At 37.6% G+C, this 144,179-nt stretch overlaps 2 protein-coding genes across 2 annotated transcripts in view; both read right to left on the reverse strand.

Annotated features, from left to right (window-relative positions):
• Positions 1-1,788, reverse strand: part of LOC117973703 (major intrinsically disordered NOTCH2-binding receptor 1-like) — a 4,530-nt gene extending 2,742 nt beyond the window's left edge. The window contains exons 1-2 of the mRNA XM_059035757.1: positions 1,635-1,788; positions 538-783 (exon numbers count right to left, since the gene is read on the reverse strand). Of these exons, the coding sequence (XP_058891740.1) occupies positions 538-783; positions 1,635-1,706 (318 nt within the window). The 5' untranslated portion in view covers positions 1,707-1,788. The remainder of the gene's footprint in view (positions 1-537; positions 784-1,634) is intronic.
• A 5,728-nt stretch (positions 1,789-7,516) lies between these two features.
• LOC117973137 (A disintegrin and metalloproteinase with thrombospondin motifs 19-like) lies at positions 7,517-117,451 on the reverse strand. The gene is made up of 23 exons (XM_059022272.1): positions 116,977-117,451; positions 116,143-116,594; positions 110,055-110,217; positions 106,422-106,594; positions 104,753-104,836; positions 103,423-103,577; positions 103,127-103,170; positions 86,746-86,851; positions 61,853-61,993; positions 57,456-57,606; positions 48,231-48,332; positions 45,859-46,004; positions 44,888-45,057; positions 35,215-35,342; positions 31,039-31,159; positions 29,102-29,182; positions 26,785-26,942; positions 25,190-25,343; positions 21,575-21,710; positions 20,528-20,732; positions 19,721-19,873; positions 9,452-9,629; positions 7,517-8,925 (listed from the first exon to the last, which is right to left on the reverse strand). Exons 1-23 carry the CDS (start codon positions 117,041-117,043, stop codon positions 8,774-8,776), a joined length of 3,420 nt encoding a protein of 1,139 aa, XP_058878255.1. The 5' UTR covers positions 117,044-117,451; the 3' UTR covers positions 7,517-8,773.
• Positions 117,452-144,179: the final 26,728 nt, after the last annotated feature.

Raw genomic sequence — 144,179 nt, forward strand, 5'->3', positions numbered from 1 at the left:
ACATTTAAAAGGTTAGTGCGTTTGTTCGATTGATCTAAACAGAGGCTGATCTCAATAACCCCCCTGTTTAACTAATTAAAAGAAGTGGGCTGCCCAACAGTGTGTGAGAGTTTCTGTGGTGAGTTTCTGTGGCAGGATCTTTTGCTTAAGCAGTGGCAGTGTTTAGATCCACCACTGTTTCGATAAATAGAACCATTGGCTAAAAAAAAAAATATTTATTACAAAGATTTCAGCTTTAACAAAGATTTTTATGCTCTGTAACATAATGTATGGTTTCAAGAATTCTCTTTTGAAAATGTTTAATGGCCTGTCTTTACGGCTGACAGATAATCACAGCCGAGACTAAATAATTGGGCAGCTAAAAAAGTGCTAAAGGCCAGTTACATTATTTTGACTTAGTGGAAATCTATGCTGTAGTTTAAAATATTTTAGCTTTGTTTTTACTGTCCCCAAAGCCCACTTTAGAAAACTGTTATGATGACCAAAACCCAGTGCCACAGAACATGTAAATCAAATAAACGGTTCCATTCCATTTACCTTTAGGTAGTCTGCAAGGTTTGAATGCACTGATTGTCTGTTGTATTCTTGAATGGTCCAGGAGGGCTGAGTCTTCCTGTTTTCCCAGCCATCTACTGTCCTTATATCTGAGTAAAGGGGGTTCTTCTTGATCTTTGATTTCAATGTGACAGCAGTGATATGTTTCCCAAGGGCTCTGTCAACGAGTTCTGGGCTGGCCTCGGTCGATCTTCGCCCGTAGGTATCAGTTGTTTTTCTCTTTTCCTTCTGCAAGACATTTGATATGGGAGAAGAGAAGACCATTCAGATGAATTCTATAAAAGTTACTGGAAGGTCATCAAATAAGAACTATTTTGAGGAGGATTAAAATAAGCATAGAAAAAATAATACAAAAAAATTAAACAAATAATAATAATAATAATTTAGTTCTATGCATATTGTATTTTCTTTTTCTTTTTTTTTTTTTTTTGGGGGGGGGGGGGGCATTATTTAATTCTCACAGAGATTTGTAAAAGTGGTTAAAGTCCAGGGCTTGTAACTAGAAGGTCACTGGTTCAAATCCCACCACTGCCACTGACTGACTCACTGTGTGACCCTGAGCAACTGACTTAACCAACTTGTGCTCCATCCTGTGGATGAGATGTTAAATCAACATCCTATTGTAAGTGACTGCATATAGTTCACAGCCTACCTCTGTAAAGCGCTTTGTGATGGTGGTCCACTATGAAAGTGCTATATAAAAAATAAAGATATATATTATTATGTCTTTCACCTTTGGAGACCTTAGTTTAAATCAGACTTGGGTCACAAATTTGTGGTGGTTTCAGTTAACCTAGCCTCTCATAGACATTAATTCACAATACAATCTTAAGGCCCTGGGGAAAGGGTTTTCAAGTGGTGCACTTACAGAACTGACTATGACCGGGCCATTGTCCCTCACCTTTTATTCCATAAGTACTAACTTCACAACTATAAAAGAAATCATCCATGAAATAACAATAATACATTCACTGTAAATCAATTTGAACTAAAGCCAAAGCATGCAATCCCAAACTGTCATGGCGTTAAAAGATATACAACAGCTACCTGTTTCCCATGTGAAGAATTCTAATTCCTACCTGAAGGTAGACTCTATTTTGCCAGTATCTTTGTCCAGATAAAGCAGCCCCTGTCGTGAAACCAGCTTGCATCAGAGATGAGCTCACTGGTAAATGCTTCACATCCAGTTGCAGGAATTTTTCTGGATTATTATTGTTTGGCAGAACTGACAGATCCATGGTTTATTATTAAAAAAAGAAAAGCCTTGTCAATGAAACACGACAGTGAATGCTGCCTTAGGTAAACTGCACATCTCTCAATTATTAATGGAATGTTACTGGCTTTGGCAAAAGCGTGACACTTTATCTGGCTACTGGACACCAATCAGAGAAAAACACCACAATACAAGCGTGAGGGGTCGGCATTGTACACTGTCACATGCCTGTTTCACATCAGTCATGTAAACAATCCTTCTTATACTTTCGTAGGCGAGAGACAACATTGTCTTCACCTTTCCAATTCAAAATATATTGATATCTGTTTTGTGAGATGTATTGGTACGATTGAGCATTGTGTGAGCTTAAGCTATTCTTTCACTGTAACTGTGTCTACCGTACTTGCAGAGCATGACACATCTATCAGTTTCATTGCAAGTAAAACCACATTCTGTCTTTCCTTTACTAAAAGAACAGTAACCTATTCCTTTGTGAAAAGATCTTTTAAATAGTTTTGTACTGTATGTTGTAATGTTTTTGTACTGTATGTTGTAATATGTATATTTCTGGTACATTTACATTTTTTAATGTAGTATTACAACAAAAGGGCATGAATACATGGTGGGCAACATGACAGAACCTGGGACTTTTTGTTTACTAAAGATAGCTCTAATTGACTTAGTATCTACTATAAGATTAGGGTTTATGATTACAGCAGACATGCAATATTAAAAAGGTCATCGAGTATGGAAGCTGTACATTGTTTACCCTGTAATATGAGTTAACACAGTATGTGGTGTAAGTTTGTGTATATTGAAGCATAACAAGTGTAGTAAAGTATAGTGGAAGCAACGTAAAACACAAGCAAGGCTGGTAAATCCCAGTAAAGTATGGTCAAGCATGAAAAAAACAGAAACATGCTTAAACTGTGCTAAAGCAGCAAAGAAGAGCCTGTGAAATTGTACCGCAGTAAACTTGTAAAAGGGAAGGCATGTCAGTCTAACAAGGATTTCACGCACTTCCTGTTCAATTCATTTTCTTAGGCCGTTTTCTAGATGTCTGTTTGAGTAACTTCAATCCATCATAGTAATTACTGTGAGATTCCTGACATCAGTCATAGAACGTGTCTGCACTCATCTGTGGCTTTCCTTGTTTTCTATGGAATCAGCTTGTTCCATATCTTTGATATCCTGCTGACAGCACTTAGTGAAATATTAAATGCCATTGAAGTCTGTATAATAGCTTTACTTTTAGTGTCACCATCACTGCATGCTTTACCATAATTTTCAAAGAAACATTTAATTTTATAATTAAAGGCCACAATACTGATTATATATATATATATATATATATATATATATATATATATATATATATATATATATATATATATTAGCTCAAAGAGCCAGCTGCCCAACGTTTCGATATGTTGTACATATCTTTCTCAAGGGAGCCTGTGTTTGAATCAAAACATATATATATATATATATATATATATATATATATATATATATATATATATATATTAGGGGTTTTAATCGTTTAATCCCAACTGTGGGCTTTAAAATAACTGATCAATTAATCTTGTCTACGTGAGTGCAGTATCAAAAAACGGTGCGTGAAAAATAAAGGGTACTTCTAAAGACCTTGACAAAAGGGCAACAGGAAGGTATACCCAATGAAGAAAAAAAGGCTGCAACTTGCAGTATTTCGATTGCACAAAGACGTGCTCTCTTGACAGACATGGCATATTGTTTTTTTCCTGTGATTTTCTTTATTGCTTTTATTCAAGCTTGCAATCCAATAGCTGAAATCACTCCATATCCAGTGTCCAATCAACTGTCTCACTAATTAGGTGATTAAGTGCATATGCTTCAGTCATAGTCACTCAAGCGTGTCATGGTCAAGGATGAATGATCGAGTGATTAAAAAGAAACCAAAAACATTTCGTCAATGTCCATCATTTATATACCTTTTTTTTTACATAAATGTGTTAGAATAGTGATAAGTTTCTCTTGATGTTCGATATATTTATTGGAGTTAATTAGTTCATTATTTTCTGTTGAGTCCCACTGGCACAATGGTGTTCAGTCTATTTATCCATTTACTTTATTTTATTCTTCTATATGTCGCATTGTCAAATTTTAGCTGTTCTAATACTACAAACTTTACATCATTTATGTCCTTGACTGGTGAAGTGCTGTACTATTGGTTCATTAATTTTTTTTATTTCTAATTAATGAAAGGTGGTTCTGAATCCTTAATCCTTTTATATAAAGTTATTCCAGTATCTCCAACATTTATTTCATCACATTTTTCACAGGCTATTCCATAAACAACATTGCTATTTTTACAGTAGGTATTAGTTTTTAGTGGATATGTGTTGTTCTTATGTTTAATTGTATTGTTACTTTTGTCCATGTATTTACACATTTTACATGTACTAGTGCAAGTATTTGTAGAACCTATTCTGTCAATTATTCTTTTATGTTTACTGTGAACTAAAATATCACCTAAATAAGCTTCTCTTTTGAATGCTACAACTGGGGCCTTAATAAATACTTTTTTTTTCATTTTTTCTGAATTATGCTAAATCTGCAAGTGTTTCCAAACTATCTTTGAAATATTAGGCAAAAGTTTAGAGTAAGTCATTACTAATGGGACTCGACCTTTTTATCTCTATTTTTATAATCTAGTAGACCATCTCTTTTAGTTTATCCACTTTTATTAACTCAGTCTATAATTCTTTCTTTGTAGCCTCTTTTTTTAAGATTTGTTTTTAATACAATTCTTTGTTTTACATAGTCACTTTCTTTTCATCATATTCTTTGTTTTCTTATTCCTAGACCCTTTGGGATTGCCCTTTTAGTGTGTATCGGATGTGCAGAAGACATGTCTAAGTACTGGTGCATGTCAGTAGGTTTACAAAAGTGGTCAGTCTCAATTGAACCTTCTTCAAGTTTTACTATGGTATCTTAAAATTCTATTTTTTTTTTGTCAATGGAAGGTCCACCTTAATATTACTGTGTATTTCATTTGCCATTTTACGAAACTGGAAAAGAGATTCTTCTCCATGTGTCCAAACCCCAAAAATATCATCTACAAACCGAATGTATTCTAAAGGTTGTCTTTCCGATTTTCTAAGTAATTGTTCTTCCCATTTCCCCATGTATGTACTGGCAAAATGCATTCCTAATTTAGATCGTATTGCTGTACCATCGTTTTGTTTGCAATTCTTATCAACAAATGTAAAATAACTGTTTTCTAAAACTACGTTGATCATGTTCAGCACTTCTGCTGTTGGTATTGATTTATCTAGTCTATTATCTAGTGCTTTTTGAAAAGCTTCTAGTTTCTTTACGAGGGACACTTGGGTACAAGGATTTTACATCCATGCAAAATAAAATTGTAATCTCTGGAAGTTTGTGCTTTAGTGATTCACGTCTTTTTAAAAATTGTGTTGTATCCTTATATACATAAAGTTGAATTAAGATAGTGTGCCCTTCATCTTTGTCTTCAGAAAAAAAAAATAATAACTGTAGTATCAAGAATGTTCTTATGATATATGACAAAATATGATTTTTATCTTTAAATGGCAATAGCATAGCTCACTGTAAAAAAGAGGAAGACAATAAATCAGAAGTTTTAACTTTTTTATTGAAAACTTAAGATCATGTGAATCATGTACAGAATGTATTTTCTCAGAAAGAAAATTCAAATTTCATAAAGTTTCACAAACCTGTAAAACTTCAAAACATTGCTACAAAGAAAGTACGTACGAAAGAGAAAAAATAGTTCAAGGAGTATAGAGAAAAAGACTCTCATATTATACCAGCTAAATGAAGCAGACATCGACATATAATTCATGTTTTCAATCGAATGACAAAATGTTAAAATGGAGCAGGATTCGTGCACCACAAGATGTTTCTGTTTCCTGACTGAAGAACTTTTAAAAGTCTAAATCAGTGCCACAGTGATTCAGTGTAAACATTTACAGTGTTTCGTTTCTTAATACTTTTATTCAAGTATAGAATTTGTATTTATAATCGTTACCGACCTATTTAACATTTTGTCATTGTTTGGTTAAACATATTTGTCAAGATATACAGCAGATTACTTTCCTTTAAAAGCAGCAGGTCTGTGTTCAACACCTCCATGGTCTCGTAGTTGCTTTAATGAATTTGTGGCATGAGATACCTTAATGTAGTGAACAATAATATCTCTACAAGTGCTGAACCAAAAAACAAAACAAACAAACAAACAGAAAAAAAACAAACACAGTAATTGTTTAAAGTGATAAATAAAGTGAAGAACGGGATGATTTAATATGTGGCCCCTTGGTATCGCTTTTGCTTTGTGTTACTATATAACTGCCTTTTGAAGGAGAGGCATTTTCCCCAGATCCTTTACCAAAGGCTCATTACTATCATTGAGGGGTCTTTTATATTAAATGATAATTGGGTATAACTGGAAAAGGCTGTCAAAGTGGACATAAATAAACTATAACAGCAATAGGTATAGTTAGTATTATAAATGACACATTACAGTTTTAAGCCAGCGTCACAGTGTAAGCTAGGACCAGAAAGAAGAATAAAGGCTGTCTTGATTCAAAGGTGTACAAGTAGATCAGTTCCATGAAGGTCATAAATATATCTGCATCGTGCAAGATACTTAAGAGGAACAGTGGGGCATGGTGGACTGAAGCACTGAACTTGTTAGCTGAGTTACAGACAGCCGCATGCAATGGTTTAAAGAGGATTAGCTGAATCACCAGATTGAGTATTGTATCACTGGTAAATGAATGCCTGAATTACTCCTATAATAACAGTTTCAATTTGGTTTCAAAATTGCGGCTACAAATACCCAAAGACTGATTGATTGACTTCTTTGTCTTCCCTTATCAACCACCAGTTGATTCAGTGAGCCTGGTGCTCTGTGAGTTGCAGCTGCAGTTCCAGTCTATGATAAAGCTGGTATGATAAGTTGGCATCCGTTGTAACCCACCTTTATTGCTTCAGCAATTTTTTTACAGCCAACTGACTAACAACTACTGTAAATTGTCAATTTATCATGTTGGTTTAGTTAATTTGCAAACATCATAGTACCACACTGATATGCTTATTTTAATTCCAACTAATTACCAATAATGTGGCCATGTTTTATTAATTTTGTAAATGTCTGAAACACCATCTGCTGTATAACAACATAGAACCATTAGAAGCTGCCTTTGCATAGAACCATCAATAGAAATAGTCATTCATTCATTTCAACAAGTCTCTTTGTTGTATTGAATATGGAAAGACACTTTTTCTGAAAACTGAACTATTCAATAAAAATGAACAGTAAAAACAGTGAGAAAAAAAATAGAATCTCAAGTGACAACAGCCTCTGGCCACTGGGTGTCACTAATGTTCTATGCAATGTACATGTGAACTATAAGGCATTGATTCCTGTGGCTGCAGAGAGTTATTGTTATTTTTTCAGAAAACATTTGCTTTCCAACAAAACCTTAATACAGTATTTAAGACTTCAATGTTACATCAGCTTATACTACTGTGAATCAAAAAGTTTATGTGATGACTTATTATAGATGATTGAGGTTGCTTGTGTTATCCTATTTATAAATTGTTTATGGGGTTCCCACTGAGTTTACAGTATCTGATGTAAAAGTTACATACTTTGGTCCCAGTGCAATATGGTGCTGGAATTCTAGATCTCAGATTATTGATTCCAAATCTAAATCTGTAAAACTTTTTTTTTTTTTTTTTTTTTTTTTTTAACACTGCAATGCCCCGCTCCAACCTTGTATTTCAACTTTGGTCACTAGAAGGCAGATTTAGCTGGTACTGTGGGTCACTTTCATGACTTAAACCTGAAATGTGGCTTTAGATCTTACTGAATGAATACTGCTCTCAAATTATAACCTTGGAATGAAAGGTCAACCCAGGATGAAAAATAGCCAAGGCTGCACTTCCCAATAATTATTACTATTATAACACTGTATGTGAAATTCTATAGTCTCTTTTTAGGCTTACAGGCTGCCTGTGTTGTGTCAGTTAACACTCAATTGTAATAACCTTTATTTAACATGCAGGGTTCCCCTAGACTCCATGTCAGGGATTAAGAATACTCCACTTCGTGTTTTCTTACAGCCCAACCCTAGTGTGAGTGTTGGAAGTTATTTAAGGTTTGCTTGTTCACTATAGTTAGTCTAATTTTCCTTCTATTGGATTGGAAAACAAATGGCAAGTGGATCACTGTGCTTACCTGGTATGTACAGTATTAAATGGGTAAACTAAGGTGAGAGACAATAGAGTTAATGATTTGGATTTGTCGGTCATGCTTTCAAGAATCCTTGTGATTTTTAGATGTAAGGGGATATCCAGGGCTTATGTGCAAAGGTAATTTCTTCACAAGGATTTCTGGAACACAGATGAACCCAACAAACCTGTAACCACGGCAGCCACTACCGATTCCTCTACGTAGCAACGCTTAGGCAAGTCAAGGACATTGAGAATCTCCATAGAGATAAATAGCATGGCTTAATGATTATAGACTGTATGAAATAGACCAGGTAGAACAACAGCCAACAAAAACGTACCGAGCTATATTGCTTCTTTCCTCTTTTGTAGATTCCCATCTTATCTGCATTTCCTTTATACTGTACATAGTAGAAACGACAGATGTTTGCTGTTCAATATAGACTGACCAGTATTAGGATTTCCCCTAGAAACCTTGGCAATATCAGGAGAGGGGCCGAATTCAAGGAGAGAGAGAGCAGTATGCAGCGTTTACACTTATTTACTAATATTTAGTGTGGAACCAACTATATAAAAAAAACAGTTCTTATTATTTTCTACAAAAATGACCTCACAGAGCACAAGAATAAATTACACTTATTCAATTATCCAGAATCTGCTTGTTTGAAAAAGGTGTTTTTTGCTTGTGTTTTCTTAATATAAATAACAAGGAAAATCTTGTAAGAGTTCTGATTGTGTTGGACGTCAACTTCTTTGCTGCATTTTTTGTGCATAAAAGTCCCTACAGGTCTCACAGCAGCGCTGGTACCACCTCATGTCCTGACAGAGGTTCTGCTCTCTGATGACTTTACAGTAGACAGGCCACTGGTCCCGTAGGCACTTGAATGTTAAGGCAGCTATAGTACAAAACAGACAGAAGCATAAAGTTAACAAAAACTAAATTTCACCACCTTAATTATCTAACTGGAACCTTTTTTTATTTATTTTTTAATTAATTTATTTTTTTTTATCTCAGAGCAGTTATCCCAGGTAAACACAATAAAAAAGATGACTATGTCAAAATTGCAATACTGTTTTTTTTGCCAAAAACTGTATTGCAATGGTAAATAATATTTGCATGCTGTTATACAAATCAATTTAATAATCACACATGCAAATTTACAGGAATGGCAAACAGTTGCTGTCTGTGGTGTTCTATTTCATTCATAAAAATAATAACAATTCTCTGGAGGTGAAACGTCAGTGCATTGAGGTATTAAATTAATGTGATTGAACATCATCATGCATTTTATGTAGCTACCTTAACGGGACAACAGTGCATAGCAACTGAAACTAGAAACACAGCACCAGATATCAGTCCCCAGTCACCCTCCTTCAAACCATGTCAGATTATCTTTCTTTAAAGCAATTAAAGTCCCTCACCCAGTCTAGGCGAGGTGATGGTGTTCACATTATTTTTCTCGTTGCAGGGTTGTAGATGGCAAGGTCGGAAAGCAGCGGGCTTCTCGGATGAGAAGCATTCATTTCCATGCCTTCCAGTGATCTTGTGCATGCACTGAATTACCCTGGACTGCATTCCCTTGCCACAGGTTACTGAGCACTACAGAGACAAAACATGCATCAGCACACATTAATCTATAAAGTCACTTGCAATATAAGGCTGCTGAAATATCTTAACTATCACATTACAAATTCTAAGTAACCTTATTATAAAAGGTTTTGGCGTTCATAGCCACCCAGGCAATGATCCCCAAGAGTATCTACTTCTGTTGTCTTCTTCCAGTGGTCATGTAAACCAGACTGTCAGAGTGAATCTGTTAAATGTATTATTAAAAAGGTTACAGTCGTAAAGACAAATCCTCTCACACAAAAGACAATTTTATTACCAAGGAGGAGCCAATCACAAAATACAGAACCTATGTTTTTCTTTGATCTATGGTAACCCTTTTAAAAGTTTAGCACAGTAATTTTGTTTTACCAGACCTCTCTCTGCTTTACAATGCTTACCTATGCTTTATCATGCTGTATTACATTTTGGAATGATTTTATTATTATAAAACTATTAGGGATGTGCTTTTGGCAAATCTTTATGAACGTTTAAACCATATCTACACACACACACACACACACACACACACACACACACACACACACTTATATTACATTCTGATACTGACAGCCCTGGTTAGTATTTTCCAAGCAAATAAACCCTAAATAAGCAAATTATGTTTTAACTTCACAAACACTTAACTATAAAGTAAAAAAAACAACAACAGAAAACACACATACACATCAAAGTATATATTGAAATGTTTATATGGTTGTAAATAAAGTTGCTAGTGGAGATAGAACTATATACTATATACATATTAAACACATTTTCGGATAATAATGTTTTTAGAATAGTGTGTTTCTTAAAGGTTCATTTAACAACAAAAAAAACAGGAACCTATTCCATTTTTTAGTTGTAGTTTTTTTTTTTTTTTTTTTTTTTTTTAAGTAACTTTGCCAAAATGTTATGGTTTAAAAAAATAAATAAATAAATTAAAACAGACGAACATCACCCACTGTACAGCTCTAATGGAAAATGGCTACAGGAAAGTGAAAGCGAGGTGTACTTTCACTTCTGGAAAAGGTAATACCAGGGTGTCACAAAGACGGCCAGAGTGGGTGGCGTCAGACCAGAAAAGGAATACACAGAGAGATGTGGTTTGGTATAAGCTGGCGCGTGATCGCGCTCAGCATTTAATAAACAGAAAATAAAAGGTTTGAAACACAAAAACACTGGACACGGCACTTGCGCCAAAATAAAGAGACAAACAAAAACGAACACACACTAACAAACAGGGACGAACAAACACGGTGAGTAAAGCAATATTTACGTTCTTTCTTTCACTTTTTAGTTTCTCCTCTCTCTCCCGTTCTCCACTCACCGAACGCCAACCACGAGTGACTAAAAATGTGCCTATTTATACTGTTGTGCTGGGATTCAATTACTAATTAATTATTCACTTGAATCCCAGCACGTGAATTAATTCTGTGCAACCCCGTGCTCACATATTACATTTAACCAGCACGTGAAGTGATTTGTGCTCTCCTCGTGCCTAAATACAAATCTACACTTTAAATATACGTGAAACACAGACCCGTTTATATCCCGTGTACCAATCTATACACCAACATTAACACACACACGCACGCAACATACAACACAGATCACACAAATGCACACAGGGGCGGGGCACTTTGCCACATATACCCCCCCTTGTGCGCAGCACACATGGCCTCAACGGCCACCTCCCCCCTTAAAAACCCAGCAGTCCAGAACAAAGTCTCGGGCTGGGAAGGGAGGCTTCAGTGGGCCCTTGGCTGGCAATGCTGTCAGCACCCCTGCCGGTAGTGGCACGGCTGACAGCCTGTTGGTCCCATCCTGCAGCGAAAAAGCTGCGGGGGCAGGTGGTCCCCCGACCTCCCCCTTCTTCGTAGCCGGCAGCTCCCTCCTGTGGGGCTCCGGCCACAAGAACTCCTGCAGCGAAACTGCTGCTGGGGAAAGTGGTCTCCAGACCTCGTCCCCCTTCTTCGTGGCCGGCAGCTCCCCTTTCTGGGGCTCCGGCCACCGTACTCCCTGCGGAGGTACGGGCAGCAGAGGCAGCTCCTGCTCCTCTGCTCCGGGCGGTGGCGGAGGCAGAGGCAGCTCCAGCTCCTCTGCTCCTGGCGGTGGTGGAGGCAGAGGCAGCTCCAGCTCCTCTGCTCCTGGAGGTGGTGGAGGCAGAGGCAGCTCCAGCTCCTCTGCTCCTGGCGGTGGTGGAGGCAGAGGCAGCTCCAGCTCCTCTGCTCCTAGTGGAGGAAGCGGTGGAGGTGGCGGAGGCAGAGGCAGCTCCTCTGCTCCTGGCGGCGCTGGCTCCCTCCGCTGTGGCGGCTTATCTGGTGCGCGCCGTGCTGCCTTCAGCAGCATGAATAGAGGCTGCTGGGGGACACCAGCCTCCTGCCCCTCTCCCCCCCAAAAATTTCCAGGGGGTTGGGCCTGTAACTCCTCCCCTTCCGGCCCTTGGGGCTGAACCAGCAGGCATTTTCCCTCTGCTGGTGGCTTGGGTCCCAGGGCTGTGGAAGCCCCGACTTGCCTCCCTTTGGGCTGTGGACGCACCGACTCCTCCCTTTTGGGCTGTGGACGCACCGACTCCTCCCTTTTGGGCTGTGGACGCACCGACTCCTCCCTTTTGGGCTGTGGACACACCGACTCCCCCCTCTTGGGCTGTGGACGTTCGGGCTCCCCCCACTCAGGCGTAGGACGTTCGGGCTCCTCCCACTCAGGCGTAGGACGTTCGGGCTCCTCCCACTCAGGTGTAGGACGTTCGGGCTCCTCCCACTCAGGCGTAGGACGTTCGGGCTCCTCCCACTCAGGCGTAGGACGTTCAGGCTCCTCCCATTTGGGCTGTGGACGCTCAGGCTCCTCCCGCTTGGTCTGTGGACGCTCAGGCTCCTCCCCATAGCTGCGGAAGGGACAGTGGGCGAACAGGTGATCCTGGTCGCAGAGGAGGCACCCCGGCGATGGCTTGTTACATCGCCGTGGATGCCTGGCCCTTAGGCGGCACTCCTCCTCCCTGTCCTTCACCTCTTTATCCGGTTCCTCCTCCTCCTCACCTTGGAAGGGGCAGATCGCCACCGTGTGTCCGTAGACTCCACAGGCCATGCACCAGCCTTGGTCCTCGAGGCCCCCGAGGAGGTCCTCCAGGTCCCGGCAGCCGTCTCTCCAGCCTTCCATTTTCACTTTTTTTTTTTTTTTTGAAACCAGTCCTGTGGTTTTTTTTTTTTTAAACACAAAACCCCCTCTCCTGGTCTAACGCTTGGAGGCGCTGTTATCCCTCTTCTGACACCACGTGTCACAAAGACGGCCAGAGTGGGTGGCGTCAGACCAGAAAAGGAATACACAGAGAGATGTGGTTTGGTATAAGCTGGCGCGTGATCGCGCTCAGCATTTAATAAACAGAAAATAAAAGGTTTGAAACACAAAAACACTGGACACGGCACTTGCGCCAAAATAAAGAGACAAACAAAAACGAACACACACTAACAAACAGGGACGAACAAACACGGTGAGTAAAGCAATATTTACGTTCTTTCTTTCACTTTTTAGTTTCTCCTCTCTCTCCCGTTCTCCACTCACCGAACACCAACCACGAGTGACTAAAAATGTGCCTATTTATACTGTTGTGCTGGGATTCAATTACTAATTAATTATTCACTTGAATCCCAGCACGTGAATTAATTCTGTGCAACCCCGTGCTCACATATTACATTTAACCAGCACGTGAAGTGATTTGTGCTCTCCTCGTGCCTAAATACAAATCTACACTTTAAATATACGTGAAACACAGACCCGTTTATATCCCGTGTACCAATCTATACACCAACATTAACACACACACGCACGCAACATACAACACAGATCACACAAATGCACACAGGGGCGGGGCACTTTGCCACACAGGGATAAAATAGCACAATATTTTGGAATTGTAAACAGCACTGTGACTGATATTAAAAAGTCTGCCTCAGAGATTTAAAAGTTTGCGGTCTTTGGATTTTTGAGATCTATTGCTTGAGTCGAGTACTTGAGCATTACAATTTCTGAGTACTCGAATCAAATGCCACTTTCCTCTACACACTGTACTAGTGTACATTAACTTCCCAAACATTATCACAAGTCCTATTTTAAATGCCAAACTAAGATTGGGGAATGGGGTCCATGAGTCTGTGGTAATTGCAACTTTTTCTCCCTTTGAAAGTTTTGTATGAACAGCTGCAGCACGATTTTCTTCAAGTCTTTCCAGCCTCGCTGTTACTGTTTTACGGGTCGGCACAGTATTGGGGTAATCTTACATCGATTTAAAAACTGTAGCATTCACGATTCACACGCACTGTCCTCATAGGGGATAACGTGATCACGCCCTGTTCGGCCAAATCTATAGAAAATTTTGTTATGGATGTTTGCTTTTTATTGCCATCAGTAGCTCCATCCACAATAATTCTGAATGTTTTCATTTCAAATGGTGAAGCATTGAACTTGTGTTTTTGTGGTACAGCAATTTTGTTTGGCATAATTATTTACATACCACGGTTTTCTCGTCCAGTTCCTCAAAATACTTCCAAACGTGACTTCTTTTGTTTAGAGATGCCATTTTAAATGTAGAACAAACTCAGAAAAAAGCTTGTCATTAATGTTATTACTCCGCCTTGGAATTGATACCATACCACGTCTACTACAGGCATGAACACACACACAGTGCACCAATGAAGTGCCAGATCGACCGACAATAAAACCCGCCCCAGTGTCAATCTTTCTGTTGCACCAATTTGAAAAGCTACTTGGAAGCAATTGCGAAACCCCTTCCTTTTTATAATATCCGCCCTTACTGTGGCACTAGAGCAGTCTCATACGTGACAGACCACTGATGATAAATTACTAAAATTAATGCATAAAAAAATATGCGTTTGGTGACATTTGTAACGTGGACGGTGATACGGCTAGCATATTATTAAATGTTTAACCAGTTCTTTAGTTTATACATTTAAACGTTTAAAATTCTTATCCCTAAAAACTATTAAAAGATTAAATTCAATCAAACATTATTAAGGACAAATTCAAAGTGAAGTTTTTAACTAACTCTTTTTCTATTGCAGTGTTGTGCACGGGGAGTGACTTCCAATGTCATGATACAGGAACTGGTAAATAACATGGTTCATATTTAAATGTAACCATCAGGGTGGTTCGGGGGGCAGGACTTCTACCTGTGCCCATTTTGTTCTTCCATCCTCCCCTCCATCAACAGTCCAAAGCACCTTTGACCATTGCTCCATAGTTCAAATTCTTTGTTCTTGTGCATATTTTAGCCTTTTAGTCTTGTTCCCCTTTCTTCACAGAGGTATTCTTACTGCAACACATCCTTTAAGTCCTGATTTCAAGAGTGACCTTCATACTGTTGATTTGATGGACAACGACGCCTGTGCCTTCTGCCAGTTCTGTTGTCAATTCAACGCTTGTCTCCTTTCTATTCCTTAAGGATATTATCTTCAAGTATTGCTCATCCTTGTTAGACAGCTTTTTGGTCTTCCAGTCCTGTGTTTGTCAATTACAGATGATGTTTCTCTGTACTTGTTGATTATGCTTCGGATACCACACCTTGAAAATCAAGTAATGTGAGCTATTTCACTCAATGCTTTTCCTTCTTTATGTAAGTCAAGGTTGTTATAATAATAGAAAACACTAGTGGAGACTTTGAGTAAATTGTTGATGCTCATAATGCATCAGAGTAGAAAAATGCAACATGTCTAAGACTTTTGCACATCAGTGTGTATACATATATATATATATATATATATATATATATATATATATATATATATATATATATATATATATATATATATATATATATATATATATACTGTATGTATATATATATATATATATATATATATATATATATACACTGTATGTATATATATATATATATATATATATATATATATATATATATATATATATATATATATATATATATATATATATATATATATATTGGCACACTGTCTAAGACTGTAGAGAGAAAGGGATATTGCATCTTTATTCATCCTATTTGTTAATAACTGGTCTGTACTTTTAAGCAGCCCAGCTACTTCTATTATTAATTAATTCCATTACAGTACCATAACATCATATAACAAGGAAAGCCAAACTTTAAAATCTCTGCAGCATTTGCCAAGGCATGAGTAAAACACCAGGCCTTCAAATGGCCCCTACCATCTGAGCCTTTCGTTGGCAATGCATTTTCATCAAACAAAAAGTCTGTGACACAGACCTGCACAGCACTCTGCTAAGACACCACAGCATTTACACTGGAGACACCATGATTAAAAAGCACTGATTGTAAGAAGCAGTTGTCAAACTCCTTTTTATGCAAGATCTATTAAAATTTAAAACTGTTTTTTTTTCTTCTGATTGCTGATTTTTTTAAGAAAATGTTTCTAATGCTGCCGGTAGCACAACTTGTTGTTTAGTTATCTGTATTACTGCACTGGATGGCTTATGGAAGCTTCTCACAAAATATTTTTTTTGTTTGCTCTATCCCACTTGCAGGTTTCACCAGCCCACTTAAAAGCACTGAGGCTGTAGTTACCCCAAGTTTTCAGCACTATACATAAGACAGCTAGCATTCGACTAACGTCTTCATCAGTGTTACAGTATTTGCTGAAACCTTTGGCAATTATCTTTTCGTGTGTAAGTAAAAGAGGGAAGCCAGTTGGTTCTGATCATATTGTTACATTATTACAACCCTTAACCCAACCCAAGAAGAGCTGAATTGCAGAAATACATTTCTACATTTTTAAACAACAGGAAACCAGGTCCCACGATGCACAACCCATGTAGAGATTTCAATAATTCATTGTAGATTCCTATGGACTTATCCATTTAAGTGTCACTAGCAAGCTAAAGATGAATAATTAAAGGAGGATTTCAGCTTTCCAGGAAAAAAACAACAACAAAAAAAACACTGCAAACACACGATCCTGTCTGAAACAGTTTATAATTAATTACTGGTGTCAGATAAAGTATATCAGTAGGATTTTATGAAGTACAGTATACTGCTCCATATTTCTACATTTATTAATCTGAATATAAAGTATCAACATATACCTGTAACCTCAATATTTCTGGGGGTCTGGTTTACTGGTAGAATTCTAAACTCCCAATCGTAAAGTAATGTATTTATTTTTGATATGATCCAGAAAATAAATAAAAACTGGCCTACAGTACCTTTCAGAACCAGTAAAAGAAAAAATTCTTGCCACATCACACCTGCATTTATTATTTGAACCCTATTCCCCAACCTCCATTTCTTCACTGAATTCCAGGATAAGAATGCTGGAGACTATACACCCTGGTAACACAGCTGATAGTGAATCACATTTTTTTCCCCACTTGCTGGCATCGATTGGCTACATGTCCAATAGTGAGAGGTGGTGCTGTGTAGTGCTGGCTCGCAGCAGCAACATGGAATGAGTGCGGGGGCTTGACACTGGCAAAGCTTGCAGGCTGTGCTTGTTAATGGAGAAACAGTGCAATCTGTATAAATATATGTGGGTTGCATTATTCCACACTGGGGTTTGTTACTCTGCTGATATGATTTTGACAATTTATTTTCGAAAAGCGCATAAAGGCTGATCAAAGCTCCCAACATTTTCCTACAGAGTACTACATAGCTAATCTTGTGTAAAGTCTCTCAATGTCTCTGCTGTTATTATCCACATTTATACAGGAACACATTTCTGAGCATGCATGCTTGTTGAGACTTAATATGCTGAGACCAGTATTGATTCTTATATAATGCACAACATTTCCACAAACAAAAAACCTTAAGTATCTTGAACCAGGATCATAAAGTAAAAGCATGCTGGAAAATACATAGGATTGTACCTGTACACTCACGCTATATAGCCCTCTGGTGGTACTGTATAGAGGTTACCGCATGGGATGTAATTACCACTGCATTAATTGAGGAATGGCCATGTAGCTCTCTTCAGACAAGTTGTTCCAATGGAATTATAGGGTACGTCATTCACCAGTTGCCACATTTTGATGGCAACCTGGTCTACCACATATTACTTTATTTTTATTTACATGTAACTATTGTAAACTCATTTTTAATATATTCATAACAACTCTGCAGTATCCCTCCTCTGGCTACTTCCAAATTCCAATGAGAAATGGATAGTCAGTTACAAATGTTATAACAGCAAACACTGTTTTTTCAGCTATTGTTGTCTTAACCACTACACCGTGATCGAGATTATGTGACTGATTGTCAAAGCTTGTCACACAAAAATGTAAGAGTAAAACACTGAAAATTCCTCCTAATGCCTCAAATTGAAACTAATAGCCCAAGCTATTTAATATTGTAAAAGATTTGTATACCATGGTCTTAATTATGGTACAATTGCAAAGATGGGCCCCTTTCTGGAAATTGCTTTTGCTCCATTGACTTTCCTGCCCACAAGGAAGTTATTTTGTGATTCACCAGATTCTAAAACTGTCCATCAAATGAATACCCTTTGAAGTAAATCCTGCTTCTGGACAACATTTGTGTGGTATCTAAATACAGACTCTTTTCATCTAGATTAATGTCATTGGTGTTTTCTCCTTAGGGTGATTTAGAGACCCAAATATAAACTAATCTGAACAGACCCCACTCTTAGGTCCCTTGTTATGAGTGCTAGACCACCTGCCTAGCTAGACATGTTTAAATGCTTACTAAAAGTGGAGAAACTAACAACTGAAAAAATGAACGTGAACTACTGCTCCACTGCTTCATTGCCAGCATTGGTGATTATTACAGTATGTAACTCTGTCAAACCCAAAACAGTCCTGTAATTTAAGTTAAACGATGGTAAAACTTACTGACTATGGTAAATGTTTAGAAGGATATTAGCAAGGTTTGAAATCTATTTTCCTACACTACTGTATATAAGCAGAAGTACAGCAGTAGCCAAAACCAGCTATAAAAAATGACAAAATATGGTGCGGTAGTCTCCATGATAAAACTAAAGTCAATGCGATATGCAGTTTAGTTAACCTGTCCTGCATCTTCTGCACGCTAGACGACGTTATCCGACTAGGAACTGGTTTGTTACAGATTACTACTGAAATACAGCGTTTTACCAGCAGGTGTCACATGCTGAAGCTTGTGAATACCAAAAAGCACAAAGCTTACTGTACTGTACTATTTCTGTAACAGCTTGCTGTATATCAAGAAATTAGGCAATGCTTTTTTGAAGAGATGGATAAACGCAGTATGCTACATCCCAAATGAAAATAATTATGGTGACATTATATAAATGAACCATAGAGGCTGACTCTGTGGGTTCTCTGGGGCTGGAGCTGCACGGGAACAAATAGGGGATGAGGAGCATCTGCCAGGAATTTTAACATGTTGAACAACAATCTATTCGGCTAAACGTTGCCTAATTGTAAAAAAAAAACAACAAAAAAGTGTTGTTAAAATGTGTATGCAGAGCATATAAATAAACATCTTGCTTCTCATCTGATGTTTCATTTTTTTGTGTGTATTTCTGCAACCTACGGTAGTCTTAAAATACTTACCGTGCAGCTGTGTGCACGTTTAAGACCGAAGAGTAACGAAGAGTAACGAATGGGTTTCTTGTCAACAATGCATTTCCCAAGGGTGACAAAAGTCAACAATGTCCAGTAAGAATTCAAATTCAGGACTACTAGTGAGTGCAGTAATTCATTAAATGGCAAGTGTTTATGTAAAAAAAAAATCATCATAGACTAAGTATAGTTCTAAGAATAAGGTGTTGAGACTAATTTACTGTCGAAGTGTGTGCATTTAGCATCCAAAAGTAATTAAGCCTTGACACAAGGCTGTTATGAAAAGGGCTCTTTCTTACTGTAGCTGGATTTTTTTTTACACTGATTTACATCCAAGCTACAATGCTCTGCATGAAATATTAACTCTTTGAAATATTCACAAATAGGTGCTTTGTGAGAGCTATTTCCTATCAGCAGCTGGTTTTAATAAACATTGGAAGACAGAGACAGAATCCAGCAACTAAGAAAGCAGGGGAGACAGCCTACAATATATAAAGGAGGTAGATGTAGTGATATTGTACCACCTTGGACCAGTCTCCTGTTCTCCAGACGTAGCACTTGGAGTAATCCTCGCAGTCTTCCACCTCCCTGGGGCGTGTGGACAAGTCGCATTTCTTGCGAGGATTGGTGCATTTCACAGTCCTGTGGCGGGCCCCTTTGCCGCACTTTACAGAGCACTGAAATACAAACCCCACAGGCAGATATGATTTGCAATGAAGAAAAGCGGCTACATATATTTAAGCAGTTTGTCTAAAGACGTCACCCCGCGTTCCTTTCATCTCTTCTGACATGTCTCAGAGAAAAACTGAGACTGTGACAGCAGCTGGGTGGGCCAATCACAGGGAAGCGATACCACTTCTCAACGGCGTCAGCAGACCCGCCTCACAGCTGTTTTGGTTTTAAACTTTTGAGTCTGCTTACTTTCGCAGGTGAATTATTGGGCTTTACATACCTAAATCAAGCAGGGATTAAATCAGGGGTCATAAAGTGCTCTTTGGAAAGTTTGAACCTAAAGGGTGTCTACATTTAACCAACATTGCAGAAAGAGGCTGGGTGAAGCAGTGTTCCTCTCCAGATCTGATTCCTGCTGGGTGAGGTGCGATTCTTCAGCATGTGTGGTCTTAAGAGTTTATCAGTCTCAGGCCATTCTCACACAGGTGGTAAAAAAAAAAGATTGCATATGAACACAATTTCTTTTTTCGTGTACAACATTTGTAAAAGAAACGCAAAGCTGTTTTTCCTCTATTGCAGATGGTAACATGATTTATAACATACGATATATAGAGCATGTAACCTGCACTATATAATATATAGTGAACAGCAAAAAATACCTCGGACCACACTTCAGCCTCCCACACTGTCATACAGTCCTGACCCTCACAGCGCTGGGTTGCGGCAGGCTTGTGTCCCACACAGTCCCGCTCTTTGGCCCTGATGAGAGTCCCATTGCGTAGCTGCTGAGTGCAGGACACCTGACGAGCCTGAGATCCCTTTCCACAAGTCCTTGAGCAAGGAGTCCACTCTGTCATCATCCACCTGAAATAAGCACATGCGTTACCATGACGAAAACATCCACTGCTTGTATATTGATAGTTTCTCTACATGACATCACACAGGTGCAGCATAAAATATTGAGCTTCTTTGTGCTCTGAGCATAATAAAAATAATGTTTTTCTTTTTCTTTATATTGGAGGTTATGTATTTCTGAGCAGCTGTAGATAGCTTTCAGTGGCTAAGGCATGACAAACATTTCAATACTTTTCATACTCAAATAAATGAAAGCCAAAAATGTTACCTACATATGACAGACAGATGTGAGCAGAGATTATATTTAGGATATATGAAGTGATTTTTTAAACAAGCTTTAAGAAAACATGTGGTAACAAAAATAAGGGAAGACTTGCAGATGCAGGGAGAGATAGGCAGATGAAATGGTTACAGTTCATAACAACTGAGGAAATTACTGTTTTAAACTTTCATAAAACATTTACAAGTAATGTAATATTTAAGCATTACAGAAGGTATTACCAGGGATTATGAACAGTACGAAGCCAATGGTGAGTCAATTCCTTCCATAAAACATGAAACCTTTGATTATATATGTCAATGGAGACATTGTAAAGGGTTTATCACACTATTTTTGGGAAGACATTGAAATAGACATTGTATGTGTGTGTTAAAACCCCAACGACGAAGACACAAGTGCAGTTCTGACCTGTTCGACTTTCTAGGGCCAGGTCAAGCTGTTTCTCTAGTTCACTTGAATAAACTGAACACTAGGATCTTTGTGTTAGAAACAAACAAACCCTCCATGGATCTGGAGGGTAATTCTTTGCATGCTCATTATGAGAAAATCTCATTAAATACTAATTTCAAACCTTGTCTGGCAGGGCTGGTCATTGCATTTGCGCACTTGTGGCTCAGGTTTAGTCAGGTACCGGCATTTCTTGTTGTCCACCACACTGGTAGTCTTATTCATGATCTTGGTGCAAGTAACTTTTGTTTTTCTTTCCCCTGAAAAGAGAGAAACACAACAGAGAGGTTTTGCTTTGTACTGAATTTTCACCTACAGAAAGCTGATGGTTGTTTTGGATGGCAACTGTGCACCTTGGGGCAGATTTTCAAAGGTGACTAAATTTTAGTCAGAAGTCTAAAGTTACACTTTATCTTAGACGGCTACATTATCGTCATGATTTTCAACAATGACTTTGGTAAATTGACGTTTGCAGATGCCTAAGTCTGCTATTTATGGCAGCGACAGCTAACTTATCTCAGAGGCTCTAATTGGATATAGACGTGTCAATGTGCTTGTCAAAGACTTAGGCTTTATAGCCCTCCGTCTATTCAAATTATTTAGTCGTATTACAATGCTTGCAACTCAGCAGGAAGTGATGTATTTCGTCTATAGTTAGACGTTTAGACGGCGGCTACACCTGTTACCTATTTGAGAACAGATCTATGCGCGTCTTTATTGCACACAATGGCAAGCAGCAATGAGGCTAGTACGTCTGGTACAGCATCAAAAAAACAGCTAAAAATAGAAAACCAAACTTCACAAAAGAAGAAAATGAAGTACTTGTGGATGAAATTCTTTAAATATATAAATCATGCGGGACACAAATATTACAAACCGGGGCTGGGAAACTGTGTTACAAAAGAGAAATGCGATTTCCAAGACAAAAGGAAATAGTGAAGAAATAAAAAAAGAGATGGAGAGACATTAGGCGAAATGCAAAATACAGAGCAGCTCAAATAACCGCATCTACCAAAAAAATGGGTGGTGGACCCACTCAGACTATTATATCTTTGTAAACTTAATATTCCAAACTAAATTAACTTTAATTTAAAGATGACCCTTTGTGAATTATTTCACAACCTCAGTGAATTATATTCACTTTACTGACATGTTATTTACACTCCATTGTAGGCTATTCATTTATCAAGTGTACGTTTTTATTTATTTGATGCAGACCAATTTATTTGATGCTTTTGTATTTTGGTATGGTGTATAGATGTTTATGAAAATGAGTTAACTTCTGTGTAAACTCAAAACTATCCGCAGATCTGAAACAATGTATCGGTTTAGTTGCCTAAGTATGCGTAAGCTAACGAGTTTGAAACATTGTAAATTAATTGAAGTGCTTTACTGAACAGCCTTTGAAAAGAATGAAAACGCTAACAGATCTAGTTGATGAGACCTCTTTATTATTTATTCTAAGGAATTTGTGAAGTCTGATAATTCTGATTCTTTACAAAGTAACTGTAATGGCTGTGTTTTTAACAATGCTATTACCTAATGTTGAGAACCAGAAACCCTCTCTGTGGTGCTGTAGAAAACCATTACAGATTAAGTAAAGGTTGTAAATAAAAAATTAAAATGTTTGAAAAGTGTAGCTGTTGTGGATGGAAATACCAAGCCGTGAATGTCAAGCTGGGCTCTGTCATATAGGGATAGTAGTATATTTTTTACAAATTATTGCTAATTCTTCACAGAGACTTAAAATCTCTTGTGTAATGAGGCGGAAACGATAGATAACTTTGTCCTCTGGTAATTCTAAAACTATATGCCCTAATTTGTCTTCTTGCTCCTCTTCGAGCAGCTCAAACAAAAATCAGTTCAAGTAACAGATCTGCCATTGCACCTTTAAACTCACACACAACTTCCCCATTTTACAGAAGTGCTTTACACTGTGTTGCAGCAGGTGTAACTTTCGATGTCTAAACTACTGTTTCTAGACATCTACATAATCTGACAATCACACATAAAAATGTTAATGAGGTAAAAAAAAAAGAATAGATGCCAATAGATGGCAACAGATGTCTAAGGGCATCAGGTGGGAATATTAGATGCTTAAGAAAATCGCTCTTACACTAGACGCTAGACCAAATGTCTAAAAAACTGAGTTACACCCTTAGTCGCCTTTGAAAATGTACCCCCTTGTGTCTAATTTTTTCAGATTTTATTCCAAGTCGTTTGAACTACACTAACCAGCAAGAGTGCTATTCCTCAATGCAGCTTCCTAAAAAGAAACCTTTAGTCCACAGTGCTATTAATCCTTGTCCACTGGAGCGTCATAGCCGCCCCTATACCCTGGCTGAACTAACTACTGATTGATGACAGCTAATGCCAGCGGGCAGGACAAGTGGCACTCTGGGCCACCTTCCCCCTGGACACGCCACGCTGCAAGCTGGAGGCAGGAGAGGAGGAGGACCAAACAAAGAAACGATGAGGAGGCGTAGGAGATAGGGCTATTACATTTGATTACTTATGTGATTAGAGGCTGGATTCTCCTATATATTATATCTATATATTTAAAACAACAAGTGTAGTACTTATTTGCAGCACTTTAGGACACAGGCAACTTCAATTAACTCGAATACTCAACATATGAGATGTTTCAACCCCGTTTACTTCTCTGCCTAGACAAACCAGACACAGCAGTTTCTCTGTTCGGACAGATTTCAGGCAAGCGCAATACAAAAACCCTGAATAGGTTAAGGTTCATTATGTTATTTTACACCCTTATATTTTTGACGATATAGCTTGACCCACTGATATGTTATATTGGCAAATATGGAACTATGAATGTCAACAGCACTGTAGGATTAACAGGAACTATGATGTTATTATTTGCTCTGTTCAGTAACGGATCATCTAAAATGCCTATTGGCTGGTTTCACAGAAACTGAATAGAAATGATCTTGGACAAACTAATGTTACCTTACAATTTTACAATAAAAAAAATAAAAAAAAATCACATATGTTCTATTTGGCATACATAACGGCTGAATGGTAACCCAGCCACAACACAGCTATTGTAAAATGATAAACATGTACAGTTCTGCGTTGCACTTATCACATTTCAAAGTGGAAGCATACTGAAGTGCAGAACTGTTCAAGCAATGTGTGAAACTAACTGGAGTTTATGACACCTCTGGGGCAACAGCAGGCTTAGAGGAATTAGATTGTCACGGAAAGGCAACAACACCTAAAAACAGATTGTTCAGATGGCTGGTGGAAGGGTGGCTGGGTATGTGTTTGTAACAATTAATCTGTATCGACAGCCACCTACCAGAAACCAGCCAGGTTCTATATACTGTACCAGCCAGAATCCAGAGAGATTTTATATTTTCGATGCAAGTGAATGAGAAATGAAAATTACTGAAGGCAGGACAAGGAAGGGCAAGATAGAATGGGACACAATTGTTTCAAACCCACCCCAGAAACAGGACTCTCACCCACATTTCAGGTCTTACTCATTCCAACAACCATGCCTAACTTGAGTATCAGTGGTCCATTTTGTATATTAGGGTCATAATATAACGTCTCAAATGTATCCAATCCAACCTGCGTGATGTACAGCAGTAAGGCGGTTGTAATCTAATGTTGTGTGCATTCAACAGGGGACAAGTTAAGTGAAGCAATTGCATTTATGCAGTTCTTTTGTTGTGCTTGTGTGTGTGTTTGAGAAATGAAAGGTATCCCCTCCTACCTCCACCACACACAGCGTGGCAGTCCTCCCACCCAGAGTGCGTCCACATGAAGAGAGGCTCAACAGTCTTGGCACTCCGGTTCTCTGGGGGAGGGTCTACAGGAATGGTGTACTCATAATGGATTCCATAATTTTGGTCATTAAACAGCAGCACCTGGAAGAGAGGAACAGGGTTAAGATGATAACCCCCGGGTGTGTTCAGGAGGAGGAACAGTAATTGGTTGGTTTGGCTGATTTCAAAAAATAATTGCCAGGTAACATCAGTTTGCTAATTTCCTGCACCGTCTTGCCTGAACACAGCTTTAAAGTAGGGTGGGAAGGAGTTGCACAGAGGTGAAGTTATATGCCCCTGAGTCCTGCAGTAAATCAACAATGCCTAGACCGGTGTGTGTAATTGAAACAAGGTTTCTCTATTGTCTTCTGTTCTTTCCACTGACAGGGCCAATCCTCTTTCCATGATTTGTCTAGTGTTCCAGAATTAAACAAAAAGCAATAGCTCACTGTTTCAGAGTAGAGGTTTACAAGTAGATTTCAAATCCACGTGTTCACTTATATTATCTGAGTGACAGGAATATAATGAGCACTTCAGATAAGGATATAAGGAGGAGTCTGTATCTAAAGCACCATTATAAACCATATAAGTATTTTTCTAACTAGACAAGAAACATGTAATTATCATTGTGGGATGTGCATGTTAAATTTCATGATGTAGATTCAGCTTATAAACAGTATGCAATATGGATCTCTATTTATAGAGGAAGGTCCGCAGTGGCCTTCCTACAGATGTCAAGACTGCCTAGTCCCTGACCACCTTCCGGCACCTCCTCAAGACTCACCTCTTCAGACAGCACCTGTAGAACTCCTCTTTTCCCTCTGGACGCTTTATCACTCTTCCTTAATATGCTTTACTTGCTCTTATCTGCTCCCTATTTTACTGCATTTAATCCTGTACTTTAGAGTACTGTAATCTGTCACAAGTGTTATTTAATCTGTAGTATTTTGTATTTAATTATATCCTGATGTAACTATCACTGACAATGTTATCTGCTCCGTTATTGAATCGTATTTTGTCATATACTTGTACTTACTAGAACCGAAGTCATTGTATTTTATCTTGCTCTTAATTGTATTAATACTTGTACTGTGATTCTTGAAATATATTTTTGTTTACGACTGTAAGTCGCCCTGGATAAGGGTGTCTGCTAAGAAATAAATAAATAAATAAATAAATAAATAAATAATAATAATAATAATAATAATAATAATAATAATAATAATAATAATAATATAGCAAGACAAAATAGTTAAAAAAATGTCATTTATTAAATGATAAATTGTATTTTTATATTTCTATATTTTTCTGGCTGACGTATGAAGTGGAATTTGTTTTGGATTTCTTCTTCTGTCTCCATACAAATCACTTTCTTTCATGTTGCTGGGTGTCCAAAAGTGCTGCAATGATTCAATTAGTTTCCTTAACCTGCTTGGTATGTGGTGTGGATAAGCAAGGGGAACATCCTACTAAAGTGGCTCTTTATTTAGGAGTCTTAATTTCAGATTTACTGGTAAGTAATCAATATTCTAGGCTTTCATACCAAAAGATGGAGCGGAGAAGTAGTGGGTCCTTTGGCAGAGATTTTCTCCCATAATCCTCTTCTGACATAGTGGACAGTTGTCCCAGCAATGTTAAATGAACCTGGATGTTCAATCTTCCAGTCACTGTTGATTGAGTGTTTACTGGCATCCCGTAGAGCTGCAAAAAAAAAAAAAAAAAAAAATACACACTTGGTGTTTGCTCCTCTCCAGGTAACATAATCGGTCTATTCACAGTTTTACAAGTAGTTCTGGTCTTGTTATGTGATGCTTGGTGACCGACTGTCTTCCATCCATTAAAAACGTATTTTATATTTTTTAACTTGCAAAAAACACTTCTATGAAACTGATTTTAATGTGGCAAAAAATACTTAAGATATCATCTGGATATCGCTTTCAAGAGCCCCCACGGTCAGAGATGTACCTCCCTCTATGCAAGAACAGAGCTGTCTGCCGGTGGATAAGCCCTTTTGATTGATGTGAGCCATTCTCTATGATTCGTCTAGCTACATGAAAGAGGGCCTCTTGGCAGATGTTTTTTTTTTCTGATAGCTGTCAGCTGACACAAGGTACAGCTCCTTACTTACAATGAAAACCACATGAGATACAGACCTTGGCACACATGCCATTAGATAAGAGCACAGTTTTGTCTCCTGAAACAATATCTCAGGAGACAGAGGAGATTAGTTGTGCTATCAAAGACATGTATCTCAGAAACTCTTTCACCGAGTTACCTCAAAAAGGTCCCACCGTGTGAAAAAATATTAGCTGAGACAAACATATAATTATAGCACGAAATGTGCACATATGAAGATGTAGGAATGAAATACTGCAACATTAGTGACATCTCATCCATTCAGTGCCATCTATGAAATATAACTCACATCAGTATTTCATTGACTCCTATTATCACCTATTACCATGCATTTACACTAACCCAAGGAAATTACAGTCATTAAATGAAGGTGCTTTTGTGTGCCTGTCTTAGCTTAAACTAACCTGGAGTAGAGGAATTGATGATTGCTAGTGATGTCTATCACATACCAGACCATTTCTGCAGATTTTCTTGGTTGGTTTAAGACTACATGGTAACTTTAGTTTAATGGGCCCTTTCTGGTATATTAACTGTTAATAACTAGCTTATTAAAAAGTTACATGTTTTTAAAAGCACATTTAAATACAACAGTACTCTTTATTGGTTTGTAAACAGGTTACTGTACTACATATTAAATAACCATTAACAAAATAGCAAGCTAGTTGTTAAACTAGACACATCAGTTGTTGTTTCTTTTTGGAGAATTCCCTGTAATGCTTTCAATATATTGTTTAAGATTTTAGGTTATTTTAGGTTGTACACTATGTTGTACAATTATGTTTAATTTATTTCATAATAACATTTGGCCATACTTTATTTTGTTGTTTTTTTTAAAACTGTATATGTCTCAAAGAATCCTGCAGCATGAAGCACATTTAACATTAATAACGGTATTTAAACAAAGATGTTTTATTATTATTATTATTATTATTATTATTATTATTATTATTATTATTATTATTATTATTATGTTTCCAGTACTAAAAAAGGTTACACAAGTCTACAGATCTGAAGGGACTAAATGCATGTGTCCTATATAGTATTTCAATATGTATCATGCACTTAAAACATTAATTATTATTATTATTTTTTAAATCATTACCTGAAAAAGACCTGGATATGCGGTACATTATGATGGGAATCTGTCAAATATACATTCTTTGTATTTCTTTGGAAATACAAGCATGCACCAGACTTACGTCTCATTAGGCTAATTGACATTATTACTTGACTCCTTTTTATTGTGCTGGGAATCTTTTGACCCTTTTTTTTACATATTTAAAATATGCAAATATTTTAAATGCAACTCAGGATGCTGCAGCAACTTTTCACCTTCAGCATTGTCTTGAAATATTTCCATCCAAGTGGAAGTTATGTATATACTGTAATACAAGCATAGAACCAAATCTTCAACAGAAAACCCTGGTCATAATGTTGCTAATAAGAAATAATAAAAAGTATTTTAAACTCTTGGTTAACACTGGACTGGATTGAACACCACTTTTTTTTTTTTAGGAGTCAGGAAAAAAATAACAAGGACAACGTAAAAAAGTAATTGACGGCCCTTGAATTCTTTAGAGTTTCATTTAATAACACATATGCAGATTTCACTTAGGTCTTCTTTAAGTGTAAAGGGGAAAAAAGTAATACAAACAGCTATCAATCAATGGAAAATTCCATGCAGCCAGTATTTCAGAATGACTCTTCAATAATATTTTCTTTACCTAAGTAGCTGTGTGCAGGTTTTTCCTCCACTACTCTGATTCTTCTTGCTCCTGCTGGTATCACCACCGCTTCAACATAACCTGGGGAAAACAGCAACCAAGGTTAAAAATGGCAAGGAGTCCCCAAGCTGACACAGGAAAAGCAGTACCATGCAGGAATGCAGGGTGAGCCACACTTTCATGGGTTCCCTGGTTTGAATGCTGATCCTGATCCTGGGTGCTGCACTGGCCTATGTGGCTGGGCATAGTTCTCATCACGCTTCAATGACTGACACATCAGCCCCACGACTTAACCAGTCGAAGGTTTACCACTGTAGCTTGGTAACAACCGGTGCTTGGATGAAAAGAGGTGATTAACTTGACCGCAGGAATGGAGGTTGACAGCTGTCAGCAGCAGGTAACAAAACAGTACCAACGGTTCCTTTGCATTCACAAAATGACTCTTTGAACTTGTTACTTGTTGTACTGGAGCATTTAGTTGCTCACTATGATACTGGCTGCAAACAAGACTTAAGCCCCTTTCACACTGGCACTCCTACCCGTGTCCGGACCCGGGTTCTGGCTACCCGGGTCACAATCCCGCATAGTGTGAGACCATGTACTTGGGTCGTACCTGGGTTAACCTGGGTCCCAGTTACCCATCTGAGGATGTTGGTCGACACACTTTGACCCGGGTTGAGCGAAACAAAATGCTTGACTCAGCTGGACTCTGGACTCTTAACCAGAGGGTCGTGGGTTCAATCCCAGATGGGGGACACTGCTGCTGTACCCTTTTACTAGATTGCTCCCGTAAAAACCCACTGTATAAATGGGTAATTGTATGTAAAAATAATGTGATATCTTGTAACAATTGTAAGTCGCCCTGGTTAAGGGCGTCTCCTAAGAAATAAATAAATAAATAAATAAATAAATAAATAAATAAATAAATAAATAAATAATAATAATAATAATAATAATAATAATAATAATAATAATATTATTGACGGTTGTTCGTAAGCCGATTAAATAACAAACAGCCACACCTGTGTGAAGGTTTCACTTTCACAAGAAACATTTCTGTTTAGCCATATTTTTGTTGATTGAGACACTGAGCCAGATTGCAGCACGGATGAAGAAACATTTGCTCCAATCAACATTTGGGCCGACGGTTCAATCTTGAGAAGCTTGGATGGAAGCGTCAGTAACAAGCTGCTTCAGGGGCACTGATACGCACATTGTGCACTTGCGTCTGTCACCCAGATCAACCCTGCTTTATCAAAAGCAGTGTGAAATTGTGTACCCGGCCTGCATGACACCGGGTCCTGAACCGGGTAGGTTCTGACCCAGGTACAGCATCCCAGTGTGAAAGGGGCTTAATTACAGCACAGGGTAGTCAGTGCAGCTGAAATGCTACAGCTACAATGCAATTAGTAGTTTGTGTATAATCTGCAGTTAGTTATCCTATTCCAGTACATTTTCAGGACCCTTGATATGAGATGTTCATCGTAATGTTTTTTTTTTCCTGGTTAAACATTTTAAATATATCAATAATACTAATAACATAATAATTACATTTACTAAGCAGTTGTATGTGCTTTTTAAATCTATGATAAGGATAAGTGTGGTGCTCTGGTGTGCTAACAAATTAGAAAATGCCTTTCAGGGCTAAGAAAGGTCCAAGCTCTCCTGACAACTAGCTGATTACTTAGCAACATGATCCCCAGGTCTGACTAACCCTGGGCAGGGGAGACAATACTATCACAGAGAAGACAAGTTGGAAAGAGACCATGAAAGACATTAAAGGTGACTTTTTTTTTTTGCTTAGTGCACAACACAGTAGACTTACTTTAATGACCGATGATAGACCTTCTGGGATTATGGATTTATACAATTTCCTGGCGCACACACCCTATCAGATTCAACTGTTTTCCCACTGAAAGTGCAGATAACATATTTACCTGCCCCCCTGGTGTGGTTGAAATCTCCTTTAATGACTTTGCACGATTTGCCGTTTCCATTGCACAATCCACAATTATCTTCTTTGGCTGATGATCCCAGTATACCGTCACAGCTGATTTTCTGTACAACAAAAAGGGAAAGGTTATCATATCAATAACTAATGCCAGTTATTTGTTGCAGAAGGGTTACTCTCTTAAAAAGGGAATGCTCATATGTCTGGAACCTGACTGCACTGGGATTACTCATGTAACTGGAATGTTTCTGCATGATCGTCTTTTTAATGTATCAGCAATACAAACTGAGGGGAAAAAGAGAAAAGAAAAGATACACAGGGCCATATTTCCAAAGTGATACCTCCAGTATTTAATATATAAATACCAGTTGAGAAAACATAGCTGTAAAAACAGTCGGCAAAACCACCTGCTTGTGCTTGAAAGCCAAATAAACCCTCACTATACAACCTGAGCCAACAATCTGAATGTGCTGAACTCTGCTAAATGAGATAGTGCTATTTCATGCTTATCAACTAAATAATACTTCCATGGATTCCTCTGACATACTGTAACTTTGGTGTCAAGCTTTAACTCCTATGCAATTTATTTTAATTTGTATTATTTAAAATAATTTCCTATATACAAAACCTTTTAGACTGTTGTTAAATAAATTAATTAATTAAAAAAAAAAAAAAAAAAAAAACTGGTCAAACGCCAAAGTTACTTTAGCACTAAATACTGTTGTACATAATATCAACTCGTCAGAAGAATGCTGTCTGACTGTATTTTAGACACAGGATCCTCATACTGGTTGACACAGCTGTGCCCAGGGATAAATAAAAATAAAGGAGCTTTTTTTATTTTCTCCCTACAATTAAAAAATGGCCCTCAGGACTTGCTTGCCTTTTCTTTTTTTTTTCATTTTTTTTTTTTAGTATGTTACTTAGAAAATAGACATGGAAAAAGTGACCAGTGAACTGTGAAACACAACCACCAAACAGTTTGAAGCCAAGTTAATGGAATGGCAGCACGGGAGGCATTACATTATATTATTTCATTGTGACCTTTAAAGTTTGCCTCTTAGAACAAGTTAGAACAAGTGCATAAAATAACTAAACTTATATCAATTTCCAGCTTTAAATTCAATATCTGCTACTTTTTCTCAAATTGTGAAATAATGGTGTCGCTCAGCACAGAAAACTGGATTAGCAACCTTAGTATATAATTTGCTTCATACAACGTTGAATGAAACCTGTTGAATAATGTTACGTTAACATATTGAATTACATACCGCTTTGCAGTTTTCCATATACTTAACAAAAAACTAACAAAAATTGAAAAATGTGACATTTAGAAATCTAACATGAAATACAATACTACTGGTTTGGCTTCTGGTAGACTTCTGCAATATCATTTTGTAGTTTTTTTTATTATTATTACATGATGTTACATAAAATTGTTTATATTTCGCTTTTTTTTTTTAATTAATGTCTGAATTCTAGAATTCTAGGTGATGCTATATATATTACTGCTGACCTTGTATACTGGATTCCTTCAGGCAATGGTGTGCCTTCCTTGGGACGCTGCATATGTGTAGCACATTGTAGAAATACTGTGTGCATGATGAAACAAGCCTGTTGGCTGCAAGGAAATGATCTTGGGCAGCTATTTAGTTCATGACCTTTTTTTCCACTCTTATGCTTTAATCAGAAACTAAGGGAAATCATCTTTTCATTCTACTTAATTGAAAGTCATACTTTTCTGATATACTAGACACTGGGAATTTCTTCAGTGTTGAAGTGGGTTGGCAGGGACTTTTAGACTGAAATAAATCACATATTCCAATTTCAGGGAGGTGTATAAAACATGTGGGATAGCCAGGGATTAGAAAGATGACTACTAGTTTTACAGACTAGACTATTTGTATTAGTTCCACTTAGTTGTATGTATGTGCTCTGTATTATATAAAATCAGATCAGGAGTTCATTCGTAAACAAAAAGGTATTGGATATCATGATAAGGAAGAAGGACAGCATTTTTGTTTACAGAACAGCTCATGGAACAGGAAAGCGTTTTGTATTGTACATGTTATGTATATAGAGGTTTTTTGTTTTTTTTTCATATGGTTAAAAATTGCAAACTATATAATTCTTGCCAGTCAGGCTGTCAGAGGTACTGGATCTGGGATCTCGTGCAATCCGGCACAAATGAACCCCTATATATGATGTAAATTTATACTTTATACAATATTTAGTAGAACAGCAACACGGTTTATAAATAGCATTGCAGTGTTCCTTCCTTTTCAAACTGTATTTTACCAAATTACAAGTATGATTATTGTCCTGTCGTCTTCTGTGCCATGACAAAACTTTAACAAAAAATCTAAAAAAATATGAACGAAAGTTCATTTGTTCTGCAACATTCCTTGATAATTGTGGGTTGTTGGTCAGGTCTGGTATGGGAGTAGATGTGAGCCGTTAAGAAGACAGCAGATTACAGCTGCCCCCGTGATGCCAAACTGAGCTTTCAATGGAAATTATAGTAACAGAAACACACTGTCCAATCAGTGACTGACTACACAAGAGGTTTCAGCTGTCCTGTTTTCCTTGCTGATTTTTTTTTTAATTGACCTGCAAGTCCATGTTTATGGATGAATGCAACAGACTAAAAATAAATAAAGAACACAGACGCATTACTCGTACACCAAGATTGCAGGAGTGTTTGGTTTCACTTTCAGTTCGTACTGCATCAGTGAACAAATATATAAATATACAGTGGTTCCCAAAAGTAAAGTTTCAAAAAAATATTATGGTCCATTTGAAAATAGTTATGTATAAACTACAATAAAAATAAGTCTTAAAAATGAGTGTGGTCAGATAATTATGGCAGGAATCTGACAAGGATTATTGAAAATATGGTTACTGGATCTTTGACATTTTATTACAGTTGTAGATACTGAAAAAAATATTGTAGTTTCAAAGCATTATTAATGTGATGACAGTGATGAAGTTCAAATACAGTTTTTTTTATTACTTTGAACTTTCATGGCCCACCTACATAAGCCTTTTGAGTGTTATAAGCTGGTTCTTGGAAGACCATAATTTAAATAAATGAATATTCCTGACACATGATGAAATGTGCAATTATAAATCCCTTCCAAGAAAGCTTTTGATGTATTTTACACTAATGCATGACCACTGACCCTGGATGGTTATATCTGACAAAGTGTGTTACTAACCTTTATTGCGACGGGGAGATGATCGAGACAAATACACAAATCTATATCAGTTTACTGTAAGTTTAGATTTTATAATAACTATTAAACTAGTCCACAGTCCCACCAGATTTTACAGTATGAGAGGAAAACGTCTGTCACACAGCTTTCCATATCAAGACATAGACTGGACCAATGGTACAAAATGTTGTTGCCTGCTGATAACACAGATGTCTAAATGATTTATCATTTTGGCTTCCTTCTATGGGTATCATTAAAATGTTCACACCTGTTCTCAGGAACGGTATTTCTGCTGCTTAAACTAATATATAATTTCCTCCAAAAGATATGGGAGTTGGCTAACATCACACTTATGCGTGCTCGCAAATTATCGGCTTTGTTTTTGGGGAAAAGGTTTGTTATTAAAATCTGTAACTGTGGCTGATAAATTTCTCCACCATTATGAACCCACATACAGGTATTTTTGTCCAGAAGGTACAGGTGTCACAGACTGTTATAGAAACAAGCAAACAAATATCCAAACAAGAAACCAGAAGGAAACAGTGTGTGCTCACCCTTATAACAAGTTTACCACAGTATTTTTGCATGGTATTTTTGCAGTTTTCCTGTGCTTTTCCTATGATTAAAGTCTACATTTACCATATTTTACTTTGGTTTAGTATGTTTTAATAGGCTTTGCCATACCTCTCTGGTGTTTACAGTACATTGCTTATCATGTATTCAGTATGCTTTGTTATACTTTACTCTGGTAAACTTTTACACGGGCATAGTAACATAACACGCTTCACAGATTGTCTCAGCCAAATCATTAGAATAGGGGAGGAGTAGTATTTTCACTATGGGGTAGATGGGTATCAGTGGTAAAATTGTGCATAAAAAGGTGTAGGCAGTTGTTTGGGCAAGTTATGCATTTTTTTAGAATTAGTAATAAGGGGATCATACTATACCTGGCACGTGCCGTTTGCACAGATATCCGATTCCTGAGGTCCACACAGAGTCCCGTCAAGTACTTTGTCAGCCAGCAGTATCGGCTGGTCTTTCCCCAATGTGGAGCAGAATAAAGTGCAGGGTTTCTCTACCAGGAAAAAAAAACACACATTACACATTAGAGCTGGAAAGATTTCTCGTGGTTGATCAAGCATTTCACTGCTGTTATATTAAACAATTTGAGGCTCGTTATTTGATCTTTTATGATAGGCCAGTGGCTTTTCATTACCAGGTCCTTTAATTAATGTTTTTAAATCAGTGATTATTCCCTCTGCTGGCTTGCTTGATTTGAAATGATTTAAGCTGCACTTGACCGAACATCCTATTTTCAGTGGTGACCTGCTGGCAGTAAGAAAAAGAAGTAATTCATTTCAGACAAAACAAATCATACAATAAAAACACATATACTACAGCGCTCACTAAGAACAGACGAGCAGGACCCATTCCAAACTTACCACAATACCTTATAAAGTTAGATTGTAACTTACTATTAGAAAGCCTTTTACTTCAGCCAAGCGCCTGATCTGCCTTAAAAAAAACTAAACCGCAAGTCTGAAAAGAAGCTGACCTTTCAAAGGCCCTAAATCGTTTCTTTCATCTCTTTTTTAAGCCTGTATGCTGTCCTTGTCCGTAAGAGCTAAGCTGATTTTGCATTCGACCAAAAGGTTTTACATTTGATATCCGGGTGATAGTGTACATGACATTCTGAGAGTCACATACTTTTTGTCTTGACCTGGACCTCCGTGACAAGAGCAGTCAATGCTTACAAATGTTTTGTCAAGAAGTCAATATCCTTTGTGTTATTATTAAACATTTTGCAAATTGACCACTTAACTTCAAATTAAAATGTAAAACGATCTTTGTGCTTTTTCTACTCTTTGGTCATTTAAGATTTTTTTTTTCCATGTGTTGTTACTGTTCAGAATGGTGTGTAAAGCAAATATAAACTTACAGTGGCTGACTCCTTTGAACAGAAACTCAGCAGCTAACTACACAATACACTAGTATGCAAATTAACTGAATTCTGAAACATAGGTAAAACATGATATCAAATCATAGATGTCTGGTTTGTTTTACAATGTGTTAAATAATCATTAAAAGCTCATATAGCTTTAAATGTCCTACCCATACAATTAAGTAAAACATTTAGTACAACATTTAGTACAATCATTTGTATACCTTCATACAAATGTAATAACCACAACTCCATTTTTAAATGAAATCTGAAAAACTGTTTGCAACATATTTCCGTATAGAACATAATTTACAACTTGTTTGAGAATGAGGCTGTTAGGGTTTGAAGCACTAATGTGACTGAGTGTCCATGCAAGCTTGGCCAGCTGTGCCAAATTGTCTAGTGGGTTTAAGTTAAGGTTTTAACATTATTAGCTTCTCTATTAAGAAGAACCATTACAATATTACATTATAGTTTAAAGAAAGCCTGACTACCGGTAGATCAAAGTTTTTATGATGAGTTCCTGAATAACAACAGCAAGTGCATGACATCTGGCAGATAAGTAGCTGTTCATCCCTAGCTGGCAAGAACGACTAAAAGGAGTTCGCCATCCTGCTGCAGTAACTCTTGGCAAAAGCCGGCAATACAGTCATGTGACCAGGAAGTCAGATTTATCTATATATCATTATATTTTCCACAGTGTAATTTTAAGGAGCAGTGGGATGAGAATCCATTAACCATTAACCACTCTCTCTCTGTCTGTATCATTGAACTGACAACTCTGATACAGTAACTGTGGCTTATTATCCCAGCTTTTAAACCGCCGAAAGTGCACATTTCAGTGCTTTAATCCTGGCTGTGTTATTATTATTTATTATACGCCCTTATCCAGGGCGACTTACAATTGTTACAAGGTATCACATTATTTTACATACAGTTATACAGTTGGGTTTTTACTGGAGCAATCTAGGTAAAGTACCTTGCTCAAGGGTACAGCAGCAGTGTCCCCCACCTGGGACTGAAACCATGACCCTCCGGACAAGAGTCCAGAGTCCTAACCACTACTCCACACTGCTGCCCCTGGTGAGGGAACATTTTGAAGTTGTTTTTTAAACACTTTCCAATCATAAACAATAAAACGATATCCCAAATGTGCTGCTGTTTGTTATAATCTTTTTTTTTTTTTTTTAACTCAACAACATACTGGACTGGATAACATCTCTTTGGAATTTGTAAGGCCCATTACTCGTATATGTCCAAGCTTAAATGTTGTGTTCCTTTTAAAAAAGGTCTGCTTTAAAAAGGAGTCTTAAACTGCATTAGACCACATAGGACTAGCCATTTCTAAATGGGCCTTATTGTGAGACTGGATCAGGTGAGCCTTCTGAGTATAATTTTACAAACAAGGCTTCTAAATAAAAACAATCTTTGGAAACTGAGATTTATTTCTAGCTTTTCTAATGTGGGTTTCCTTACTGATTGGAAACTGAGGGAAATAACACATGTAACATTTGAAGTTAGGTAACCAGTTTTAAAGCTGGATGAGACTGACACAGTGTTTAAAAGAAAAAGCAAAAATGTGAAGTAAATATATTTCGTTTTCAAGATCATGTAAATAGAAAACGCTGATGTCTGTCAAAGTCTGGAACAGTAATGGTACCATGTTAAAAACAGGTGGTGTTTACTTTCCAGCATACTGTATTATATACACGAAATACCATAACTGTTATTAATATGCTCGTCTTTAAAAAGGCAACAACTCCATCTTATCCTAATTTCAAATCGCTAAAGTATGAAATAAAAATAAGCAACTGTCACTCATGTAATAAGGTAAGCGAGTTACATAGTAACGGATTCCTGTTTTTCAATAATAGCACAGTTAAATCCTGCAGGGAATCGCAGTATTTCTTTACATATTTCTATTATTTTACACTCTTTTTTTGCTCACCAATTTAGAATCTCCAACTATATTCCTTCACTATAGCAACTCCCCACAACAGCTCAGGACGACTAAAGTTCATTGGGTGCCCTTCAATCCAACTACCAAGTGCCTCATTAAATCCAGGAGCTCCATCCCCTGGAGCACAAAGGCCAGCAACACTGTTGTCAACTCAAGCTGAATGGGAGTAGCACATTGAAGAGAAACAGTTGGCAGCGCCACGCAAATGTGATGATCCCAGTGAGAGCATCAAGTGAGCCACTCAGGGATCCCACTTATCACAGAATGTTTAATGTGAAATATAAGCACTTTTAAAATGACACCCTGTACTAGGTCATACATGGAATCTGTGTTGAAGATACCCACTGGATCCTTGTCATGTGGCTTCATTCCACTGGGTCATGCTTTCTTACACCATAGTGAAGAGAAATGTTTCAAACAAAATTATGTATGATTCAGTCTGAAAGGTAATTAGAGAAAATATATAAAATCTCCTAATTGTTGCTAGAATAGCTCTGTGGAGAACAATAACTCCTCAGAATGTCAATGTGCTTCTATTCTGTCCGGGTGGATTTTTGAAAAATGAATGAATGTCCGGGATTTTGCCTGCTTGCCCATTTGCTGCTGCTGCTGCTTGCAGAACTGCAATTTCCGGCATGTCCTAATAGCGCCACGCCTGCGCAGACGGCATGCGGCTGATTTGTTCACTGGGGCTGGTTGTACTGGATCCCAGATTTGATCTTGATCCTGTGACGTATTGGGTTGTACTGAAAGCATCAGGGTTGATCTAGAGCTCAGTTTGAGCCCAAAATCTGATCCTAATTCGAGCTTGCTTCAGAGCAGGATCACAGTCGGATCAGAGCTTGATCGAACGTTTTTAAATGGAGGAACTTAAACTACAGGGGCTCATTCATAAACTGAAAGACGAGAGAGCTTATTTCGTGATCGGCAAAGTCTCTTTGGGTTTATTGCGTTATAGCGTGTTCTGAAATCCTTTAGTTTTGCTTCAAATAAATGCACTGTGCAATATAAAATATAGTAAAATGAAACAGGATAACCTTTATTTTTTGTATGCACGGAATACATTTGCATCACGTCCACCAAAACAACAAAAATAAAACACTTGTTTGGTACAACTATAATATAACACACATTGTTAAACGAGCCAAATATGAATGTGTCAAAATATGTAACCAATTTAAAAAAAAAAATCTGACTTCATATTTTTTATCTGTTTTTTGGCCATCACTAGAATAAACTGAAAATAAATAAATAAATATTTATTCAGAACTCTGCTGCCCGCCTGGTGTTCTCTCTGCCTCGCTTCTCCCACGCTACTCCACTACTCTGCTCGCTCCACTGGCTCCCGATCACCGCTCGCATCCAGTTCAAGACTCTTGTACTAGCCTACAGATGCCTTGACCAGACTGCACCCAGCTACCTCCAGACCCTCATCTCTCCCTACACCCCCACTCGACCTCTCCGCTCCGCCTGCACTAGAAGACTGGCTCTACCTCCGCTACGCTCCCCTGCCTCCAGAGCCCGCTCCTTCTCCACCCTTGCTCCGCAGTGGTGGAATGACCTTCCTACAGACGTCAGGACTGCCCAGTCCCTGACCACATTCCGGCACCTCCTTAAGACTCACCTCTTCAAACAGCACCTGTAGAACTCCTCTGTTTGTATCCTGGGACACTATCACCCTTCATTTAAATGTGCTTTATTTTGCTCTTATCTGCCCCCTATTTTACTGCATTTAATCCTGTACTTCAGAATACTGTAATCTGCCAAGTGTTTAACCTGTAGTATTTTGTATTTAATCATATCCTGATGTAACTATCACTATTTAATCATATCCTGATGTAACTATCACTATTATCTGCTGTATTATTGAATTGTGGTTTGTCACACTTGAACAAAAGTTATTGTATTTCTTGCTCTTATTGTATTACTTGTATTGTAACACTTGAAATGTATTTGCTTACGATTGTAAGTCGCCCTGGATAAGGGCGTCTGCTAAGAAATAAATAATAATAATAATAATAATAATAATAATAAATACAAATTATATAGGCCTATATATTATATACATATTCTTGTAACTTTGTATTGCCATGTAACACTTGTAAGTCACCTTGGATAAAGATGTCTGTCAAATAAATAAATAAACAGGAATTATTTCATTCAGTTGCCCTACACAAATAAATCAAAGAGATCTGCATAACAAAATGAACGGCACATATTGTGTTGACAAATTGTACTTTTACCAGCGGAGGTATGAGACCTTCCAATTTTCATGTTAAAATGTGCTCTTTATCCCTGAACACTAAAGCGAGTGTGGCATAATGTAGATTTTAATGGGAGGTATGAGAATTCCCCTTAAAATATATTTCTGGAAACGCTGAGATTTAAATACCAGTACGTAAGATAAATACAGTTTGCTATTAAAATGCTACTAGTACTGTATTGGTATTGATCAGTTCGGCAATGTCAAGAAATGTGTGGAAGGTTGCAAAAGTGATGAAGAGTTCAAGAACTTGCTAGCACTCCAAAAATGGTGCAAAAACATTGAATGTCACTCAGCACTGTTACAGATTGCACAGTTCTTTGTTGTTCCCTCTCACAATGCAAATGTAGAGCGAGTTTTTTCACTGATGCAAAGCCAGTGGACAAAGAAAGGGAACAACTTGACTGGTGAGTCTCTGAAAGGGATCCTGCTTGTACAGCACAACTTCAGGCATGCATCTTGCAAACACTTTCAGAGCTACTTCAACCACTGCTGAGAAAGATACGCTCTGCAGAGAAATATGCATGGACACTAAAAGAAGCACAGTAGGAAAGAGATCTTTGGTGCTCAGATTTGACAGTTATCTTGCAAAGACTTTTTTGATTGCTAAGCAATAAGTAAATAAGTAAATGGAGTTACATGTACTGTATGTTTGATGCAGGCCATTCTTCTTTTTTTAATCATTTTCAGAAGTTCAAAGTAGAAATAAACTTTACAGTTTAGTTTTTCTGTGTTCATTTTGCACAATGAAAGATTAATCTTAAATAAAAATTGGTCCTGCCAGTCAGCAACCACCCTGGGAGTGTCCTCTATTTTTGGATGATCTGAAATATGGTAACCATACTATTGTGACAGATTTATGAATGCTGTAAACTGTTGATCTCCCTCTTTGCTCACTAAAGTAAGTCCTGAAGAAACAGACAGGTTTATTATATTATACTGATCCATGCAATATGCCAAGACTTGGCAAAAAAACACTGTCTGAGGTCAGAAGAGAGCAACCCCAGTCCAAGGCATCCATTAGACATGGGTTTCTGCCAGAATCAAACACTTGGTATCTCAAGAATCTTAGTTAAAAGCCATACAGATTATTTTCATACAAATGCTAAAGAATCTGTTCTGTTCCCTGCCCAAGCATCTGTATAACTAAGATAAACTATTAAAAAAAAAAAAAGAAAAAACATACAGTATTACTGAAGCTCATTAAGAAATCTGTTGACGTCTGGTGTGACCTTCTACAACACAGAATGTTTGTGTTCCACCCGGTATTTAGAATGACCTATAAAATCTGCAATCAGTAAAAACCAAAGCCCATTTAGTGACTTCAGTGTAATATTTTCTTCACAACATTTTAAATATATATAAAGTGTTTTCAACCTGATCAGATGACCAAGTACAGGTTTGAAGCTGCAGCTCCCCAGAGTGGAAGGCACTCTGAGCTGAGCTCTGCACTTGTGCAGATGCAAAAAATCTATCTGGGAATATAAAAATAAATATTTTTATAAAGGATTTATATTGTTTCTCTAAAATAAATCTTGTTTGATACCTTGAATGTGTTTGCTGCTTCTCCTGTTGTTTTAAGAAAAGTTACACTCGCAGTTATTTTCATGTGCTATATTTGGTTTGTAATCTATTCCATTTGTAAGGTATGATCAATGCACTTCAGTTATCAGCTGTTAAACCAAACTATGACATTACAAGTAAAGTAGACTTGAACCACTAATAAAGAACTTTGCTGACAAAAGAGACGCGTGTCTATAGTAAGTGTGGAAGCTAAAATGCTACAATCACCACCACTGTCCAAGCTAATGCTGGTCTCTACAGGTTAGGGTTACAGTGGAAAGTCGGTAAGCCACACACCTGCCTGTATAAAGAAAGCAAAAGACTGGATTTACTCCTTGGGATTAAGTTGTCCTGCTTCATCAGATACCACTCTTGCACAGTGCATACACAATTGTGCTGCACTGCTAGGAGCTGCTGTTCAGTTGAGACATCCAGTCTACCTGCTGACACACACTACACAGTCCCTAAATACTATAACTAGCACTATTCACAGTGCATGATACATTAACAAAAACAATCATGTTACATAATCAAGGAAAAAAGATGCTGCTCTATTGAAGGCCTGTCGTATTTTTTATTTGAAGATCATTAGGCAGTTTGCAATCTCTCATTTACCCTTGACCCGGTGTTTTTGTTGTTTTGTTTTGCTGAATAGGCAGATTCAGAAGGGTTTTAAGTATATTTATTTATTATTATTTGTATTTTTGTTTGCGGCGCGGATAAAAGTGCTGCGTCTTTTGTTATTGTTTTTGTATATGTTAAAAACCTCGTGAGGATACGTGGCTGATCAGCTACTGATTATTTAACTAGCTGACAGTCACGCATCCTTACTAAACTCATGCAGACTGTGGCCGAGGGGTAATAAGATAATTAACAGCTAGTTAACCCCTCGGCCAGAGTATAAGAACCTGCAGCTGTCTGTGCTGCAGGGTTGAGTGTACAGAGGAGAGTACTGGGAGCAGAGAGAGCGAGGAGAGAGAAAACAGTAAAGAATAATTGCTATATGTAAATATACTTGTTTCTGTTTATTTGTTTGGCCAACGTGCCCTTTTGTTTTGTAGCGTTTTGTTGTTTGTTTGAATCTTTTGTTTTGTATTATTATTTATTAAATACGCTGGCCGCCGTTGTGTTCAGCTTCACCCGCCCATCCATTGTTTTGGTTCTGGTACTTCCTGGTCCGTGACGTCACCACACCTCACCACTGCAAGCCATCCTGTCACACATATCTATCTATATTTGTGTATAAGATTAAAAGTTTAAGAGGGTTTGTGTTTTGTCTAGATCCAAAGGACTGTGAAGAAAATAGGAAATTCTGGTCTCTGTCAAACCAAGTCTGTGGAGTGCTTTCCAGATCTGAGGGAGAAGGGCTGCCAAATAAAAGGCGCTTTGTACTTAGGCAGACGGACCAGCACAACAGTGATGTAATCTCACACATGGTTACTTTACTGTCTGCCATGTCTAAAATCTTCCACACTGAAACCCTTTCAGATTAAACACAGTTGTGACTGTAAGACAATGGCCACAATTCTAAATAAAAAAATAATATGAAAAAATGCCAGCCTTTCTGATTCCACCAGGACATATGTTCATGAAAATGAATAGAAGTTAAGGCTAATTCACTATCTTAAAGGGGTTACAGCTAACAAAATGATTCCATGATTCCTTTCCCTATATAGATCTTGCATGTGTGGGTTTGAAAGAAACACATGTTATTGCACATTTCCTAACTTAGTACGGGACTAAGTGCACCTACAAGATCTACATAGTAAATGGCAGTCACAGCCAGTAAGATCTCTGGAATTCATTCATTAGCTATTAGCAGAACTGAAATATTTTCATAATAGTATGTGCTCGATTGTAAAGTTGTTGTTTCACAAGAGAGGAATGAAGAGACTTTTTAAAATCTCCACTTGTCAGGTTGAATCAGTGCCCGTATACAAATTACCACTATACACTAACTACTCGCAGACGTACTGTTTCAGACAACCAATATTTTAAAAGCTGATGGTCTAGTGATCACCCAGCTGCAAAAAAAAACAAAACAGTCCCAGCAGAGGCTTAAATCAATTTAAATAAGCACATGTTGCACAACTCTGCCGAAGTCAGGCTTGCAATATTTTGTGTTGCAGGGCTTTCACCAGGGAGTCTGACAACCTTGCTAAAAGCTTGGGTTGTGGGGATATATAGAGTAGGTAATCTATTGTAAAGAAAACAAATAGCTCTTGTGTAATACATTACATTTGAGGTTCCTTATTATATGACATCACCCTGATGGCCATCACCATCCGCAATGGAGTATCTATTTTTGTCTGTAGACATGTGGTCAAGCTTGTCTTAATCTGGTAGTACAAGCTGAATTTCCTGATTGACTGATATTATTGTGTTTAATTTCTCACCTGTTTAAAAGCATTGTGTGCTTCTTCTCTATTACAGTTTCTGTTTAGATCAATATCTACAATGCATAATTACTATTCCTTTAAAAGGTTTTTCAACCACTTCTAGAGCTGGATTTCTGAAGTGAGGTGGTTTTAATATTATCCACTAGGGGAATGCAGCTGTAATTTCTTCCCTCTCTGTACTCCCCTGGTGGTCAGTATTTTTCTGGAATAGTAAGTAGGCATGGCAACTAATGATCTAATCAGAAACAACAATTGAGAATGATAGCAGACACACATGACAGGGTATTACAGAGTAAATACATTTTCCAGAAATGTGGCTGTTATAAACATTGCTTTTTATAGTTTTTTTCTGCTTTGTTTTCACAGTACACTTTAAAAGGAGACTGCTAAAAGAAAAGAAAATTATAAGAGAACAAAAGAATCAGTGTTGGAAGTGATTAATCCATTATTATAGTAACGCAGATAAATAACTGAGTAAAGCAGTCTTATCTACCATTATCTGTGACGGAATACCACTGGAACGAGTGCTTCTGAAGCGAAGGCCTGTTAAAGGACCGGCACTGTAAATCCCTGAAGCTTGGCACCCCTGCTGGACACAGCGTGTTCTGGCACACTTGATACTGGACTCTGACACCAGGACAGTCTCTACCTTCAGTGCTGGGTCTGTGGAAATACAAACAGAAATAAATCTGTGAAATTGGTTTAATTGTAGCTGAGTACTGTTGAGTACCTCTGTGACAGCTGTGCAGTGTCTCAACAGCATGCTCCTGATACAGCATAATACACAACAGACAAATGTGTACACAAGAGTCTAATTTCCTGAGTTAGGAGTTGAGGCTGTTTTTACATAATATACATACATTCATAACTGTATTCTCTGATTTCAGTCCTAAGTCACACACAACACTGGATCAGACCAGATCACTGTTAGAAAGGAAATTGTGCTTAAAACTAATTGCCTGTTGAGTATTAATGAAGCAATATGGCACAGCCCCAGGTGTGTTGTGACCACCCAAGAAATAGTGATATCCCACAACAACACACATTTGTTGACCCAGGGGACTTTTTTGACCTGAAAAAAGAAACAAGGACCAGGGGTCACAAATGGAGATTAGATAAAGGGGCATTCAGAACAGAAAATAGGAGGCACTTTTTTACGCCGAGAATTGTGAGGGTCTGGAACCAACTCCCCAGTAATGTTGTTGAAGCTGACACCCTGGGATCCTTCAAGAAGCTGCTTGATGAGATTCTGGGATCAATAAGCTACTAACAACCAAACGAGCAAGATGGGCCGTACGGCCTCCTCTCGTTTGTAAATTTTCTTATGTTCTTATGTTATGTGGTCATTTGAAATTAAAATCAACTAACAGATATCGGTTTAAACAGAACACCAGTCATGTGCAATACAAACCGAGCTCCGGCTTTCAAAGCTTTCTTTCAAAGGTAAACTAAAAGAAGGCCTACCTGGGATTATCACACTTGCGTTGACGGACACTGACCCCGGTGTTACAGGTTCTGCTGCAGGCTCCCCATGCACTCCATGAACTCCACTCCCCATCTGTGTGCTCAGGTAAAAGAGCTTTCCTGACACATTCCCCAGCTTTGCACCACTACAAAATGATACATTTAGTAGTTTAGATTTATATAGTAGTTTAAAAATATATACAAATAGATACATATGCTAATCACACCACTTTGACCCTGCTTATCACAGCATTACTAGAGCAGCCCATCACTTCTGCACTAAGGAGTGGTTGGCCATCCAAGATATATGTGTGTTGACTGTGACTTTAACGACCTTTCAGTGGAACAAATGGATTATATCCTCCCATGTAACACCACCTCATCATAAACCATAACTTACCAAAGATGGACTCCATGAGGTTTTCCTCTTTGAGACAACTTGAAACGTTACTTGTCAAAAAATAGCACATACTCTACCACCACCATTGCAGTCACATGTTTTTGTGGTTACTACCTTATGCAATGATGACATAAAATCTGGTTATAGAAAAAATGTAATCAATAAAACATGCAATCAAATGAAGTTTCTGTCATACTTTAACAAGGCATAAATGATCTTGGCGTGCTGAACTGGCTATTAGTGTGCTATTGGCCAGGATCACAGCATCTGTTCATGATTTAATTGCCACTCGTCATCCCTGCCTGTCAATGATTTTTATTGACTATTCTTGGCAGGCTTCTTAAATGTCTTGGATGCATAACTGTATGGTGTTCCAGAGATCCTAGCCACGTGCCCTGAGTAGCAACCTTTACGGAATTACCCATGATTTCTAGCACAATACATCAAACTGATTGCTTGTGGTTTCCTCTTACATTGACAGATCAAATGCCATTCCCTGCATATGGTGTGACAGGTGGGTACTGACACCTAACACTAATAACCAATAATAAAACATTGGTGGCTACCAAACTAAAGTTGCTTCTGGCTTGCAAGGTCATGATGGACCTGTTGCTGAGGGCGATCATGTCTGAAGGGAAATTTAAAATAATTTCTAAAAAGGTAGGTCAGCTGTCTAAACATGACATGGTTTTAATTCAAATCTCTATTTGTTCATAGGATATGCTGTCTCATAACCCCCGTTCAAGAGAGGGATGATGGTTTCCTTCAGCAAACAATATCCAAAGAGACTCTTAATACAATTCACTATGCAGCTAAGTGGCCCATGAACACTGTATAAAAATAATTTAAGCGCCAGGAGCAGAGAACCCAAATGGGACACTTCTACAATCTCAGGAAAATATCCAAGTGTGTGAATGACATCGAGTGGTTCAATTTGAATCGATATACATTAAGAAAAAAGGGGAAGGCAGTTTACATGCTGAACTAAAATATTCCTGCACAGCAGAACTTTTAAAATTGATTTTAACTGCACGGAAGGGATTCCCCTCCCAGCCATTTTTACTTTGTTCCAGTTTTCTAATGCTACTGGCCACAGTTTACTGCAGCATATTTACTTAGCCAGAGATGGGCCTACAGGGGAGAGAGATGGAAAAGCAAGGAGGCTGTGGGATAAAGAGTTCTAAGACAGTCAACAACACAGATGTTTCTCTCATAGGAGGTCATTTGAGGGCTTTCTTTAACTACATTACTAACTTTTAGTAAGAATTTTAGATGTGTGTCACTTATGAGTATATTCTTTTTACACTGTTTGGCTGCTGTTAAATGATGATAAAAGGACCTATATTTCAGGATTCCCAAACCACTTTTTAAATTTTTTTTTTTAAATGGCATATTGGAGAACGCCAGGTTAAATCATACTAGCAGCCCAAACTAAATAAAATAAAAAGATGATATGCAAATAAAACATCGCTCTACTAATCTGAAATAAAACAAGAATTTTGGCTCAGTCCCTTGACCTTAATTTTAACCGATAGAACAGACCTGGCACAGGCAGCTTTGCGTCTGAAAGTTGTTAACTGGCTGTATGCAGAGGCTGCTCTTTCAAATAGGATTGAATTATTTAATAAAATGTGATTAAATTGTTCCCGTAAAGCTGTAAGTGAAATTGATATGACAGCTCATTCTAGTTAAACAGGTGAAATAAAAACAATTCCAGCAGTTTTTATTTCACCCACATTTTGACTGCAACTATTTTTGGCAATATGGTCTTCACAGAAAATAAACATTTGGTCCATTTAAGCTGCTTTTCAGCTGAGATTTGAAGATGTCCTCCATGGAATAAGGTTTCCAGAACTTCATTTGCCATACTGTAACTTGGAAGACTGTTTAAATATTAAAAATATTAAAATGACAACTTCCTTAATTCACATAATTACACAGATACAGTTTTACAATACCGAAAACAGCGTACCTTTCCTATGTCACACTCTGTTCCATCCATGGGTGGATCCAATTTCGTCTTACATTCTTTCTCACCCTCGACTTTGCACCAGAGCCCAGAGCAAATTACATACTGAAAAGAAATAAAAAAAATACTCTTAAGGGGTACATTCAGTAAAACATAAGTACATTCGTTTTTTTAAGGAATATGTTCATAACATGTGCCACAAAGAGAAACGACCAGTTTAATTTGCTTTTACTATTCTGTTATGTAAGGTGCTTCACATGATGGTTCCCTCTCTATTTTACAATGGTATGATGTTTTGAAGTAATTCGGAGTGTTAATAGGCTCTGTTGTTCCAATATTGAGCACATCCTTCAAAATCCTAATGACCAGAGACAGTAGCAGTTAGCAAAAAGACTAAAGAAGATCAAGTAGTAGCTTGTGTGGAGCTACGTAGCTGTGAAAAATTTTAACTTCACCTCAGTTACACAAACTGTGCCTTTAAGTCCGTAGGGTTGACTGGCATGTATAGCAAATAAATGATTGAATGTGGTTTATAAATCCAAAAGAACTGCATGTCATTCCATTAGTCTCTTGTGCAAAAGATAGTAACCCCATCTGAGCAATATTTAATTATTGCGTCCATCAAAAAGAATATTACACCAAGTTATTTTTAAACAAAAATGAATAAAAGTCCATGGAGGGCACTGCTTGCCAAAGTGTATTTAGAAAATAATAATTCTTACTACATTGATTTTAACAATCAGTTACAGGTGGCTGGGCCTATAGAACGTGCTCCAAATCTGCAGTTTAGCCACTAAAATGATTCCTAATATTGTTTTCACACACAAATTTACAGCTTTTACAGCCAGAATTGTAATTTGGTATTCACATCTCAACTAGTGAATGTTGAATAGCTCCTTGTTTCCTGAACAGCTAATTAATTCAGAGCGGAACATTGAGAAAAAAAACAAACAAAAAAAAAACAAAGATAATAATGTGCCTAGACACTACTATATTTGACAACTAACTGAATGCATTTGATCTGCGCCTGAGTAAAAATACCAGAGACAGTGTGGACCGGTAACAAAGTAAGACGTTACCTAATGCAGAAGTTCAGTGACCGCTTGAATGATTTGATCTTTCTTTGTCATTGTTTGCCAGTAGGGTTGTTTAGTACACCGGCAGTGTGTAGTGGATTTTTATATGGGTAGTAATGAGCATGCAGCATGCAATCTAGTTACTAATGTCCTCAGTAGTTTTACTGTGCTGCACTTGCCTTCAAACACCACTCTGTATTTTACTCTGTGGTACATCATGTGAGAGATGTACACCTTCAATGTACACCTTCCTTCACATGCAATTGCTTTTTTCTGTGTTTTAAGTGAGAAAGCACACGGCTTATTAGGTGGTATTTGTTCAATGCTTCTTGTCTTGGACCAATGTAAGCCATAAAATCAATGCAATTTTTTATTTAAATCAGCAGGGTATTCAAACAGATTTGGCAGGGCGACAAACAAGCAAAAGGAACTAACATCGATGTATTACTCCCCAGTGAAAGAAAGACAATACTGGAAAGCATGATATCATATTTAGCTGTCCCTTTGTACATGAATGATTGCTTCAGTGAACTCACAGCAAACATAAAGATCCCACTAAACAAAACTGAAGTCAGTTGTTGTTTATCCATCATGAAAATAAATATAAGACATTTGTCCCCGTATGGGGAGTTTTGGAGTCTGAGGTTTTGCATTCTGTTAATGGTGAAAATGAAGGCAGTGTTTGTTATTATTGATACATGGTTGAACGATGTCTCTAAAGATAAAGATAAATAGGGTTCCTGATTTATTTATTTATTTATTTTCACTGTATTTGCATTAAACATTTGGGTTAAATCTTGAATAAAAATATATTTAAAAACCAGTTCCATCTGGTTTTAATTCCCCACATACACGCAGAGTAGATCTTGCTCTTTACAAATAACATAGCAGAAACTTTACAGTGTATTATACTTCCATTTAATACACATTACAAAAGGGAACCTGATTAAGTATGTATCCTTCATTTTCAATTGTTACTGTACAACACATTAATGAAGGGATCTGTCAGACTCTAACAATGCACTAGTCACCAATGCCATTGCATTGATAATGAGGTTTTTACTGTGACGATAGGTAGCTTGACTCATGTATGTATATATATATATATATTATATATATATATATATATATATATCTTCGTTCTGTTTGATATTTTATTTTAAAAAACTCAAACTCAAAATCAATTATTGTAAGGTGACATTGGTTTTATGTTGGGAAATATTTTTAAGAAAAATAAAAAACTGAAATATCTTGCTTGCATAAGTATTCAACCCCCACACATTAATATTTGGTAGAGCCACCTTTCGCTGCAATAACAGCTTTAAGTCTTTTGGGGTAAGTATGTACCAGCTTTGCACACAGTGTCGGAGTGATTTTGGCCCATTCTTCTTGGCAGATTTTCTCCAGGTTGTTCAGGTTGGTTGGACGACGCTTGTGGACCGCAATTTTCAAATAGTGCCACAGATTCTCAATGGGATTGAGATCAGGACTTTGACTGGGCCACTGTAGGACGTTCACCTTTTTGTTCTTGAGCCACTCCAATGTTGCTTTGGCCTTGTGCTTGGGATCATTGTCCTGCTGAAAGGTGAATTTCCTCCCAAGCTTCAGTTTTTTAACGGACTGAAGCAGGTTCTCTTGCAGTATTTCCCTGTATTTTGCTCCATCCATTCTTCCTTCAATTTTAACAAGATGCCCAGTCCCTGCTGATGAGAAGCATCCCCACAGCATGATGCTGCCACCACCATACTTCACTGTAGGGATGGTGTGTCTTGAGGCATGGGCAGTGTTAGGTTTGCACCACACATAGCGCTTTGAGTTTTGTCCAAAAAGCTCTATCTTGGTCTGATCTGACCACAAAACCTTTTCCCACATTGCAGCTGGGTCACTCTCATGCTTTCTTGCAAACTCCAGACGTGCTTTCAGATGGTACTTTTTGAGTAACGGCTTCTTTCTTGCTACCCTCCCATACAGGCCAGTGTTATGCAGAGCTCTTGATATGGTTGACTGGTGCACCATTGCTCCACTCCTAGCCACTGAACTCTGTAGCTCCTTCAAAGTGATTGTTGGCCTCTCTGTGGCTTCTCTCACAAGTCTCCTTCTTGTTTGAGCGCTGAGTTTCTTGGCAGTGCCTGGGTGGTGTGATGCAGCTTCCACTTCCTGATTATTGATCCAACTGTGCTCCCTGGGATATCCAAACACTTGGATATTATTTTGTACCCTTTCCCTAATCTATGCATTTGTATTACTTTATCTCTAACTTCTGTAGAATGCTCTTTGGTCTTCATTTTCCTTCAGATTCACAGCCTGACCAATGATCCTTCAACAGTGGGGTTTTTATCCAGAAAATGTGACAGTAACTTTAATGGTTCACAGGTGGAGGCCAATGGTATGGTAATTGTGTCCTCGTTAGGGCAATTTCTTTCATCGGTGTAAACTGGGAGCTTCCACAGCACAGGGGTTGAATACTTATGCAAGCAAGATATTTCAGTTTTTTATTTTTTGATTTTGAGTTTCAGTGTTTCAAAATAAAATATCAAACAGAACGAAATTTCAATGTAATTTGTAATTTGTAATTCAGTAACAAGAGAGAATTGGTCAGGGGTCTGAATACTTTTGCAAGGCACTATATATACATTAAAGCTTTTTATAAAAGAGGTGCTGACCAATATAAGGCACTTTGTACAATAAAGAGTGTCTCCACAAACCGATCTTAGTAATGGTGAATTAACCATCCATCCATACCTCATTTAATTGTTGATATTTTTTAAGTCAGGACTGGTCGCACACTCAAAAAAAGAAGAGAAAAAAAACTCTTCTATTTTCTCAAAGACATGACCACTGCTATCATGACAAATTAATGCACTCACATACTGTACATATGCTGTACAATGTTTAAAAGGTCAGGGTTACAAAAACACAGAAAAAACAGTTGCGCACCCTGGACTGTTACTGCAGTCAGATGGTTTCCTCTTCTTCATCTGTTTAGTGTGAAATGAGTAACACCCATCAAACGTAATGCCAGAACATGATTGCTGATAACACAGAGGGCTTCATCCAGCTGCTGTTCCACCAAGTGTAAACCAAGACATGACCCCTTATTAAGGGCAAGGCATGATGTCACTCCCAGATGAAAAAAGACATCTTAAATTATTGCTTGGGGAAGTAATGAAGTGTGGAACAGATTTGGACTGAATAGACTCATCTAATAACCATACATTTATTTTTTCAGCTTTATGTATTGAATACCTAAAATCACAGTGGATTCTGTTTTATAAGGCTATACCAGGGCTTTAGACTGCGGGAATAACGGTTGTGAAGTTCTTCATCCTTGTTTAACACATTGGTGTTGGAAGTTATGCTTGCTGTATTAGCATTAAAATAGGTTTGTTTTCATTTATTTACACATTCTACCCCATAACTTCCAAGTAAAAAAATATTCTAGAAATTTGTAGAAAATTAATTAAAAATAAAAACTGAAATAGCTTGGTTGGATAAGTGTCCACCCTCCTTGTAACAGCAATCCTAAATTAGCTCAGGTGTAACCAATCGCCTTCAAAATCACACACCAAGTTAAGTGGCCTCCACCTGTGTTAAATTGTAGTGATTCACATGAATTCAGGATAAATTCAGCAGTTCCTGCAGGTTCCCTCTGCTGGGTAGTGCATTTCAAAGCAAAGACTCAACCATAAGACGCTTTCAAAAGAACTCCGGGACAAAGTTGTTGAAAGGCACAGATCAGGGGATGGGTATAAAAAAATATCAAAGGCCTTGAATATCCCTTGAAGCACAGTCAAGATGATTATTAAGAAGTGGAAGGTGTATGGCACCACCAAGACCCTGCCTAGATCAGCCTGTCCCTCCAAACTGGATGTCTGGAGACTGATCAGAGAGGCTACCAAGAGGCCAATGGCAACTTTGCAAGAGCTACAGGCTTTTATGGCTAAGGCTGGTCAGTGTGTATGTGACAACAATATCCCAAGCACTCCACAAATCTGGCCTGAATCCCCACCTTGAATCCTGTTTGAAGTATGCAAAAAAACACTCAGGAGATTCTGTAGCCATGTGGCAAAAGGTTTTGTGGTCTGACAAAACTAAAATGGAACTTTTTGGCCTAAATGGCGCAAACCCAACACAGTGCATCACCCAAAGAACACCATCCCTACCTTGAAGCATGGTGGAGGCAGCATCATGTTATGGGTATGTTTCTCATTGGCAGGAACTGGGGCACTTGTCAGGATAGAAGAGAAAATGAATGGAGCAAAGTACAGAGAAGTCCTTGAGTAAAACCTGCTGCCCTCTGCAAGAAAGCTGAAACTGGGACAGAACGACCCAAAGCACACAGCCAAAGCTACACTGGAGTGGCTAAGGAACAAAAAAGTAAATGTCCTTGAGTGGCCCAGTCAGAGCCCCGACCTAAATCCAATCGAAAATGTGTGGCATTTTCAAGGTGTGGTATCTGAAGCATAACCACAAGTACAGAGAAACACCATCTATAATTGACAAACCCAGGACTGGAAGACCCAAAAAGTTGTCTAACAAGGATGAGCAAAACTTGAAGATAATATCCTTAAGGAATAGAAAGAAGACAAGCGTTGAATTGACAACAGAGCTGGCAGAAGGCATAGGTGTTGTTGTCCATCACATCAACAGTACGAAGGTCACTCTTGAAATCAGGACTTAAAGGATGTGTTGCAGTAAGAATACCTCTGTTAAGAAAGGGGAAGACGACTAAAAGGCTAAAATTTGCTATGGAACAATGGTCAGAGGTGCTTTGGACTGTTGAGGTGAAATCTGCAACATTGTAGGATTATTGTCACCCAGCATTACATGACGTAAGCTTTTTGTGTTGTGTGCTGAATGAAACAGTGTTTGGTATATTGAAAAAAATGAAACTATAAGAAAGATCAAAAAGATAAACATTGTTTTATTATGTGAGGGTTTGCTAACAGCTTTCCAAGTCAGTTATATAATACCTCTGAACTCTATGCAATCCACATATATGGGCTGATTTTCTTGAATGACATCCTACATTAGTGTTATTTAGTAAGAATAGATACTTACTAAGTTTCCTGATCCCAATCTGCCCAGCAACTTCTATTGCCTGATGAATCATTATGTACAATATACTATAATGTCATTTCTGGAATACTATGTATGTAATGGTTATAAACATAATGTAGCTACTGTATATACACACTGCCATGCAAGTTAAAAAGCAGCTTTTATATATACTGGTACCAGCAGTCTGATATGCTAGCGCTATGTGAAACCAAACTGCCAAAAAACATTTAGGGTGGGACAAAAATAGTTGCAGTCAAGGCATGGATGAAAAAGATTGCAAATTCTCCAAAAAAAAAAAAAGAATTTAGATTTTTTCTGATACTTCCAAGCAAAGCAAAGCTGTGTTTTTTTTGGTGTTCCAAGATGAAGATTGTGTTGCTTTTCCAAAACAATATTACCAGTACTGTACATGATTAATTTTACTTTTAAAAAACACAAAAATATACTATTATTTTCCAATCAGCTGTATAAAGAAAATGTGTTTGTACTTGACACCCAATATAGAAGTGTGTTTACGAGCAAATATATACCAATAAACTATAGTTTAACCTGTAAAAATGCTTCGATTGAAAATCAGATGCAGAATGAATAGGTCTTTCTTTATCTATCTGCCAGTGCATCGACGCAGAACAGTATGCACCTCTGTATGTGAATCAGGATGATGTGTTTTGTTTTGTTTTGTTTTTAAATTTAGTAGTTGCCAATTAGTTTTTTTGTGTTTTCTCCCCAATTTAATAGTGTCCAATTATTTTTTGTTTAGCTCAGCTCACCGCTACTACCCCCACGCTGACTCGAGAGTGGCGAAGGCAAGCTACAGCGTCGGAGAACAACACAGCTCTGGACAGCTTACCAAGCCCACAAGCCCACAGGCGCCCGGCCAGACTACAGGGGTCACTGGTGCACGGTGAGCAGAGAACACCCTGGCCAACCTAACCTTCCCTCCCCCCAGGCAGCGCTCGGCCAATTGTGCGCCGCCCCCTGGGAGCTCCCGTCCGTGGTCGGCAAAGGAATAGCCTGGACTCGAACCAACGATGTCCAGACTATAGGTTGCATCCTGCACTCTACGCGACTGCTTTTACTGGATGCGCCACTCGGGAGCCCCTAGGATGAGGTTTTGAGATAATAATGGACTTGTGTGGAACTTCCGGTGTCATGCATGTATAAGAACTTAACGGTACAATAGAAACAAATGTTTGCTTCCACTGTAATTTCACAAGAGAGGCCATGTTTGTAACAAAGTGTTCAATCACTGTTATGGAAAGCTTTAATTCAACCCGCTGAAGAAGGCATTTGAAATGAAAAATAAAGGTGCTCTGTTGTAGTTTTCAATGTTATGTTTACATATATCTAGGGCTTGGCTAACTTTTTACTTGGCTAACTGGCCTTGCTATCAGTATACACTCTGTACTGGGTATTTTATGCCGAAAAGAAACTCTGTCAGGACAACTGTGTTAAACAAGTGAAAATAACAAAAGCACAGTAATAAACTAGGCAACTGCAAGAATGTAATGCAATTAGGATCAGCGAACCATTATCAGAATCAGTCAAGACAGAAAGGTAAAAACAAGTTACACTGCTTTGTAATTAACAGCTTTTTCTGGGTTTAATTAGGAAACAAAATCGGCTCAAAATAATTTTAAAGGGACGTCATGTGATAAAAAATAAAACCTGAAAAACTTCAAACCCTACACATATTGTTGCTGGTTTCTTTCTATAGCTATTAGATTTTTTTTTTAAAGTATTTCTATGGTTTACAGTTTTACATCTTGAGAACACAGAAGCTATTCCACATACTGTGAATCAGTAGTTTTGATATACGTTGCCATGATACTAACAGTTGATTTGCTTACTTAATGGTATCTAGGTGTTAAATACCACTTCCAATTGTCATTAAACTATACACTTCCATTCCTTGTTCAATACTGAGCATGCTGTTTATACACGCCATGGTCATCACATTGTTCTTCATACTGAGCGCTCTAATTCTGAATTTACAGTTGTGGCAGGGGGTGTATGTTACTGACATTCTTTATTTGTTCTTTTGAAAAAAAAAAAATTCTGTCAAAGAATTAATCTCTAAGGATTCAATATTCTGTTCTAATCAATTTCCTTTTTTGTTGGTTGGTTAAACACTTGAAAACAGTGACAGACGTGGCCCACATATCTGATTAAGCAAAAGCAATAACACAGCAGGAACGCGCACATTGCACTGTTAATGCAAATCACTCTTGATCTGGAAGGAACCCTCACTCCAGGTTAATAGGCTTACTGTCTACTTGCCTATTTAGCCTGTTCACTGATAGTGTGGATAATTTGCTACTCATGACCAGTACAAAACACCACAAAGATTGCCAGGATATTTCATTCAGCCTACTAAAGTAGCTTCAGATTTCTTATTCAGTGTCTGGGAAAACCCATAGCATCTCTCAGTATGTACACCAATGCCACTTGCTGGATATGCAGCGTATTACCTTTCACTGATATTAATACAAAATCCCTATGGATATGGCATCCAGTCCAAATGAATAGAGGCTAGCTGCAGATCCAGAAATATCAATCGTGAAATTGTATTACTGGTAAGTAAGGGTTTCACAGATCCCGATTAGCACTAATCATGGACTACCCAGTGTAACATTAGGTAACCCAGTGCTAATTAGGGTCTGTGAAATTAAAGACTGAACTATTAATCAAACAAGATAGCTTTCATTATTTTAGAAATATTTTATCAATTAATTAAATTGAGTTGAACAAAATTGCAATCACAATGAGAAAAAAAGAAGCACTTGAATTCCATGATATGATAAATGGAACTAATACAAAGCTATTAAAAAGCACATTGTGTTGCCATGGAATCCTTAAATTAATGAAATGAATTTATGGGATATTTTAGATTCAAGACAGTACAAATACCTTTACACAGACCTACTGTATAAGATTATTTTAGTTTTCCTGTGGAAATAAATATGTACGTAAATATTATCTGTTTGTCAGTCAATATAATTTAGTGTACAACTATGATTTGTTTATCTTACATGAAAGACCATTGTCTTTATTCAACTACACCAGAGAGACTTCATTACTCATTCCATACCTGCATTTTCTGGCAATAAGAGGCTTTTGGTCCAAACAGAATCTGACATTGCTCATCTGCAGTGTACGTCATCCCAGGTAGCTTGGAAGGCAGAATCACGGAATTGAGGCTCTGGGGATCTGTCTGCAGCAAACAACTGCTCGCCTTTGACCTAGCAGAAAGAACAAGCACAGCATTGTGAAACCTGTTTCTCATAGAATAAAATAAGGAAAAGGAAAGAGAGCAGACACATGTGTACAGCTATTTCCTTTATGGTACATCTGCATAGTTTCAGTTAAATACATAATGTTTTTTTTTTATATAACATGCCATGAATTTATTAAGGCACAGATTTATGTGATATGACAAATGGTGTTCTTCAGTAACTTCGAGAGATGCACTCAAGTCCAACTAGTTTGATCAGACTGTGGGGTCTATTTTTAAAGTAATTGCAGCTAACAAAATAATTCCATGAACATATCTGGTACTAGTGTAGGTTGAAGGAAACTCAGTTTCCATGTATTTTTCTTGGCTTATCAGTTTGCACTTGTACTCTCTGTGTCATTTCACCTCAACATTGTCTTCTGGGTCAAATCATGTACTGGCTGAATGCATGTCACGCAGTAGAGGAAGAAGATGATTGGTTATTGACAGTAAAACAGTTAGTGAATGGTGTCGGGACACTTTCACACTCCAAGCGAAAGCGCAGGAAGTGCAAGACAGTCAGAAAGCATGCAGTTTTCTTTACCCTAGTGTAGTACAAGCTATCTTGAAATGAAAATACATGTTTGCTATAACATGTGTTTCTTTCAAAACTGCACATCTAATGAGACCTAGAAAATGAATAGATGTGCATGGTGGAGACATTTTACGCAAGTATTTTATTAGCTTAAATTACTGTAATGGTGGATTTAAATCTACTCAGAGGAGGATCTAAATATCACCGTACTTTAATGCTGTGGTAACCCTTGCAATGATTTATAGACACACCTAAAATAGTAGCATTACTACAACAATACAGTGGAATGGGGTTTGTAAATAATCTGCTTTACATATCTTTTTTGAGATCATTAAATAGATCTCCATAAGTTTCTTACAAAAGTTGAATTAAATACGAATGTATATTTTTCAAAAGATAGGCTTTTCTGCTTTCCACAGATCCTATTTGAGCTGATGTTATGGTTCGACTTTACCACTGAAACAGGAACAATCGCTTAGGTAGATTGCTAGCTCAACTCAGCTTCAGAATCATTTTTCAATATTATATGAAACACTTTTACAAATAAAGTAAGTAAGTGTAGTAGTGGCGCGGTAGCATCACAGCCCAGATGGAAAGACTCAGACACAGAAAGCTCCAAGTTAAATGCACTAATGCACTCCTTAATTCAGAAATAAACAAAAGCAACATGGACAAAACACTTCACAAAACACACTAAACAAAATAAACGACACAAGGGCCACAACAAAAGGTTTTACAAAAACTCATGAAAGTAAACAAGATGGGACGGGACAGCACAGCACGGAACACGGAACACGAAACATGCAACATGCAACATGGACCTCCACCTCTATCACCAACATTAATTCTCAAATTCTCAATTACCACCTGTGAACACGTATTTTATACACCTGTAATTAATCATTTAATCATGTATTGAATTGCTGGCTCCAGCCACACTCCCACGTGTTTTGACAGGGAGAAATTTAACCCCCTCCCTGCCAAGTTGCCAACCCAATATTCCCCACACCAACACAAACTTTCGCCCTGTCACAGTAAGTAAGAGTCGGGCTCATGAAATAACAACACAGATCAAAGATCTTTAGAATTTTTTACAAGGTGTTTAAAGTTATGGATAAAATGTAGAATTTTGTATTTGTTTAGAAAAATGCTGAATGCATACAATTTAACAGAAAACAGAATCAAAATGTAATGGAAACATAATTCTGGAATGAAAGTAAAACTCTTGTTTTCCATTTTGTTTTAAAAATGAATCTGTTTCTTAGGAGTATTCTACAAGGGAATATAGCAGCAGACTTAGTTTAGTTTAAGGAAACTTGCGAATGCCTTCTTCCTTATAAACCTGCAAAAAGAAAGATACCTGTTCCAAAGGGGTATGCCAGCAAGACCCCTGAAAGGCCGGAGTTTGTGAATCCTTATTGCTCTCTCAATTGCAGGTTCATTTACAGGTTAAGGTTACCTAAACGTTTCACTGTTGGTTTCTGAATGGCAGGGTTTGCAGGGCTAATATCTGTTACGTTTTTAATGCCACTTTGTACAAACCAGTTTTCCAATGAGCAATGCCTTTCAAATGAAATCTGACTATAATTCTATGGTAATAAACACAAATATGAACCAATTGCTCCCAGAAATAATAACAGATTATATTCTGTGAATAATGTTTATTTTTTTATTATTAGCCAGATAGAACTTGCCTTCAGTCAGATGCAGGGCTGAACCTGCTGATAAACTTGGAACCTTTTGTAGGCAAAATAACATATTGCTATACCTGATTAACTTAAGCCCCTGAATAGCCAACATTAACATTTTAATTAGGTTTAATCCTCTTTGTACTGTTTCCCGTAGGATGATCATAATTTAATAATAATCATTTTTAACAATGTGTGGACTTCCAAATGGAATGGGATTTTGGTCTGCTTTACTTAAATGTGACGCCTCTCAACCCTAAGCTCTTCTGATTTATTGCAGGTCAGTTTTTCTTTCCAACTGGGGTTTATGCCACCATTATGTTTTCATCACGAGAAAACACTACTTCCACTAGCCTCTGTTGAAAGGATTTGGTTAGCTCATAAAAGACTAATATCAACTCACATAGAGCGTGTAAAGTTTCAAAGAGCTTGTGGCAGGGCTGAGGCCTGCCCCATGTAAATAGTATGGTTTTGTTTGTAATTAAAAAAAAGGTGTATTTAATATGCTTAATTGAAATGAATGTGCAGCAGGTGGCCAGGTATGAATTGAACAATTGATAATCAATTAACCCTGGTCACCTGCCTTTAAAAAGAGTCTGAAGGGCCAGTTTCTTTGTTCTTCTTGGGCTCCTCTTTGTTCATGGTTGGTTGGGTGGTTGGTTGGGTGGTTGGGTGGGTGGTTGGGTGGGTGGGTGGTTGGTTGGTTGGTTGGGTGGTTGGGTGGTTGGGTGGTTGGGTGGTTGGTTGGTTGGGTGGGTGGATAGTTGGTTGGTTGGGTGGGTGGTTGGTTGGTTGGTTGGGTGGGTGGTTGGGTGGTTGGTGGTTGGGTGGTTGGTGGGTGGGTGGTTGGGTGGTTGGTTGGTGGGTGGTTGGGTGGTTGTCAACTTAATTTTTTTTCACTAACCCTTAACAACGTTTCACGGTGTGTGGTTTCAGATTCGTCAGCGTCATTATCTCATCCGGTGAGTCAGTTTTTGAATAAATCACACATAGTGAAGGGAAAGAGAAAGGCAAAGAATTAGTGAGTCGAGATACGGGGTAGAATCTCTCAGCGGAGAGATTCCATGGTAGAGAGTCGAATAGTGATTTTCTAAGTGTAAGGGACTTACAGGAATCCACGGACAAAATAAAAGAATAAGTAGAAAAAAAAGACTAGTGGCAAATTGTAAATCTTGGTGAAGAACCTGAGTGACGTTAAAATCTCGACTGTAAGACCCGTTGAGGCAGCAGAGTCACGTGAATTAAAAACCTTGATTAAGAGCAAAGGTAACGTTAAAATCTCTTATTATAGGGGCTCCCGAGTGGCACATCCAGTAAAGGCGCTCCATGTGGAGTGCAGGATGTGCCCTATAGTCTGGACGTTGTGAGTTCGAGTCCAGGCTATTCCTTTGCCGACCGAGGACGGGAGCTTCCAGGGGACGGCGCTCAATTGGCCGAGCGCCGCCCGGGGGGAGGGAGGGTCAGGTCATCCAGGGTGTCCTCTGCTCGGCTCACCGCGCCACAGTGATTCCTGTAGTCTGGCCAGGCGCCTGCGGGCTTGCCTGTAAGCTGCCCGAGAGCTGCGTTGTCCTCCGACGCTGCAGCTCTTGGGTGGCTGCATGGTGAGTCCGCAGTGTGAAAAAAAGCGGTCAGCTGACGGCACACGCTTCGGAGGACAGCGTGTGTTCATCTTCGCCCTCCCGAGTCAGCGCAGGGGTGGTAGCGGTGAGCTGAGCATAATAAAATAATTGGCCATTCCAAATCGGGAGAAAATAATAAAAATAATTGGCAATGACTAAATTTATAAAAAATAAATAAATAAATAAATAAATAAATAAATAAATAAATAAATAAATAAATAAAAATCTCTTAAGTCCCGCTGGAAAGAAATTGTTTAAATCAAATGTCTCAAGCTGAAATGACTATAACAGGGATCACTTTCCCCGGGTCTAGTTTCACTATCCCCATTCTATCTGGAAATTGAGTCCAACTAAGTCCAACTGTTGTATTACCTGAGAAACCTTTCCATGTCCTCTCTGCTGCATTGAGACCAGGAGACGTCTCCAAGGTTCTGTCCCTTAATCCATTCCCCAGACATGATATGGAGGCCATCTGCACAGGGTGGGTGGTCATTGTCATGATTTATCCCCATGCTACAATTGGAGAAGAATGAAACAACAACACAAAAATGATGTCCAGGAAAAACAACTAGGGCATAAATAACTTAAATAAAATGTACTGTGTGAGAAAGGAGAAATGCTTCAGTGGATTAAACAGAAGCCTTATCAATGCAAATGAATTCCAGATTCAAGTGTCGTTGAATAAGCTAATGAACACAGAAAGGCAAGCATACAGTATGTTTGAAAAATGATTGTTGATACAATTTATATCTTGCAATAACATCATTTAATTCAAAATGAAAGATGGAGGTACAACAAGAATAGACAGTACAGAAAAAGTCTACTAAATACAATTACCAAAATGTCCTGTTCAAATCACTTTGCAAGATTAACAAACATACTGTACACAACTCAAACCTTGAAAACCATAACAATCACAGTTTGGTGTGGGTTAATATAGTCGAATACATTCATGGAATTGCTGAAGGATATATCTTATTCTTTATGCTTAAATATCTATTATGCATGCTCCCACTCATGCAGGTACTGTATGTATTATTATTATTATTATTATTATTATTATTATTATTATTATTTATATCTTAGCTGACGCCCTTATCCAGGGCAGCTTACAATTGTTACAAGACATCACATTATTTTTTACATACAATTACCCATTTATACAGCTGGGTTTTTACTGGAGCAGTCTAGGTAAAGTACCTTGCTCAAGGGTACAGCAGCAGTGTCCCCCACCTGGGACTGAACCGACGACTCTCCGGTCAAGAGTCCAGAGCCCTAACCACTACTCCACACTGCTGCCCCATATTGTATTACTACGACATCTAAAAAAAGCTCTGCAAATGTCTGTGATATTCTTTGAGCGCTGGATGCAGAAGCAGCTATCTTGTTTGTTTATGTCCGTGTTATCTATGTGATGCCGGGGCTCTCTGTATTCATGAGATACGCCCCCTTTTTTCCCTGCTTTTCTGTAGTGTAGTGTGGTATGGTTACTACCTATGGTAATACAGTGTGTTTACATGAGCATAATAATTCCGATATTTTTAGGAAAACTAAGTTTTCCGAAAACTAATTCCGATATCAAAAGTCAAGTAAACACAGTTTTCGGAAAATGAAACGAAATATTACGAAAGTCAGTCTTTGGAAAACAGCACCTAGAAATTTCCGATTAAATTCCGAAAACTAACTAAATGTATATCATGTAGCGAGCGTGCGAGAGCTAACTTTTATAAAGACCCATTCAAATTTGTAAAGAAGTTATTCACCAGTGAGAAGAATGGCACACTAAAAGCATCTAAGGTTGAGCTGGAGAGATATTTGGAGGAAACACATACAGATTCAAAAAGGCAGGAGCCTATGTCAATTCCGTCAGACATCCCACCTATCAATCCACCAGAATACCAAATGGAGGACTGTGCACCTAAGTGGAAAGAAATAGAGCAAGCTGTGAAAAAAGCAAGGGCTTCATCATCTCCAGGGCCTAATGGAGTTCCGTACAGAGTGTACAAGAGTGCTTCAGGAGTTCTACGAATTCTGTGGAAATTGATGAAAGTGGCATGGGAAAAACAGGTTGTACCAAGAGCATGGTGCCGAGCAGGTGGAGTCTTTATACCTAAAGAAAAAGATTCTACAAGCATCAGTCAGTTTCGTCCCATTTCCCTATTAAACGTAGAAGGCAAGATTTTCTTCAGCATTATTGCTCAGAGATTGTCAGCTTACCTATTAAAGAACTGCTTCATTGACACTTCAATACAAAAAGCGGGCATTCCAGGTTTCCCAGGTTGCTTAGAACACATCAATGTGATCTGGCAACAAATTCAATCAGCTAAAAAGGAGAGGAAGGAGCTCCATGTGACATTCCTGGATTTGGCTAATGCATATGGTTCAGTGCCACATGAACTACTTTGGGCAGCATTTGATTTTTTCAGTGTACCGATGACAATAACAAATTTAGTGAAAGCCTATTTTGGAGATTTGCAATTCAGTTTTTCAACTTCAGAATTCAGCACTACATGGCAATGCCTAGAGGTTGGAATAATGGCAGGATGCACCATTTCTCCACTGGCTTTTACCATGGCAATGGAAGTAATCATTAGGGCATCAAAATGGGTAGTAGGAGGAGAGCGCTTGGCTTCTGGAATGCGACTACCACCAATTCGAGCATACATGGATGACATGACAACCATGACTACAACAGTAGCCTGCACTAATCGATTATTGGGCAAATTAACCAATAACATTGAATGGGCACGAATGCAATTCAAGCCCACTAAATCAAGGAGCATCTCTATAATTAAAGGCAAAGTAGTAGATAAAACATTCTTCATTAATGGTGAGGCAATACCAACAGTGTCTGAGAAGCCAGTGAAGAGTCTTGGGAGATGGTACGACGGGGATCTAAAGGACACAGTTCGTGTGGGAGAAGTTAGACAACAAGCAGTGGAAGGGTTGAAGAGCATAGACAGCTGCGCTCTACCAGGTAAACTAAAACTCTGGTGCTTTCAGTTTGGTCTACTGCCGAGGTTGCTGTGGCCACTGACTGTGTACGAGGTTTCTTTGACAACAGTAGAGAAGCTGGAAGCTTTAATCAGTTCATACATCAGGAAATGGTTGGGAGTTCCACGCTGCCTCAGCAGAGTGGGACTTTATGGTAAAGGAATACTGCAGCTACCAGTCTCTGCTCTAACCGAGGAGTTTAAGTGCGCCAAGGTCAGACTGGAAATGACATTAGTAGAGTCACGCGATAAATGCGTAAGGGAGGCAGCACCTGTGTTGAAAACTGGAAGAAAGTGGGCGGCAAAGAAAGCTGTGGAAGATGCAAAGGCTGCCCTTCGAATTGGTGATATCATGGGGCAAGTTCAGCATGGAAGAGGGGGTCTTGGTTTCAGTTCAACTCCTCCTACATGGCACAAGGCGGCCCCAGCTCAAAGGAGGAAGCTGGTAGTCAACGAGGTGCAAAAGCAGGAGGAGAGGATGAGGTGTATAAAGGCCATTTCCCAGGCCAAGCAGGGAGAATGGATGAGATGGGAGAGTGTGGAACAACGCAAGATTGGCTGGCAAGACCTATGGTCAATGGAACAGAGCAGGATCAGTTTCCTCATCAGGTCAACATATGATGTTCTCCCATCACCACAGAACCTAAACCTCTGGGTAGGAGAGGATCCCTCATGTCCTTTGTGTTCATCACCTGCAACATTAAGGCACATTTTGACAGGATGTAAGGTGGCTCTTAGCCAAGGACGGTTTACTTGGCGCCATGACCAGGTGCTGCGATGTTTGGCCTTAGCATTGGAAGACAAGCGTAACATGACCAATAAGTTGCCACCTGTTCCATCAAAACATTACACACAAAAGACAACATTCCTCCGCCCAGGAGAGCAACCACCAAGAAAAGGTGTTAAAACCAATCCTCGCCCAGGACAACTGGAAGCTGCTAGAGACTGGAATATGCTGGCAGATGTTGGTCAACGGCTTATTTTTCCACCTGAGATTGCCACCACTAACCTTCGACCAGATATTGTCTTGTGGTCTGGATCAGCACGCCTTGTTCACCTGGTAGAGTTAACAGTGCCATGGGAGGACGCTGTAGATGAGGCGTATGAGAGGAAGAAACTGCGGTATGCTCAACTAGCCACAGAAGCGGAACAGCGAGGATGGAGAGTTCGGGTTTACCCAGTGGAAGTGGGTTGTCGAGGATTTGTGGCACACTCTACAACCCGGTTTCTCAGAGACGTCGGATTCAGTGGCCAAGAGTTGCGTCGCACAGTGAAGAACTTATCTGAAGCAGCAGAGAGGAGCAGCAACTGGCTGTGGTTGAGACGGAAAGATTCTGGCTGGGGACAGGTAAGTAAGCTGGGCTGAGTTGAGTGGGGGACGGAGGGGGGTGATGCTGGGACGCCAGAATCACCGCCGAGCCCTCTTGAGGTGTCGTGGGCTAGTCGACGAAACACTGAGGATGGAAGGTGCCCACTTGAAAACCCCAGAGATGTACCCTACTTAGCTCAATCCAGACGGTTGTCATGCTGATGCGCTGGGGAGGCCGCACTTTGGTTGATCCCCGGAGCCAGCATCGCAGCCGTTGTGTGTGCTGATGCACCAGGGAGGCAAAATAAGCTGATCCCTGGAGCCAGCATTACACTTCAGCCATTAACACCAGACAGAAGGATATCTACATCATCATATGGAAGGAAACGTAAATGGATGGAGACGCATATGGATCACATTAGGTTACTGTAAAGCTACGTCTTAGTTGGTGCTTATCTTGGCGAGAGCCGAGTTCAAATCAGCATGAAGTTTTAACATCTACTCTCGTGTAATGGAAATCATGTAAATGCACTTTTCGGAAAACTTATTCCGATAGCGTACTGCACATGTGCAAACTTTGACCTTCATTCTGCGTGTGGTTTTAAAAAACAGAGAAAATAATAATAATCTGTAGTCAGTCTGCATGCATCCATTTGTCTAGCTAGGGATAAAGTAATACATTTGTTAAAGTCTGTATGTATTTGCTAATAGCCCATGCTGAAGCAGCAAATGTTTTCCAGCTTTAAAATGACGTGATAATTTAAAATAATGTCTGCAAAAGAAACTGGTAATATAGAACAGGATGAACTGTTGGAAAGGCTGATTACACATGATGGGGAATCTGAATAGAGGATTAGGATAGTAATCTTTGAATTTAGACCTGACTCTTCGATAAACCACTTGAGTTATTGGATTGGTCTCCGTTCTATGGCAGAAATGTCCGGTCTTCAAATCATACTTAGGCTACTACAGTACTTAGCATGTGAAAATATCCTGTGTTTTCCGAAAACTTGAATCCATGTATACAGTTGAATTCTAATTAGATTTTCTATCGTTAATCATGTAAACACAGAAAAGTGACGTTTTAAGAAAATCAGTTTTCTGATTCAGTTTTCCGAAAACTATGTTTTGTCATGTAAACGTACTGATAGACTATCAAGGTCTATTTTTCCTGACAAGAGGGTTTTAAAATTGTAATTACAGTTACCTGTCCATTAGAGGTCACTGTTTGGTTAAATCATGTGGGTTTAACAAGGTAACTGTCTTTAGTTAGAGGTTACAATTGTATGATTGTTCTGTTGGAATTACCTCATTAACTGATTACCCAGCTGTATAAAGAGACCTGTTTGTGTCAACTCGAGTTGGAGTATAAGGAGAGGTGACCAAACAGTATTTGCTTGTGGAAAAAACTGTGTGCTCAATTAATCAGAGTACTGGTGTTTTGTTTTGTCGGGGAAACAGCTTACCTGTCCTGACCTTAGTTAGGGAACCCAAGAAAGTGTGTATAATTACGATCTCCATGAGGAGTGAGGTTTTTGGTTGTCTTTTTGCTTCTGTTTTAAAAAAGTTATAAATAACCACAACTGTGTTGTTGGGAAGAAAAACAAGTCTCTGCACTGGTTACTGTGCATGCACACTCAGCCCATCCACCACAGTAGCTTAAAATCTTAACCGCATTTTAGGTTGCAATGAATTTATATACCTTACCTTACCTAATAGCCCCAATTCTAGATGCCCATTTTAAAAGGCCACAGCCAAGATTCCACTTTACAGTAATTCCATTCCCCAGTGGAGACATTTATTTGTGTTTTGTATCAAATTAATTTATAGTCAAAGCTGACATATTGTTTTCATTTATACAGTTGGCGTGCAATTACTCGATTTTCCATTTTTATTTTTGGACTTTTGCCTAACAGCTATGGTAAATTATGAATTAATAATACCGGTCTTCAAATAACAAATTATTCATTTATCAAAGCCATTTTAGCTATTTAATATGTAAAGCAATGCCTTCAAGCAATAACATTATTCACAGAGGACTGAATACAACTGGACCCAGGGGAAGAAACAGAGCTGGAGGAAAAGCAGGCTTATGGATTCATAGATTATTTTTCATTAAATCTTTAAGATCACACAAACATAAACCACTGTTCCATACTTCAATCCCAATGTAATAAGAAATAATGTCACCTCATTAGAATTGAAATTGTTTTCGGTAATATAAATTACATTAATATGTGATGTATTGATGATCATTTAAAAATGTACAAAAAAAAACAAATTTATACATTACAAAAAAAAAAAAAAACTAATAAAAATACAAAAACAGTTTGTACGAAGGAAGAAAATATCATAAGTTAAACCTGAATTGACACTTTCTAGGGGAAATGTTAATTGTACCAATTAATTGTTTCTTTTTTATATTATATAAAAGACTATTAGTGCTGACAGCCCCAAAATGTGCAGGAAATTAACTATTTAAAACAAATATTTTTTATTATAAAAAGGTATTTCGACAGTATTAGAGATACAAAACAACATGCCAAAAGGTTTTATTAAAAATAGTCATCTGGTATTAAATGTCATTTTGTTATACACTCTATTAATTGAGCAGATTACATTTTGCACAGTAACCCATAGTACTGCATTATTTACTTTATTACTGCAGTGCGAAAAAGTAATGCAAGTGCAGAAATGTACGGAACAGGTAGGCTACATTACTGCAGATTGTTTCCAGTGAAGAACTCTGTGATGCACATCTGGACGATCTTTTTTTGCAAGTATGGACAGCAAACCTTCAGCGTTTTCTAAAAAACCCCAATCCGGCTCTAGATCCGGATGCTGCTCCATATTAGCAGTGTTACAAGCGCAGCACGCATGCTTACGTCATCAGTGTCTGTTTCAGGCAGAGCATTATTATTATTATTATTATTATTATTATTATTATTATTATTATTATTATTATTTATTTGTTAGCAGATGCCCTTATCCAGGGTGACTTACAATTGTTACAAGATATCACATTATTTTTACATACAATTACATTCTTTTTTACACATTATTTTTACATACAATTACCCATTTATACAGTTGGGTTTTTACTGGAGCAATCTAGGTAGAGTACCTTGCTCAAGGGTACAGCAGCAGTGTCCGCCACCTGGGATTGAACCCACGACCCTCCGGTCAACAGTCCAGAGCCGTAACCACTACTCCACACTGCTGCCCAAGCATCCTGGTCGCTAAGGTGACACAGCTGAGAATTCTTCCTCTGACATCCTGTTTGCACCTCAGTAATGAGGTGCAAACAGCTGACTGATTGATCTGTCAAGCTTTTACTACTAGTAAAGTGCTGCCTTTTGTATTGAAATCTATGTGAATGGCAAGGTAATGAGGTGAAAACAGCTGATTGGTGGATTAGTAAGAGCGATTCCTACAGTAATACGCAGTGTGTTTGTTATTTAAATCTATGTCTATGGCACATAACTAGAATAAAACAGCTGAGTTTGCCCGAAATATACGGCGTGCTTAACACGATATAAACGATGCCTTTGTTATTGAAATCAATGGGAATGGCTGCCAAAAATAACTCTGTAAGGTGTAAGTGGTGGATACTGTACCTGCTTTCTTTAAAACCCATGAAACTGCTATTTCATCTGTTGTAACAATCTGTTTTACAATATCATTAGGCATTATCTTCCTATTGAGATTCAGAGAATGAGCTTGCTTTCTAAAATAACAATATGGGGAAGCTGGCAAGATTTATACAAAGCTTAATTGAAGGACGGATCAGTCTTGTTCATGGTTAACATGTGGCACTGCCACATGGATGGCTTGTGCGTGACGTCAGACCAGGGAGAGACAGTCTCAGTACTGTGAGTGAAGCACTGATGGGCGTTTTAATAATAAATAAAAGATTTAAACAAAACAAAAAAAAATCAGGTGGCCAAATCAAATAATAAACCGAGACAAACAAACACAGGCAATTAACCCTTCCCTCCCGACCTAAAACACCCGTGCACAAATACATTTAAATCATAATACAACAATAGACAAAACAAACACAAACTACGCACAGGGGCAGGGTGTACCCTGCTACAAGCACCCATGTCAAATGTTTAATGTGGCTGAAAGCAAAACATATTTTAAATGTGCTTTTTTCTCATGGGGATAAAACCTTCCCACCAAACATCTACAGCTATGGCTAAAGGTTTTGCATCATCCAGTATAATTAATTATTTTGCTTCATAAAGTTGAATTAAACCTGCTGAATATTACGTTATACATATTAAATTGCATACTGCTTTGTAGTTTTCCATATTAATAAAAAAACCGAAATCTAACATGAAATACTGTACTTCACTATGGCTTCCAATAGACTTAACTGTACATTCAGATCACAGCATGCATACATGTTAGAACCCCAAAAACAATTGCCTTCAATATCACTTGTTGAGTTAACATTGCATAAATTGATCACAATTGATCGGGGAGTGTGTACTCGGCTTTACAGAGCTAACCTGCAAAGGCATTCTTAACGAACCACAGTTTGTAACATTCAAAACGTGTTTTCTTTTTAAAAAGAAAAACCTGGGGTAAGTTAGAAATAGGGTAAATGTTTTTTTTTTTTTTCTTTTAATACGGGCCATTGCATATTTCAGCAGCTAAAGTATGATCCTTATGAAAGTTTATCAAGAGTCACCAACACTATTCATCTAGGTTTTCTCAGTTCTGATGAGATGAGAATCCAAGTTGGGACGGCTACTGACAGACAGCTGATTAATGAGAGTCTGCTTTTAGGAAAAACAGCACAACCTCTGTTGACCCCCACTGCTATCCTCAAAAAAGTATATAACAGGCCTTAAGCAATATACAATTGTTATTGTTAGTGTACAGTACTTATTGGTAGCCAAACCACATACATTACTTTTTCAATTAATTACAATTTGTATACAACATCTTAGTATTATAATGAATAACATAAACTATCCATTCAGCTAGAAACCACAAAGCCTCATAGCACACCGTACAATCTATTCTTTGACAAATGGTTTGCATGCATAAACAACTTTTTTTTTTCTGTGAATAATACTTAGACAACAAGCATGATTTGAAAATCTCTTTTTAAAACCATCCTGACAAAGGATGACTAGAGCAACTGCCAATAAAACGGAAAAAAAAAATGTTGTCAAGTCAACTAGAAAATATTTGTATCTTGTAAAACTGTTACTTTTTCAAAGGGTTCCACCAGGAACTTCTCTATCACGCACAAACACTGCACACACTACAATAAAGCTTGATAATACTTTAAAGCTTTCCTGTTAATGCTTAACCTGGGAGATGTAACGTCGATATTACATTAAACAGAGGCTTGCAGGTGTTATCCAAATTATAGTTGTTTTTGCTGGCAAGAAAAATCGAAGACTCTAATACTGTCCTCTTGGGCAATCTACTAAGCATTTATATCTTAATTCTGTATAAGCTGTTAATAAAACTTTAAAAGAGATGTCATACTTTTTTATCAGTAGAACACTCCCACATGTGCACACAGCTGTGCATGACATAGAAACCACACAGATTTTCCACCTTAAGTCTCCAACTGATTCATCAAAATAACCCCCATAGATACTGAAATATAAAATGCTTACTTCAGTGTAACGGATGTTAGAAACTGATCCAGCTGCATGTTTCACAACCCATATTCTTTTTGCTAATGATTATATTTTTGAGTGAGGTTGTCCAGATCTTTAGTGCTTACTGCAAACTATTGTGTAAACCTTTTTTCTTGTTTTTTTTGTTTTTTTTCCAACAATTAACTAAAATGTTTCCTGTACACCAAGTGACTCATATATTCTCAGCTCACACTAGATGGCAGCATCAAGCACGAGGGTCCCCTCTACTGGAGTGAGCAAGGTGAGTGCATGATTTTCTGGCCCTTATGCCTGACAAATGACCAAACTGTTGTTTATTTTTTCATAATTAGCAAACAGCTAGAGTTCCCAATCTTTTTTTCTCCTCAATTTAAATGTTATATACCTTCTCGGGATGATTGAAGTTCAACAGCCCTTTTTTACAGCCAGCAAACCTAAGCAGTGGTTGTTCTTAAGATGCTAAGCTACTGAACCCTGGAGGCAAGTCTGACTAATCTCCACCTGGTCTTAACTGCTGCCTGACCAGTATGGGTTACTGTGGCACAGTGAGTCAACCAACCAAACACCAAATGCAGTTCTCTCTATGGGTCACCAGCAGAAAACAAGAACTCAGCACGACAGGTATTTGAACCACCGATGGCATTACCCACTACGTGAGCCAATGAGAACTCCATAACAAATATCTTTTTGACATACTTTTGCTTTCAGACTCAAGTTTTCAAATATGATTGTGTTAGCAAGTTAGCAGAGAACTTGCCTACAGCAATACAATTAAGGGTTAACTCAATTCAGTTTCTTCTAGTATTTGAGTAAGACCCTAAAGATTTCCCTGCGAGTACAGCAGCACAGAACTTTGTTTTTTATCCTGTAGCTTATCCTTCCTAATCCTTTCTTTTTAATCTCATCTTAACCATTAATTAATGAAGCAGTAAGACCCAGCCAACAAGAGCATTACCAGGCATTAGGGATCGCTTGGGTGGTAACTAACCGGTAGCATCATACAACTATTACCTAGGAGCACAAGAACATTCCTTGTGTATTTATTTTTGTGTTGGCATTGAAAGAACTTACATAACGACATTTAAATGGATGACTATTATTATCCATTCTAACAACGTATTAGTTTAAAAAAGAAACTAATTAACTCCGCTCACATCAGAATAGGCAGGCTGATCCTAGATCCCAGTATAAATTTTCCTGGTTTGAAATAGGCATTCTAGAGTCTGAATTGAAAAGGTAACTCGTTTTTTTGGGGTTTTTTTTTCAAAAAGGAACAAATCCAGTTAATATACCTGATCAAACAGACAGATTGCATACAGTCCAATTACTAGCTGCTGGTGCTCCTGTATTTCAATAGGCTACTTGGGGATGTGAATTCCACTGACGTCAGTTTTCTTTTTTTTTTTTTTGTCATGAACATGTATTGTAAGAATGTCAAACACAGTGCAATGGCACTTTAAAAACAACTGTGTTCACCACACCACACAAGTGTTTGGCATTTGAAAGTGACACATAATGCTTAATGTTAATCAGTTGTATACCATATACAGTTATTGAAGTGTTGGCCAAAAATGTATCATTTGCTAACGGTAAACTGCTTACTGTGCAGTGCTTCAAGTACATGATGCTAATAAAATAATTTCAGCAATCATTTCATAGGTCTTACATGACTTTAATTGGTAATGTATTTGAAAATGTAAATTTCAAGAGGTTACATCAAGGAACTCATCGACACTGAAAACATATCAGTCATCGCAAGTTTGTACTCTAAGGTGAACCAATATGTGAAGCTTCTTGGAGTACCTTTAAAGAAACTAAATGGAAAACATTTAGAATGTTTAGTTTCTTTTAGTTATTATTTTGTGTGTGTGTGTGTGTGTGTGTGTGTGTGTGTGTGTGTGTGTGTGTGTGTGTGTGTGTGTGTGTGTGTGTGTGTCAGGAGAAGTCATTCTCTATAATTAACACCATGCTTGGAATTGTTTTTCCTACAAGAACTCAACCTCCCAGAAGCAACTTGTGTGTCAGTTGTTTCTTCAAGGACAAGTGCAGCATGGGAAAGTGCAAAATGCTCTGATAAAAACTAAATTAAACATCTAACATAATTTGCAAATGTTTAATATAGTTTTATGAAGTGATGGCAATAAATATTAGATTAGATTTACAAGGATTATTTTGTCCTAATAGATGTGCTGCAACTTCTGGGAGAAGAGGCTGGTCATGGAAAAATCCTGAGCAGCCTGTCAATCCCCTTTTCCTGAGGCCCATTCAGAGTTGCATGTGGAAGAAAGAACGCAAAAGGAAACCCAATTAGCAGACCATGTGCACAAAGCTATGCACCTTAAATAGAGCAGACGTGGAGTGATGGTCATGGTATGGGGAAGACAACACAACCTGTAGCCAAGGTAACACATGGTTACACAACAGGATAACCAGACTCTAGGTTCCTAAATTACAATAATAAGCAGAATTACTTTGTCAACCAATGTTATTTTAGTTTTTTTTTTCCAGAGAAAAAAAAAATATATATATATATATATATATATAATGATGTTTTTATATAGTGCCTAATTCAATTAAGAAAGTTATAGTTTTCGAAATAAAAAAAAATAAAAAAAAACAGCTCCCTTAATCCTGAACTTAATTATTCTCGCTGTATAAAAATTACACCTGTGGTTTGATTGCAATAGTTCTAAATGTTTGGCAGTACCTGTTTAAAGGCAAAAGGTTAACACAATGGACTTTCAAAAGGCACACAATGGAGTATTTTGGAAGAGTGTAGCTAAATTACTATGGAATACAGTATAATAGGGAGTCAACAGCTGTTTAAATACATTGGTTAATACGCCATTATTAAAAGAACATGAAAGTTGGCATGTCATTGGGATCTTTCTAAATGACGCTACACAGTGGAAACTTAAATGTAGCACTATGAGTCAGAGAATTTTCTTTACCTCACTAATGCTTTTCTTTCATGGTGTTTATCACTTCACAGTAATTTGCCTGTGGGAGGGTCAGAGCATCACAAGAAGGCCCCTCACCTATAAATGGATTTACTTGTCTACTTATTTTTATTAGCTCCCATTTGCAGTTGTTACTGTATAAATGTTTTACTTTTAAAAATGATGCTCAGGGACACTTCATTAAGTGAAAGCCACTGTAAAAGAGTAAACTGTATTTTATTACACTGTACCTCCAGTCCCAAGTTATTCAGGCCCAAATTACAATGATATTACTGCAAAGCTTTTAGCTACTTTTTCATCAAGTACAGGTTGTAGAAGCAAACCTTCACACACAATATCAACACCAAACTACAAACCAGAGCGCAAGAATTGGTTGGCCATGTCCTATGTGATGTGGACAAAGAGACTGAATTGTGGGTCCTGTCCATTGAAGGTATAGAATGACATAGAAAGGGAGAACTGAAGTTTGTGGTGTTGATTGGAACCTCACAACCCCCCATTACTACGATGAGATCATCTGACCCATAGTTGTCACTTCTGCTCAACATTGTAGGCTAGATATGATCTTGTGGAAAAGGAAAATGTTATCCTGCTATGACTTTTGCATTCACAGGACACGCCAACTATGTCATACAGTGCATGAGAGGGATAACTGGGAAGGACTGATTCCAAACACAGGGACTTAGTTAACTACAGCACTGTAGTTGGCATGGCAAAACATTCCTCAAGATAGTGTTCACACAGTGATTTACTGGATGCCACAAAGGGGGACATTTTGTATTGGAGCTGGACACTGTCAAATATCTAACTCAACACATCGGGCTAGTATCTCATTGGGACAATTACAATTCTTAAACAAATACTACTTATAAGCCCTTAAATAATGTCTTAGTTAACAACTCCTTGTTTGGTCATTTAGAAGTGTGTGATTGTGTGACTTTATATTAATTATAAAGATACCATAAACATATGTATGTAGTTTTCTACAATATATTAAAATAATAATATAAACCCTGAAAAATATATATGTCTGGATTATTTGAGTTTATAGCCCATAAAGCAGTTTGCCAAAAAAGATTATGTTGAGTGATTAGGAATGGTGTGAGTTTCTTTTGTTCAAAAATGCAAAACTGTGTTTAAGGCCAGTAGATAAATACATGAAAACTTTCTTTAGATTATTTTTACATTAAATGTTTCAGATTTCAACTTCATTACAGTAACATAAATCTTATGACGCCATGACACATTTTTCATCAGACTGTGTATTCTGTGCAAAAGCCACCATTTGCAAGACAAAAGGTTAGGACTGGGTTAGAACATTAGGTTGTTTGTTTTGAACAGTAATGATTAAAGTTTTTTCGTTCTTATAAATCTCATTACTAAGGATTGACATAACCCAAAAATGTTATTGTATGTTGTGTTGCCATGGTTTTGAATTTGGACAAATGCTAAGAGTCAACATTCTTCAAGTAACACATAAGTAAAGCTTCATTAGGGGTATTTAACTAAATCAGAATTGAGAGTTACCATGTGCACACAAGTGAAATCATTTTTTAACAAACCATATATATATTTTGTATTATTCAATGTGATGAACTGTAAATCTAGTGCTTGATTTTGAATGCATTAACCAATAACTGGCTGAGTGTAGATTTCTCCCTAATGCACTGTATGTCTGGCTGTGCAGCACATTACACCTGCAATTAATCATATGCCTGTCCTTCACCTTTTCATTCTTTTGAAAACCTTAGCTGTTCTAACACCCCAGGGAAATCACTAGAGTTACTACTGGAATGAACCAGTGGACTGGTCAAGCTCTAGCTGCAAAGCTAATCTTTCTACAGCATAATGGCTTACACTACCTCTGCTGCACTGTGCATTCTTCTTGAATGATGTACTGTTACAAAAAGAATATACTAACTTCCAATACTACTATATGTGCACGTGCATATAATATTATGTTACAGGATGTGGAACTTATACTAGTATTGTCCAATATGTTGTTTTTGTAATGGTTAGAGCAAAGGAATAGAGACAATGAATGTTACCTTAATTCTGGATTTAATGCTATTGATAAACTACAGATGGCCTCATTATCACTTTCACCAAAGAGATTTTGAAGACAGGGCAAAAGTTTGCCTTTGCAATCCAAACAAACATCCTCAAAGCGGGTGTTTTCAAAGAGCAAATGCTTTCGCAGGAAACCTACTGAACGCACAATACATAAGCAGCTTGTGAGGGACACAACTAAGGAGGCAATGCAGAGAAAACTCAAACAAAAGCAATCAGTCCTGTACCTGCAACTGCCGAATCAGCCAATCACAGCCTGTCAGCAAGTCTGGAGCTCATCATCTTTCAACAACAACAAACCAAGACACGGACAATTCAGTAATTTTGCTCCATTCAGGTACCTGGCAATGTCCAGATAAACTATAAGCAGCTCTGAGAAGCACAAAAGTTATTTGTTACATTTTTTAAATTATGTATATGATCCTTTTCGAGACTATTTTCCTAAAACTTTTCTCAGGGGGAGAGTTCCGACGAATCATTACAAGTTCAAGGTAAATGCAGATATTAAAGTGTTTTTATTTTTAAAGAAAATAATGAGAAAATAGTTTTCTAATAGCAATAGTGCCCTTTCAATGAAGGCTCTACAACGTGGTAGTTGACCACACAGTAGAGCCTTCATCGACGGGCACTATCGCTTAAAAAAGATACCCTCTCTATTTTTGTAGTCTTTACATACCTTTACCCAGCATTGGCCATCTTGTAACTGGCATCTGATTGCAATAGGCTAGGGCTTACTGCATTTATTTATCATCTTGTTTGATGTGCTATCATCCAGTACTAGAACAAATTCTCCAGACTATATATTTTTTATGCCTTAAATGAAAAGAGTTGGACGTTTTTAAAATAAATGCATAAAAACTATTAACATTAATACAAACCTAAGAAACTAGTTTAACAATGCAGCTTATCAACTGCGATTTGAAAGCGCCTCAGTCCTACACTACTATTTGAGAAACTGGCTCATATACAATTTGTGTCTGGTTAAATAAATTTGATACATCCCTGACCTGCATCTGTGGGCTAGTAGCCTTTACAGTACAGTATGCAAGGCTCTCTGTGTGACAATCCGGCTTGATAAACTGTAAACTTTTTTTTATACCTGTGTGAAATAATTAATTCCAACAGGATATTCTGAAAAATATGATATTAAAATAATAATTGCATTAACACAATTAAAATGCTTAACAATCAATTACTTCTAGTAATTATGAAGTAGGAAGTATATCTATTTACAAATCTTTATTTTTCACAGCAACAATAACGTTCATTCCATTCCATATTGTTGCAGATACAGTTTCAGGACTGTACCCAATACAAGCTTCATGGTGGGATGTTTACTATAATGTAAATAATGAATGCTTATTTTATTATTAGGGGTCCTGCGTTTTACGCGACCTGTTTTTTTTCATTTGTAATTCAACTGCTATCCCCTAGATGTCCCTGCAGCCACTCCAGTTACAGTAATCAAATTCACAATTAAGAAATCAACACATTACGCTTTGACTAATTAGAAAAATAAAAGCTAATTATGATGAGTATAAATGGTAATTGAATAAACTGATGCGTTAAAAGAAAAATCGAGAGACCTAAACATGGGAGTCTAAGACACCTAAATCAAAATGCATTTCATTGAGCGAACGCACGCAACAATATCCACCTGGTGTTCTGTACACCGATGGGTATAATTTATTTTGCACAACTTGCAATTTATCTTTGGACCACACTTGAAAGTCAACAATAGACCGACATTTATCATCAGAAAAACACAGAAAACGAAAGGTTGAGATTGACAGCTATGAGACGGCGTCCTCCAGTAAAAAACATAAGGGGAACAAAAATTATGAACACCAGTGAGATGTTATTTTAGATTTGACAGAGGCATTTGTTTGTGCTAATATTCCCCTGGAAAAAAATTGATAATCCCAAACTACGTGCATTTCTGAACAAACATGTAATAAATGCGGGAGCAATTCCTACAGCAGGTCAACTGAGAAGGGAATATCTACCCCAGATTGCTGAGTTGCACAAGATGAAAATTGTACAACTGGTAAAGATGTCTGACAGTGTATCTGTAGTTACTGACGAGTCTACAAATACAAAAGATCAGTATGTTTTGCACATTTTGTTTGTTCTCCAAGGACTATCGAATACCTTCGAACTGAAACTAATATTAGCCGATACAGTTTATCTGCACTCTGTGAATTACTCATCGGAGGCACAGGGCGTTCGTTGAAATGTTTAAACGTATTTGAAGTTCATTTTAATAATGTGACTGGATTTGTCTCTGATAATGCCAGTTACATAATCAAGGCATACAATGACATTCTTCGAGGTTTACTGCCACATTCAGTACATTTGACTTGTAATGCCCACATAATAGCCCTTGCCAGCAATATCTGGGCAAATAATTTTTTATGAAAGCAGACAAGCTGGTTGCAACTGTTAAAATAATTGTTTAAACATTGCCCAAGCAGAAAACTACATTTTAAAGATCACCTGACAGAAGCAATCCAACAAGAAGGCTGTACTTTATCCATAAAGTTGCCACCTGAGCCATGCATAACACGATGGGGCACTTGGTATTCTGCTGCTGAATATCATTCCAAATACATCCCTTTTTATGCAAGCTTCATGGAAAAGGAAATGCACATTTCACCAAACACTGTAGTGGTAAAGGACCTCCAGAAATTGCTTAAAGATGTGCAAAATTTAAAATCTCAACTCTCCCTAATTGTGATGCATGCCAAGGAACTGGTGGATCTGATTCAGTGGTTTGAAAGCTGTGAAGTGAGAGTCCATCAAACGTATAATAAAGTTGCAGAATTAATAAATACATACAAGAGGTACACAGCACAGACGCCGCAATAAACAACACGTGAGAATGTCACAGGTGTATAAACAGGGTGATCACGGGTGTTAGTTAGAAAGGACAGGATTGATGTTGGTGTTAGAGGCGAAGGTATGTGTTTGGTGTTCTGTGCTGTCGTGTCCTGTATTGTTGTGAATTTTGTAGACCTTTTGTTTTTGCCCTTGTGCTGTTTTGTTTATTAATGTGTTTTGTTCGTGTCCGTTCTGTGTTGTATTCAAAGTGTTTGTTGGGTTCTGTGAAACTGTTTATTTTGACCACCATGCCTTTTGTTTTGTTCCAGTGTGTGTTTATTGTTATTTGTTTGTTTATTAAATGTGCGCATTAGCGTTTAACCTGCAGCTTTCTTGTCCCTGAGTCTCCTTCCTGGTTGAAACAGCTTGCCAGTGACGCTACCCTGTCACAAATACCAATGGGTTAATTTTATAACATACAGATTTTCACATCATATAATTATTCACCTTACCATACAAGTTAACATAACATATATATATATATATATATATATATATATATATATATATATATATATATATATATATATATATATATATATACACACACACACACACACAAAATAATCATAATCAATTCCCATAATAACAGCATCGACTTTCTTATCGTGATGTGGTCCTTTGTAGAAACAAACGTGAGCTACTGTTGTGCTTGTTAAGTGGCTCCTTCCCTCACAAAGGCTTGTTTTTGTGCTACTGTTTTGCCACATTACTATAGGCATTGCTTTTTAAATGACTTGGCAAGACTGCAGAAACTCAGACCCAGCTGCCGTCAATAACCAAGTTATTCAGTGCAATCTCTAACTTGACAAGTAAGTAAGCTTGTACTACATAGTGACTTATTCAAAACTTGATTGAAGGTAAAAAAAGACATTCTGCTTAACACATGTTATGTGTGTTGCTTATCCATCTTTTATGATGATAATAGCAAAGAGGTGTACTCATTCCTCAATGTGAACTATTTATGTGTTAGACAAAAACTGCAAGTACATGGTGGTGTCACACATCAACCTACTTTTCGAATACAATGTGTAAAATAGCAAGTTAATAATCTTTTTTGCCAAACTTCTATATTATCTTCAACTAATGTAGCAGATTGAATGACTACAGGTGGGATCAGGCTTAGACTGTTTCTCCTCACCGCTCTGCGGCGACCCCTACAGGCCAGGCGCCGAGTGAGCTTGGGGGCAGAGAGGCTGGTTTTTGTCCTCCAGAGGCCGGTAGCCTGCAGACATCGGCTCTCCTGGGTGTAAAAAGACACCGATTGGTTAGTGGGATCGGAGGACGCCCACAGAGCCTCGGGTCCCTGAGCTGTGTGGGGAATCGCCAAGGTGAAGGAGAAAAATAATAATAATAATCGGGCATTCCAAATTGGGAGAAAATGGGGGGTAAAAATAAATTGGAGATTCTAAATTAAAAAAAGAAGAAAGAAAAACTGCAACAGCGTTTGAACTAGTGTTGTCTACAATTTTTACATACAAAAGGCAATGGGGACACCCTTACATTCGATAGGTACACATTCTTCAGCCAAGCTAGACTTTTTAACTACTTTGAAACAGGAAGTGATGTAGTTCGTATAGTAGGGCAGCAGGGCAGCAAGGCAGCAGTAGGGCAGCAGTGTGGAGTAGTGGTTAGGGCTCTGGACTCTTGACCGGAGGGTTGTGGGTTCAATCCCTTTTAGGGGACACTGCTGCTGTACCCTTGAGCAAGGTACTTTACCTAGATTGCTCCAGTAAAAACCCAACTGTATAAATGGGTAATTGTATGTAAAAAATAATGTGATATCTTGTAACAATTGTAAGTCGCCCTATATAAGGGCGTCTGCTAAAAAATAAATAAATAATAATAATAATAATAATAATAATAATAGTGGGGTGAAGGAATGAAAGAAGAATTGAAAGGGAGAGGGAATTATAATGGGGCAGGAGATACTAAAAACATGCAGATGTTTAACAGTTTTGGGAATCTTGACAAGACCACCGTGTCAACTTCACCGGAACAAAAACATGCCAAATGTTGCATTTCTGTTCAATATATAATGTTTGCATTTGGCTTTCATGCACGGTTAGAGTTATTGTCCTACATGCATACATTTGTATCCACTGTGGTAGAAAAATGTGATCTCGAGTTCATATTTCATGCCAAATGATAAACAAAACTGTACATTCCACAGATGTGTCCACATTTTAAGCAAGCCTCCAGCGATACACAGTACAGGAAGATATGGGCATAGCATACTAAGGAACATGGGTAAGATTCATATGGGCCATTAGAACGAGTATCTGACTTGTTATACTGAAGACATATTTACAAACATTTGCTCTAACACAAAGCCCCCTTTCATGCAGTTCTATTACAGTGTGGCAGAAGGGCTAATTTGGGGTTATCCCAACTGATGTTGCAGGCACAATAGAGAGCAATAATGTAATGTAAAACATTCAGCACTGACTAGAGAGGAAAGAGTGATTGGTTCGGTCAGTTAAATTGCTCATTGAATCAATACAGGTAATGCAACTGATACAACTAGAAATGGGAGTTTTGTGAACAAAAACAAAGCATTCCTGGTGGTTAAATGTAAGGGGAATGACAAAATGTGTTGAGTTGCTATGCAACACGTCACACGTCAAGATCTACATAGAAACAAAAATAAACTTTACATTCCATCTTTAACTCCAGAGTTATTTTAAGAAAGTTTTTCTTTTTCCAAGTCTGAATTAAATACAGTTTAAAATGTATGGAACTGTTCTAGAGGCCACCCTGTCCTAGACTATTGTTAAATAAGCAAATGACAGTCTGGAATGAGTATGAAGACTATGACACTGTATTTTAATCATACAAAATGTACTATTTAAATAATACACAAATTAAAGCTTTGCAAATAGTGATGTTCCAAAGTATCTCTTCACCAGAGTCACAGTGAAGAAGCAAAAAAGGTAAATGTCATTGAGAAAAGAGTGGTGTAACAATGGATGGGACCATAGAATTTCAATGAAAGGTTTCTTCACAGTCTGTGAGTAAGAAACAAAATTGATTGAAGGTGCTGAACTCCGGTTTGATTTTGGGACTCATTCCCTGGGAAGCAAACCATTGCCATAAGGGGACAATAATTATGTGACTGGACGGGGCACAAAATTGTGTGAAAACAAATCCAAAAGATATATTTAACTGTCTAAACAACACAGACGGTCAAAGTCAAAATAGATGTTAGCCTAAAATATACTGTACTGCACTTCTGAAATGGGGGTACCGTAGCTCTTCTTCTGTGTTGGATAATGGGAGAGAGATGCTTTTCCAAAATGTCTGCCAAACAAAGCCTCATTCGTGAAATCCAAAAGCTCTATCTCATTAGCACAAACTGGTCTTGACTATTTGACCCAATTTCCCATGATTTTGTAAAAGGTTTTTTTTAAAGTCGCTTAGCCTTGAGAATGACCCCAAGTTGGGGTTGTTTGCATCACTGCTATGGATGAGTGCTGCTTTTGTACATGCCTTGCCAAGAAATGACAAACCTTGCTGAGTCTCTTTGGCATACATGCAGGCACACAATGACTCATCTAGGGTTTTTGTGTCTTTAAATTACAGACACAAAGTGTAAATCTATCTATCTATCTATCTATTACATAACATTTTAATAAACATGATACTCCAGATCTGAGATCAAAAGTGCAAAATTGAGAGGGATCACAGTTTTAAACAATTCAAAGATATGCTATTTTAATCTTTGAGTAACACTGATATTTTTATTTCTCAGATTTATGGTTATGCATTTTGCTCTATCCAGGAGGATGAGTGAGTCATTGTTTAATTATAGCGACATCTACGGCCAAAGGTTTTGTATCACCCTATAGAACGTTAGTTTATTATCATAACCTTGGTTCCCTGAAATAGAAATGTAACCAGTACCATATTGGTGTTTACATCCTAAAGACCCCAATCATCAACATTGTATACCAAAGCTGCTCAGCGAGCCTGTGACTCAGTCATGGCCCCGCCCCTGAGGGCACAAAAGGTCACAGATCTTAGCGTCATTTTTCCTTTAAGTCTGCTGCAATCATGGACGCAGTGACCTTGAAGGTTAATGGTTACATTTCAATTTCAGGGAAACAAGGTTATGATAATAACTTAAAATTCCCTTTAAAGTACAAAATGTAACCATTACCAAATGGGTGGGTGTACCAAAGCTGTCGCAAGGGCAAGATTGCAGATGACTGGAGTGCTACAAGGCTAACCGAAGGTTGTCCTGTGCGTTACCATTCGGAACCGTAGTAACAAGTAGCTAGGGTATAAAATTTGAGGGGGAAACTCACCTCTGTGCCTGTTGTAAGGGTCAACAGAAGCCGCCCTTAATACCCTACTTTCAAAACCAGGGTTCTGAGGATCCACGACATTCAGCATGGAGAACCTAGGAAGGTATGGAGAGTAGCCAACATCGCCGTATTGCATATGCACCCTGGAATAAAGCCCACGAAGTTGCAAGGCCCCTGGTGGAATGGGCAGTGAGCTTTTCTGGAGGGGGCGAGTTGGCCAGCTGACTGTGTCTGCTATCCACTTGGACAGCCACTGCTTAGACAGGGCTTGACCATAGGGGACAACAGCAGTCAAAAAATTGTTCAGACTGTCTCCTATTTTCTGTCCTGTCAACATAGTACTCCAGGGCCCGAACTAGGCAGAGTGTATGGAGCTGTTGCTCTCTGTCAGACTGGAAAGGAGGTGGATGGAAAGTCTCCAATTCCACAGACTGGTTGACTGGTGCAGTACTGGTTCAGAACCTGGTTGGCACCAGGCCGGTTTGGTACTGGTTGGGTGGCTTTTGCACTGTGTAGGACCGGGTCAGTACCGGTTTGATGACTTTAGCACCGGGTCAGTATGGGTACAGTCCGGAATGGCACTGGGACAGAGCTGGGACAGGTGCATCAACCTCGGTCCCGGTTCGGTGCCGGTACAGTACCAGGTCAGGAGTGGTGCGGGTCAGTGACCTCAGTACCGGTTCAATACGAGTACACCGGTTCGCAGTCCCTCCCGACCTGCGAGGCAGCTCCATAAAGGGAACAGAATACCCTGCACTAAATGGCAAGACAGTTTATTCCCAGGGTTAGGTGGAAGTCGACCATCTACAAAAGGGGCAAAGCTACGGTATACGAACTCAATGACCTGGACGGGAAATGGCATGGCATCCACGGACTGGAGGAGCGGATGCGCTCGTTGACCAAGGGGTCATGGGTGACGTTATAAAAAGGGGACGTCGTGATGTGATCTGTTCCTTTATGAATGGTTACGTTAAATGACCAGAAGGAGAACCTGTGCTGTGAAACGTGAGTGTTTTGTTTGTTTTTGTTTGTCGTTAATAATACTGTTTGTAAGTATTTGGATGGCTAACACGATCTGGAGCTGTCGCCAAAGGCCAGCACTAAACCCGGATCAACAACACTGCACTTTTGTTGTCACTAAAGAACTGTATTCACCACGAACACTAGAGCACCCACTATGGACTGGTGTTTGTGTTTGTGTATGTGTTACGTGTGGGTGAATTGAAACGGGACTTATTATTTTGGGGCAAACCTGCGGATTATAAATAAGCAATACACGCCGCTGTATTGCTCCATTAACATTGTTATTGTTTACTGTTGTTAGCCATTAGGCATTGGATTATACAATTAAACCTTCATTGCACCTGGATTATCGTTGTTTGTCTGATTATTGATCACCTGCACACTGTTAACCACTTTGCCACACAAGTTATCTTGCTGGATCCCTGGGAAGGAGCGACTCGAGCCGCTGGCTTCACGTGGGGCACAAGGCCGCAGCGGGATGTAACAAGCAACAGGCTGTAGTGCACACAATACATGTCATTAACTTTCACAGCGATTAGTTTCATAGCACAATATATACAGATAGAAGGAACAAGTACTTATCTGAACAAGGCTCTCCAATCAAGTCAGTCTGGAAAGGAAAAGTGGCGCCGAGATCTGTGAGCGCAGTCCTTTTGTGCTGTCGGGGCCAGGGCCAGGACTACGTCACAGGCTCGCTGAGCAGCTTTGATATACAATTTTCAAGTATCGGGTCTTTAGGAGGTAAATACCCATTCAGTAATGGTTATATTTCATACTTGAAAGGGAATTAACACATTTTGTGTTGGTACTGTTTTCTCCTTATCAGTAATATGTCATAGTTTTGTTTTCAGCTTAACATTCACTCTGCTGACAAAGATTAAAATCATTCTTAGGATGAAGTGTCTCCCACTGTGTCAGTTTGTTAGGGCAGAGCGCTCTGACAGTTCTGTCTAACTTAGCTATGATGTGCACCTCTTGAGAAGCAGTAATGGAACTCAGCAACGATTAATGAATAAGAAGCTACTCAAATAAATATGACAAGTATATGACCTATAGCAATTCTTAACTCATATTTACCTTGATGACGTCATCATAGTTGGGTTTAATGTTTTGACAGTTTGTATTTCACTATAATTTTAAAGGGGAAAGCATGTTTTCTGAAATGTTCTTTCACCACAAGTTTGTGTATTTAATAAAACCAAGAGTTTATTAAAATGCAGGTATACAGCCAATGCACGGCCTCTGTATACTTAAAATTCAGTGTAAGATTCTAACCCGATTCTTTGCATTGATTTAATTTTCAAAAAGCCACTTTCTTCAGTCTTGTTGCCTGCCTACATTCTTTTACTCATGACATTTTACTGTATGTCCATCAAAAATTATTATAATACAGGTCTAGAAGTAAAGAAAAGTAAATATAAATCATTGTGGCACAGCCTATTCGATTGTTATATTATAGTTATTAAATAAATATTTTGTCAACTTCAGCAAGATTTCAGATTTTGTCGACAAAATGCTTTATTCACATGGAGAGGTGTATGCTGTATCAGAGGGTTACAGTAGATTTGAGCTCTGTTCTTCCCCAGTGAAAAGCTACCCGAATACTATTAACCATGTTTATCACACAATTTCCACTTCTGTACCTAGAGTACTGTACATTATAAACACCCTCATTATCAAGTTAAGATGAGCAACACATATCATAAAGCCTAAACCGCAAAGGGATTTACAGTTCCCACGTGGCATTCAGACGAATGTAGGCTATTTGTCCATAAAGAACACATGGTATGAATTCTTAGACTTTTTTACACCAAAGAATGGTATTCAACACATTTGGTAAAGGTTTATATAGTCACTTGTATGCACACACTATGGCTGGTTAAAGGTGTATTTGATTTTTTCACATATTTTAATTAGTATGCTAGGAACCTGGGGATATAGCATATAACTGATGCTAAAAATGACACCTTTCCAATAAAGTGTCTTTCATAACCAAGAACTTGAGTTATGCAAAGCAAATGCATTTTTACAGACCTTTAATATCTTACAAACATTCAGGAAAAAGAATGCCTTACTTGTGCCCCATCTCGTGAGCGATTGTAAATGCCAGATTAAGTCCATTGTCCTCAGCAAGGATGCACTTTCTTTTCTCACTGCACATCCCACTTAAGTATGCTATACCTGTAAGAAAATAAATGTTTATCACATTAGAGGTCTGCTCAGGCCTAAATTTAAAACCAGATCCGAACCCGACCAAACAAAATCCGAACCCAACCCGAGCCATAGACCTTTGAAATATTCGCATACTCGACCCTCTCCACAAATATATTCTTAACATATGATACTGCAACCAAGTAACTTCAGGGTAAAGTATTCCTGGTTTCCAAAACATAAATAAAGAAAAAATCACTCTCAATTAATCATATCTCATTTATTTCCTTTCCTAGTAATCAGACACTGCATGATTTAAAAGAAGACGACAACAGGCTTCGTCAAAACTTTGTTACCATAAATAGCCACACAGAAGATGCTCTTGCAAATTCGCATACTCATTTTGGACAAGCCTATATCATATTAAACAGCTAAATTAACATTCAACAACAAATATTACACCACCACTATGGCTTTTAAAACAACTACCGGATGAATACATCACTTTTCAGTGTGCTGTCATATTTCAGTAATATTTTGCAAGATTTGCATTGTACAAAGCCACATGGACTTTTAGTATCGCTGAATACAAAAATGTCGTATTCATACAACAATGTTTTCCAAATAATGGATTTAGACGTACCCGTTCCAGCAACAGAACGCTCCACTGCTACACATTCTCCAAGTTTTTTTTTTTTTTCACGAGATGAACCCGCTTTATATCATGATTGTCGTGCAGGCATAATTCGTTATATAAAGCGGGTCATGATATAAACCAAGTTTCACGCTTGCCTATGAGAGCACATTACAAGTGCAAGAAAAAATTAAAACAAAGAAAACTAAGGGTGAATTAAAGAGCAGTGTTTTAATACTGTACATTTAGTCGGGTCCCGTCGGGCTCAGGTCGGGTAGCAAGGCTCTACATCACATATCCATTTTATCATAGAAGGTGCTCTTGCACAGCTGTCATCATGCCCGGCCAGACTGAAGCCTGTTCCATTGTACACATACAGCGATCTGCAGTTCAGTTGGGTTCAGCATCATCTTTGCACAGTTCCAAAATACACACTGCTTGAAGTTTTTGAAGTATTCAGAGTCTGTTGATTTTCTTCCAGCCATTACTTTATGAAACCTTGCTGACGAGTACATTTGATCTCAGAAGATAAAAACTGTCCCACAGAACTGGAATGGAAAACCACCAAGGAACATTACTGTAGACTACTGTCAATGCCTTTAACAATGCTGTACTGATCACAGCACCACATGTGACTCAGTTCCACTTAAAATGTAACACATTTAATACTCAATATAAGAATACAGCATTATCTTTGTGGGTTTGAAAAAGTGTCAATGTTATAAATTCTTATCTAGCCCGTCGTATAATTGATTTCATTTCTTGTTACAATAATCCAACGTTATTCGCTCAATTTTTCAGATAGCAATTACATTTGCCACTTAGGTCCCGGTTGGCATAGGTGACTTATAAGCGCCTAACAGCACCATTGTAAATGAAGAAGAACCACCTACTGTCCTTAGAATAGAGATACATTTCATACTTCATTCCTTTTTTTCACTAATCTTTAATCCACAAGCACTACAAATGGGGTCAGGGTGTACCTATTGGTTAGAGTTAGGATTACAGTATGCAGTGTTTTTTGTGTATCTATCCTGTATACATATATGTAGAGGCAGATGCCTCTATTTATGTCCATATTCTGATATGATCGATACTTTATACTAAAGAAGTGTAACATTATTATTATTATTTATTATTTTTTGTTTATTTAGCAGATGCCTTTATCCAAGGCGACTTACAGAGACTAGGGTGTGTGAACTATGCATCAGCTGCAGAGTCACTTACAACTACGTCTCACCCGAAAGACGGAGCACAAGGAGGTTAAGTGACTTGCTCAGGGTCACACAATGAGTCAGTGGCTGAGGTGGGATTTGAACCGGGGACCTCCTGATTACAAGCCCTTTTCTTTAACCACTGGACCACACAGCCTCCTAAACATACAGATGAGGGACAGTTTGTCTAAGACTAAAGTGTGACGTAGTTACAGGTATGGGCAATTCAATTAAATTAAGAAACGGACATGGGTTTCATCACTAAAGAAAATGTAATAATAATAATAACTTGCATTGCCATAAGTTTGCAGAAAACATATAATACGACTGCAAGGCTTACAATAAAGAAGCACATTGGTAGGGATTGTGTATCTATCAGCTTTGGAACAGATGCCTTTCATGGGACTAAAAGAACATCAAATGCAGCCCCTGTAACCGGGAATTCCACAGTTTGATAGCTACGGACACTGAAAGAGATCTGGCATACAGCACACTTCTATCTCTTTGATCAGTTCCAATTGAAAGGTGCCAGATACCGCATTCACTCCTATTGTGAAAAATCTTAGTATGGTATGAAAATATACAATAAAAAGAAATGGATTTAGAGGCAACAGAACATGAAACTACATCTGATGATTAAGCTTTTCAAATAGATCTGTTTATTACTATTTTTATTAATAGTCAGAATGTTCTATTGTTGTTGAGATTTTATCAAAATACTTTTGCCATTTAGCAACATGACTGCTATGCTTAGAACGTCCCTAGCCAATGTATTCTTCTGTTCACTAAGATTTAAATAGTTCATGAGTAGGGCTCATTGAACATTGTGTCCAATGATATTTCAGATTGAGTGACTTAACAGCCAATCACGAGAAAGCAAAGGATTACATTATTAAAAGCTTGTTTTTAATAATTGTCACTTAAATCATGTGGAAGGGCACAAGCTTAATTATGATTTACTAAAACTTATTGGACATTATCTGTAGAAGAGGCAGGATCTATCAAAGGTAAAGGAAGTTTATTTTAATTTTAAAAATGTATAACATTGATGAAATAACGGTAAGAACCACAGATGCAATATAAGTAGTATTGATTGATTAGGCAATGACAGGGGATTCCATTTTTTGCAACTGGATATCATTTTGTATAAAGTCACACTGTTAGAAGACACTGTCATTGATTGGTACTTAATAATCATAAGGAAAGGGATTGTTTCTTGTGTAATTATCATGTTTCTCGCATTTAAATGAATACCTGCAGATGTAAAAAGTCAATATAAATGGAACTGCTTCAAAATCCAAGTAACCTATAAAATAAACACGATTTGTACCTGTAAAAACATTTACCATAATTTTTCTAGTATAATGTGCACCCTTACCGTACCGTCTTCAGAAGGAAAAAGAGAAATGGCTTCCTCAGAATTACTGTTTTAATCCCTCGGTGAGCGGGACCGAGTGCGTCATCCAAGGAAGGGGCCTATCGGCAGCTCTGGTATAGAGAGCTCAGTGATACCTACCCAATGGGCAGGCATATCCCATACATAATGTCATTGGTGGTCGTCTTCGAATTGAAATGGAACCAGCATTATATTTAGCTCCTAAAATGTACAAAAATCTAACAGTGGGGAAAGGGACCACTGTATGGTAATCTTTTTTTTTACAGTTTTAGAAAACAATAGAACCTTCACATTTCATAATGAAAATCACAAACAATCCAAAATTAAATTTAGCAAAAACACACATTTTGAAAGAAATTGGTCAGAATTGCCTTACAACTCTGACCCAGCATGAGGTAGTCAAGGAATAAACAGTTGGCGGTATTCCAAAAAGAAAAAGGGTCACAGGGTTACATGAAATTCCATACATCATCACTTGTTTAAATACACATCTATCACATGCTTGCATTTACAGGGCCTTCAGTTTCAGACTACAGTCTGCATTCTCCCAGGATCAAAATCTGACTTTAATCTTTAAAATCTGCTCAATACATCAAGTGCAATTAATGTGGTGTGCCTTTACTCCTAAATACAGTTGAGCTTTTACATAAAAGACACATAAAAAAAAAACAGACTACTGGATGTAAATCAGCCAGATACTACTAACAGGCTAGTCCATGTTTATTTCATGCTTATTAATTTCATGTGTAAAGAACTGTCTAGTTTAAGAAGCCTGCTGTGTCTTTAGCGCCTGCTGTATCATGCTAAAGAAAATCATTTCTACCCTTTCTATATATCTGGGCTTTGACTTCCTGTAGCTTAACAGCACACCTGGAATCGATCCAAGGGTAAAACATTTGGGACGAATAAAGTCTTTGTTATATAAAAGCCATCTTAATCTACTTGCTGCCCTGCAACATTTCACTCTGGTGTGGTACCTGTAATGTTAGGATTGCTGCAAGACCCTTCTGAAACATTAACTTAGTATTGTGGCTCCATTTCAGAACAGAACATTTTTTACATGGATCAGCGCACTGTCACTTCCAGGTGTAATCAGCACTTTCCTTTCCTGTTCCCTTGCCCTTTGCCAGGCATTTTTGATTCATCCAGGAACATCCTTGCTTGAACAAAAGTTATTGTATTTCTTGCTCTTATTGTATTACTTGTATTGTAACACTTGAAATGTATTTGCTTACGATTGTAAGTCGCCCTGGATAAGGGCGTCTGCTAAGAAATAAATAATAATAATAATAATAATAATAACATCCAATCCATTGTATCTAAGCCTAATCCTAACCTTAAATCACAATTTTACCCCAAACCTTTAACTTAATTAAACCTTAAAGTCACCTTAGAAACGTTCAGTCAGTCAGTCAGTCCCCCAGTGGATCAATTTAAATGGTATTTCTCTATAAATTGAATGCTATGTTGGATGTTCCTGTAGCATTTAGAACCAGACAAATCTACTGTACAACTATCTGATGGCAGCACTGCATGCTGATGTTCAGTGGGTTAAAAGTATTCCTGGTGGCAGTTTCTCCTGCTTCAAGCTGGAGCTGCAGGACAAACTGGCTAACGTCCTCATTGAGACACTGTATGTATTATTTATAAAAGTAATCCCTACAAAAATATATTTTGGTATTTTGTTTCTTGAATTAATTGTAGCTTATTACTGTTTCTGCTATTTTGTTTATTTTTTAGCTATCTTAAGGTTTTCTGTCAATGGCCAAAAATCTGTGTCTGCCTTTTTTCTACAATCCAGAACGTGAATTAGTCTGTTCTTTATTGCAATGCCCACGTGTATTTCTCTGGAATTTTGATGTGGTGAAGCATTTGGAGCTGTGACAGGAATCGGGTACAAAACCACCTCAGTGAATGCTAAATAAGTAATGGTCTACAGCTATGGCCAGAAGTTATGCATCACCTTAGAATTTTAATAATAAATACGTAAGCCACAGATGCTTAAATGCAGTGGTAGTCCTGATCGTAAAATACTGTTATTTTAATTCAAAGGCCATTACACGTACCACCACACAGCAGATAAACTGGGCACCCTCACGAAACGATCACTTCTCAACTATACTGTAGTAAAATAGGATTCTGCAGCCTTGAGTAAACAGAATCATGATCATATAACAAGTTGCTTACTCAGTGACTGAGCACCATTGACATTTGTATACTGTACTTAAAATGCTCATGTGTGGAGGTGCTTTTTCTAATTGTAATGTGATGTGGCCGAGGGCAGTGTAAATGATCAGGCTGGAGTCTTGATTTACAGTTTAAAACCGGTGTTGGTTTAATTTCTTACAGTGCGGTGCGGAAACAACTGCTAATAAAACAAAAACAAAATAAGCCTAGCTCTCAGCTGGAGCACTAACTAAACAATACTTTGTGTGGTCCCTGTCTGACGTCAGGACGGATAAGCCATTTACCCAACTAAACAAATACAAATCAAAACAGTTCATATGTTCCCCCCAGAACTACACATATACTGTGATTACTTATTTGCACAGTATCGTACTGGAACAAACAGATCTCTTACTCTTTAGTTTTGATTTCTTTCTCTTACTTCTGCATTGCACACAGGCTTCCACATCTAGTGGTCAACCCGTTACACTGCAGGGAACAAAGCTCTTATTCTCATACTAACATACTGATTCTGCAGCACTTTTAAGAATCAGCCGCTTACAAGAATCAAATCAGCCGGGACGGATGTGATTCTTATAAACAGAGTGCACTGTATATGGAAAACTACAAAGCGGTATGTCATATGTCATTCAATATGTTAACGTAACATTATTCAGCAGGTTTCATTTCGACTTTATGAAGCAAAATGTGTTAATTTTATATGGTGATGCAAAACTTTGGACATATCTGTACATTATTTTGGTGTTTATAGGATGAACAGGTTATATTTATTTTGTTATATTTTATATTCAACATCCCTAAGGACATAAACAACATAGGGAATGTGGCAGTGTGCCCCGCCCGTGTGTATTTTATGTTTATATGTTGCATGTGGTGTGTTAATGTTGGTGTATAGGTATTGGTGCATGGGATATAATGGGGCTATGTGGAGCATGAGTGATTTAAAATGTATATTTGTATTTAGACACGAGGATGGCAGTAACTTCACATGCAGATAAAGGGTGTATATTATGGAAGCACGGGAAGCACAATTAGTTCACTTGCAGATGTACCGAGATTCCAACTGAATGACTGATTAGCAATCGAGTCTCGGTACAGCTGCATGAAAGATGCAGTGTTTCACTCACTCGGGGTTGTGTGTTCATGAGTGGAGGACGGGTGTGGAGAGGAGATTAAAATAAGAATAAGAAAAAAACAGAAACAATACTTGTTTGTGGAGCGTTCGTCCACCGTTTGTTTGTCTGTTTTGGCCACCGCGCCGTTTGTTTTGTTCAGTGTTTTGTTTTCTGTTTAAACCTTTTATTTGCAATAAACTGGCGCAAGCAAGAGCATTCACCATTTCACCTGGCAGTACTGTATGTTTCTTCCGGGTCTGACGTCACCGCTCAAGCCATCCTGTGACAGGGGGAAATGTAAGGGTCTCTGCTTTGACAGTGCAGTTACTTTGTAATACTGTTTTTGTATGATACCCACAATCGAACTTGACAATATAATTATATAATACAATTATTAATATCTCAACCCGTTTGAGCATCCAGAAATCAAAAACTCCCATGACTACAATGTGGAAGTCATATTCGATCAAAAACAAAATTGAAGGGTACCGTCAGATTTTCTTAAAGAGTAAGTAGTGTGTTTCTGAAAAATATAGTGTTACCTGTTTGACAATGTGGGCAATAATCCTTACACTATCAGTGCACTAGAGTGGACATTTTGAATTTTGGACATTTAAGGGCAGGGTCAATCGCTTTCTCTCGATAAAAGTAGCTGTAAAAACCCATGTAAACCAGAGCAGGTATCGTGCTTGTGGCTCACGAGGTTTTAGCAGTCAAGATCCAGTTTTTCTGACTTAATATCAGGTAATCTAAAGCAGAAAGGCCATACAAAACATAGACCCCCCCCCCCCCTCAGCACACACACACACACACACACACACTGTGCATTTATGGACTACTTCAACACTAGAACCGCTGCGGTTATACTCATACCTACAACCACCGGTACATTTTAAACAGCCTGCAGCTTTGCAGTTTCCTTGTCAAAATGTTTCTGCTGAAGCGCTGTGGCTAGCTTCAAGATTAAATCTCTCCTACCTTGTACAAAACAAAGGAATTGATGGCTGCTAAGTCCAGTCGAGATAACAACAGGCTTGTATAATATATATATATATATATATATATATATATATATATATATATATATATATATTAGGGAGGCATCTGATTGGCCCCAAATTTATTCTGCAGCATGACAATGACCCCAAACATACAGCGAAAGTCATTAAGAACTATCTTCAGTGTAAAGAAGAACAAGGAGTCCTGGAAGTGATGGTATGGCCCCCACAGAGCCCTGATCTCAACATCATCGAGTCTGTCTGGGATTACATGAAGAGAGAGAAGCAACTGAGCCTGTCTAAATCCACAGAAGAACTGCTGAGTTCCTTCAAAAACTGTGAGCAAGTGTACCTAGAAGAATTGATGCTGTTTTGAAGGCAAAGGGTGGTCACACCAAATATGGATTTGATTTAGATTTTTCTTCTGTTCACTCACTTTGCATTTAGTTAATTGATAAATATAATCTATTAACATGTCTATTTTTGAAAGCATTCTTACTTTACAGCATTTTTTCACACCTGCCTAAAACCTTTGCACAGTACTGTATATATAAATAAAACTGAATATTGTAGGTTATATTCAAAATAAAAACATGTATTGTAAAAGGCGGTTCTAGTGTTAATGAAATGTAACTTTTAGATGTTCCACAAACACACACACACACACAAATACAAATTCTAAGTAGTAAAACTTGTAGAAATTATATTTTATATAATTGTGTGCGTGTGTGTGTGTGTGTGTGTGTGTTAGAAAGGTAACCAGACAAACAAGTAGCTAATGCGTGGCGTAATTCAGAATGTGCGCGACAACACGTGAATTAATTTCTCTTGTTAAATGTTTTTATCTTCATGGCAAGGTATGAAGCTCTCCTCACGATATTCAGAGTCGTTCTTTACCTACTTAGTAAGCAGACATGGGCATTTAAATTTTCCCTCCCCTAAATTACTATTAATTGAGTAATCCAAATTAGTACGGATGATTTTTTTTTCGTAAATCAGAGCTACATAGCAACGCATTTCCTGAAAAGTACGGCAAACAGGTCGTGAGGAAAACTGTCCTGACCTGTGTATGTAAACGCTGCCATTGTTCAGCTTGTACACTGAAACGTGTACATGGTGCTACTCAACCGTTCTGTTATTATATGATCTTGAATTTATAAAACATTAGTTTGTTCCACACTTATTCGCATTCATTCTCAACTCTAATTCATCATCAACAGACACTTAAGATGTCAACCAACCATCTAGTTAAAATGATGTGCAGTATATGTTAAAGCTGATATGACACATTATGTGGAAATACATGAAGCAAGTTTCGTATAAACATTCGTTTAAACTCTGTGATGGATTACAACCTTGCCTGACCCAAGTTCTTTGAGAACAAACAAAAAAAGTTGAAACCATATGGAGAAAAATGTCTTCTCATGAAAAAATGGCTGTGGTAACCCTAAGGCACTTTTCAGACACATCAGATAGAATATGCTTATACCAATGATATTTATTCTGGATTTTAACCTCTGCAGTTTGCAACCTTAGGTGGTCTTCCTTTATGTGGAGGCCACTGTGAAAAAAGGAGGAAAGAGTAGGCGCAGCCAGGTAGCAATATACTGTATGTGATAACAACTCTCCCAATATGAATAGCAAGGCTTCTCAAAACTGTCGACATCTTTAATATATATACAATTACATTTTAACAATACCACACAGAACAAAATAGATTGATGGTAGTTTAAACAACAGAATGACATTCATCTTTCTCATATATTACGACATTGCAATAATATAATGGAAACTATAATACGATCCAAAATGGAAAATTACCAATATATATGGTAACAGTATCCTGGGAGACAGTCAGCATGGTTTTAAGGAAACCTTAAACGAACCTGCTTGATTTTTTTGAGGATGCAACATCGACAATGGATAATTGCAAAGCATACGACATGGTTTATTTAGATTTCCAGAAAGCTTTTGACAAAGTCCTGCATAAAAGATTAATTCTCAAACTGAACGCAGTAGGGATTCAAGGAAATGCATGCACATGGATTAGGGAGTGGTTAACATGTAGAAAACAGAAAGTACTGATTAGAGGAGAAACCTCAAAATGGAACGAGGTAACCAGTGGTGTACCACAGGAATCAGTATTAGGTCCTCTGCTATTCCTAATCTACATTAATGATTTAGATTCTGGTATAGTAAGCAAACTTGTTAAATTTGCAGACGACACAAAAATAGGAGGAGTGGCAAACACTGTTGCAGCAGCAAAGGTCATTCAAAATATATATACTGTATATAAAGAAACAAGGACCAGGGGTCACAAATGGAGATTAGATAAAGGGGCATTCAGAACAGAAAATAGAAGGCACTATTTTACACAGAGAATTGTGAGGGTCTGGAACCAACTCCCCAGTAATGTTGTTGAAGCTGACACCCTGGGATCATTCAAGAAGCTGCTTGATGAGATTCTGGGATCAATAAGCTACTAACAACCAAACGAGCAAGATGGGCTGAATGGCCTCCTCTCGTTTGTAAACTTTCTTATGTTCTTATGTTCTTAAAATGATCTAGACAGCATTCAGAACTGGGCAGACACATGGCAAAAGTATAAGTGTAAGGTACTGCACGCAGGCAATAAAAGTGTGCATTATAAATATCATATGGGAGATGTAGAGCTGTATCAAGAAGGATAAACTTGTTTAAGTCCAATCATTTTGTTGGAAAAAAAATAACTCACGAATGTTTGACTTTTGGCAATCTGGTGTTTGTAACTGATTTGGGAAGATATATTCAAAATGCATTACATAGTTACGAGTTACAGTCCAGACAAAGGTATAAGTGAATGAATGTGATAGGTATACTTGATCAGGCATACTTTTGCTTGAAATAAGGTGGTTCAACGTGTGAATCTCAGCTTAGTTCAGCAAATGGATGCTGTTTCATGCACAAAAAGAAGGCAGTGTCTCCATGAAATTTGTGTCCATATAAAGTGTTTTATGAAGTATACACTGAGAGAAACCAAGGCTGGAAATAATGGGGAAAGAGCATGAACTTTCAGCCTTTCACTGCACCAGAATGTTTTTTACTTGAGAATTTTATTGCTAGTCATCAATCTTTCAATAGCTACTAGCTAACATGGGTTTTCAGGCTGATCAAACTCATGTGTTGACAGTGGTGGCATAGAATTTCTTACTCTTCAAAGGTAGCTCAAAATGCATCACAATTACTTCAGAACAGCTGGGGTTTCCGTAGAAACTTGGGATGGCTACACTCAACACTCTATTAATATTAAAACAGTATAAGCAGTGGAACTATCCTGTGTTGCATGACTCATACTAAAACCAATACATCTTCATTAAGGATCATTCAGAAATGTACTTACATGCTTATTTGGTAATTACATTACAGTTATATTCTCACTTCCATTCACATCTATGAAACAGAGCAGTACGGTTTTCTGTCTATGAACCGACTGCATTGCTGTGCTCCCAGCAGTCGGATTAGCTGGCTTTATACAACACTGAAGGGCGTTTCCGTCGTTCGGAGCACAGATAGCCATTCATTTACTGTATTGTGCAGGAGCTGCATAAATCCAGACCAGCCATTTAAATACCAGAGTACATATCCTCAACCATGCTGTTATACTGCAAATTGTGTAATTATACCTGCTTTACAATTCATTTAGACATTTTACTGTAGATGTGCCACAGTTTTGTTCAAATGCTGTTTTTTTTCGTTACTGAAGTTCTTGGCTCTGCTGATTCTGCCTTATGTAATTATTGCTGAGGGAGCTAGGCACTGCAACCGTATTATTCCATGTATAAACTGACTGCTCTGCTAATAAGCAGCTGAGTTGCTATATTGAACCTTTGGAAAATGAGTTGTAACTCACAGCTTCCTTGGCTTTTAAACTGCAGATAGAGCATTGATTTCTTGTGATGTAGCCTTCTCCAACAAACATGGTCAACAACGTGACTCTCCAAATAATATAACTACTGATAAGATAACCAGCAGGATGGTCTTCCATGCCTTGCACACCTTCTATGATTATACCAAAAAATTACATGTTAAAAATAATAATGGTTTAAAGCAATTTTTTCTAATCTTAATTTGATAATTGATTTGTTAATCCTTCACATTTAGATAGTCTTCTGTGAATCTGGGTTAGAGTAACAAGCATATTTCCATTGCCTTATCCATGAAGCCCATATAATTATGGATCTACCAGACAGTCAAAGATTTTGCTAATTTATACAACTTTTATGCAACTCTACTTGCACTGCAAAAATCTTGCACATATTCGCAAGTCTGTGGAATTCAAAAGTGTTGGGGAAGTGGTAATATTGAAGGGCTGTGGAAATGAATACATTTAAATGAATCTAAACAGGAAATTAATCGCTCAGGCTACACCCAACTGATGCAATGTGTTTGCTTAAAAAGGTGAGACAATGGCTCAAAGTGTTCATAAGCATAGAAAGGGCAACATTACTGAAACATGTATTATAATAGTAGCTCACAATGTTTTAGAAGATGAAGACAAGTTGTTTAGAAAGGAAAAAACTAAAAAATCCCAGTTGAGAAAAATACGATTTGGCACTGAACAATGTGGAACGTATTAAAAACTATACCACATGATTACTACGTCACTATAGTCTATATACAGTGCATGTAGAAAGTCTTCACCCCCTTGAACTTTTTTCACATTTTGTTGTGTTAGTGCCTCAGTTTCATGCTTTTAAATGATGATTTTTTTCCACTTATCTACACCACCATACTCCACACTGTTAAGGGGAGGTAAAAAAAATTATATATTAAAAATACAAAACTAAAAGATCATACTTGGATAAGTCTCTATCCCCCCTGAGTTAATACTTGGTGGAAGCACCTTTGGCAGCAATTACAGCTGTGAGTCTGTTGGGATAGGTGTCTACCAACTTTGCACACCTAGATTTGGCAATATTTGACCATTCTTCTTTACAGAACTGTTCAAGCTCTGTCAAGTTCCTTGGGGAGCTTTGATGGACAGCAATCTTCAAGTCATGCCATAAATTTTCGATTGGATTTAGGTCGGGGCTCTGACTAGGCCACTCAAGGACATTTACCTTTTTGTTCCTTAGCCACTCCAGTGTAGCTTTGGCTGTGTGTTTTGGGTCGTTGTCATACTGAAAGGTGAACTTCTGTCCCAGTTTCAGCTTTCTTGCAGAGGGCAGCAGGTTTTCCTCAAGGACTTCTCTGTACTTTGCTCCATTAATTTCCCCTTCTATCCTGACAAGTGCCCCAGTCCCTACCGATGAGAAACATCCCCATAACATGATGCTGCCACCATCACCATGCTTCACAGTAGGGATGGTGTTCTTTGGGTGATGCGTTGTGTTGGGTTTGCGCCAAAAAGTTCCATTTTAGTTTTGTCAGCTTTCTTGAGTAATGGCTTCCTTCTTGCCACCCTACCATACAGGCCAGATTTGTGGAGTGCTTGGGATATTGTTGTCACATGCACACTTTGACCAGTCTTGGCCATAAAAGCCTGTAGCTCTTGCAAAGTTGCCATTGGCCTCTTGGTAGCCTCTCTGATCAGTCTTCTTGCTCGGTCATCCAGTTTGGTGGGACGGCCTGATCTAGGCAGTGTGCCATACACCTTCCACTTCTTAAAAATCATCTTGACCATGCTCCAAGGGATATTCAAGGCCTTTGATATTTTTTTATACCCATCCCCTGATCTGTGCCTTTCAACAACTTTGTCCCGGAGTTCTTTTGAAAGCGTCTTGGTGCTCATGGTTGAGTCTTTGCTTTGAAATGCACTACCCAGCAGAGGGAACCTACAGGAACTGCTGAATTTATCCTGAAATCATGTGAATCACTACAATTTAACACAGGTGGAGGCCACTTAACTTGGTGTGTGATTTTGAAGGTGATTGGTTACACCTGAGCTAATTTAGGATTGCTATTACAAGGGGAGTGGACATTTATCCAACCAAGCTATTTCAGTTTTTATTTTTAATTAATTTTCTACAAATTTCTAGAATATTTTTTTCACTTGGAAGTTGTGGCGTAGGATGTGTAGATAAATTTAAAAAAAAACTATTTTAATGCATTTTAATTCCAGGCTATAAGGCAACAAAAGGTGAACATTTTGAAAGGGGGTGTAGACTTTCTATAGGCACTGTATAAAAAATATTAGCATTTTCATATTTTTTAATCAATCAAAATACTCCAGGACCAAGACAAACCTTTCTGGATGGGGTGCTAAATCAATGTGAAATGTCTAATTATACTACACGATTAAAGAATTATGAACTAATATAATGATAATATACTGACAATCCTGTGGTATACTTTTCAAGACGTTTTACACTGTTTTAGGGTCTGGGCAGTTTTGTCTTCGTCTGGTTTTCATCCACTCTCCAGATAACGTAATGCTCTTTCAACTGTTCCACGAGTTAAAGATAATATTAAAAAATGATACAACAATTAGTGAATGTGTCATTTTTTATAGATATTTAACCATGAAAATAATTAATTTTTGTATATTTAGCGACTGTATCTCTCAGTTTTCTCTTTTTTCCCCCTTGTTGCTGTTGTTCAGTCAGCATTTGAAAATATACATTTTAAAACGCTATCTTGACTACGAACATTCACACAATCAATCACCCTTTAAATAGTATTTTAGCTTGTTTGCGAATTAGTGGAGTCAAATACATGCAACAAGTTTGCCCCCAACATTGTGATTTGCGGAAAACTTATTTTTTGAATTTCGGTGAACATTTAATTATTCACAACTCCTCCAGAGTTGAGGAAAAAACCCTTGTGATTAAAAAAAAAGAAAACATCCCTACAACTGCCCTTGCGAAACTCGCATCTCTTTTGAATATCTGGCCCAATGTGTCTTAAAGAATTTGTTGTTGATAATAAATATTATTAGTTCATTTTTTGTAGTAAAAAGGTATTCTGATGAAGCAAGGACGTGATTATCATCTGTTCACAGAAAACAAAACATTATTGATAAATATTTAGAAATATTTAGAAGATATTAAAATCAAGCAGAACATGCTGTTTTAATGGTTACTAAGCCATTGTCTAAAAGCACATAAATCTGGGTATACTAGATACATTTTAGAACATTTGCATATTACTCTTGCCAGTAATGATTTGAAGAGGATCCCACTTCTTTATAACTAAATTAACACTATGAGTGTGTTTTATTAACTGAAAATATTTCGTAATATAACAGAATTCTAGGTTTTGGTTATGATAGGAACCTTTAGCTTTTAAAGTGCATAAGGAACATTTCGTCCTGGAACCCTTTATGGTGCATGCCTAGATAAGATCTACTATGCAAGAACTAAATTGTTTAACTTGACAAGCTCTTACAAGTTTGCTGATAATTCGAGGAATTACCGGATTCTATTTAGGCTACCATGCATTTCAACAAAGAGCACATCTAGATAAAATTCCCTTTATACTATGTGGATTTTTATTCCCTGAATGTCATTCGTGACCATTATCCTATAGAGCCCTCCATATTGAACATCAACAAGCTACTGTAGATTTACAGCCTTCAACTAATTCTAAAAATGTACTGCGCTCCAGGAATGCTGAGTTTTCTGATAGTGTGAAATGTTTCTGTGTGACCTTCAGAAATGAGCTTTCAACCTAAATAAATAGTGTGGTAAAATTATTTTCTACCTGCAACAGTGAATGAATGATTCTCTATCTTTTTTTTTTTTTTTTTTTTTTTTAATAAGCATCGTTTTTGCTTATATCTACTTATAACAATACATTTGGACAGGCTAATTGCCATAGCAATTTTATACTCCTACTGATTAAGGGAAATTTCAATGCAGCATTAGATGATATTATTATTTCCTCCACTGACTACCTGTGAGGTAAAGCATTCATTGAAGCCAGCCAGAGAAGGAAATATCAGCGGTGTTAATCTCCAACAGCACTGTAATAAAATTCTTAATAAAACAAAGAAAAACAACAAAGTGGTCATTACTCCAGTGAAGCTTACCCCGCTGGACAATTTAATAAAACTCTAACCTTTAAGTTGCTCACGGAAAGGAAGTTTACAAGAGCTGTGCCAAGCCTGTTAACAATGGCTATAATGTCGTTTCAGAGCAAAAGCAGGAGGGAAATTATTTGTTCACTTTTTGGCTATACTTCATTTATTCAGTTATGCATGTTTCCAAAGAGGTCTTGTGCCAATATTGCCAAGGGATGTTTCATGAAAAGAGTTTGCCATAGTTCTAGGCCGCAAGCTCTTCTATCTCTAACTCTGGCGGATCTTACACAGTCACAAAGCAGATAGGAGCCTGGTTCTTTTTCAAACAAAGTTCAAATCGTTAAAAAAAATAAAATAAATAATTCAGCACCACAGCAAGTGATGTTGGGGTCTGGGAACACAGATATTTTAGGCAGAAGTCACACTTCTGTCCCAGTTCCAGTGAAACTTCAAACAGTTTAAGAGTGACTGGAAATCTTGAATAAGAAAATGTACTGTAATAATCAGTTAAATAAATAAAAACCTTCAATGGGGTTTGAGGGTTAATTCAGTAGCCTGTCATGCCTTTCACTTTTGGATGATTGGGTTCAAATCCAACATATTGAGTTGAGTCCATCCAGCCCCTAGTGGACAGTAGTCCAATTCACAAAACCACCCCATATTTTGGCACGGCTGGCCAATTATTTTAGCAAAATGTCAACAAAACATATACATGTTCAGGTCTTTGAACTGAGAAACCAAAAAAAGCTGGTGTTTACTTACCTACAGTGTCACATGGTTCATCTTTATGTACGCAGAAATCCTTTCTGAAACATAAAAGAAAAACCTCAGTAGAGTCCCAAAGCAGACCCGCAATGATTTATCTGACTAATTTACACATAATTTGTATGGCTCAGTGAGTAACTACAAGGCTTCTTTATTTTATTCAGTGGCACTGCACAGTAAATGGATAGGATTAACATGGATATTTTATCACTCGTCTCTCCAAAAAGCGGATCTTTTTACACCATTGTCTAGTAGCATCACAAACCAAAACAAAATGCAGGATTTTTACAGACCTGGTTATAAATATAGCTGTGTCAACGGACGGTAAATCCTCCCTCCAGCTCGTTGAGAAATCGGTGTGAATGTTCTTCTTTCCAAACTCTTCCTGCTGCCACTTACAGAAACTCTCCAGCATCTTTTCTCCATGGTGCCCGATGTACATGTCAGCCTATGAAATGAAATATACATTACTTGATATAGATTGAGGTTATACAGGGAATTGTTTTTCCAGTGTGTTTAGTTTTTATTTAAGGAGATTTTTATTAACAAAGTCATCATAGCATCATTTCTGTCTACTGAGCGATCTTGTAGATTACCATATTTTTGCCGTTAAGCTATATTCTATACACATTTGACATAGTGGATGTCTCTTGAAATGTGTATTGTTTTTTGATGTCGTTGAAGTTCATGAATCAAGATGGGGACTAGAATTACCTGTAGCCACCACTCCCCATCCTGCTATAGAGGGAGGATATCATATAAGTCATACATAAAGTTGGAATGCAGTCATTGCATAAAGGCATGTATTTGATAGCATGCATTTGAAATCAGGAGTCTTTGCTTTGGTCACATGGTTATGGTTACGTTTAGTAAAGCAGCGTAAGGCTGCAGTATTTCATTGTCATTTAATAAAAGCATGGTAGCTTAGAGAAACACTTGGTTGAAGCATTGGCAAATACTGCGTAAATGACTTTCATACAGTAAGAGTGGGGGTCAATTAAGGACTTGGATAGAACAAGCCTAGTGGAGTGGAATGAACTTGAATGAACTTGCCCCATTTCATGGTTCTGCATCAGAATCATGCAAAGACACACATTGTTCAAGACCCACTAGTTGCTGCATGTGCCACAGCTGCTAAAATGGTTAAGGTTATAAAGCAGGGGTAATCAACTTTAAACAAAACAAGCCACATATACTATCATGAATTGTTTCTGATTGCACATATTCACTGGTTTTCACACACATGCCAAAACACACAGTGCTTCATGATTATGTACAATATTTCACTTCATTGGTAATTACATAAATGTGTGTCTTACTATAATGCAACCTAAAACTTACAAGATAAAACAGTAAAGGGAGAAATGTTCTTCACCAGGCCAGGGAGATGCAGTATGTCATAAGGGACCTCCCTGATAGTCCTATTTTAAGCAGCCAGCCTGTCTAAATACTGCCATCGCTTAGCTATGGACACTTGGATTACCATCATTTAATCATGTTAAAGCATGCTTTTGAAAAAAAATCATACTAAAATCACTGAGATCATTAAAATACATGTATTTCTGTACCATACTGGTTCCTTGGTTACACACATTATCAAATAAAGACAGAATTCTTTCTTACTGGAGTCTCATGAAGCAGCACAAGCTTTGTCAGTCGAATGTTCATTTGTACTCCAAGGCTCTTGTGTTGAAAGAGATTAAAAACCTATAAGAATCAAAGAGGTTATTATTTCACATAATATAAAATAGACAGAGAGACAGAACTGATTTTACACAAACATGTTTCAGTTCAAACGAACCATTATCAGCATGTCTTATGTTGTTTTAACTTTAAATATGTTTTAACATGCCACTGATAAACTGAAAGGCAAGATACACATTTTCAGAACCCTGGTCGAAGGTAGCAGGAATTGGACAGGAACACAGAAAAGGGGTCATTCCAGGACAAGAGGATATAAAAGGTAATAATTAACATCAGAGAACGAGCTGGTATCCAAGGAACAAATAAGGATGATTTTTTACATACCATCACAGTGGGGCATCACTTATCACAGTTGTTGGTAGCAATTGCATTGTTTGTTTACCTAACAGCCATTTCATATACTGCGTTAGATTTCACTGATGAGGGGATGTTTTTTGCCTTGAAACATTTGGGTTTCATTAATGTACATTTTAACAGTTTTGTATTATTTTGGACCATGTGCATTTGTAGCTGGCACTCACTGGCACAGCTGAAACACAGATGTTGGTACTTTTTGTGGTGCCTTACATGATGTTCACATGAGTTTTAGGTAGTCTTAGGTCATGTGGTCTATGTTTGAAAGATCTCAAAGAGACATATTAGGACACACTGATCTGGAGATTCACTGGCCACAACAATGGAATTAACCATGAAATACTGAAGAAGATGAGAAATTAGTATAAGGAACTACAGTGCTCCCTCGATATTTCAGTTTGATAATTAATCAATTTGGTTAATTCATGGTTAGACTGTGTTAAGAGCAAATTGTAAAGTACAATATTTTACTGTATAAGGGCCCCACTAATTCACTAGATAGTGGAATAAATCTATTTTTTGAACCAAATAAAAAATACTTAGTACAATAATGCCTCATTATATTAATACTATAGTCCTATTCGGATAATGATAATCTGTTTTGGCTAGTATAATTGCTTTTTGGCTAACCAAATGAATAGGTCTCATTAAAAAACAAAAGAGGTCTCTGGGAAAGTAACCTTATGCAGCCCAAGGTTATACATGTGTTAGAAACTTAAAGTGGAAACTTTGCCAAGTTTAATTAAATCAATTGTTTCCACCAAAACTATCTGTGCTCTGCACTGAAATACTGCAGTACACCTGCATGCCGTAATCTGACTACACACTGTATAGCAAAATGCTATTCCATGTAACTGGGAATGCAAGCTCTTTAATACAAAGTATTATCCTTGACTGTAATTGTAGCAGCTCTACTGGATTACAGATCAGCAAAAATGTGCCGTTTAGTATCGTTGTCTTTTGTACCGTCTTTCTTAAACAAACAAGGTACAGCATAGACAGGTACAATTCAGTTATTTGCATGTAAAAAAAATGTTTTCATAGAGCAACAATATTTGGCCATTCAGTGCAATACAAATGACACTTATGGAAGTTGTAGAATGCAGATAACATGGTAATTAAACAATGCAAGAATTATATTAGAATTTCATTGTACGTTAAATGTAACATAACCCACTTTGCGAAACCGTAGCCCAATCCTCCTCTGTTAATGTCAATGAGTCAGAACTCTTACCATATTCATTATTGTGAGGATGAATCTCTTTGCCGCATCAGACCCATGGTAGCTGACCATGGCAGGGTCAGCAACAACCAAGGTCTCCACGTTATATTCATGAGGTAATTTATAGGAGTATCTTTTCCCTCTTCCAATTTCTGTTAACTTTCTGTTCTTGCTTTTCCTTTTATCTGCAAAATAGAATCACTTCATCAAAGCCATATTCACAGTATGTGTTGCTCTCCTCTGCCAACAGCTAAATGCATTGGTTACCCGGTATCTCTGCTTATATGGTAAGCACTAATGATTTTCACCTGGAAGTTTCTAAGCTCAGGATGGAATATTTCATGTGAATATAGGAGCTATTTGATATCCTCTTTGATTTTTAAGATCTATGATTATTGAGGCGGGTCATTTTAATTTGAATTTCCTTTATATATATACAGACGTGCTCAAATTTGTTGGTACCCTTACAGCTCATTGAAATAATGCTTCATTCCTCCTGAAAAGTGATGAAATTAAAAGCTATTTTATCATGTATACTTGCTTGCCTTTGGTATGTCATAGAACAAAGCAAAGAAGCTGTGAAAAGAGATGAATTATTGCTTATTCTACAAAAGATATTCTAAAATGGCCTGGACACATTTGTTGGTACCCCTTAGAAAAGATAATAAATAATTGGATTAAAGTGATATTTCAAACTAATTAGTTTCTTTAATTAGTATCACACATGTCTCCAATCTTGTAATCAGTCATTCAGCCTATTTAAATGGAGAAAAGTAGTCACTGTGCTGTTTGGTATCATTGTGTGCACCACACTGAACATGGACCAGAGAAAGCAAAGGAGAGAGTTGTCTGAGGAGATCAGAAAGAAAATAATAGACAAGCATGGTAAAGGTAAAGGCTACAAGACCATCTCCAAGCAGCTTGATGTTCCTGTGACAACAGTTGCAAATATTATTAAGAAGTTTAAGGTCCATGGAACTGTAGCCAACCTCCCTGGGCGCGACCGCAAGAGGAAAATCGACCCCAGATTGAACAGAAGGATACTGTGAATGGTAGAAAAAGAACCAAGGATAACTGCCAAAGAGATACAAGCTGAACTCCAAGGTGAAGGTACGTCAGTTTTTGATCGCACCATCCGTCGCTTTTTGAGCGAAAGTGGGCTCCATGGAAGAAGACCCAGGAGGACTCCACTTTTGAAAGAAAAACATAAAAAAGCCAGACTGGAATTTGCTAAAATGCGTATTGACAAGCCACAATCCTTCTGGGAGAATGTCCTTTGGACAGATGAGTCAAAACTGGAGCTTTTTGGCAAGTCACATCAGCTCTATGTTCACAGACGAAAAAATGAAGCTTTCAAAGAAAAGAACACCATACCCACAGTGAAACATGGAGGAGGCTCGGTTATGTTTTGGGGCTGCTTTGCTGCGCCTGGCACAGAGTGCCTTGAATCTGTGCAGGGCACAATGAAATCTCAAGACTATCAAGGCATTCTGGAGCGAAACGTACTGCCCAGTGTCAGAAAGCTCTGTCTCAGTCGCAGGTCATGGGTCCTCCAACAGGATAATGACCCAAAACACACAGCTAAAAGCACCCAAGAATGGATAAGAACAAAACATTGGACTATTCTGAAGTGGCCTTCTATGAGTCCTGATCTGAATCCTATCGAACATCTATGGAAAGAGCCGAAACTTGCAGTCTGGAGAAGGCACCCATCAAACCTGAGACAGCTGGAGCAGTTTGCTCAGGAAGAGTGGGCCAAACTACCTGTTAACAGGTGCAGAAGTCTCACTGAGAGCTACAGAAAACGTTTGATTGCAGTGATTGCCTCTAAAGGTTGTGCAACAAAAAATTAGGTTAGCGGTCCCATCATTTTTGTCCATGCCATTTTCATTTGTTTTCTTATTTACAATATTATGTTGAATAAAAAATCAAAAGCAAAGTCTGATTTCTATTAAATATGGAATAAACAATGGTGAATGCCAGTTACTTTTGTCATTTTCAAGTTATTTCAGAGAAAATTGTCCATTCTTCGTTTTTTGTGGAGGGGTACCAACAAATTTGAGCACGTCTGTATATAATAACAGTTATTAGTCAGTATATGAAAATCTTCCATAATTTATTATTCATAAAGACCAGGGCTCTTCAACTGGCAGCCCGCGGGCCACGTCCAGCCCAGAAGGGACAACTGCCGACAGTCAGCAAAAATGATAAAAATTAACTAAATAAATATGGAAAACAAAAAAACTGAAACAAAAAACAAAAACAGTAACATCGTAAATCAATTTGTGATTAGGGTGTGTGTCTTATTTTTGTATACGGCAAAGCAGTGTGAGCATCACACCACCCCTTAACAGCCACTAAGCCACTCAACGTGGTTCACCCAGCCAGTTCCATTGAGTTAATCTGTGGGTGATTATAGTTTTTTAATCGTGTTGCTAAAAGTTATTTTTTCTGTCTTATTTTGAAGTGATATAAACATGGCTCTCTCTAATCAGTAAGATTCAGTGGGCCAATAAATACCTATTTATTTTACCAACTGTACCTAATGCAAAGCCAGTGTGTTTATTGAGCAATGAATGTGTGTCAGTAGTTAAGGAATGCAATGCGAGAAGGCATTTTGAAACCAAACACGGAGCTTTTGGAAATACGTATCCAGAGGGCTCAGCAGTTAGAAGCTCAAAAGTAGAGCCACTGATCTCTTCCTTGCTTGTGCAACTCTTGTGAGATCTTACACTCAACAAGAGAATGCTACAGTGGCCTTGTTATGTGTGGCTTTGATACTAGCAAAGAAAAATAAGCCGTTCACAGACTCTGAAACTATGAAAGAGCGCATGCTGGCAGTTCTGGACAAGGTAGTCACTGATGCCAAAATAAAATCAAATGTAGTTTCGTCAGTTCAGCAAATTCCTGACCAGTCTGAAAAAAACTTGTCAATTGCAGAAAACAACTCCACAGACAACAGAGACATAGCTCAACTGTTATTTATGTGCGGTTTTTGATGGAAAATGTTTTCGTAAATAAATGCTAGCTTTATTCCCATTCAAAAGTTACACTAGTGATGAGGTTATTTTTAAAAACATTATTTTTCGATGAGCATGGACTTGACCTGCATACAGTACGTCTTCTAGTTACAGATGGTGCTCCTTTGATGGCAGTAAGGATAAAAGGTCAGATAGTGAGACTGTCTGCTTTTCCTTGCATTGCATTATCCATCAAAGTGTTTTGTACGGCAAACTTTGTTATGAGCTGAAAGAATAAATGGACACAAAACAGAGAAGACTCCATTTATACAGTATACCAAAGTAATAAGGCTTTCAAAGAGTTTACTACAGTCTTTGATTGACTCCTATTTTATTATTAGACAAAAAATTGTAAACACTAGAACAAAACATCTAAGTAATGTAACTAAGGTATTTTAAGCACTCTCAGGATATTTGTTTCTCAGTTTTGTAACATTCATGTGAAATTGTACTCTTTGAAAAAAAATGGAGTTAATTAAAGACTGGAATAGAGCTCAATACGGAATAGTGAATAAGCTGTGTATAACATGGAGCCTTTAGACAATGAGTCTGTTTACGCTGATCTTCTATTGATTATCTGAAATTTGACCTTGAAATACAACTGTAAAGTAAGGTAAAGACCTACCAGGAAGAACCCCACAGTATTTATGTGAAGAATGCTTCTGTGAGACTTTCTCCTCCATTGATCGTTTCCGTCTGTAAACGCGGTGTGCGTGCCCTGTTACTGCCAGTGTGCGATTTAGAGGTTCAATAAATAGAAAGTCCTGATTGAGCTGAATAAATCCCATCTGAAAGTAAGAAAGAGAACAGGATTTAAATCTGAAGAAAATCACCACAAAACTGATTAACAACAAAGGGGTTTTAACCAAGTCATTTTCCATTGTATATCTTAATGTCAAATAGTCAATGTGACTTCAAATGTCATTTGAATTTATTTCTACATTTTCCAAACCAGAAATAAAGAACTCAACATTTAACTGATGGCAATGTAAGTAGTCTTTAAGTTGTGTAATACCACTTCCGGAGTTGAAATCAGAGCATTTTTCTTTGAGTTAAAAAAAGCAGGCTAATCCCAAATTGGAAGGAAAATGTTGCCCACTGTGGTTTATTTAAATTATTTAGCTAAAGTTTACTGGAGTATGCTATGGCAAAACAAAAACAATGTGTATGAAAAGCCTAGTGAAATCATCGTAAAGTAGATAAGTACAGTGCAGTATGAACATTGATACATAGTATAAGCATGGGAAAGCACAGTTAACTGCAAAATTATAAGGGTAGTGTTGTGTTGTTTATTTACTTTGCTTTCATATTATACTCAGTGTATACTGAAACTATATCAGTAGCTATACATTCAAGGTAATTTAATTGTACTGTATATCTAACATATATGTTAGACTTTATAAATGGTCAGATACATGTACGTTCAATCATAAATACAATAATTACTTTTTATGTAATTCTACCTAAATCTCATCAGACCAAATATGCTGAAATGTTAACACTACAGTCAATAAAATACCACTTATACTCTCTTACACATACAGCAGGTTCGATTAACATATTCAAACCCTGTATGGCGATGATATCTAGAGTAGATAATAACACATGTCAGTGTCATGGGCTAAGTGCTGTCCTTCATATGAGATGTAAAACCAAGACCCTGTTTACTTTGAGGATGCTGCAATCCTAAGAGATGTCCTACATTATTAAGGTTATTGAATCCAAAAAGAGGTCACTCCCCTACCTCTGTAATGGACACAGGACCTCTTTGGAAAAGCCCTTCCATGCTAAAATGGCTCTATTACCCCAAATACCTTCAAATAGAACTGTTGAGCAGGCCAGTTCTTACCTGGCTTTTGAACAAAAGCAACGGGGTCAAAACCATAATCACAGGATGTTTTAATGAAAAAAAAAATGAAATGACTATGTGTAAACAACCACGTTGAGACTCTGCATGCATTAAAGCACTCCAGAAGCCAATTCTGAAACTATAACTTTGAGTCTACATGCATTACGTCAGTGAATTCTAATCCCTTATTATCTCTCAATTATTACCTCAATGACCAGTTAATAAAACACAGTCTCCTATTGAAACACAGGAAGCTCACTGGTTGACACTAATTGTTAATACGTTCCCAAATGATGAGCACAACATGTAGCTGTTTCTATAAATCGGCTATTTATGTCAGACTGTGAAATTAACTTTCAGGTAGATTCTGTACATCCAGTGTTTAAGTTAATGTCAAACATATTTTCCTAAAAAACAATGTGTCAGTCATTATGTCTTCACGCTGGTTTTGTTTATTTGTTGCTAAAATTGTCTCCAGGTTACGCACAAAAAAAAAAATTTTTATAACAAAGCATTGTTATTGGGAAGCCTGTAAATGTCAAATCCTTGAGGGTTTATTTTTTAATTCCTTTAAGTCTTAACATGCCATCAAAGATAGGCTTCACAAGAACAATATAATGATTCTTTAGTTCTTAAAACATGCTTATATTGATCTGGTATCATTGATATCACTTCCATTCACACTTTGCCCTGTGACCACAGCATCATCTTCATAACAAAATCACTGTCCAGAGTTTAGCACCGACAGTTTATACATAAAATAGGATTAGCTCCTATGTTAAATAAAGGTTACATTTTGCCAAAATCTATTTTCCATCTAAGTTCTCTGTCCTAACAGTCCAAGTCTTGATAAAACTCAGTAAGACTTTAACTGTTGAAAGAAAGGTCTGTATCAATACGTTAAGCACAACTTTTTCCCATCTACAGTATACAGGTTGTGCCAAAAGTCAGGCATCATATGCAATATTGTTAGCCTCTATAGCTTCTACAGGTGTGACAATTTTTTAAGCAAAGAGGAACACATTTAAATCATTTTGGCGTGTGATGTAGTAGAGGTTTGGGTGCCCAATTTAACAGAGAACGTCCTAATGTGCATATATATGATATTGCCTTTGATACCTGACTTACGGGACACCCTGTAGATTTAAATCTATCCAAAGATATGGTTTCAGTGAAACAAAATAAAGCATATCCACGCTGTCAAGAGTTTTCTTTGGTCTTGGGCTCACAGATAATGATAGTATGTGACTACAAACCTAGGCATCCTGATACAGCAGCCTGTATGCAAAGGCTACAGTGAAACCTTTAAATATTTACGTCAAGGGGAATAGGGACATAACTATATAAAATAATATATTTTGAAATATAGCTAATTTGTTGTCCAATTTATTTATAAGTGCGTGCATGTACAATTATTTTTAATCTGATAATGCTAGTAGTAAATTATACACGCACACTGGTATGTGACTTGAATTTTAACTGGACAATCCTTATCAGCCAAAACACCAAAATAAATGAATTCTAATGTGTTGTGAAGCTGGCAAGTTAGATGCATACAAAATATTTTAAAAAAGAAAAATAAACCTGTGTGTGATGTTTGTGTTCCAGTTTGACATTATGAAAAATGTGTGTACATTACAAACTCGAAGAAAACAAGTCACATCATTATGACAGAACTATGTTGTGATAATATTTTCAATGCATTACAATGTACAACTGTGAGTCCGAATTCATCAATCTGTCAAGCGTGGGTTGATAGAATAGTCAGGGAGTCCCCTGTATTGCATACAGATGGCTTACAGTTGATGAATTTAGACTGTGATGGACATGCCAAGCAACAGACATGCTACACAGGCCCAAATGACAGAAACCTTGAACATGGAACAAGACACCCCAGCTTCCACTCCAGCAGTGCACCGGGAGCTTCTCGCTGTGGGCTGCTGATGCCATTCTTCATTTTTTTTGGTCAGTCAGCATATTATCAATGGGTAATTGTTCATTCAGCTCTATCTTCCTGCAAAAATTATGAACTATGAACAAAATGATGAATTATGAGCACATCACACACTATGTACTCATTTATCATCATCATCTCTGGAACCGTTTGCATTTCAAACAAATTGCCTTTTATGCCATTCAATTATGCATTTTACTGCTGTCTTGGTTATCTTAATAAGGCAGCAAAAAAAGAAGCGCCTTGCACACATAAGTTGTGCTGCATACTGTGAGTTACTTAGTACTGAGGGGTGCTGCTTTCATTGAATATAATCCAGTAATTCAAGCCAAGACTTGGGAAGATGTCCAAACCATGGAAACCACAGGAGGTCCCTGTAACCTCAGGAGATAATTGAACATTGTGGCTTTTATACAATTTATATTGTGTTTGGGCATGAGATCCAAAAAAAGTTGAATGTTGAATGCCCCTGAAGCAGCAATTTATTACTATTGCAATTTGTACCCAAATAAAAACATGCTTTAACTATAACATAGATCCACTCATTAGCTAAACTTAAGCAATCATTTGAAGTGATCCAAGTCCCCCACAGCTTTGAGTTGAAAGAGTGAGCTTTTTAGAATTAACTAAATTATGTAAATTCCATAAACTGCATCCAAGACCCCTAGGTAGAAACTGGGCAAGGCTTTGTGAGGTCTCAAAAATATTATAAATTGCTCCCTAACTGACTGAGTCGTACACAGACTTAGAACCTTGGTAAGCAGCTGCACTCCAGGTTTTTGGAAACTGGACAGGTATTACAGTAGGTTAGTGCTTAAGCTACTGTTATTGCGGATAACGTGGTGAAGGATATAGCACTTTTACAGCAAATATCTAAAATCAAGAGAAATTTGCAGCAACAAGTATATTTTGTATCAACAGTAGGATGCTAAATAGAGAAACACCATTTACAAGGGTACACTGTTAACAATATTTAAGAAAAAAATGCAACATTTCTTTTTTCTCAGCCTAATAATTATCACCTGAATCAAGCACAGCATTTTGGCAAAATGTCCTTCACGTAATCAATTAATCCTGATGCACCTACAGTAAGAAAGCTTGAAAGCCAAGCCATTGCAGATAATTGTTGTAATAGCAGTTACTATCCCACTGCACAATATCTCAGACCCAGCCTGCCTTTACAAAAACAAGGCTGGCTCAACACATGAAAACCACCTATTTGGGAAACCACTTTCCTTTCAGTCCTGTAGAGACCTGCCTCAACATCCTGATGGATACCAATTACCATTGATGTGAAAAGAACATACCCCCACTTAATTAGTAGTGTGTTACCTTACAAAAATATTCAGAAGCTGCAATGAAAAAAATGTAGCAGCCCCAGATAGTAGCGGAGGAAGAGAAAGACAGCCCCCAGTGCTGGACCTTATTGTGAGACCGCCCAAACTTGAATGTAACAACATGTCAAGTCAAGTGTTCAGTATTTAACAATATTTAATTCTCAGAATGTTAGCATGCATGACACAGTATAGGACTACATGTAACATGTTTGTATCACCTACAGCATTGTGCAGGCATCTTTACACCAAACACTACACTATGTTCAATCACAAGCTAACATACCTAAACCGCACTACCTAATGCGATCTAATTTTGAACCGGACTTGAGACTACCCCCTGAGGTGGTCTCGAGTACGGTACTAAGCACCGCGCAGTGTAGACTCAACCCGTATTTAGCACTTTTAAACCGGTTTGAAGGCATAGTGTGGACAGCGACTTTCTCTTGACAAGCAGAAAAAAGGTAAAGCACACAAATACTGTATTTATGTATTTTCGGGCGGATTGATTTAGAACAGTGATTGGACATTGTTTGAAAGGCACCGGTAGCTACAACAATACAAACATGAAGGTGGTAACATCTGCAAATCTAAATGTGACGGATATTATCAATGATTTTGTTTTTTTTTTCCAAAACTTTCAGACGCTTCTGGGGCCCTCTGAGTGTGTGGGCCCCTCTGATGTTGCACCGGATGCACTGGCTATTCCTACGCCCCTGGCCCCAGAGATATCATACAAGGTAATGCACTAAGAGAGCCGTGCATACGTGTTTCTGTAGTCGGTTACAGTCTCGCTCTTGATGTAGTACCGGTACTTGAAAGCCATCTACTGGTGTAGTGTTATTTTGAGGTGCACGTTAAAAAGTGACGTGCTTGCTCGTGCATGCCTAAACAACTTCTGCTAAGAAAACAGGGAAACGGCCATTAAAAAATCTAGTACATTATGCTATTTTCAGTCTTTTACATTGTTTAATTGAATTTATAACATTTTCCAGTCTTTTACATCGTAAAAAAATAACGTATAATTAAAGGTAAATGTACCTGACAATAGTTAAACTACGTGACAATAGCTAAACTACGACACTACCACTTTCAGACAAAGTACCACTTCCTGACATCACACAGGTCAAGTTTTGGTACTCATACCACATTCCGAAGACGTACCACTTTCTAAACAGTAATTGTTCCTTGCCTTTATTATTTTCTTTTTAAAATATTTGTAGTTATTCAATGTTTAACCTTTCTCATAATAACTAAGATGAATACAGTAATTCAGTGCAGGCAATGGCTCACACATAAAAATAACTAGTTTGAATTTTGAATTACTATGATCTCCCAACCATAAAAGTCCTCTTGACTGTGTCCTGACAGTAGTGTATGTGCAAACGTGCCTCAATAACAGGCTACCAGAAATGTGGGAACTATGCAAAAAGGGCACCCCCCAGGGCACCCCCCCCCCCCCCCCCCCCCCCCCCCCCCCCACACACACACACACACACACACACACACACATATACACGGAAAAAAATGATAGCTTTAGTAAAAAGTGTTGAATTGTTAAATTAAGTAAATTTACCAGACCACCACAGGTGCTAAAGGAGGCGATGGATCCTGCATAATTAAGAACAGCCCCGCTGTAATAACACGACCTTTCAGCGCTGGAAGAAGAGGTAACTGTTGAATTGTCCAGGTACGCTTTCCGACCTTTCAGTCTGTTCTCTACCACGAATTTCCTGGATAAAAACCTGCTGTCCCTCTTGAGAATCAGGTGGAGCTCATTGCCAAAGGCTGGTATTTTGAGCCTGAGCCCCGGAAAAGCCAGTGTCTGCGGTCCAAGAGTTTCCCAGTGGTATAGCTCCTGGGATTCGTATTCCTCTCCTTTGGAAATAGAGCGGACTTCACGAGAACTGCTGCCTGCATTTGGATCTCTCTCCTGGGTGTCGAATCTCTCGGGACCCGGCGGAGCGGCATCCGGTAAAACCAAAGGGTAAACGATCTCAGACTCCAAGTCTTGAAAGAAATGTGAACCTAAATGAATAAAAAAAACAATAACAGGTGTTTAGTTACAACTGGTAGGGCATTTACAATAAAAAAAAAAATGATGTTGAGAAAAAACGTGCTTTAAATAAAGATGATGCATATTTTGTTTTCCTCAGGTGTATATTAATAGTATATTATAATAAACGTTAAACCCTATATTTGTTTTCATTTTGCCTATGTGCAGCGCTACGTTGAATGAAACGAAACTGCACAGATTCACCTGCAAAGGGTCTGTTCTTTCTTATACTATTTTAGAAAATAAAGAAACATTTAAAATGATATTGCTTAGACACATTTTAATTTTGCAACAATATAATTACATTTTCTTGAAATAATCGTGTCAACAAACAAAGAAACACAAATTATTTACCTGAAGCTACCGTAGCAGTCAAAAACCACAGCTGCTGTAAAATCCCACAGATGTGGCCCAGATGCATATTCCCCACGACTCTTCAGTGCAGTTTTTACAAAATGAACTTGTCCTTGATAGCAGGTAACAATGCAGAAATCTTCACTTAGGAAACAGAGCTTTGATGCATAACATGCACATGTGTTGTGTATGCACTGCCAGTAGGGTTTTATAGCAAAAACACGGGTAAACTACAGCCCTTTTTTACTCTCACACGAGATTGAAGTTTCCGAATGAATGAGTTTGAGTCCCGCAGAGAAAATATCAAAAGTCAGCACAGAATTAGAGTTGAGAACAGCGGAGCAGAGAAAGAGAACGAGAGACAGAGAAAGAGACAGACCGGTACAGATCGCATACAGTATGTATGATGTATATAGTGCATACTGAGCAGCAGAGAGCACTAGAGGACTCCGACAGCTTAGCAGCGCAGACATCCCCAAGCAATACAATGCTACACATATACACATACTCTGGGTTGGTGCTAAAAGAAAGTAAGGGGGGAGGGGTCACATAAATACATCTCTTATTGGCCAGTCAACTTTTTACCATGATATATGACCCAAAGAGTCAAAGCGGAGAAAGTAATTGTTAATGGAACATTTATATTTAACTCTGCAAACCTTGCTCAGTAAATTAAAACTATAGTATTTACATTTCAAAAAGTGTGTGCCGAAACGTCACTTTTAATGTTAAAAAAGTGATGGCTTGTATTTATGACTGCACCTCAACTCTCTGTACATTCATTTATTGGTCCTTTACAGGTCTAATTTGTATATTTTAAAGCTATTTTAAGCGTAGCCTACTTAAATATCACACGTACATGGTGACTATATAAATATAGGCCATTAACATAGCCGAAATTGTTGCATATACACCTGCCTAGTAATCTTCATATATCCCGGACTGTCTGAGGATGTACGAGAATATTGTAAATTTGGAACTCGAGTCGCTATTGAAACAATCTGTTGACTGCAAAAAAAGTAACAAGCAGACAAAATAGATTATTAAAAAAACAATCTTGAATGACATATTCAGCAACAGTTTCGAGTTTTGTAAACCTTATGTTGACACATTAATTACAATGACCGTGTAATTTACATGGCCTATTTTGCTGCCTTTAATCCCCAAATATTAAACACGGGAGAAACGTTAACTGCAAACCTCAAATGACAAAACCAAAGCTTTTGTGTTTTTCTTTATACACACTGTACATTTTTGGTAGGATGTAAAAAATATTTTTATTATGTTTTAAAAACACTGCTACCGTCCAATTATTAGTAAATATAACTATATGCCACTGGAGCCTATCAACCTAAAAAAAATAATATTAGTAATAAAAAATAAACATTTATACGACTACGCACAGACGTAAACAGCTTATGTTTCTCCCTCTGTTACATTGTCTAATACAAAGGCACACACACAGTTGAAATCAATGCTATTCTTCACACGCGTTTTGATGACAGCCTGACCTACTACTGTTGTGTGGTTTGAGTCAATGCTGTATATCTACTAAGTAAGCAGTACGTTTCTCTGAATTAGCAGTTGTAAAGCTCTGTGGAATAATGTGCAAAACACAGTTGCTTTGATCATCGGTGGCCTCCTCGCACAACGCAAACAGGCTCAGAATCGTTCATTTTGCCATTTAAATATTCTTCGTGTGATGCATACACTTTAGGGAGATACCCTCGCCTGAGTGTTACTGTTAGGCACTGCTCCACAATTCGGTTTTTTTTTCTTCATTAAAACACTATGTAATATTTCATTGACCTGCCGTTGTAATCAGTATGTTCGGCGCTGGACTGAAAAGCTTCCATCAATTCAAACGTACGACATTACGTGTTTCTCCACTTTCTGTGCTCGTTTTAAACAATCCTGTGATTGTGACCTGCTTGTTCGGTAATTGTTTATCCTGAACTTCAAGTTTGATTTTCTTGTTTTTGTGTACTGCGCTGTCAAGATGCTTGTCCATATTGTAGCGAATAGGTTAACGCAGGCAAGCGCATTACACAGGATACCGCTGTACAACAGCCAGCTCCTTTGCAAGGAGCGTATATCGGGCTTATGTCTTCGTGTGTGATTACGTCACCTACCAGCCCTGCTGCTGCCTACCCCCGTGCACACTACAATATACTTTTCTTAGATCCAAAGACACATTACAAGTTGAGCAAAACAGAATCCCACCATCTGCATGCAACGTCACCTTTTCGTAGCTCTGAACGCGATATTCTGTTGAAATTAATTTAGCTTTTTTTTATTATTATTTGTCAGCTGTCAGCATCTTTAATGTTAATCTTACTGCAAACTAATATATTAAATCCTTTCTAAACAACCATTATACAGTATGAGGAATTCACCAATCGTGAAGCCGGTATTTGTTTGACCCTGTTGCTGTAGTAACCAATGGACCGTGTACAGCTACTGTAACTCTGCTTGTACCTGATAAAAGACAGGTGAAGAGTAATGTAAAATACTGTAAGGAAAATAAAATGCAAATTTTTTCACGGTAGGCAGTCAAATACAATTTGTGATGGTCACCGAATTGTAAATATTATAGCGATCTCGGTTCCCGCTGGCAGGCGCATCACACAGAGCGAGGCAATCCACACACAGGTGGAGAGCGGGCGCTCACCCGGGACCTCTCGCACTAAAGCATAGCGCCAATACCGCTGTACGAAAGAGCCGGCTCCTTTGCAAGGAGCGTATATTCGGCTTATGTCTTTGTGTGTGATTACGTCACCTACCAGCCCTGCTGCTGCCTTCCCCCGTGCACACTACACTCTCCCCTGCCAGCCTCAAGTCCGCCCTGGACTTGTTCACCAGGCTACAGTCCCACGAGTGCGTGCCGGGGTACCTGCATCCCACTTCTAACACCAATGTAGCGATCTTGGTTCCCGCAGACAGGCGCATCACACAGGGCGAGGCAATCCACACACAGAGGGAGGGCGGGCACGAACCCGGGACCTGGCTCTTTTGTACAGCGGTATCGGCGCTACCGGCACTAAAGCATAGCGCCGATACCACTGTACAAGAGCCTGAGGGCTTCAACTGTCAATGTTAAGTCTTCACAAGTTCACAATTGAACGAGGGGACCTCAAAATTTAACAGAAAATAAAAGTGTGACTTACTTACAGATGCCTCCACCATATCCCTGTCAACTGTCTGTAATGATATTTATCCCCCTCGGTGATAATTTAATACAGATTACATACATGGCGTGTATGTTTTGTATAGTTACTTTCATGTTAATAAATTCTTCTGATAACTAAATTTATATACGCAGCAGTGTGGAGTAGTGGTTAGGGCTCTGGACTCTTGACCAGAGGGTCGTGGGTTCAATCACAGGTGCGGGACACTGCTGCTGTACCATTGAGCAAGGTATTTTACCTAGATTGCTCCAGTAAAAACCCAACAGTATAAATGGGTAATTGTATGTAAAAATAATGTGATATCTTGTAACAATTGTAAGTCACCCTGGATAAGGACATCTGCTAAGAAATAAATCATAATAATAATAATGTGAATTCTTCATTCTGCACATAAAAATAGATGAAAGGCTTGTGAACCTACACAGAAAAACTAAACAAACGGCTAACAACACTTGAAAAAGCATTACAGGTCATTTAAGAGCTCCCTGCTCGTAAGTATGATTGATTAACATCTGGCTTGTTATCTAAAATATTTGCTTTTAACAGTTAAGTAGATTTTGCATTCACAAATGCACATTACCTATGTCACATTGTTTTACTATTTTGGTCCTTTTTCATTTTTAAACAGTTTTATTTTGTAATATGTAAATAGCTATTATTTGCTTGCGCTTACTTCCATCAGCTTTTCTTGTCATTTATTGAATACACATTAAAACAGTAATTTAGTAGAATTCACATGTACTGCAGTATGCAAATTGATACATTTTAAATATTAATGACAATCACATACGTTTAAAAACATTTATATAGATAGATAGATAGATAGATAGATAGATAGATAGATAGATAGATAGATAGGTGGATGGCAAAGTTATAAAACCAACATTCAGTATACACATTGTATCTTTATTATATCTGTGTCTTAGAAATGATGTAAAAGACCAACAAAGTACCCATTTTAATTTCCTAAAGGCGTCTGTATTTAGCTGTGCAACCATTTAGATAATTAAACGAGAGTCAGTTTGTCTTGTATAGAAGGCTGTATTTCTTTACAAGCACCTTGTTCACAGGATGTTCATGCAAACAAGGTGCTTGCATCTCAGTGGGCCAGTCCTGAATACATAACTTCTAATAGATAAACACATAAATAAATACATTGACTACCACTGACTTACTGGACAAAAAACCTTTTTCACATTTTGTTAAAACTGCAGGCCTATTTGGCATAAACTGAGAAAATGCACCCCAATATTACTCACATATTAGCCCACTGAAACACGTTTCACTCTGTTGTAAATGAATACAAAAGCAGTAGCTTTGTTTTCTTTTGAATTATCTTTAATGGATTGGCAAACACTGTTACAATACCACCTACCCTGACACATATCAAAAGCACTTGTCAGTTATTACAAGCTGACGTCCACCTCTGCGTTCTAAATGGCATTTCGTTCTCCATGAAAGGCATACTGCACGCTATTTAATGTTCCCTAAGCCTTTGCTGAATGGATGCAACAGTGCCTACAAGCCACTTATCTAAACTTTTATTTAAACAAATGTCAACTGAAGCTCACTGCTGTAAATCCAGATCCACTCTGATGAAAGACATACAGGGGAATTTGGTACCATTAAAATGATAGAGACGAATGGAAGGTTATTTAAGGGCAGTTTTCCGTTTGATTTTGTGTTTCTTTTTTAATCAAAAGCGATACAATAAATAAATTGATGAGAACTTACGAATGCCTGGCAGATATTTTGACAAGGAAACCAACACCAGAATTATCAGCAGCTTACTAGCTTCTTGTACATTAATCACTGAGGTTTATGCCTTTCTTATTGTAATGCTAAATTATCAGGGTGGCCTATCATGATGATTATAAGTACGCCTATAATCCAATAAAATAAATGCTTATTTGCTCCACTTATTCTAACAGTGATATACAGTGTAGTGTATAATGAATGTGATTACAGCTAATAACATATCTCCTTACATTTCATCCATTTACGATATAGGTCTCAAATGTGTAATTGTGAAATAAATCTTGGTTTGCAGGACTTGCTGTCAGCTTTTCAGTGCACTTGGTATTCGCTTTCTTTCCTGTCAGTAACCAACCCACTGCTTTCACTAATGACTGACATGTTTTGTAGCCAGTAAGATATTGACACTGCTGGGATGAAATGACTTAGGAAAAGCAAGTGTAATAGACATCCAGGGCAAGGCAAACAAACTAAGAACTTCCTTTTACCTTGTGTTGTACCAGAGTTCATGTTTTAAAATGAAAATACATGTCTGCAATAGCATATGGGTTATCAAAACTGCACATTTTAATGAATGGGAGTGCATGACTAATAAGATTTATAAATATGTATTTATTTTTTGTAGCTATAACTACTTTTTAGACACTAACATGATAAAAGGTATACTTCTATTATCAGCCTGCAAAGAAGAAACAAAAAATGGACCAATAAACAGGACAAAATGGTTAACTGCCTGTTCAACAGGATGTCTCAGTAATTTGCAGCTTCTCAGTAAATAACTTGTTTTTATGTGTGATATCATACTGCTTTCAAAGGCTTTTATGGTACACAATGTATTTGCCTTCGTCATAAAACAGTAAAGGTTTTCTCAGAAACCCAAATGACTTGGCTTTGCATTACATAGCAAAAAACGGTGATGTATGCTGCTACACATCTTTAGTTTATTTGACGATTTTCATTTGACAAGTTATTCACAACATAGTGGGCAGCTTCGCAATATGGTTTATTAGCAACTGATTATGTTCAGACATCCTTCGTGTTACTAGTTGATTGACAGCCAACAAAGTAAAATATCTTTAGATATTGTACAAAGCTTCATGGGAAACAGATATCCAATACATATAAAACTCTAAAAAATGGAATGCACAACAGCAGTCCAAAATCGCTTGGCCAGTTCCATATTGTGTAGTACAGCGATTCTTTCATTTGGTTTGCCAAATCGTAGGTAAAAAAAGCACAGTTTAATAGTACAGCGCTCCCCTGTTATTTCGCTTTCTCACTTGCATAATAAAAATTGTGAAATTTGGGAAGGGTCCTTACACTGTAAAATATACTCCACGTAAATTTAGATGGCCGAACTGTGAATTAACAATGGATAAATGTGCAATAGTTTAACCATAAAGTAGAGAAAATCATTGTTACAGTGTCTCTATCTCTGTAATCACAGAGGTTGTTACATAGTAATTACACTGTAAATACACAATTGTATGTGAAAATGCAGTGTAGTTACAAAAGACACAAGCAACTGGCAATACCTTTTCAATTTATAAGTGTGTACGTATGTGTATGTGTATTTGTAATTACATTGTAGTTAGAGATAATGTAGTGTTACTGAAATTATAGTCTGTGTGAGATCAAATGCATTTTGAGTGTTAATGATTTGTATTCCTGTTCAACTAGTTTACATTTTGGCACGCCTACTTAGTAAGATACTATAATAAACATGTGTCAGCAACATATACATGATTGTAGTTAAACTAGTCCAACTTGGAGACTGCTCATGGAAACACTACATCATTTATTTATTCAATACAACTGTATGTATAACCTCTTTGAAAGTCACATCATGTTTCTGGTAAACAGCAAGCTGTCCACATAACAGCGCTTAATGATAGTTAAAATATGTTCTTAAAAGCAAAAACAAAAAAGGTCCGAATGACATAGTACTTACAATAAAATAAAATAAAATAAAAAACATATATCCTCTTTGGAGCCCCCTTCCAAACAGTACGGTAACAAATATGAAATGCACACTAATGGGCCACATTATTAAAAAATACTATCATCAAGCTGAAAGCTCTGTGGCAGCACTTTGGTTCTTCACCTGAGCATTATAGTACCAAACTAGAGAAGCCACTTCCTCCATGTTTGTCCCACTCATTAAAGTTGCCCATGCTGTTGTTGTAGTTCAAGCTCTATTTAACTTACTGTACCAGTCTCCCACCCATATCTTGGATCTTATTATAAGATATTATTTTTATTTACACAACAAAGTTTTCCAATCCTTCTTTATAGTTAGTTCAGGTTAGTAAAATATTTTCATGTTCCAATGTTCCAAGCAGAGCAGCAAGTCTTTGGATATCCGATTTCATACAATTTGGAAAGGTCAGCCATTTGGAAACTAAAGATCAGTGGGTGTCCTACAATACAACACCAGCAAGCAAATCGCCTCTTTACAGGACAAAGGCCAGCCCTACAGGTGTCCGCTGGAGCTCACTGGGTCCACTATAGCACAGTAAGGTGTTAGTCTGTGCCCTAACCCATGGGAGGGATTGAGCCAATGCAGAGCTTTCTGTGACATTTCCAGTGAAGATCGTCAACTTTGTACAGCCAGGATGCGAATCTGGGATCTCTAATAGGGCCAGGAACATTTTCTGATATGAATAAACCAATTGTAACAGTATGCGCAGGTAAGGGGCTGATGCAATCCACAGTGATTCCCCAGTGCTGTAAACTACTATAATAAAATCCAGCTTTGACTTTTCCAAAAAGGATAAAAATGTACAACAGCGCTATCTTTCAAAAACAAAATGAGATGCTGAATTAGGCTCAGAATTCTGTGGCATTGTCCTTAATTTGTAAAAAAAATAAATAAATAATAAAAACATCTGTGAATAACAAATAAGTATTATTGATTTGGGTCAAATGGCAACAAACAAACAAAAAATATGAATATTCCTATTTACATTAAGAGTGTACAATAAATCCATATCTGTAATACATTAATATGGGGCATGCAGCATTAATTGTAGTGGCTATATTAACATTTATAGGCCAAACAGTCAATCAGGCAATATTTTGGGGCAAGTGCTTAAACCTCAACTATCTACTGTGCAAAAAGAATCATTTTTCATATTAAATCCAATTTTTAAAAAGCAAATGGAAATAATGTTGAATGAATGCATTTTTAATAAACCATTTTCACATGAAAGTCCTGTTGTTTTCTGTTTCAAAATGTCTAACATTATTTGTACAAATCTGTGAATCGACCTCACAGATCATCTTCAAAAATCAACATTATTGTAAAAGCAAAAAATAAATATGGTGTGCTTATTTATTGTCACATGTTTTGGCATTAATTTTACTTAATCAAAAACAAGACAACTTTAAGGTATATAAATTCACATCTGACAATTGTGTTTTACATAGAAAAAATAATATAGTTTCATTTAATATTAGTGATGTACATTGAGGTACTGTAAGTAACAGGTTGAACACAGCTGGCACACCTATTTAAATAATTATACAACGACCTGTAATATGGAAAACCTTTTTCTTCTGTATTTTTTTAAATTGTTTTCACCAATGTTAATAGAAGTTCAATATATCACCCCTGGGAAAACACCACCAGCTTTAATAAAGAGTTAAAGATGTATTAAGATCTCATGCTGTTTAGATCAATTCAGAATTGCAGTGGTGGCATTTTGACTTGCCACATTTAATTATTTTAAAATGGTGTTGAAATTATCGATTTAATGTAAGCAAAATAAAGCACAGAGGACAGACACAGATGTGCACGAATAAAAGGTACTGGAAATGAATACTAGAAAGAGTGTATTTTGTTTAAAAACCAGAATTCAACACCGTGCAATTTACACATGGTTTTAGGTTTGGTAATGCAATGCAGTGCTGCAAATATTTAATATACTTCTGAATCAGTGGTGCTTATCTCTGATGATCAGTTATACACACTGGTGTATGAGTACCTTGAAAAGCAGTATCCAATTACATGGTACTATATATACATGTAACAATATATGGTGTTATGGGAGACCGGAGAGAAGCAACCCAGTCATTCACTTTCTAGGAGATATTTAATGCAACTCCATTATGTTTAGATACTATCTGGTGGCCAATTGGCTTGTTGGCATCTGAATGAACACATAAAATACTATAGCAGTTGAGGTCTGCTTATAAGGCAACAAGATGTGGTGTGGAAAAAGTACACTAGATCCATAATTCCGCCTCATAATTCCAGGCTTGGCTCTTTTAAATAAACTGGTAATATATCCTTTTTTACAATTGTACTATTGCAAGGGAGCAGACCTCTCCCTAACAAGCTTCAAGGGCCAGGCAGAGCCTGCTGGTGCAACTAGTCCCGAACCTCCACTGCAGTGAACTGTCCATTGGGTCAAATGTACATACAGTTATTTATCTCAGTACATTTCTGTATAAATCAGATTATTGTTTAAAATAAAATCGGGTTTGATGTGAAAGGTCCCTGAATACAATCCCACTGGAATATTTTAGAGATCATGTTGGCAGACTTTGGAAACTTTACTCTGCACCCACAGAAGCACACTTAAATCTGATTGGAATTTTCCTCATAAACTGTATTGGGCGCTCTGATTGGGTAAAACTGAAAAAAAATGTAATAGTCTGGAGAGAATTATGAGATTTCTAATAACAGGGAAATGATGTAATGTAATGTTTCAACAAAGTACACTAAACTGTACTAAAAAATGACCTTTGCCTTCTGGAAAAAGCAAATCTCAAAAGTCTCTTCAATAATGGAAGTCAATTTTAACAATAATACAGTAGTTCTAAGAAATAAATTACAAGCCTGAACCAATTTTCCACGAAACTTGCTTTAATACTTGACCTTAAATAGCATACAATCCTGTGAGGAATATGAAATTGGCCGGAGTATTTTCTCCATTTCTCTGTTTACACCTTTTTTTTCTTCTGAAAGGAAAATCATACTAATATGTAACAAATCAATGCTCATGAAAACGCTGTCATAAATAAGAGTAATTTTAAGCTTTCTGTGATTATAGTGGCAGGACAATGTCCCTCAGACAAGCCCCAATCAATCAATCAAATAAACCAAAATTGATGTTCCCTCAATTAACCACTGCCTCTTGAGTAATGCCCATTAATGACATCTGCTTTTACGATATACTGTCTAAACCATTTTGTCATTGGCTAGAACAAATAGCAACCAGCTTTGCCACTGACTTTTCAAGGAGATTCAAAATTGGCACACATTAGGGTGGTATTAGGGTGAGATTTATTTCCCCCTTTGCAAATATAGATAAAAAACTTATGTACTGTGATAAAAAGCTGGTTGTTTATTTAACTAGTTCCTGTATTTGTTTCCCTGTGCTAAGAGATTTTCACCTGTACAAACTCCCTCATCCATCCAATACATGAAAGTTGAAATGCTTGTGAGAAGAAAGGGTTCATTTAAAGAGCGAAGAGAAATATATTGTAAAACAAATACACACATCATAAAACCAATAAGCATGAGGAAAAGTCAAATCAGAATTCTGTCAACTTCTGAGACACTATTAAAACATTTTACTTCTTTGTAGTGGGGAAAAAGAAGCTTCTTATGGCTAGGTTCCATTAAAAATGCAGCACCACTTTCTTAGAACTGCATTATTAGAACAGGGAATACATAGTGGTGTTTTTGTATTTTTTGGTTGCATCTAAACTTTTTGTATATGTCAATGCTATTCAACCAAACGTACCATACAAAATAGGACATCCCCCAAACACATTTTCAGTTTTACTGAGATTTTAAATCAGTGTTTAAGTTATTAATTAATTAATTAGCATTTTTACTACTGGGTGGACAAAAGATGCATGTCAACCATGTTAATGCCGATGCAGTAGATTTCTGTTTCTGGCTAGAGAATAATACAAATATGAAGCCACAAGAAGTAGAAAAATGCACACAATGTGTGCTGCTTTTGCTCACACTATTAAACATTCAAGAAGTGCATCCTAAAATGTGTTGAGGTGGACTTATTGTATAACTTACTGTATTGACGACTTGTATAAGTTGTATTATTTTTTATTGTTGGTCGTTATGTATCCACAAACACATTTTAAATGGCATCAGAAGAGATGTACAATCAAAACCTTGTGTATTTTTTTTTTTATCTGCATTTGAATAAGTGGAAAGCGCTTGCTTTCTACACATTTGCATATTAATCATCCTGAATTTGATAATTAACTACTGGAAGTGAGTTCATTGCTGTCTGTGCCAAGACTTAATTAAAAAGCCTCTACAATATAACATTTCCTAAAGTCCCATGGCTTTCATGCCAGCCTACGTGAGGTCATTTGGACTATTCAGAAGGATTTCATTAATTTAGTTCTAAGCATTTCTATCTTTTTTTAGTTGCTTGTGTGGCAATGGTGTCATTGTGTAGTTTAATGTATCTCTGCCATGCTCGGCAATGTTTCGGCTTTTTTGGTAAGAGTTTGTGTACTCTGTTAATGTGGGTGGAGAATATAATGAACTCATTATAAGTTAACTAATATACAGTTGTGTATGTCATCTCTGCTAATAAAAGCACAGGTCTTTTAGCACAGTGTGTTGGTAACGGCAGTCAATCAAAATCACTTCCCTCTATTGACTTCCCTCCAGCTTCCAAGTTCTACTTCCTGGTAGTTTATTCACTTTGTACACAGCGGGAAGCAGGCGTTTAACTCTGGTAAAAAAATTGACACGCAAGGAATGGAAAAATACATATAAATAAATATAAAATAGTACACTTTGGTGGTGTAAGTATTAGCACAGTGCAAATAATTGCGGATGCAAAATTCAAATTGCATTGTGACCAGGCAATTATTTAGCACTGCACCCTATGTAAGCTTAAAAGCAATGCAAATTACTCAACATGCACAAATAATGATCAGTAATTATGATAATAATGGTCTCAAGGAGCACATTGGTCTATTTAGCGGACACATTTGCAGAGTTAGTAGTAAAGAGAGCAGTAGTTGCTGTATGACATTTGTAGAGCACAAAAATACAAACCAAAAAATAAATGAGGAAGGGCAGAAAAGTCCTCTTGGCGCACAGAAAAGAAAAGTTTTCTGAGAAGGAGCCGAGAGTCCTCACGGCTGAGGTCACTCAGCGTGAAACAGAGTTGTTTGGAAAAGCCTCAGCCAACATCAGTTATGCTATAGTATTCTTAGGCGAGGATATGTCTTGGCCTGCTCTTTTTAGCATGACATCCAGAAATGTGCCTAGCACTCTGGAAAAGGTGGATTGGGCTATCCCTCCAGACATTCCAATTGTGGTCTGAAAGGAACCACAGGCTAAGTAGTGCAGAGAACACAGCACTGACATGTGTAGGGATAGCAGGTCATTCCCAAGGATGACCTGCAGGGTGAGACGATAACGATTTAGCACCGCATACTCCGGCATCCCAAACAAAGTGACCCTGGGATTGAATATGCTGGGTCTTCTTCGTCTTGCCCTTCTCCTCCGAACGTGTTCCTGTCTCTCAACAAACGCCAAGTGTTGTCGTCACAGCAGCCATCATGAAGCCAATGACAGGTCTCTGCAGGTGTGTGCTTTTATACAGCTCTTAATTACTTGCTTCTACAATTCCCTTTAAAGTTAAGGGTAACCAGTCATTATGTTTAAAAATATACTGCCAGGTTAACTGAAAAGTGGAGTTATTTGTCCTTAGAGAAAGATCAGTGTTCACTTAAAGATTGTGCTGCTACATACAAATATCTCCCTAGAGCATATGCTTTATTTATTGATCATAATTAATTTTGACATTTACAACATTAGGATGTTTTTGTACATCAGGCAGCATTAGTTTCGTGTGAATTTCTAAACAGTTGACATCCAAGTGACCAATTAAACTTTATCACCAACCTAACATGCACATAGCACAGCAGTTTTTATTTGTTAATACTCCAAAGAGAGTTGTACAGAGCCGGCAAAGTGCAACTCCATTATGTTTAGATACTATCTGGTGGCCAATTGGCTTGTTGGCATCTGAATGAACACATAAAATACTATAGCAGTTGAGGTCTGCTTATAAGGCAACAAGATGTGGTGTGAAAAAAGTACACTAGATCTTTTTTCTGCTTATGCTGCAAGTGGTTCATTCACATTAACTCAGTCCAAAGCAAAATCACTTTTTAGGGAGGTCGAAATGCAAAACACTTAAAAGATGTAGTAGACGGACAGGTCTTTACTGGAATCATTGCTTTTGTCACTTGTTGTATTATTTTTATTTATTTATTTAGCAGACGCTTTTATCCAAGGCGACTTACAGAGACTAGGGTGTGTGAACTATGCATCAGCTGCAGAGTCACTTACAATTATGTCTCACCCGAAAGACGGAGCACAAGGAGGTTAAGTGACTTGCTCAGGGTCACACAATGAGTCAGTGGCTGAGGTGGGATTTGAACCGGGGACCTCCTGGCCTCCTCTTGTATGTATATACACTGAGTGTACAAAACATTAGGAACACCTTCCTAATATTGAGTTTCACCCCCTTTTGCCCACAGAACAGTCTCAATTCGTTGGTGCATGGACTCTACAAGGTGTCGAAAGCGTTCCACAGGGATGCTGGCCCATGTTGACTCCAATGCTTCCCACAGTTGTGTCAAGTTGGCTGGTAGTGGATCTCTACTCCAAATAGCTCGTTCCATCTCATCCCACAGATGCTCAATTGGATTGAGATCTGGTGACTGGGCAGGCCACTGCAGTAAGCTGAATTTACTGTCATGTTCATGGAACCATTCCTGGACAATCCTAGCCTTGTGGCATGGGGCATTATCCTGCTGAAAAAATCCATTAGCAGATGGATACACTGCTGCCATGAAGGGATGCACCTGATTGGCAATGATGTTCAGATATCCTGTGGCATTCAAACGTTGCTCCACTTTTATCAAGGGGCCCAATGTGTGCCATGAAAACACACCTCACACCATCACACCACCACCACCAGCCTGCAATGTTGACACACGGCATGATGGATGCATGTACTCATGTGGTTTTCTCCATACCCTAGTCCTCCCATCAGCGTGAAACAGCAGGAACTGGGATTCATCAGACCAGCCAATGTTTTTCCAATCCTCCAGTGTCCAGTGTTTTTGTTCCTTAGCCCACTGCAACCGCAATTTCTTGTGTTTTGCTGAAAGAAGTGGAACTCTGTTAGGTCGTCGGTTGCCATACCCCATTCGTGTCACGGTACGACGAGTTGTGCATTCTTTTATGGGTCTTTCGGCACCAATGTTGTACTGGACTGTCAGTTGAGTAACTATAGCCCGTCTGTTGCTCTGCACAATTCGTCTCAGCCTCCTTTGGCCTCTTTCATCAATGAGCCGTTTTCGACCACTGGCCTGCCGTTGGCTGGATGTCCTTTGGGTGGTGGACCATCCTTGATACACACAGGAAACTGTTGAGCGTGAAAAACCCGGCAGCGTTGCAGTTCTTGACACACTCAAACCGGCACGCCTGGCACCTACTACCATACCCCGTTCAAAGGCATTTAAATCTTTTGTCTTGCCCATTTACCCTCTGAATGGCACACATACAGTACACAATCCATGTCTCAGTTGTGTCAAGGCTTAAAAATCCTTCTTCAACCTGTCTCCCCTTCATCTACACTGATTGAAGTGGATTTAACAGGTTACATCAATAAGGGATCATAGCTTTCACCTGGATTCACCTCGTCAGTCTATTTCATGGAAAGAGCACGTGTTCCTAATGTTTTGTACACTCAGTGTACAATTTTTTAAAATATATTTAAAATATTTAAAAAACTACAATGCAAAACATAGAAAGTTACCAAACACATAGGGGCCTGTTCTCCATGTGTTGCAGTCCAGTGAGTCTGTAATTTATTCCTGTTTTTAAAAGACAAAAAATATTACAACTAAACAGTTCAGTGCTTAAGGTCTTTTATGTTGAAATGCTTAAATGGGTATATTTAGGTATTACATCATCAAACTTTGGCCCATTCAGATCGCCCTGCCCCCTCTCCTCTATCAACATCAGCCATCAATTCTCAATCCTCTAACAAAATGTCTTCTTGGTTCTATTCCTTGTTGTAACAATAGAGGAGTAAGAAACAACAAGGAAAAAAATAATGAAACAATTATCTATGGCTATTGTCAGTTCATAATGAACACAACCATGTCTTCCTCTGCTAAATGTAACTAAGTTTTGTAAGCAGATACACCAAGTAGCTGTGTCTTTGTGATGGAAACAATTAGATTGCTTTGATTTAAAATTGTTCTCTGACAGGAGATCAATCATAAACTGCTGTCTCAAAGGAAAACCAGGGACGTATGCTTTTAATCATATTGCCAATTATCATATTAGTATTGTTATTTTATATGTTTTATATTTGGTTCTAAAATTGGCTTATGTTTGTTGTCTACCTTCCTGAAAGCTCTCCCATCAGGAGAATTGAGAATAGACTGTTCTCTCAGTGCAAAACACAAGAGACTTGTGTGTAAAATCCCACAAATACAAAACACGTGTATCTTTCAAGTATGCAAACACCATATTAAAATGATATACAGCTGAGGGGATTTTGAATTTACTGTACAAAGCTAATTAAATAATTCCCACAACCTTGCTTGTAATAAACACCAATTCCCTATGTTCTGTAGATACAGTATTATTTTCTGCGGTCTGAAAGAACTCACATCATGGCAAGCACTGAATGACTCAGGAAATTAAAAACTGGTCATTACTTCAGGGTCCTTGCAATAGCTATGCCTTTCTGATACAGTATAACTTTCAGAAGCAAAGCCATCCTACTGGAGCTTGCCACAAGTACATCTCTTACGATCTTGCAAATTCTACTGTACTTTCCAATCAGCCACGCTACTGAAATGCCCTAATGATCCCTAACAATACACTGTATAAGCAAGATCTGTAAATAAAATCTACAGTAACACATCTGGTTTTTGGTAATCTTCTAAGGCAGTGATTAGTGTACTGCCCTGGTTAACAGTTTAAAAACGAGGTTCCACTTTGTCAATCTAATACTACATTGTGACGAAAAGGACGGTATATAAAACACTGAGCTACACACAGACTCTCTTTAGTTCATTCAGCAACAGGCATTGCCTTCTAGACAATTAACTAAGGCAAAAGTCAAGTGTCCCAAGCCAAAGCCAAAAGACATATATGAAAGAGCAGCCTCTAAAACAAATAGCCTATACAGTATTAATCATTTCTAGTTTTAGTTCTGATGAGAGACCGCTAAAGTCTGACATTTTTTAGTTGGTTCTGACAGCCCAGTAGCACAACCTCTGTTTTATCAGAATTTAACATTAAAAAGTTCTGAGACATCCAACACCTGATGTCAGCGAGGCAAGCAGCTAATAACACCCTAGCAGAAGTATTTCCTGGCTTTAAAGACAAATATAGCTAAGTATTATCAGCATAACAATGGAAGTCCATTCCATGTCTGCGGATGATGACACCTAAAGGTAACGTATATAACGAAGGACCTAAAAGAGAGCCCTGTGGAACAATGCAGACAATCTGCCAATTCCACCTCCCCCAACAGAGACCAACTGAAACCTATTGGAAAGATTAGACCTGAACCAAGATAGGACACCTCCCGACAATCCCACTGAGCTTTCAAGATGATTCAATAAAATGCAGTGGTCCACAGCATCAAAAGCAGCTCTTAGATCTAGGAGAATTAAAATCGAGGGAAAGCCACAGTCAGAGCTTATCAACAGATAATTTACGACAGTAACAAAGTCTCTTTGCACTGTGCAGCACAAAATCCAGAAATGTTTCATATACACTATTAAGAGCTAAACATTTGTGTAATTGATTACAAACAACTCTCTGTAGAACCTTCGCTAAAAATGGCAGATTGGAGAATAGTCTATAATTATTCAGGACTTTGGAGTCCAAGGACTAATTGATATAATTATGAAGGGATCCTCTGTAGATTTTTATTTTGAAAATAATTTAAGAGGTCATTGCAGCTATAAGAGGAGTCAATGTTAAGGATGGGAGTATTAGGCAGAGGATTTACTAATTTATCTAGGGAAGCAAAAAGAAATCTGCCTAAAATTCAGCAACTTAACATTTAACTTTGATATGTAATCAATGGATATCATGTTAAATTGTTCCTAAATTATATGGCATACTTTACCCATGACAAAGACAGTACTATAGCCAACAAATGCAGACTTGTTCCAATTTTGCCCTAAATAGCACATACTGTTTACGTTTGCAGTCATGGACAAATCAGACTTTTGACAATGACAAATGTATCTGCATAACTCCCTAAGGCTTCTTGATGTCAGCATTTAAAGTATAAATGTACAGCTTTCAATTATTTACTTCATGGTATTCTTAGACCGCATGTAATTGTGCAAAAATATATGTGATGAAATATCATTCGCTGACCACCACACTCCAAAAAACATGTGTGATCAACAACATTTATAGCCCCCTGAAACCCTGACTGTAAAATGGGTGTGAAATGCTGAAATGCTAAACCCCGGAAGGTCAGCATCCTGTTTCACAATTGCATAACCGTAGCCCTTTTAAGGTTAAACTAATAGACATTAGGATTAAAGACTCTTTGATATCTAGTTAACAGGCAACCCTTAAAGCACCACCATACGTTTCCTCTGTAGCTAGCACTGGGACATGAGTGACCACTGTATGACCCAAGTTATCACCCTGTATCAAAAGCAAATGTTCCATGCAACTCACAATGTGTCAAATACATGTAAGGTAAAATCTCAAATTTATGAGCAGAACATCTAAACTGAGACATTGTCCACCCCTAGTAGAAAATCTGGGTCAACAGAAAAAGGTTACCTTTGTAGCCTGTCAAAGACAGGGCCTCTGGCAGAGGTTCTGCATTTTTAAAATACATTTAAGGATAAGGATCTACAATGCTCCTCAGCAGCTGTTTTAGTCATTAGGAAGTGCTTTTGATCGTCATGTATAGTTCTTAACTCTAAGGTTGAGTGGCTTTAAAGTATCACCGTGCTTGTTAAATGCTTTTTATGTGTTACTCACAATGATATTTAATGACACGGTTATTCCTTCGGTGTTATCTCCTTTGTAAAAAGCAGTATGTGCTGCATCAACATACAGCAGTTAAACAAAATAAGGTAGTAAAAACTCAGGATACATTTTGTTATATTTCTTAATGGTCTGCTGGCATGTTAACAGCACGAATGGGGCTAAATCATTAAAGGTTCTATTTACAAAGCTGTAATACATACAAAGGGTATGTTTTTGTTAAATATTAAAACAAACTGTAATTCACAGGGTCTAGCTAGTAGCTTAGCAGTACACTTTTCCTTAAAGTTGCAACTTCTTTTAACCTCTAATAACACATGTTGATGGAGTTGCCAAGATAAAGCCAGTTAAGGGTTTTTGAGTTGACAGAATTAAAATTATTTAATAGTATGTCACCACCTACTGTATCCTACTGAGGCATCATCACCTATCACATATTTTATCAGTGTGATTATTGATATTAGGGTTCATGTCTGTTGTCTTTATTGCTTTATTAAACATTCAAATATTTAAAAGATTTATTTACCTTCTTAATAATGTTTTGCATTGTTTTTGTAGTGCCCTGTAATACAGCTTTCTGATTGGCGGGTTCAATTTAACCACAAGTTAGTGTTCATGACTTTTAACTAAATGCGATACATTTGTCAATAGCTTACAGATACCTAAATTAAACCCCAAAAGTGTATACTGTAATAAAATGTAACTTGATGATTAGCCTCAAATACTGTATGCATTTAATCTTGAAGTATGCTGGTACTGTTATTTTTAAATATTTAATATCAACAGAATTTTAAAAAATCATTAAGTTTCTGATTATAAAAAAAAAAAAAGTTTTTGCTGTCTTGCTCGTAAAGTATTCCCAACAAATCCTAAAATATGTATGAGCAAGCTATGAGATTTAGGCTTTAAAACTATGATCGATACTTTATGCATTTGCTTCTGTATTAAAACTAATTATAGTACATTATATACTTCATTCCACTAAAATATGTTGCTCATCAAAATCCTTCAGAAAACAATATGCTTACAATAAAACATCAAATATCTAGGCCAGATACAGAGCAATAGATCTATAGGGTGTATGTCTCATTAGGCTTGGAAATGTAAAAAAACGTACATCAATTGAATTATCCAAGACATGTGCTTAATAAACACATTTTCTTTCATACTGAATGTGTGATCTGGTGTAAACCATATGGTTTAGAGCAGCTTTCACAGTGGATTAAACAGGTGACAAGATCACAAACAAAAATGCTTTAAAAGATCAAAGATTTCAGTATTCTTCTTTGATTCAAAAACAGACCTTTAGCTATATGCAAGTTCAGATTTTTTTATTTTTTCTGAGTATAACCAAGCCCCTTACAGGCTGATTTTCAATGGCAATCTTCACATGAATCTGATTATAGGGCTGTAATAAGATGTGTGACTCCAATGGTATTTCCTCCCTCAACAACTGGCTGAATTATATCAATTGAAATTTATAGAAAATAGTGTGTGATAAATTAAAGATCAATACACTTAGCAAAGGCAATGCATCAATTCTAATCTGCACTGGGGGCAATTGTAGGGCTACAGTGCATTGCACTGGCAACAGCAGCAAAATGGTAGTGCAGCTACAAGGTCATTGACAGAATCACAATTGTATTAACCTGTGCCCACTGCAGTACCATTCCATTCTGCTACTGTATTGGGGCCACTATCTTTCACACCCATGGTGTATATAATATAACCCCAGAATCTAGATAAAGGGCACTCAGACACCTCCAGAAAAATAAACATACCACAATAAACACACTGAGGGGCACATACAACTTAATTTAGGGTTACATAAAATCCCAAAGTAATTAAGCTAAGACCATTCTAAAAGCATGGGCTCTCACTTATATTGGTCGTCAAGGAATTCCAACAGATCCTGAAGTAAATATGTATCAGTAAGCTATTGCACACAGGCAGCTAAATCACCTGGATAAGGGCGTCTGCTAAGAAATAAATAAATAAATAAATAAATCCCATTAACCTTGCAGTGTAGTCATTTAAATATAAACCTTGAATGTGTTGAATATGCAGTTGAAGTACCCTGTACAGATGCAAACAAATTAGATTGTGATATGTTCCCTGCAGGCATCAGAAATCAGCATGTTTATTTTTATAGCAGCAAATGGGTGCTTTTAAACCAAACTTTTAGTTTGAAAAAAGCAGCCAAAATGTTTGAAATGTTAACAATCAAGAACAAATCCCACTAAATAACTTCCTGTGCAAAGTTAAATAGGAACCCAAAGAGTTTGTCTTATTTGTTTTAACAAGTGTTTAATTGCATGAGTAAATGCAGACAGAAAATTGCAGTCAAGTAAAACCTTGTGGCAGGGCTGAGGCCTGCCCTTGTAAAATATAGTTTTGTTTCATTGTAAATATGGTTTGGTGGGATTTGTTTGATGTTTTGTAATAAAAATGTATACTTTTCTGAATTAAAGTATGTGCTAGATATGGCAGGGCAGGGAGATTAAACTTCCCTCCCTGCCTGATTGAAAGGAATGTACAGCAGGTGGGAGCAGCGCTGAGCCACTGGATGTCAACCTTTTGTTTTTAGCTGTTTTGCCCACTGTGTTTTGTTTTGTGTTTTTGTATTATGTACACCTGTGTGCATGTCCTTCTGCACTAGGGATACCATTGCTGGTACCCTAGTGGCGGCCACCAACCACTGCCACTGCCTGTTTGTTAATAAAACCTGGACGCCTGAGCAGCGTTTCAAATGCAAACCCTCTGTCTCTCTCAAATATCTCAGCGGATACCTACACCGTGACAGAACCCCCTATTACAAACCTCCATGTGAAATGTTAATATTTTGTACACAACGTTTTAGTTACATATATATATATATATTTATATTATTTAGAGTTCTGTGCTTCTGCCAACTTAAAGTAAACAATGTACATAATGTATACTCATATACATGAATTATAGAAAGCATATTTGCAGTATATCAGTAGCATTAATAATAATAATAAAAAAAACTATTAACACTAAAAATACAAAATGGGAGCAGACAGGGATGTTTGACCTTTTTGGGAGGGAACGGAAGTTACAATTTCCATGACTCAGGACATCTTTTATTGAAATAAAAGAAGGGACTGGAACCACACAAACACTTGCATCAGGAGCATGGAAACAACAGAAGGGGAGAAACATGTATTTTCGAATGTATTAACTAAAGCATCTCACTCAGATATGTATGTATCTTAAAGTGTACAGAAGTATTGCTGTTCTGGGTAGGCTACAGGCTAAATTCATTTTATATTTTAGAATAATAATAGGTAGTCTCATAAACATAAAAGATGAATAACCCATACTGATAGATCATTTGATTTATTTGTATTCTTTTTTTTTTTTTTTCTTTTTGAAGGGGAGAGGCCATACCTGATTTTAATAAAAAAATATGTACGTTTGCAAAGAAATCACCGTACATGCTTACTGCAGGTTACATTTTTTTTTCTTAATTCATTTTTTATGTTAGTGTTGCTGATTCAAGTAATAAATGAATTTATGGGCAGCAGAAAGAAAAGGCAGTTTATGTTGAATATTTCTATATAATCTTAGGTTTAGTGTGAAAAAAATAACATGGAAAAAATGAATGACATTTATTTGGCTTCAAAACTCAAACAATAGCTGAAGATGAAAATATACCTTACAGGTTGAATGTTCCAATATTTAACTCAAATAAATACATCTATAAACCTGTAGAAACCTTGTATTGCTTGGGAACAGAAATTGGTCTGGACCACAATATTATGGCGATAAAGAATGGATTTGTCAGGTTTTACTCTATTTAGCTACTCTCTCTTTAAATAAATAATTAAAACATAACAAGTAAAAATAAATAAATAAATAAGTAAATAAATAAATAAATAAATAAACAAACGTTTAAATCAATGTATTTTCTTACTTTTTTGTGCCATTTACAACTATGGCCGAAAGTTTTGCATCACCCTATATAATGAACTAACTTTGCTTCATAAAGTCGAATGAAACCTGTTCAACGTGATTTAACATATTATATTACATACCGCTTTGTAGTTTTCCATATACTTAACAAAAAACTGACAAAAATGGAAAAATGTGACATTTCAAAATCTAGCATGAAATACTGTACTACTATTATGGCTTCCTGTAGACTTTTGCGATATCATTTTGTAGTTTCTTTGCTTACATGATGTTATGTTCACATATATATATATATTAATTATGTCTCACTCCTAAAATTGTAGGTGAAGCAAAACTTTTGGCCATAGCTGTATAGTTATGACGATGTATGATCTATAACTTATTTATTGTTTTGTTTGTGTGTTACGTTACAGTTTTTTAAATGTGAATCTTGAAGCACACTGTAAATGAACGACTTCGAAGCTATCTTTAAAAAGCAAGCCACCTTGAACGCTTGCATGAATATGTTTTTATGAGTGAAATGACCCCCCCCCCCTCCACACACACACACACACACACACACACACACACACACACACACACACACACACACTGTGGCGTGTCAGAGAAGCTGCAGCATACCCTTTATGTGCCTTGAATTTCTGCTTTACAAGTAAGCAATTGGGCAGCACTGTGAATTTCTGTCTTAATAATAACATTTATCCCGCCTTAGCACAGAATTTAGATTTAATCAGCCCCCAGATTATTATTTGTGGCCAATTGAAAAAATTGTCAGTCTATAATCTTCACAGTCCCATATGGTATGTGTGACAGGCCTAATAAAGCGGTTCAGGCCATTTCCATGGATTTTGGCTCAGGATCATAATATAGACTCCAGTTAAAAGAAATTGTGCATTTTAAAGTGTAAAAACTGGGCTGTACAGCTGTACACACTGACCCAAAACATCCCAGCCTTGCCTGGTGACTGGTCTACTTTATTTATTACTACAATTACAAAAATACATTGACAACAACGCAATACTAATATATTTTAATTGAAGTACAATGAAGACATCTGTAATAGCTAATATATAACATTACCTTTAGTTTGACCAACTATTGTGTTTAAATTCTTATTTGAACAGGCCACTAGGGAAGCTGCGCTGTAAAGCCAACAGAGCGAGCAATATAAAAAGAAAAGGCAGACATAATCTCATCTGCAGCCTAATATTGTGGAAGGACACCTGGAATATAAATGTGTCTGGATAGGCTAGGCTTTTTTATGATTCATTGCCAGCTGTTGTCTGTAAGAGATAGAAGTATGCACAGAGCTCAGTGAGCATGGCATTCAGTGCTTTCAGTTTTTACAAGCCCAATGCAGTACCAACTGTTCTATAATGAACATCTGAAGCCAGTGTTGCTTCAAGATGCAGGTGTTCCTTACAATATATATATGGTTTTGATCACCAAGGTTCTCTGAATATAAGAATTACATTTACCACAGAGTTCACCAGAAAATGAAGATTCCTTCAAGTCACATAAACAAACAAGAATATATTTCTACTCTTTAAAAAAACGAGTAAAGAGTAAGTAACAGGTTCCGAAAAATCTAGCGTTCAATGTCCTCACGTGTTGTTACAACTGTTTAAATACCGTACCTGTACTTTTTCTTTTCATTGTTAACATCCTGACAACTTTTTACACTTATAACTTTAAAGTCTGTTTCAAAATGGCCACTTAGTGCACTGGGAGTGCACTTAGTGCACTGAGATCTGTCCTCTAAATCAGTGGTGCACAAACCTTTTTTATACCTCCCCCCTTTCTTAACATGCATTTTGTTTGGATTTTCACAAAATAAATATTTATTTTGCCAGCTAAATCTGAAGCTAACATACAAATTTTGTATGTATTTTTTCGGTTCTACATGTTTTTACAGAACTGCCCCTTTAGTCACAGTCGCACTTCCCTTACTGACTCTCCGCGCGCCCCACACTTTGTGCACCACTGCTCTAAATCACTGCAGGAAGAGTGATAAAAATGGAAACATAACAACGTGCTCTGACTTTTTTGTTCCGTACCACATCATGGATCGCTATTGCTGTACATGTTTGACAATGTGGGCAATAATCCTTACTCTATCAGTGCACCAGAGCAGCCATTTTGAAAGGACCTTTGAAACAGACTTTATAGTTATAAGTGTAAATCGTTGTCAGGATGTTAACACTAAAAAGAAAATTATAGGTATATTATTTAAACAGCTGTAGCAGCACATGGGGACATGTAATGCTATACGTTTCGTAACCCAGCTACTTGCTGTTCAAACCTTGGTTTACTTAAGCCCCTTTCACACTGGCATGCTCTACCCAGGTCGGACCCTACCCGGGTCGTGACATGCGGGTCGGCTAAGCGTTTCACACTGCTTTTTGAAGAAGCAGGGTTGACCTGGGTGACAGAAGCAAGTACACAATGCATGTATGCAAAGCCCACAGCTGCAATGTTAATATGACCAAGCTTTCATCTGTTTTTAATCTGTCTCTGCACTGGACTGGCATCCTGTGAAATCCAACTTCAGCCAACCTCTCGCAAATTGTTTGGAAGGCGTGGTTGTTACACACGCTTCCATCCAAGCTTTTCTGGATTGAAGCGTCGGCCCAAATGTTGATTAGAGCAAATGTTTCTCCATCGCTCCATGCCATCCCTGCAGCAATCTGGCTCATGGTGTGTCTCAATCAATAGAAATCTGGCTAAACAGAATAAATAGAAATGGCTTGCAAATTATGGAAGTGAAAGCTTCACGCAGGTGTGGCTGTTTGTTACTTCCTCTGCTTACAAGCGCCGATCATCATGCATTTTGTCTCGCTCTGAAAGTCACCCTCTTGCTAGTTCCTAAACTAGAGATGTGCGAACCCGGTTCCTGCTTTGGAACTGATGAACCGGGTACAAATATCAATGATCCGGTTCTAGTGAGTACTATTATGTTTTTAATAAAACTGATTATTAAAAACATAAAACCATTACAATTATCAAAGACTTTTAATTTTTGTCAAATACATTTAATAACTATAATGGACATGTTTGTACTTAAAAAAACACGCACTTAGCTATACTATATATTTGCGTTTTTGTTGTCCTTGGACTATTGACTGATCGTGGCTGTGATGAGTTTAGTTTGACTTATTTTTTTGCTCTGTGGTTGTTGTGGTCTTTCAAATGGTTGTTATGGTCATGTAGAACTGTAGGACTGGTGCTTGTTTATATGTATATAAGATGCCACAGTCTCCACCCCTCCCTCCCGCTCACACATTGACATACGGGGCTCTATTCTCAAAAGTTCGAGAGCGACATTCAAGGAGAATTTATGCGATTATTGAATATATTCTCCTATTAGCGTATTCTCCAGTTTCCGTTTTAGATTCCACTAGGAGAATGCTTAATTTACACACCAATAGGCCCCTTTTTGAATTCTCACGTGTAATTCTCATTGTCAAAACTTATTACTCCTACTTTTAGTCGAATGTGTTCACCTGGTCAGGGGGAGTTCAATTCATTCTCCTGATTTATATAATGGATTCTGAATGGTGCTTTTTGTATCTAGCCAAAATGGAGGTTTTTCCACTGTTTCTAGAAGCTAATGCAGTGCTCATGCAGAACAGACGAGGCACAATCGAAACAGAGAAAGAATATACCGTCTCAGAGTCAACTTGATTTACCAGACAAGGACGTTACGATTGGGTTCAGACTAGTTAATCACTGTGAGGCAATTAAGGATGATTTAGAGTGTCCGTCAGAAAGGAATATAGCCCTACCTGTCCATCTTAAAGTGGTATCAGCTTTGGGTTTCTATGCCTCTGGGTCATTTCAGTGTCCTGGGGGAGATAGGGTAGGAATTAGTCAAGCCTCCATGTCCCGTACTATTAACAAAGTAACTACTGCATTGGTGAAGTGGACACAGGATTAAATTGTGTTCCCTCACAACCAAAGGGAGTTAGATAAGGTTAAAACAGATTTTGTTTGACAGGATTTCCATCTGTCCTGGTGGCTATAGATTGCACAAACATTGCTTTGCAGAATCCTGCAGTGAAACAGCCATGTTTTTTTCAATAAGAAGAACTTTCCTTTGTTAAACATGCAGGTGGTGTGTGATGCCAAGTGTATCATCATCACTCATGTGTGTGCCCACTATCCAGGATCTTGCCATGATTTACATATACTGTACAATTCCAATTTAGGGCAATTGTCTGTGTCGCCAAGGAGACCAGAAGGAATATTAATCGGCAAATAATATATAGCCAGATAAACGATTGGAGTTACCCCCTTGTATTCACGATAAAATATAATGCTTATTTAAAAAATAACTATTATCTGACTATATATTATTTACCAATTAATATTCCTTCTGGTCTCCTTTGGCGACTTAATTGGAGCATTTTTGTAACCTGTTTGTGAATATCATAAAAGCACTTTTGAACATCTGATGCATTTCTTTTGGCACAGCCCAAACTGTTAGAGAAGTGGCTATGGTATCCCATATTTTCTTTTTCTTTTTGGGACCCGTCTCTCTGCTTAAAAACAATGTGGTTTTATTTTACAGGACCAGCTCTACTAATTTAGCATTTTCTCTAGGTTTAAAATGTGGTCGCTTCCTTCTCCCGTTGACAACTTTGGGCTGCACATCTGGGGTATTAGCAAGCGCTGAGGTTTCCAGACATCCATTTGATTCAGCTGTGTCTTCACAGGAGAACAAAGGCGAATGTAATCAGGGAATATATAAGAAGAGACGGATCACCTGTGGTAATTTATGTAAATTGGGAACAGCGAGTGCGCGATTTGAATTAATTGAAAAGAGATTCTCCTGCTGCTTTGCAAACAGAGAATACATTTGAATACTGCCTTGAGAATCAGTGGAGCAGACTCGATTCGAATTCCATATTCCAGTGGAGAACCCATTCTCCTAAAAATGTGAATGTTTGAGAATAGAGCCCACGGACATGTTTTTCTAACCGGAATTGGACTCAAAATACCCGATTCCCCAAATCTTCTCAAATGCACATCATTATCCTAAACTGTTTTTCTTTTCATTATCTTATCTCACTGGTGCATCTACCAATCAGGATAACAGGTAGATGGGAATTGCGTTCTCTTGTAAACCTAGCCGTCAATCATTACAACTTTTTCCACTTAAGGTGGTATACACATTTATTTTAAAAACATTAAACATACATTAAACATGACAGTACAACAATATTACAAAAGGTTTTAGAGAAGTAACACAACCTCTATGT

The sequence above is a fragment of the Acipenser ruthenus genome, chromosome 1, assembly GCF_902713425.1.
Source record: "Acipenser ruthenus chromosome 1, fAciRut3.2 maternal haplotype, whole genome shotgun sequence".
Classification (NCBI taxonomy): Eukaryota; Metazoa; Chordata; class Actinopteri; order Acipenseriformes; family Acipenseridae; genus Acipenser; species Acipenser ruthenus.

Coding starts and splice junctions, on each gene's coding strand:
- LOC117973137 (XM_059022272.1), bottom strand. CDS start 117,043: ATGCATCTGGGCCACATCTGTGGGATTTTACAGCAGCTGTGGTTTTTG. Junction 31,160..35,214: donor GTGCAAACGGCACGTGCCAG/GTATAGTATGAT, acceptor TTTGTTGTACAG/AAAATCAGCTGTGACGGTAT. Junction 19,874..20,527: donor AGGCTGAAGTGTGGTCCGAG/GTATTTTTTGCT, acceptor TTTGTATTTCAG/TGCTCTGTAAAGTGCGGCAA.